The sequence below is a fragment of the Pipistrellus kuhlii genome, unplaced genomic scaffold, assembly GCF_014108245.1.
Source record: "Pipistrellus kuhlii isolate mPipKuh1 unplaced genomic scaffold, mPipKuh1.p scaffold_m20_p_13, whole genome shotgun sequence".
NCBI classification, from domain to species: Eukaryota; Metazoa; Chordata; class Mammalia; order Chiroptera; family Vespertilionidae; genus Pipistrellus; species Pipistrellus kuhlii.
In genome coordinates this window covers 38,614,424-38,735,926 of record NW_023425438.1, presented here as the reverse complement: position 1 = coordinate 38,735,926, position 121,503 = coordinate 38,614,424, and the positions used below count along the sequence as shown (strand labels likewise).

Sequence of the window (121,503 nt, the reverse complement as noted above, 5' to 3'; positions counted from 1 at the left end):
GTGCCCGCAACCAAGGTACATACCCTTGACCGGAATCGAACCTGGGACCTTTCAGTCCACAGGCTGATGCGCTATCCACTGAGCCAAACCGGTTTTGGCCCCTCTTAACTTCTTATGAGAATGATTTTGGGCCTTATGAGACTCAGGATTTGGGCTGCTTGGGTCATGACCTCTGTCCTATGTGTGAAGATCCCCACCCTTTGCATCCTGGGGGAGGTGGAGCCCGCCTCTCCGACAGGAGCTGAAAGACTTGCTTTCCTAGCTCTCTTAGAAGGAAGGCCAAGCAAGCAGATGATGCAGACTCAGCCAATCAGACAGATCTGCCCAGGACTTTGAACTGGGAGCAGGTGACGCCAGGAAGCAGGGGTGGTGGGGCATAGATTCTGGCTGTGACAGGTAACTGACACACCTGTGTGCTCCTGGGAGGACTGAGGCATTTCACATGCTGAAGTAAGGGCTGGTGAGCCAAACAGCAGAAAGGATAAGGGTACAGCTAAACGTGAGGCACACAGTGCCACCAGGCCTTTGCATCTGCTGTCTGCTTCTATGTATTATTATTTTTTAAATTCTCACCCAAGGATGTTTTAAATTGATTTTGAGAGAGAGAAGAAGAAGAGAGAGAGAGAAACAACGATCGGTTGCCTCCCACATGCTCCCTGACTGGGGAACCAACCCACAAGCTAGGTAAGTGCCCTGACTGGGAACTGAATCTGCAACCTTTTGGTGCATGGACGATGCTCCAGCCAACTGAGCCAGGGCAGATCAGCATTATTGTCTCTCACTCTGCATTGGTGCCCACCATATGGCAGTGGTTATATTACTATTATAGCCATATATATATACATATACATATATATATTTAAATTTTATTTTTCAATTATAGTTTACATTCAATATTATTTTGTATTAGTTCCAGGTGTACAGCATAGTGCTTAGACCATTCCTGATAGCACTTCTTATAGTTGGGATCCGGGAATCTGTGTTTTAACAACTCCACCAGGTGATTCTCATAATGAGAGAAGTTTGAAGACCCCTGGCTTAGACAATCATATGCTTTACGAAGTGTTCCCCTGATATTCCCAGCACCCACCTGGTACCGTACATTAATTTTTATATCTTAAATGTTGCCCAGCCAGCATGGCTCAGTGGTTGAACATCAACCTATGAACCAGGAGGTCATGGTCACACGCCCGGGTTGCAGGCTCAATCCCCAGTGTGGGGTGTGCAGGAGGCAGCTGATCAGTGATTCTCATCATTGATGTTTCTATCCCTTCCTTTCAATAAAAATATGTTTTTAAAAAGATATCCAGGTCGGGAGAAGGGCATACTCTCCTTCCAAGTTCAGTTCAAAGGTGCCAGGGAAGGCCTCTGATCTGCCCCTCCTGAATCAGGAGCCACCCTGGACCAATCAGCTGGAGTCCGAGAATCATGTCTGAAGGCTGGAGAGGAGGAGGGAGCAGTTGCCAGAAGAGCAGTTCCGCCAATCACAGAAGAGGCGGAACAGAGCAGCAGGTGTTCTCCGCTGGAGGAAAGGGTACTGTGGCCCCGCAAGCCTCCTCGGGTCTGGGGATGCAGAGAAAGTCGCCTCTCCTTGGCTTCACCCACCACCCGCTCGGCTTCACACACGCTCAGGCCCGGGGACGTGTGTCAGTTCTACCAGCTCTGCGTGTCTGCGTCCAAATCTGGCAACGAGAAGTTTCTAAAGTAGCCCTCCCACGTTGTTCTTCCCCCAAGTTAAAAGGAAAATTGGAAGAGGAATCACAGGGTGGTTTTTTTGTTTTGTTTGTTTGTTTGTTTTGTTTTTTGTTGATTAAAAAAAGACAAAATTGTTCATTATAGTAGCCAGAGGCATCTAAACATGGCATCTGACACAGCCAACTCCTAGCTTTTTGATTAAGTGCTCTGTGGAAACTGCTGAGTTATGAAAAATGATATGTTTTCTGAGCTAAGTGTCTTTAAAAACAGTGTCTTTAAAAACGGTTTTCCAGTGGAAAATTCAGGGCCCTGCCCTCGCCGGTTTGGCTCGGTAAGAGTGTCAGCCTGTGGGCTGAAGGATCCGGGTTTGAATGCAAGGGCGCCTGCCTCAGTTGTAGACTTGATACCTGGCCCTGATTAGGCATGTGCAGGAGGCAACCAATTGAGCTATCTCACATTGATGTTTCTCTCTCAGTCTCTCCTTCTCTTCCACTCTCTAAAACTCTATGGAAAATATCCTTGGGTGAGGATTAACAACAGCAACAACAAAAGAAAATGCAGAATCCTAAGGTAGGTGCTTGCTGATGAGGCAGGTCACTCTAAAGGGATCTGGCCACAGCCCTCCCCCAGGCCGGTTTGTTCCAGGGGTTCCTGAAGGCCCCTCTCACCCCTGACTAGACCACCCAGCTAGCCGTCATGGGGTCAGCTGGCCCGCACCCTGGGAGAGGACCTGGGGCCACACAGCCCCACCCAACACTCACCGTGGCAAGGAGACCATAGATCCAATTCCCTTTCTTGGGAACCACGCTGGAGAGGGTGACCCAGGGACGGCCAGGTCACTGACCTTCCAGGGGCTGGAGTAAAGCTTGGAGCAGACGCAGCTGGGCATTCACCTCAGGAGAATCAGTCAGGTCAGGAGCAAAGGGCCCGGGGACGTGTCAGGGATACTGGAAGGGTCCCGGGTGAAGAGAAGAGGGCGCTATTAGGTAGCGTGATTCTCAGTGGCTGTGAACGAGAACCCTCTGGGGCATTGACAATGCTCCCACCTGGGTCCCTCCCAGGCCTCAGAGGCTGGCCAGTGATGGTGGGAGAGTAGACACGCAGAGACCAGGTGGTCAAAGTTAGACTCGGAGCCGGAGGAGTCAGGCGCCCTCCCTCTGTCCCTCTACCCCTGGAAGGCCTGCCCAGCGCCCCCTCTTGTCCCTCCAGGGAGCTTCTGTGCACGCCTCAGTTTGCCTGCTTCCCTCCACCCATCACCCATCTCTGGGAGCTGCCCCACGCCCCGAATCCCCACAGGGCGAAAGGCGGCCCCGCGCCAGTGCCCGCGGAGCCCGCGCAGGGCCCTGACCTCACCTGGGCGGGACGCAGCTGCAGATCCGCGGGAAAGGACACCCACTGTGCTGTCTCCCCGGAGGGAGCACCGGGAGCAGAGCGGCCCAGTCCAGCCGCCCAGGCTTCCTCCCCGGGGCTTCCTGCAGAGGACTCTGTAAGACACGGGGGCACATACCTGAACCCCTGGCCTGCGTCCCAAAGAGCCCCAGAGCACATCTCCCAGCTCTTCCCCTGGGACCCGCTGGAGGGCGCCTCCGCTCCTTAGGCATGAACCCAACTTCTGACACCTTTTACGGCTGCATTTGCTCTAATAATGCGGGCAGGATTCAGTACGTTAGGCCCCTCATTTCAGGAGACTGGTCTCATAGGTTGTTGTAAGATACCTGCCACTGGGAATTTAAAAGTGCATTTGTTCACTTCCATGTATTTTGAGGAAAACATGTTTATTAGAGAGGCAGATAAAAGGGTAAACTAAAAGATGCCAGATATATTATTTTCTTTTAGAGTAAGAATAAAAAGAAACAATCATGATGGCCTTTACTCAAACACAATTTATTCAGAACCCAGGTGTCCTTAGTCCGTTCCTGGGTAGCATCCAGCAGGCACCTCTCCAGCAGTTACAAAAACGAAAGGTTTGGCTCAGTGGCTAGCAGGGGTCCTCAAACTTTTTAAAGTGGGGGCCAGATCACGGTCCCTCAGAGAGCTGGAGGGCCGGACTATATGAACTACTAATTCCTACTGTAACACCTCGGCTGCGCTCACTGCCCAAAAAACCTGGCGGGCCGGATCAGACTCCTCTGCGGGCCGCATGTGGCCCGCGGGCCGTAGTTTGAAGACGCCTGAGAGCGTCAGCCGGCTGAGCGAAGGGTCCCGGGTTCCACTCTGATCAAGGGCATGTACGTTGGCTGCAGACTCGATCCCCAGTAGGGGGCATGTAGGAGGCAGTTCATCCATGTTTCTATCTCTTTCTTCCTTTCTCTCAAATCAATGATATATACACTGAGTGGCCAGATTATGATCTCTGAAAGCATAATAATCTGGCCACTCAGTGTGTGTGTGTGTGTGTGTGTGTGTGTGTGTGTATAAAAAAAATACTAAAGGTCTTCAAGCAGAATAAGCAGCTAAGCAAATGGAAAAAAGAGTAAAAAGTTTAAACAACTGAAGTTCAAGTAATAACTTTAGTTTTTATTTTTAAACTATTTTTAGAACACTTTATATAACTTTCTGGAACACTTTCAATAAACAGAAAAATTGAGAAGATAGTACAGAGATCCTTTACACCCCACACCCAGTTTCCTCTCTTAAAGGCTTGCTTTTGTTACAGTTAATGAACTAGCATTTATTCAGGATTGCGAAGTAAAGCCCATAGTTTATTCAGATTTCCTTCGTTTTTCCCTAAGGTCTTTGCCAGCTCTGCCCTCCACCGCACCACATCCCATCAGTGATCATGGCTCCTTAGGCTCCTCTTGGCCATGACCATTTCTCAGAATGTTCTTGTTTTTTTGTTTGTTTTGTTTTTTGTTTTTTTTTAGAATGTTCTTGTTTTTGATGCCCTTTTAGTTCTTCTATGTATTTTATTTTAAAATATATTTTTATTGATTTCAGAGAGAAAGAGGGAAAGGGAGAGGGAAAGAGAGAGTTTAAACATCAGTGATGAGAGAGAATCCATGATTGGCTGCCTCCTGCAAACCCCCTACTGGGGATGGAGCCTGCAACCCAGGCATGTGCCCTTGACCAGAATCGAACCTGGGACCCTTCAGTCCACAGGCCGACATTCTATCCATTGAGCCAAACCGGATAGGGCAACCCTTTAGTTTTTAAATACCAGTACATACAATTATATTCTGTATGGAAGTATTTGACAAAAAGCAATTTTGAGAAAAAATCAAGAGCACAAAAGAAGTCATAATCCAGTTGGCTGATTGAAAATGTTTACACTCCTCTGAACATGTTGGCAAATGTGAAATAATCATGTGTTAGACACCACCCAAAGAAGTGCACTGGTGTTATTAAAAATCAAACAACTGCCTGACGTATGGACATCAGGAAACAGCAGCTTTGCCCAAGCAGGCTGAGTGCAAGGAGGGCATTGTCCAGTGAGGTTTGGTAGATTTATAAACAAAGTGAGGGAGGAAAGGCTTCTACACACACATTACTGGTCTGTAAGCATGTCACTATCAACCTTCGAAGCAAAGAAAGAAAACTTTATGCAGAGATTTTCCTTCTTTTATTTAACAGAGAACTGTTGGAAGAAAACAAAGACTGCTTTGGGTGGAAATGGAAATTCCTGATGCATTGGAAATTGTTTCAATCTTTTTTTATAATACTTCAGACATTGACTGGAGGAACTGAAATGATAAAATATCTTGAACTGGCCCTAGCTGGTTTGGCTTAGTGGGTAGAGTGTTGGCCTGTGGACTGAAAGGTCCAGGGTTCAATTCTGGTCAAGAGCACATGCCTGGGTTGCAAGCTCGATCCTCAGGAGGGGGCATTCAGGAGGCAGCCGATGAGTGATTTTCTCTTATCATTGATGTTTCTTTCTCTCCCTCTCCCTTCCTCTCTGAAATCAATAAAATGTTTATCCTACATAACAAAAGGCTAGTATGCAAATAGACCAAACAGCCGAACAACCAGAATAACCGACAACTGGTCACTATGATGTGTGCTGACCACCAGGGGGCTGTGTGGAACATGGTGGGCGTTGGTTGCGGCAGGATGGTGGAGCAGGTGAGCGAGGGCGCCAGACCAAGGTGGGGTGCTGGTCACTGTCACTGGGGTGAGCCTCTGGTGATTACTGAACATTCTTTGCTTCCATGCACTGCAGTCCTGCCCAGAGCTTGCACCTGCTGCCTGTGCTGGCCCTGCTCACATTGCTGCTGGTGCTGGAGTCTCTGCTCTCACCTGCTGCCAGTGCCTGGCACCAGTCACAATCACTCAGTGCCATCAGCAGGTGTGAGCAGCAGCAGTCAGCCATGATTGCCCCTGAGGGCTTCTCCACCTGCCCCTGCTTCTGAGGGGCAATCAGAGCAGCATCCACTGCTTACACCCACTGCTGGCACTGGCCCCAATCGCTCCACACTGTAAGAGGGTGTGAGAGGGGCTGGTGCTGTCAGTGCGTGGGAGTGGCAGTGGCAGGAGCAGGGCTGCTGGAAGACAGAGGACCGTAGCCACAGTGGGGCGGGAGGAGCCGGGCGGGAGCACAGAGGATGGGCCGAGACCTGCCCCTGTGCCTACTGCAGCCTTGCAGCCCACAGTTCCTTTCAAGGTGCATGAATTTATGCACTGGGTCCCTAGTGTGTGTGTGTGTGTGTGTGTGTGTGTGTGTGTGTGTGTGTGTGTATAGAGGCCCGGTACACGAATTTGTGCACAAGTGGGGGGGGGCTGATCCCTGCCAGGCATGTGGGAAGTAACCAATCAATGGGTCTCTTTCACATTGATGTTTCTCTCTCCCTCCCTCCCTTTTACTCTTTCTAAAAATGAATGGAACAACAAAAAATCAACAGGTTAATTGACCAAACTTTTCCAACTTTCAATTGGTTGTGTGAGATCAAATAGACATGATAGGATAACCATGATATAGTACCCAGGATCTTAACAACATTTAAAGAAAAAATGCAAATGTTTAGTATGCATATTTTCTTCTTTACTTCTTTACTCAAGAGGGGTGAGCCCTGGCTAATGTGGCTTAGTTGGTTGGGCAACAGGTGGGTGATTCCTGGATTGCAGGCTCTGGTTGTGGGATGTACAGGAGGCAGCTAATCACATGGATGTTTCTCTCTCTCTCTCTCCCTTCCTCTCTCTAAAAATCAGTAAAAATATTTTTTAAAAAAAGAGGGGTGAGATTTTATCTTCATAATTTCCTCTAAATAAATAATGATAAAATTTAATAAACTAGCATAGTTCAATTTATTTAAAAGTTATAGATGTAAAATCCTAATATTTCAATGTATGGCAGACACTATCTACACTAATAAAAGAGAAACACGCAAATTAACCATCACTCTGCTATGCTCACCAGCCAATCAGAGCAACTATGCAAATTAACCCAACAAACATAGTGGTTAATTTGCATATGCAGGCCAGAGCAAAGACTGAGGACAGTGTACAAGGAAGAGGGAGAGAAAGCAGAAAGTGGAAAGCAGGGCGGTGGTGGTGGCAGCAGGAGGGAAACCCGTCGTGGCGAGCTTCGCTCCCTTCTCTGCTTTGCTCAGGCCACAGGAAGCCCTATTCTTGTAGGAATTTTCCTGCAACAGGCTGAGTGTCATCCTCAGGTGTCTGCCAGGAGGCTTGGATTCTGACCCCAAAGGTTCCATTATCAGCTGCGACAGTTTTCTGATGATTGATTCAGCTGCTTTTACTGTTCCACACAAGCATTTCCCACTGATAAACCCCTGCAAATCTCTGCTGAATCTCCAGTTCTCACTCTCTCCACACCTTGCGTTTTCTTGAAAGATGTTGGAAATAGGAAGATGGTAACACTTATGCAGCTCATTGCCGAGTTTCTTGAAGAACTGAGGAGCAATCCACTTTGCTGTCCTCTGTCAATGGAGATGCTCTTGAGCTTGTTGGTGCACCTTCCCAACATCTACTCTCCCCCCACCCCCTTTACTGAATTTATTGGGTGACACTGGCTAACAAAAGCATACAGGTTTCAGGTGCACAATTCTACAACACATCCATCTGTACACTGTACTGTGTGTTCATCACCCTAAATCAAGTCTCTGTCCATCACCATCTACCCCCCCCCTTACCCTCCCCCTCCTCTTTTCACCTCTCCTCCCTCTGGCGATCATCACGCTGCTGTCCACGAGTTTTTTTCTTTGAGTTCTAAACACATTCATGTCAGCCCTAACTGGTCCGGCTCAGTGGATAGAGCATCAGCCTGCGGACTAAAAGGTCCCAGGCTGGATTCCAGTCAAGGGCATGTACCTTGCTTGCAGGCACATCCCTAGTAGGAGGTGTGTAAGAGGCAGCTGATTGATGTTTCTCTCCCATCATTGTTTCTAACTCTATCCCTCTCCCTTCCGCTCTGTAAAAAATCAATAAAATATATTTTAAAAAAATAAAATAAAAACTTTCATGTCAGCGTCGTCTTCTAAAAACACTGCTGTGCTTGGCGGTCTTTTTGCAATCCCTCTCGAGTCTCCTGTTCCTTGATTCAGGGCGCTTTCCGCAAGTGTCTGTGGGTGCGTGCCCCGTGGGAGGGTGATTTCCGCTCCTGCTCAGTCTGGGCCGCAGCCGCCAGCAGCACCGGGTCAGGCTCTGCAAGAAGAGCGCACGCCGCCCAGGGCAGATCACAGGATGCGCTCCGTGTGCTTCCCCGGTTCTTTTTAGGTTGGCATTTCTCCCAAGGACTCCCGAGTTGCTTTGCGGGGCAGAGTCGCATCTCGGTGCTTCCCAGGAATGACAAGGGTGATGCATTTCTCAGGAACACCAAATTTCTCACTGTGTGGGTTTTCCTAAGTAAACGGATCCCGGACCAAAGTGCCCCAGCCCCACTGCAGAGGCGGGAAGGGGCGCCCCCGCCCGGGCCACCCCTTCGCCACCTGCTCCGTCCCTCCTTTCCGTAGCTCCTCGGCCGAGCGACTGTGCTTTAGTTCATAAATGACCAGGACACGTGCTCGAGTCCAGGAGGGGACACTCATGCTCAGGCCCGGACCGGGGACAAGCGGAGAGGACGGGGAGCTGGCGCCCCAGCCCGGGGCCCGGCAGAGAGCTGCCCCCGGGAGGCCGCCCCTGCCGCTGCGGAGGCCGCTGCCCACCGAGGCTGCAACGCCCCAGGGCGGAGCCTGGATCCGGCCTCCGGGATGGAGAGACCTTGGGAGGCACCTGGATCCCGCCCCGGGGATGCAGCGCCCCGAGTTGCAGCCTCCAGGGGAGGAGCCTGAGGCCCTCCACATGAGAAGGAAGGCGGCCCTGGGCTGCTCCAGAGCCAGTGTGGTCACCGGACTCTTGGGCCCCTGGTGGCTCTTTTCCTGGCACCTCAGGCCTGACTTCCCCCGGCCTCCTCATCCCTTCCTCTCTTGGCCACCCCTAAACTGGCCTATACCCCGTCCCCCTGCCCCCAGCCTCCTTGCCCTCTTCCTGGTATATAGCAGTGGACCACAGGACAAAATAAATGTTAAGCCAAAGCTAAGCATGAAATGGGATGCCATCATCGGATATTTAACCCGAGTAATTTGAAATTTTATGTTTAAAACTTTAATCAACATTTTAGAGCGATAAAGTTTGGTATATAGACAATGTCTCAGAAGTGGCAGGCGCACTTGCTCCTGTGTGTGGGCAGGTTCAAGCCTCGGACTGATGAGAGGGCACAGCTCTCATGGCCACGTGCAAGTCCCCGCTATAGTTGTAAGCTCCAAACCATGGTCCCAACACGTGGCCCCACGTGCCTGAGTGATGTGGGCTTGATCGAGTTCAGGTGCGTGTAGTTGAGTAGGATCAAAACCCATGAGAATGCTGTAAACATCTTGACCATGCCCTTACGTTGCCTTGTGGAATCTGCTATAAAATAAAGGTTCAGCTTGTAGTCCGTGCTGTCTCTCCATCAGAGAAACAGCATCCCACCCAGACCCAGCTTTCATTCTCTTGTCTGTCTTTTCTCAATCCTTCACCACCCCCTCTCAGGGTCACCGAACCTGGCTGAGCTGGTGTGGCACATAAGGCGCCTGGGGCTGAGTATGCCATGGCCATGCCGGCTCGCCACACCTGTGGTCTACATTTGTCATATGAAACAGGGTCTCATGTTCACAGGTGTGTGTATGAATATCATCAACCTTAATTCAGGAGGGAGATTTTTCAGTAAAATTTTCTAGAAGGAACTATGTTTCTAGGATTCACTAGTTGAATAGAACTAAGAAACGAAACAAATAACAACAAAAAGCTTTGTTTTTACTCAGAAATAGTTGGCAAGCTATAACTACCTTTTGTTTAAATACTTACCTTACTCAGTAAAGCTAGAAAAAGAACAAAATTAACCAAAGACAAAGTACAAGGAAAGAAATAATAAACATAAAGGTATACATTAATGAGGTAAGAAACAAAAGTTAGTAGAAATAAATCAAAATCATGGTTCCTTGGAAAAAATTAACAAGATCAACAAACATACACACACAGAACTAGCATAGGGGAATAACCATTGGAACAAAAGAAATTAAAAATATATTATTTTATATCACTTCATGCAAATAAATTGCAAAACGCAGACTAAAATAATTTCAGAGAAAATTATAGTTTACCAAAATTTACCTCTGTAGAAATAGAAAGTATTAACAGACCAATCTCTATAAAACAATAAACTTGCTATATAAATACACCATATATAGGGTAATTTTATCAAACCTTTCATATCAGATAAACTTAATACTACATAAATTGTTCCAGAGACTAAAAAATGAGGGAAACTGCCAAATTTTACTTGCTTTACTTATAAAGCTGTAAAAAAACTAATATATAAATCTGATGTAGCTAGCACTAAAATGAAAACTATAAATCAATCTCATTTAAGAGTTAAATAAAATATTGCATTTGTGACCTAATGGCCCATTAAAGAAATAAATCTTCATGACCAAGTGGAATGTGGGGGGGAAAAAGCAGAAATAGTTTGTATTTAGAAATCCATTAGTATAATTTACTATATATTCTCCAGGTATGCTGAAAAAGCCTTTTGACAAAATTTAACATTTATTTTTGATAAAAACATTCAATAAAATAGTAAAGTAGTAATTGTGCATTTTAAAGCATGAATACACACACACACACACACACTAAGTGGCCAGATTATTATGCGTTCAGATATAATAATTTGGCCACTCAGTGTGTGTGTGTGTGTGTGTGTGAGTGTCTTCAGATATGTAAGTTCTAGATTCAGCTTCTAACTTAGTGGGGATCATGAACAGGACAAGGATATGCATAATCTCTGCAACTATTTTACTGTTGAGCATTGTGTTGGCATTATTAGCCAATGCAAACAGACAGAGAGACAATTAGAGTATTAGGAAAAGAAGAGGGAATTATCTCTACATACAGATGACATAGCATATCTGGAAATCCCAAAATAATTATTTTAAAGCTAACTCAAATAATAAAGAATTCAGTAAAGTAGCAATATACAAAGTTATCATGCAAAAATCAATAGCCTCCACATACAGAAACAATAACCAGTTTGAAGATAAAATGAAATTGAAAGTGCCCTTTACAGCATAACATAAAAAGATAATATACTTAGAAATCAACTTAACATGAAACCTACATGAGGAAAGCTTTAAAGCATCCTCAAAGATACAGAAGCAGACTTGGACAGATGGAAAAGATAATCTTATTTTTGTAAGGAGGAACTCACCAACATAAAAATTTCATGTAATGTAAGTCAAATAAAACTACATGTAATGTAAGTCAAATAAAACTATCACTGAGGCTGAAACCAGTTTGGCTCAGTGGATAGAGTGTCGGCCTGTGGGCTGTAAGGTACTGGGTTCGATTCCAGTCAAGGCACGTACCTTGGTTGCAGGCACATCCCCAGTGGTGGGTGTGCAGGAGGCAGCAGATCGATATTTCTCTCTCAACGATGTTTCTAACTCTCTATCCCTCTCCCTTCCTCTCTGTAAAAAATCAATAAAATATATTAAAAAAGCAAACTATCACTGAGTATTGTTTTTCTTTTTTCTTTTCTTTTTAAAAAATAGTTTATTGAGTTTTTATAGAGAGGAAGAGAGAGGGATAGAAAGCTAGAAACATCGATGAGAGAGAAACATCAACCAGCTGCCTTCTACGCCCCCCCCCCAATGGGGACGTGCCTGCAACCAAGGTACATGCCCTTGACCGGAATCGAACCTGGGACCTTTCAGTCCACAGGCCGATGCTCTATCCACTGAGCCAAACCGGTTTTGGCTGAGTATTGTTTTTCTAGCACTAGACAAATTCATTCTAAAGTTCATATAGAGAAGATGGGGGCATAGGTAAAAACGCCTGTACTCACCGCCTCCCGCAACTACATCAAAATCACAACTAAAACACAGAACACACATCATTCAGAACTGCCTGGAAGCTGGCTGAGTGGAAGTCCTACAACCAGAGAAATAAAGAAGAAAGCTCATTCAGACCGGTAGGAGGGATGGAGGCACAGAATGGGCTGCTTTTTACGCAGGAGGGAGATCTCTCTGTGGAGGTCCTCTGAGAGGAACAAGAGGGCCCAGCTCAGAAGGCCCCAGAGCCAGAGCACCCAGTGGCCAGCGTCGGATCACACCAGACCACACCAGCCCCCTAGCCCAGGGTTCCAGAGCAGGGAAGAGAAGTCTCTGTAACTATGGGCTGTAAAAACCAGTGGGGATTGTGGCTAAGAGATGCGGAGGCTCCTGGAGACCCAGCTACTCCTTTTAAAGGCCCCTCTCATGAACTTACACTCGATTCCTCTGAGCTCCAGCACCGAGCGGCTCACACGGGGAGGACCTGGATTCTCTGGCGTCAGGGCAGGAACTTGGGCCAGGCTTCTCCTAGACTGGGAGGTCACAGTTCCTGCACTGGGACCTCTCCTGTAGCAGGGCTGACTGGCAGCCATGTCTGTTTGCTCCATCCTGGTGATTCCCTGAGACCCCACCCCATCCAATTTGCAGCCTCACCAGAGCTGTTTCAGCAGCTTTTCCGAATGAGTGGCCTGCCCTGGTTTAGACTTTGCTAAAAAAAAAAAAAAAAAAAAAAAAAAAAAAAAAAAAAAAAAAAAAAATCACTCAAACAAGCTGCATCTGGTGTCAGCATGCCCCAAACATATCAATAAAAAGGCCCAAGCCCTAGCTCCGTGGTCGGCAAATTGCAACTCGTGAGCCACATGCAGCTCTTTGGCCCCTTGAGTGTGGCTCTTCCACAAAATACCACGGTCTGGGCGAGTCTATTTTGAAGAAGTGGCGTTAGAAGAAGTTTAAGTTTAAGAAATTTGGCTCTCCAAAGAAATTTAAATCGTTGTATGGTTGATATTTGGCTCTGTCGACTAATGAGTTTGCTGACTACTGCCCTAGCTGGTTTGGCTCAGTGGATGGAGCTTTGGCCTGCAGACGGAAGGGTCCTGGATTTGATTCTGGTCAAGGGCACATGCCCAGGTTGCAGGCTCAATCTCCAGCAAGGGGCATGTAGGAGGCAGCTGATCAATGATTCTTTCTCATCATTGATGTTTCTATTTTTCTCCTTCTACCTTCCCCTCTGAAATCAATAAAAATATATTATATACCATATTTTCCGGCATATAAGACGACCTTTGAAACGAAAAAAAGTCAACCGAAAATCAGGGGCAAAAAACCAAAATCGCACAAAAATTACCTGCAGATCTTGGCGGCAAAGTAAGTCTTTTCTGTGGCATCATAAGTCTGCTCTATAGACAAAGAAAACGGCATTGGGAATGAAATGCTCATCTCACATCACACTTGGGAAGTGAGGGAGCTATGTCCTTTCCACTGAGCCGCCCAGTGGCTTCAAAAATTAAACCTTGGCCTAGCCTAGTGGTCAGCAAACCGCAGCTCGAGAGCCACATGCGGCTCTTTGGCCCCTTGAGTGTGGCTCTTCCACAAAACACCACGTGTGGGCGAGCACGTACAGTGAGATTGAAACTTCGTGACCCATGCGCAGAAGTCGGTTTTCGGCCTGGGCGAGTCTGTTTTGAAGAAGTGGCGTTAGAACACTCAAGGGGCCAAAGAGCCGCATGTGGCTCGCGAGCTGCGGTTTGCCGACCACTGGCCTAGCCAGTTTGGCTCCGTGAATAGAGCGTCGGCCTGCAGATTGAAGGGTCTGGGTTCAATTCCGGTCAAGGGCACACACCTGGGTTGTGGGCTTGATCCCCAAAGGGGAGGAGGGGGGCGTGTGTGTGGGAGGCAGCCACTCAATGATTCTCTCTCATAATTTATGTTTCTAGCTCTTTCTCTCTCTCCCTTCCTCTCTGAAATCAATAAAAATATATATTTTTAAAAAAGTTAAACCTTGGTGTCTCTCTGCTTGGCTTCAGAGACAGTGCTCATTTGTAGAAATCCTGAGAGAAGAATGCTGTGTTCCGGATAGGGGGAGGCAGGAGGGGGAGGACAGGGTCTGGAGCTATGCCACACGCAGGCTCAGGGGATTAAGATGTGGTCGTGTGGCAGAGGGTACTGGCTTGCTTCCCGGAGAGGAAGCTCAGTGGGTGGGACTTAGATGGAGGTGGAGCTAGGCTGGTTCCACTTGTAATAGCAACAGGTTGGGATTCAGAGTCCAGTCAGACTGTGGATGACTTAACGCTCCCGTATCCATGCAGTGAAACCGTAGGCAACTCTGAAATGATGGAGGTCTTTATCACTGCTATTTAAAGATGTATCAAGTGAAAAAAGATGACAGCAAAGCATTAGTCCATTTTAAAGTGTATGTACACATATGGTTATATTTATATATTAAGACAATGTTTGCAACCAATATGTGGTTCTCTTGTGGTGGGATTTCAGGAAAAAATGTAAAACTTCTAATTTTTCCATGATCTCACATGGGATTTGTGTAAGGAGATGAAAGCGTATTTACACCGGAGCGAGGCAGCCCCTGCAGAAGCCGGATGTCCTGGTCCTCAGCACCTCAGGCCTGGGAATGGGGCCACCCCAAGGGGCTGGGGCAGAGGTCAGGGGGCAGGGGGCAGGGCTAGGGCTCTCTCAACGCAAATATGTCATGTGGAAGGTGTGATCCCACTTGCGTAAAACACGCAAACGTGTGTGAGGAGTCCAGCCAGCCAGGGTGCCCAGGCACATCCAGGGTCCCCTAGGAAGGGGAACAAAATGGGGCGACAGCCTCCCAGCCTGCCAGCTGGCGCCCCGCCCTGTTTTCACTCCGAGGCCCTCAGGGAGGCACCATCAGCTAAAGGATGCTGAGGTCTTTCTGGACGGCTGGGAGCTGGGCTGGGAGAGGACGAATCTGTCCCAAACAGATGTTTCCAGTGGGGGGGGGGGGGGCAGTGGACACAGCCTCCTCTCCCAAGTGTCCTTCTCTCTTTTGCTTTCCTTTTCAGGATCAGCCACCACAGCAGACCATCTGAATGAACAGAGGCAGTCCCAAGCACGAGGCCTTACGGGAAAGCTCCTTGCCCCAAGGACAGCAGAACCTGGGCCCCATCGCTGGCCCTCCCTACCAGGCATGGGGTCCAGGCCCTCAGACTGGAGCCAGAGCGGGGATCCTTTAGCCAACGTCCGTCACATCAGAAGTGAACAACTTGAGTGGGGGTGGGAGGGTTGCTCTCCAAATGGAATGATAAAAGGAACCAAGAAAAGGGAAAACAAAAGGAGAAACACAGGAGAGGGAGAAGGAGAGGGAGAGGGAGAGGGAGAGGGAGAGGGAGAGAGGGAGGGAGAGGGAGAGGGAGAGAGAGAGAGGAGGGAGAGAGGGAGAGAGGGAGGGAGAGGGAGAGGGAGAGAGGGAGAGAGAGGGAGAGAGGGAGAGGGAGGGAGAGCGGGAGAGCGGGAGAAGGAGGGAGAGAGGGAGAGAGGGAGGGAGGGAGGGAGAGAGGGAGAGAGGGAGGGAGGGAGGGAGAGAGGGAGAGAGGGAGGCGGGGGGAGAGGGGGGGGAGAGGGGGGGAAGAGGGAGAGAGAGAGAAGCACCCATTTCCCAGTTATGGCCGGCTTTACCAGTGGATAGCTCTTAGACATTCCGTTTTGACAAGGACAGGCTCCATCACGGTGCCAGTGAAGGCTTCATTTGTACATCCACCATCTGTGGGAGGCGGGGAGATGGGGCCAGAGCAAGGACGATGGGCCAGGTATAGAAAGTCACCAGGCGGAAAGCCCTGGGCGCCTAGCAACGGGGAAAACAAGAACCTTGCCCCCCAGTGACCCTTCCTCCCCGCTCCCCCCTCCCCCGCCCCTGGCACATCACCCGGCCACGCAGTATAGATCCAGGCCTGTCACCGGTGCAGATCCTCCTGACCTCTCCTCCCCTGGCATGTTCCCAGTCATGCAGGCTACACCCCCTTAGAGGGGAAACAGAAAAGGGGCCAGAGAACAGCGTTTACGCATTAAGCCCCCAGGACAATGAGGCTCTGACCTGCTTCAGACACATCAAGGCCTGGGCTGAGTGTCAGCTCCAGGCCCAGAAAAGCAGCCACACCAGACAAGCTCGGCCATGGCTGACGTCAGGACCCGCTGCAGGGACTCATGGCCCCCTGCCTGGTGCTGACCCATCAGTGGTGACCGTGCCCTGAAAGGACACCCTGGGAAGCTGGTGAGTTTTCTATTGAGATCTTTCCCCGGGGACCTCCCCCAAAGTCCCCTCCCTGGCAGGCTCCGTGCTCCGCCCACTGGAGCCTCCTCCCTCCCCCTTCTCTCCCCTAAGCTCCCAGGGGCCTTCGTTTGCCTCCTTCGGCTATTTCTTCTATTGCCCGCTTCTTCTAGTGCTGTGACTTTCTTTTTTTAAATAATTTTATGCTTCAGCAGTTTTTTTAAAAATATATATTTTATTGATTTTTTACAGAGAAGAAGAGAGAGGGATAGAGAGTTAGAAACATCGATGAGAGAGAATCATCAATCAGCTGCCTCCTGCACACCTCCTACCCACAACCAATGTACATATCCTTGACTGGAATTGAACCAGGGACCCTTCAGTCCGCAGGCCGACGCTCTATCCACTGAGCAAAACTGGTTTCGGCCGCTGTGATTTTCTAAATAAACTTTTTCTTATCATTTGAGTCTGGGTTCTGGATTCTTTCTTAGCCAGAACTCAGGTGTGGAAGTTGCTGAGCCAAGGTCCCATCCGACCCCCCTCCAGTCGAACACCCGGTCCTGTTCCCGCCCCCCAACAAATCCACAGCCTGAGGGTGAGCCTCAAAACACCCCGATCTGGGCCCGCTTCCAGGGGGAAATGAAGAACCCACACGGAATTTGAGTGCAAAAAATAAATATAAAATTTATTAAAACACCCACAATATTTTAAAGATACCAGGAGTAATACAGTTCACAAACCCAGACGTTTGTGTAAATTATAATAAAATACAAATCAAAAAAAGGATACATACTTGCAATTTCTAGGCACCCTAAATTAAATTTACTGAAACACTGGGGGAGAAGAGAGGGTAAGGAGGAGGGGGGTAGCTCAGGAGGCAAACCAATAAAGTGGGAGGAAAAAATATTAACAAAAAGGTAAAAATTATACAAAATAAAATTATCAGCATAAATTTACTGTACTAAGAATATCTACAGTTTAATAATACACATCCTATTGCCTTGAGACATTGCAAAAATCTACCATTCATCCATCAACCCCAGATAAAACTTCATTTCAAGTAGCCACAGTTACGAAGTCAAGACGGAATATTCAAGTATGGTTGTTAAGTTCACCTCCATTGGAAGCCAAGTAACCAAACAGGAATTCAAAGAGAGAAAAGAAATAAAAACACATCAAAAAAGCTAGAGGGGCTCTGGATGAAATAGAATGCATGTATATGCCCACGATATGACCTGACCTCGTTTCTCTTTTAAGTTGGAGTAGATGAGAAAGAAACAACGGCACTTCTGTTTTTCTCCTCCCCTTTCCCCTCGGAAAAAGAAAGCAAGCATTGGGACCAAGAAAATGTGGATGTTCCAATGAGCCAGAGGGTATTTTTTAATTCCCCATGTGAAGAGTGACGCGTTATCCCTGAATGATGGATAGTCAAGAGGAGGAGAGAGCCAGCAAGTCACACGGCTACACGAAGCATCCCTGATATCGGAAGAGAAGCAGACGGGGAAGGTGGTCAGATCGCTCACCGGTTCTCAGACTAAAGCGACGTCAGACTTTGCATTATGTCTGCGCTGCGGTCTCTACGCAGGGAGAAGCCCACGGCTCTGCTCCTGCCCGTAGCTGTGCGGAAGGGAAGGGCGGGGGGCGCCGAGACAGGGCCTCGCACGTAGGAAAGATCTTTTCGGGCGTGGGTGTGGGGCTGGATAACCTATGCTGGGGGCACGCACCTCAGAAAGTGTTCGTTTTGGTCCAGGGTTAGGTTGGAACTGGCTGCGTACTCCGGTAGAGACAGCCGGCTGATCGCACTAGGCCGTGAGGGAGTCACTGCAAGTGACAGCAACGATGACGGAAACAAGCTCAGTGAGATGGGCCTGGGGAATTCACATTGTACTGAGAAGCAGAACTGAAGGAGAAAAGGAAATGAAAGTCAACCATACGCCCCTTCCTCCAGGCGCTCTGCCATGGGAACGGCTGCAGAGTGACACACGCAAGGACCCCGACGGACGGACCCTCATGGAACCTACGTCCCCAGCGCTGTCACGGTGTCCTGTGTCTGAGGTATTTTAAAAGAACGTGCTGTGACAGTGGATGACACGAAAATGGAGCTTCCCGTTGAGTTCTTAAAACATCAACTTCTGTGGACCCAAGAGGAAATCTGGAATAGCACCAACTAAAAAGCAGCCTCGAGTGGCATCGAGGGAGCCAAGAACGCCCCTTCCTTTAGCTTGAACACGAGGGGTGAGAGGCAGAAGCAACACTGGGCGAAGGCGGGGAGGAGCCTCGGAAGGAGCCCTGCCCTGCAGCCCGGCAGGTGCCAGGGGAAGGACACCGGGTCCGCCGCGGCCTGCAGAGCACCAGGGCACGGGGCCCCCGGGAGACGCTCCTCGGCACCCGGGCTGCGGGGAACGCGCCTCCTTGGCTGTGAGAAGGCCTGCCATGCTAGAGGCGGCAGGTGTCCCCCTCCTGAAACAAAAGAAGAAAGAAGAGAAAAGAAACGAAGCCCTTCCTTTCTCCTGAGGCCTGAGAAGACAGGATTGGAACTGGAGCACCAGCCACGCCAGGCCGCCCCCCGCCCCCCACACCCGCCGTCAGGGGGCGGCCGCCCTTGGGACTTGCCTCTCGGCGTCCGGCCCCCGGGAAGGACGGCGGCACGGAACAGAGCGCGCTCGGAGCAGGCGGCAGCAGGTCCACGGGGGTCGAAGGAGACAGCACCGAACGGGGAGGGGAGGAGAAGCCACGGAGACGGGAGCCCACCTCGTTTTTGGTTGGTTGTGGTTTCGGAAGCTCGGTAGCACCTCAGCAGGCCGGGGCCGGGGACAGTCACATTGAAACACCATAGCACCAGTTTATTGAGACGATTTCAATTCATTAAAAAAGAGAACGCTCCCCAGTCCACGAGACACGACTTCAGCAACGAAAGGGAAGAGACTGGTGGAGGCACATCAGGGGTGTCGCTCTCACTCTCCCGCTGGCTTTGTCTGCCCGGGTCGGGGATCTGGCGGTGGGTCACCTGCCGCCACGAAATTGGGTTACCGACTACTCGTCATCAGCCGTCCTCACACACCTGCTGCTGCCAAGTCCAGCACCACGAAGCTCTGCGGCCTCTCCCCCTCCCCAGCACGTCAAGACCCCTCGCTCTGCACACGGCGGCAGCCCAAGGAGGCTGGTGGGAGGACCGAGGAGGGGCAGGGGTGACCTCTTTCCACGCACACCACTGTCCTCTCGGGGAGAGGGCAAAGCAGAAACCGAGGCCCTGCCCCTGCCCCCCCCCCCAAAAAAAAACAACCACACCCAACAACACACACAGAACACCTCAAAACCCATGCAACACCTCCCGTCAAGATTTCCAATGGCTGAAGAACGGTTCCTTGAGCTAGCACCAGTTGTTCTGAGAGAACCTGCCGCGAAGCAATTTTCATGTTAAAAATCTCTTAGCACAGAACTTTGCAAGCACGTCCCTTGCACACAAAAAGGAGGGGGGTGGACGACGACAAAACAAAACGAGAAGAACCAATGGTCAGCGCTGCATGCAGATGTCTGTGGAGGGCGCACGGGGGGGGGGGGGGGGGACGGGGGACTAGAAGGCTCCATCACTGCCTGTTGCTGTCATAGTTACTCTTAGAACTTGGGTCATGCTGTTAGGCTCTTTCGTTGCAATGGCTTTATTTATTGTTTTCTTTTCATGATACAAATGTCTGGTGATCACCTTTAGGACTTAAAAAAAGGGTAGGGCCCGTAAAAAATAAAAATCTGATTTTTTTTTTTTTCTCTTTCAGAAACCTTCAGCAGCAGGAGGGGGGAGGTCGGGAAGAGAGAGCTGTGCATAGTTCCTTTTCTAGCGTACGCCGAAAGCATGCTCGTTTTAGCGACGGAGACTTGAGGTAGGTCATACATGTAGTGTGCACACATCAGCACGGGCGTGAGCACGGCCACAGCACCACCGGGTTTCCCAAACGCCTTTCCCAGGGGCTGGGGGCGTCCCATGGGGGCTGCCTCCCGCCTCCCCCCGCGCAGCCTGTTTGCTCACCTGGAGATTTATGCACCAAAGGCTGTGGGAGCTGGGGGGGCGGGGGCGGGGTGTGGGGCGCAGACATCGCATGCTCTGAGCTTGTATTGGATTCTCTTCTCAGCGAATGGCTTTGCTACCGGAGGGCGGCGAGGGGGAGGGTCTAGGTCACACACACCAGCGGGAGTCATGCGTGCCAAGGATCAGAATCACCTGGGTTACACTCGGGGCCTTCCAAACCAACGGCCGCCCGGGGGCCTCCCCGGGCCACACCGACCGTCACACTCTCCGAACGTTTTGCAAAATATTGTTAATTTCTTGCTCAAGATTAAGTTAAAATGAAGTTTTCAAGGCACCCCCGTATCTACCTACGCATGGAATCAAGCGAGACCTGCATAAAAGTACGGATGCGATTACGCAAAATAGCGGTTAACGGGCCCCACGTGTCCTCAAGACTAGAAAATCAGCATGCGCGTTAAAGACTCTGCTGCCTTCAGCTTGTCCGGCTGAAGGTCAGAGTTTTGTGTGTTTTTTTTTTTAATGTTTTTTTTTTTCTTCCTATAAATCTGAGTTCTGAATAATTCTAAATCCTGATAAGCTCTTGGGTATTTATTTCAAAAGCAATAATATTTCATTTCTGTCCTGTAAAATAAACGCGACTTTACAGAATATGGTAAAAGCGAAGGATAGACAAAGCACGTTTAAATATGCAGCTACTATGTACAGTTTTCTCCCACAAGGACAGGTTAAAACATACTTCTCTTCAAGTTGCTGTTTTTTAAATCTAGGCAAAAAGTGCTTAAAAAAATCTCTATTTACAGTTAAAACCAGACCACGCCAATGCCCACCACGCATGACGGCAACCCTCCTCCCAGCCGGTGCCCACCCCGCCCGGCTGGCGGCTCTCAGCCCACCCAAGGCACCGGGAGCTCAGGAACCTGCCGCCAGCACCGTCCTCTGATTGTTCCCTCGTCGTAGGAAGACCCGCCTCGGTCTAAGACCGCTCAGCCAGCACCTGCCATCTCTCTCCGGGCTCGGCTGTCACTCACCGGGCAGCCACCTTCCCCCGTGTGTCCTCACCACATGGCCATACGGACAGACAGACGGACGGACACAGCCGCCACTCACAGCACCAGCAACGCCAACGCTCGAGGAGGGGACCTGCTGCCCACGGAGGCGGCGCCCACCGGCCGGGCCCCATGGCCCTCTCTCTCAGCCACGCCAGGGAAAGTAAGCACCACATGCACATGTTGAAGAACCGAACGAACGAATGCACCAGGATTTTTTTTCGAGCGTGTGTTTGAGAGGGTTGGAGAGGGGAGGAGGGAAAGGAGAAGACGACCGACGAGAGAAATGGCACCAATGAGGGAGGAAAAACCATAGCTACCGGTTGAAAACGTTTGACTCTGGCGTTTATAAACGGCCAAGTGTGGGCCCGCTCCCCGGGGGATAGCATGGGGGGAGGGGCTCGGGGGAGAGGCATGCACCATTGTCCGACGTGAAAATCCAGGAATGGGGAGAGATGCGGTAACTGTCCCCGCAGGCGGCCCCCTGCCCCCGGAGCCACGGGGGTTCCCGCACACTCACTACAGCACCAGGCTCAGCACAGCGCCCCACGCAGGGCAAGGCTGGCTTTTCACAGCTTGGGTTCAACTTCTTGCTTTTAAAGAGACAGTAGCCCTTTCCCCGGTGTCAGCATGGACTCTGGGGCATTTGTTTAGACACTGCTGATAGGACAAATCCCTTCGGGCCGGTGGTATTCACTGGCTTGTTGACTCGGTGGCAAAGGCTCCGAAGAGCCTCTCCCAAGAGCGCCATCGCGAGGTGCCGCCGGGGGAAGCAGGGCGTCCTGGGACCTGGCGCGTGACGGGCACAGAGGGTTCAGTGTGGCGACTAGCGAGCTTGAAGCTGTCTACTTCCAACCTGGCTTCTGGGGGCATCTCCGCCAGCCGCTCAGGGGCCCGGCCTGGGGTGCACCGTCCCGCTCCCCAGCTCCGAGCGGGTGCCTGGAAGAGGGAGCCCAGACGTTCTCCTACAGCTTCTCCCTGTGGGGAGGGCGTGTCTGTCCGGGGGCTCCCGGGGGCCAGGCTGGAGGGAGCACGGCTGGCTGATCCTGACCATCCTTTTACCATTACTCTTGTCGCTTTTTAAAAAAAAAAAAAAAATCCAATAAATACACATTTTTAAATGGAATTTAAAACTACTCCTTTGTGAAAGGACACTATAAACTTTCTTTCCATCATTATTGTGATATACAAGGATAGAGTTTTTAAAAACAAGAGAAAATAAAAAGCCCCCCCCCCCCAATAAGGCGGGGGGGGGAAGCCGATGTGGAGATATAAATATTAAGATCACGAAAAAAATCACCCGACAGCCATAGCTTCTTCTTCAAAGTGCTGGGGAGGTGGGGCGGGGGGCGGGGCAGGGGGAATAGAGGAGGGAGGGGCGGGCCAGTTCTGAGGTTTGGACCATAAATACATATATATGCCTATCTATATATATGTATATATAGATAAAAAAGACTTCTGCACCCCCAACCCGCGCCCCCCCCCCCCCCCAAGGTGTGAGGGCGAAAGCACCACAGAGGCAGCGCGGGCCGGGCCCGACGCTGAGGTACGCTGGCGCCCGGGCCCCTAGATCCAGCGGCTGTAGGGGCCCGTGACCTTGGTGTAGGCGTAGGAGGACACGGTGACCGCCGAGTCCGTGGGCACGGCCAGCGCCTGCCGGGTGGGCACCGCCCCCTTCTCCTTGGGCGGCGGCTCGGCCACCACCGCGCCCCCCCACTTGCGCTTCTTGCCGTAGAGCTTGGCCTCCTGCTGGCCCAGGCCCAGCCGCGCGGCCTCCTCCTGCCGCGCCCGCGCCCGCTCCGCCAGCTGCTTCATCTTGGCCTCCCAGAGCGCCAGGCCGTGGTTGGGCTGGTTGAGGTTCTTGTGCTGGTAGAACACCAGCGAGATGCGGGTGGGGTGGCAGCGGTTGGGCTTCTTGAGCGGCGTGGTGGCGTGCAGCTCCCGCCGGGCGCACTCGATGAGGATGGAGCCGTGGGCGGGCGCCACGGCCACGCCGCCGATGTTCTCGTCCAGGAAGTTGTGCTCGCTGTCGGACCACAGCTCCTCCTCGTCCTCCTCCGCGGGGGCCCGCTCCTCCTTGGCCGGCCCCTTGCCGCCGGGCGGCTCCTCGGCGGCCTCCTCCTCCAGGCCGAACGGGTCCCACAGCTTCTCCTCGGGCTTGAGGGCCCCGAACAGCTTCTCGCCGGGGGCGCCCAGGGGCACGCCGAAGGGCGGCCAGGCCTTGTCCGGCGGGCCGGCGGGCCCCGGCGTGGGCATCCGGCCCTCCTCCCCTTTCAGGGGGCTCCACAGCTTGTCCTGGAACCCGGGGCCGCCTCCGCCTCCGACGCCTTTCAGGGTGGGGTTGAAGTCCCCGGCCCCGATGCCCCAGGGCTTCTCCGTCAGGCTGGGCCCGGCCAGGGCCGAGGGGCTGTTCCCGAACTTGCAGGGGCTCCACGGTTTGCCTCGCAGCCCCCGTCCTCCGGGCTGGGGGGCCAGCGGCTGGCCCTCCCCGGGGAACAGCCCCCACTGGCCCTCCGGGAAGGGAGAGGGAGCCAGGCAGCCAGCCCCGAAGGAGCCCAGCTTCTCGGGGACCACGGCGGGGCTCTCCCCGGGAGCGAACACGCCCCAGCCGCCGCCCACGCCGTTGGTCTGCCTGGGGGACGTGCTGGGGCCTCCTGAGTACTGTTCCCACCGGTGCCCGGGCCCGCCGTTCTGAGCCGCCTCGGGCACCGGCGTCTTGCCCATCCTGCCGGGGTCCCTGGGCACGGGCTCGGCCGGGGCCAGCGGGTCGGCCGGCTCCTGCTTGATGGACCTGCCGCAGCAGGCGGCGCTCTGTGCAAAGGGGGAGGGGTCCCTGGACGCCGGGTGGAGCTGGGGGGCGGCCTTGGGCAGCAGGTACTCCTTGGGGCCCGGGTACGCAGGCTGCTGGTGGTGAGGCGCGGGGCGGTGGGCGTCCGCGGGCACAGCCTGGCCGGGCAGCTCGGCAAACTCAGCACCGCCGTAGGCCGGGCTCAGGCTGCTGTGCAGCGCGTGGAGGTCCGGCTTCTTCTCGAAGCTGCAGCTGCCGCCCCCGCCGCCCCCGCCACCGTGGCCCCAGGCGCCGGGGCCCAGGAACTGGGACGGGAAGACGGGGCCGCCGGACGGGAAGCCGTAGTAGCCGAAGGAGGGGAGCGCGTACTTGGAGTGGAAGCCGTTGACGGGGGCCAGGCCGGGCTGCGCGTAGTAGGAGTGGTAGGAGTACACGCTGCTCATGCTGTAGGGGTCGGACGGCCGGCAGTTGCCCAGCACCGAGTAGCTCTCCACCACCGTGTTGCCGCCGTACTTGAAGGAGCTGAAGTGGTTCTGCGGCTCCACCTTGAGTGAGGGCTTCAGGCTCTGCTGGGACAAGCCGCCCTTCAGAGACAGGCCTGGGGAGAACGGGAGGCAAGACGGAGAAGGAGCCGCTGGGGGCGCCGCTGCGGACCCTGGGCGGGCTGGGGCTGGGGACCGCCCTTTCCCCTTTCCCCTTCTCCCCCCGCCCCCCCCCCCCGCCCCCAGGGCTTCCTTCTTCGGATCAGGCGAGACTAAGGTGACTGCCGAAACCAGTTTGGCTCAATGGATAGAGTGTAGGCCTGCGGACTGTAAGGTCCCAGGTTCGATTCCGGTCAAGGGCATGTACCTTGGTTGAGGGCCCAACCCCAATAGGGGTGTGCAAGAGGCAGTTGATCGATGCTTTCTCTCTCATCGGTGTTTCTAACTCTCTATCCCTCTCTCTTCCTCTCAGTAAAAAAAAAAAAATCAATAAAAATATATTTTAAAAAAAAAGACTAAGGTGACTGGACAGTCCTGATTTTTAACTATTTTTGGAAAAAATCGGGACTGTTTTTAAAATGCCGCGGGACGCGGGGAAAACTGTTAAAAATCGGGACTGTCCTGCCGAAAGTCTGGTCACCTCAGGCGAGACGAGGGAGGCCGGCCTAGCTCTGGGCGCCGCTCGGCGTGGCCCCCGGGAGCCCTGGGGGAGGCGGCTCACGGAGCCCACAGCCCGGTCAGCGTCACTGCCCACTCCCCACCCGGCCAACCACCCCCGAGTCCTCCCCGAAGCACCTCCTCTCGTGCCGGCCACGGCAGGGACGTGGGCCAGGAGCAGGGACACGGGCTGCACTGCCCGTCGCCCCCACGCAGCCCACGTGCCCGAAGCCAGGCCCCCCCGCCAGACGCTCAGCGAGGGAGTGGGAGGGGATCTCAGCTCCTCTTGGAGGTAAGACGCCTCCTTGGGCTTGCTCCCTAGGTGTCTCCTACCAGGTACGGTGTCCTCCACCCTGACAAGATCAAGATAATGGGGTGGCCAAAACCGGTTTGGCTCAGTGGATAGAGTGTCGGCCTGCGGACTCAAAGGTCCCGGGTTCAATTCCGGTCAAGGGCATGTACCTTGGTTGCAGGCACATCCCCAGTGCGGAGTGTGCAGGAGGCAGCTGATCGATGATTCTCTCTCATCGATGTTTCTAATTCTCTCTCTCTGTAAAAAAATCAATAATAATAAAAAAAAGATAAGATAATGGGGTGGTCCAGGGGGCAGAGAGGGCCCCCAGGACTTTCCTCTCTGCCGTTCTATCTCGGGGCAGGAAGGGGGCCGCGAGGGAGCCGTCCGGGTCCAGCCCCCGACAGCGCCAACGCCGCCCGGTGGGTGCCCGCGCCCACACACCTGGGTCCGTGGAGATGCCGGCCAGCTCCAGGGCCTCCTGCTTGATCTTCTCCGGGGTGCTCAGCTTCTCCTTCTGGATCTTCTTCTTCTCGGCCGCGGCCTTGCGGGCCTCCAGCTGCCGCTGGCGGCAGGACTTGGCGGGCTCGGGCAGGCGGCGGACCTCGCGGGGGAAGGCGGTGAGCACCTGGATGGCCCCGCTGCCCACCTTGGCGCTCTGGTTCTCCTCGCTGCCGAACTCGTCCGTGGTGGCCATCTTGTACAGCGGCAGCACGTGCAGCTGCTCGTCCTCGGGGATCCTGCCCACACAGCGATTGTCTTCCTTGGTCAGGGTGCAGACCTGCCCGGGCAGAGGGGGGAGCGGCACGGGGTTGGAGGAGCCCGACACGGGGCCAAGGGGCCGAGCATGCCCCCCACCCCCCCGCCACACACACAGCCCCAGCGCCAGGCAGCCGCTCGGCCCTAACGCTCCCGATTCCCTTGAGGAGGACTGCCCACAGAGCACTTCTGTCTGGGCTCAGAGTAACGGGGTCACATCTGTCTGGGCTCAGAGTAACAGGGTCACATCTGTCTGGCTCACAGGGTGACGCCGTCACATCTGTCTGGCTCACAGGGTGATGCCTTCACATCTGTCTGGGCTCACAGACTGACGCCGTCACATCTGTCTGGGCTCACAGGGTGAGAGCATCACATATGTCTGGGCTCACAGACTGACGCCGTCACATCTGTCTGGGCTCACAGACTGACGCCGTCACATCTGTCTGGGCTCACAGACTGACGTCGTCACATCTGTCTGGGCTCACAGGGTGACGGCATGCTCTAGAGAAGTGGTCGCCAACCAGCGGTCCGTGGTCTGTGACATCTGAAAGGTTGGCGACCGCTGCTCTAGCAGTGTTTCCCAAAGTGTGGTACGCGTACCCCCAGGGGTACGGGAAGAGTTTGGTGGGGATATGCACTGCACCGTGCTTAGCTGCACCTAATTCTACGTTCTCATGAGTACGAGGAGTACTCAGCGTTACGAAAATTATAGAAGGGGTACACCTATGTCAAAAGTTTGGGAAACACTGCGTCTAGAGCTTTCGAAGCATGTCCACTCATACTCTCTCATGTGATCCTCTTAACGACGCCGAGAGGGGATGAAGTGATTGGCCTGGGGTCACAGGGCCGGCAGGGGGCCGGGTCAGGGCTGCAGGCGTCAGAGCTGGGACATTATTGCCATTGTGCTAGATCTTGTAGCCTCCTCCTCCTCCTCCTCCTCCTTTCTCTGAACACATGGCCTCCTTTTGCTCGTAAAACACTTCTCCTTTTTGTTAAAAACTACGTATGCTTGTGGTAGAAACTCATGCCAGCAAAAAGTAAATAAAAACTCTCTACAACCCCACTGCCACGCAGTGATCACTGTAAACTCCGGTCACACGTGCATGCGCACACTCACCTCTGGTAATAGGGTCATGTTTTGCCCACAGTGCTCTAGTGACGTCATTTAAAAAGAACGGGGCAGCCCAGCGGGGGTTCTCAGTGGCTGAGCATCGATCTCTGAGCCAGGAGGTCACCGTTCCTGGGCAGGGCACGTGCTCTGGTTTCGGGCTGCATCCCCAGCAGGGGGTGTGCAGGAGGCAGCTGATCAATTATTCTCTCTCATCATTCATGTTTTTCTCTCTTCTCCCTCTCCCTTCCTCTCTGAAATCAATAAAAATATATTTTAAAGAAGTATAGTATGAGTATTTTCTTATGCATGAAATATTCTCCAATATGATTTAGAAGCTGGTTCTAATGCATTAATACAGTATTGATACGAGGGTGGGGGGGAGAGCAGGGATCAAACCTAAAACTGAGCCACATGCCCTTGACTGGGACTTGAACCAGCAACCCTTCAGTCCATGGGCCAACACTCGAACTACTAAGCAAACCAGCCAGGGCCTTTCTTGTTATTTTTTATTTTTATTTTTTTGCAATGCATAATTGTTAATTAGTAGAATATTCTATTCACATTGGGAAAAGTTTACTTCTTTTCACTCCAAACTCTAGAAGCTCTGTCTCCTTGCCTGTCCTCTTCCCCACCCGCTCCTAACCCTGGAGGACCCTCCCTTTCTCTCTCTTCCAGCTAGAACCCCTCACCAGAGCGTCTAGACAGGAGCCTGCCCCACCTTGCTTCTCACAGTGGCCACGGAGAAGGAAGACCAGGTGGAGAAATGGCATCCTAGTGGGGGCCTCCATCTCCGTGGGGACACAGCCTCACCTGACGCTGGGAGGCCCCCTTTAGGTGAATGTGCTGGGGCCCTCGCCTCTCCTCAGCCCCGGAGCCCCGTCTGCCCAGATCCTAGTTAAGACGCAGAGGAGAGAGCTGGCCTGACACGTTCTGGGTTGGACCGACCTCCAGCCCTGCTCCCCACTCCAGCCCGAACGCCCTCTCTGCACTCACTCTCCTGCTGGCTGCCTCTGGCCTCGTGGCTCTAACCACGAACGGCATGCTGACCCGTCCCAAGTTCATTTCTCCCGTCTCCCCTGCCTATGCCACGTCTCCTCCCAGACATCCATCCAACAGGCATCTCAAAAGAGAATTCTTGATTTTTCACCCCAAAACTGGTCTTCCCCGTTATTCTGCATCTCAGTAAATAATACCAACACTCACCCAGCTGCTCAACTAAAAACCTTAGCGTGGGCTTCTAGTCTTCTCTGTTTCCCAAAGCAAGTCCTCCCAGCTGCATCTTCAAAACCATCCAAAATCTGTCCAGTTACTTCCCACTCCGACCCTCACGCCTGCCCAAGCCCTGTCACCTCCGGCCCAGATAACTGTCCCAGCCTCCCAAGGGCCTTCCTCTGGTTCTCTCCCTCCCCGCCCTCCCCCCACTCCACATACTTTATTCTCCATCTGCAGAAGCAAGAAGATGTGTCTGACTATGAATGAGATCTTACCACCCGCTGCTGAGGAGTCCTCCAGGGACTTCCCATCACACTGAGAGCACAACCCCGGCCCTGGTCCCTGCCAGCCCCCCACCCCCATTCCCCAAGCCTTTGCCTCGGTGGTCCTTCCGTCCAGGGCACGCCACCCCCAGACGTTCAGCTCCCGACCCTCGCTTCCTTCACGTCTCAGCTCGGGTGCCCCTCCTCAGGGAGGCCTCTCTGCCTCTAAAACATCACCTATCACGTCACCCCCCGGCTGCCTGCATCTTTCCTCAGCCTTCACTGCTCCGCACAACACGCCCCCTTCTTGGGAGGGACCGTGCATTTCATTCCTGGCTTCAGAGCCGTCCACAGAACAGTCAACATGTGCACACAGACTGAATCGAGAGGGTGCTTGGATTTCAGTCCAAGTGTTCACAGACACCTGGAACCACATGTTAGCGTGTGTGTGTGTGTGTGTGTGTGTGTGTGTGTGTCTGTGTGTCTGTGTGTGGTTAGTGTGGTTGGTGTGTGAGTGTGAGAGTGTGTGTGTGTGGTTGGAGTGGTTGGTGTGTGTGTGTGTCTGTGTGGTTGGTGTATGAGTGTGAGAGAGTGTGTGTCTGTGTGGTTGGTGTGTGAGTGTGTGTGTGTGGTTGGTGTATGAGTGTATGAGTGTGTGTGTGTGTGTATGTCTGTGTGGTTGGTGTGTGAGTGTGTGTGTGTGTGGTTGGTGTATGAGTGTATGAGTGTGTGTGTGTGTGTGTGTATGTCTGTGTGGTTGGTGTGTGAGTGTGTGTGTGTGGTTGGTGTATGAGTGTATGAGTGTGTGTGTGTGTGTGTGTATGTCTGTGTGGTTGGTGTGTGAGTGTGTGTGCACACTCCAGGTGCCCAAGGGGCTGCATTCCGTAGCAGCCACCCGATCACGGAAAACAAGGCAAGCCCTGTCCGTGAGGGTTTTCTGAGAGAGCTGGGTGGGAGCAGGCCGTCCGGCGGGCAGTCCCAGAGTCTGAGAATCTCTCGCTCCCTCCCTGCTTGAGCCCAGCTGTCTGCAGAGGCCAGCCGGCCGCCTCCCAGGATGGACCGGTGGGCGGGGCCTCCTTACCACTGTGCAGCCATTGTACAGGTTATGCTGGTCCTTGTGGGCGTGGGCACAGAAGTCCATGCAGGCCGTGACCCCCGAGAAGGGCCGCCCTTCCTTCAGCCCCAGGCGGCAGTCGATTGCTATCTCCTCGTTGGTCACCTGTGGGGACGACCAGGGAGAGCGGTCAGGTGACCGGGGAGGGGCCGCATCGTGCACCTGCGTCTGGTGGGCCAGGTGTGGGAGAGGGAGGGGGGCTCCCAGTCCACTCGCCTCTGGGCTGCAGGACGGTGGGTTTCCGGCTGAGGCCCCGGAAGGACTATTCTCCTGGGGTCCCTCACCTGGCCGGGGGCACTTCCCGGGCCCCTCAGAACCCACAGCTTTGGTCCCTGCTTGTGAGCGCTCCACGCCCCGAGTTAGAGGTGCGTGGGTATGGGTGAGAGAGACTTAAGCCTCCCCAGCAGACCCCAGGCCGGAGGCGGTGGAGGGGGACGGAGGCCAGGATGGAGGAGAGACGGTCTGGGATGCAGTCCGTGTGGTGTGAGGAGGGGTCTTAGCGAAGAACCGCATGCCCGCTCCCCCTCAGGCTGGGCCGTCCCTGTGAGGAGCTCGGAGGAGCTCACCCCAGCCCCCCACCCCCGGGCGCTGGGTGGAGGCGGGGTGACCTGTGTGGGGGAGGGCCCAGCACCGGTACCTGGTTCTGGTAGGCCTGGGGTGCCAGCCGCTTGTACAGGGGGGCGACTTCGGTGGCCAGGTCCTGGAAGCTCTTCCGCAGCACCTCCTCCTGCGGGAGAAGGCACCGCACGTGGGGCAGCCCGCCCGCGCCCCGCCCCGCCCTGCCCACGGGGAGGGCGGGAGCCAGGGACCGGCTTGCTGTCACCGGGCGGGAAGGAGGCCTCAGACCTAGAGGCCGTGCACCTGGGCGCCAGCCCGGTGCCCGAGGAGCGAGGAGGACACTGGACGCCGCACAGACACGCCCTCCAGCCGCGGGCGGGACGAGGGACGCCCCGGGAGGCCGGCCTAGGACCAGAGGCCTCTTCCTGCGGCACCTCCAGCCCCAGAGAGGGGTCTGGGGGAGAAGGAGGGGCAGTAATTACTCTCTAAAAGGGTCAAATGCTGGTGAGAAATTGGGATCTTTAAAGAGCCGGTTTTAAACCAACCGGAAGAGCCTGAAGCACTTGCAGTGAGAAGCCCAATTTCTCCCTCGCTGCCCCTCTCTGCGCATTCCCCAGTGACCTTATCTTCAGCACAACGAGGCTGGTGAGAAAGTAAAGCGTCTGAGTGGCGGCGTGTTAACCCTCCGGACAGCAGAAGACACCAGGGGGCGGGGCGGGGCGAGGGGGAGCCCTCACCTCTTTGGGGTTGTCCCCGGCGAGGCGGAACTTGCGAGGCGTCTTGCTCCGGGCGTATTTGCAGCCGTTGAAGTACATGCTCCAGGAGCAGCCGAAGGAGAAGGAGGCACCGCAGGTGTTGGGGTCTTTGCCTTGGCAAGCACAGGTCCGGCTGCAACACACACTGCGTGTCAGGCGGGACCCGACGGTTCCCTGCTGTTCTAGACTCTCCCTCCTCCCCGGGAGGCCCCGCTGAGCCTGGCACCCACGGCCTCCCACGCCTGGGCCCCCGGCCTCCACCCACCACTCCTTCCCCAGGTGTCCTGGGGGGAGAGCCGGCTCTGCCCCCTCCGGAGGGCCTGCTGGTGGGGGAAGCACCTGGGCGGGCGGGCGGAGGAGGGGGGAGGAGGCTAGTCAGACACCCAACAGGGTCACACTGTGTCGTAACTCCGGCGTCCTCACAGCTCTCACACACACCGCACCCACAGGGCCGTGGCGGGAACTGCGGGGTTTGAACCTCCCGCAGGCCCAGCTGCTGACAGGCCTTCCACACACACTGACATCACAACTCAACCCTTCATGAAACCCAGAAGCGCCCCGCGTGCTCCTCCGCTGGGGGAACGGACGCACACACGGGGGTGCGGCCGGGCGGGGAACACTGCAGTGGAAAGGAAGGAGCTCCGCCCCCGGGGATGTGTGGAAACACTGCGCGGAGGGAAGGAGGACGGACGCAGAAGGCTGCCCGCGGTGCAGACGCATTGATGTAACGCGCTTAAAACGTTACTGGTTTATACAGACGTAGGAGTACAGAGATAACACCGTAAGGCAAAATACGCGGAGTGGCCAGATGATGATGATCTCTGAACCTACAGGGACAGGAAACCAGACTGGTGGCCGCTGGGGTGGGGGAAGGGCCTGGGACAAAGGGGCCCGGGGAGGCTGTGTGGACGACGGAACTGTCTGTATCTTTATTTACGACGGTCGTGGCTGCATGACCGCAAACATTTGCCAAAGCTCTTCAAGCTGTGGACCTCACAGAATGAATTTTATTGTAAGTAAAAATACCTTAATATGAAAAAATGGGGGGGAGGACCTCTATGAGGATAGGCTCTGTGAATTCGATGGATGTATATTAGTGGGGCACTTATACACTAAGGTGACCAAACGTCCCGCTTTTGGCGGGACAGTCTCAATTTTTAACAATTTGTCCCGCATCCTGCGGTGTTTTAAAAAGTCCTGATTTTTGGAAATCTGGCCACCTTATTATACACTCTTCTTGTGACCCTCAGAGTTGATCTGGGCACGACAGCAAAGCTGAGCCACGCCTACAGGCCCTCCCCGGCCCTGACCGGAGCCCAGGCTGGGAACCCCCCTCCCCCCCCCAGCCCTAACCCTGCGGGACAGGCCCTCCCCGGCCCTGACCGGAGCCCAGGCTGGGACCCCCCCCCCCGCCCCCCAGGCCTAACCCGCGGGACAGACAGGCCCTCCCCGGCCCTGACCGGAGCCCAGGCTGGGACCCCCCACCCCCCAGGCCTAACCCGCGGGACAGACAGGCCCTCCCCGGCCCTGACCGGATCCCAGGCTGGGACCCCGCCCCGCCCCCAGGCCTAACCCGCGGGTCAGACAGGCCCTCCCCGGCCATGACCGGAGCCCAGGCCGGGACCCCCCCCACCTCCCAGGCCTAACCCTGCGGGCAGACAGGCCCTGCGGGCAGACAGGCCCTGCGCGGCAGAGGCTCCCCCACGTCCCGCCCGGCCGCCGGCCGCCACCTACTCGTCGTTGAGGCCGCATCTCCGGCTGGTGGGGTTCCCGTACTTCCGGAGGGTGTCGGTGAGCTCCTGGTACAGGGTGTCGCCCAGGCTGCGGGGGATGCCCTCCCAGGCCAGGATGAGGATGACGATCACGGCGTTCTGGCAGTGGTGGCCCGCCCGGTGCCGCACCAGGCACAGCAGCTTCTCCTCCAGCGTGTGCCTGCGGATCACCTGCGGGCGGGGCGGGCGTTACCCACGCGGGCCACGCCCCCTCCCTCTGCCGCAGACCGGGTGCCACCCCCCCAGAGGCTGAGGTCGTTATGGTAACAATGATTATTACAAAAGCTAAGTTATTCATTACTTATAGAGGCGCAGGAATACAGAGATAGCATCGTAAGGCAAAATACACCGAGTGGCCGGATTATTATGATCTCTGAACGCATGATGATCTGGCCACTCAGTGTATATCCAATATAATAAAAGGCTAATATGCAAGTTGTCCCCTCGACCAGGAGTTCCACCAGCAGGCAGGGCAGCCAACCACCCATGTCCCCTCTCCCTGGCCAGGCTGGCCAAACCCCGCCCATGCACGAATTCATGTACCGGGCCTCTAAAATACACACACACACGAGTGGTCAGGTTACTATGCATTCAGAGAGCATAATAATCTGGCCACTCGGTGTATATTGAGAATTTTGTCGTCCTAAAACACTTGCAGAGGAAATGCTGTGTGTCTGTATGTTTCTGGTTTAAAAAACAAGGACCGTGGTGCCGTGGAAAAGTTTTGGCAGTTCCTCAAAAAGCTAAACAGACAATTCCCACAGAACCAGTCAATCCCACCCCCAGGAAGACGCCCAGGAAGTGAGAGCAGGGCCGCGGGCAGGTACGTATAGCCTCGTGGTCCGAGCAGCTTCGCTTGGGACAGCCAAAGGCAGAAACACCCTCTGCCGTGCCCCCACCCCGGCCCCTGCCCCCGCCCCTGCCCCCGCCCCGCCCCCGCCCCTGCCCCTGCCCCCACCCCCGCCCCGCCCCCACCCCGGCCCCTGCCCCCGCCCCGCCCCTGCCCCCCGCCCCCGCCCCTGCCCCCGCCCCCGCCCCGCCCCGCCCCGCCCCCGCCTCGCCAGCCCACTCCAGGCATGGGACAGGACACCAGGAGCTCCGGGCACACAGCGGGGGCAGAGGAGTCAGAGTCGGCCACAGCGGGGCCGGACTTGGGGAAGACGCCATCTCGGCTCCCCCTCTCCTCTCTGCAGCCCGGAACAAGGGGGCGGGATGAGCCGTACAATGGCTAGAGCGGTTCGGAGGCCAGCCGGGTGCCAGGGCCGGCATGTGAACAAAGAGAGGACGGAGAGCGGAGGCGGGGAGACGGGACCCTCAGCGAGCGCCAGGCGCCAGCTCCGCGGTGCTGGCCCGCGGCCGGGGTGGCCTCTCCCACACCCTGGCCCGGAGAGCAGGCACGGCCGCGGCCACCACACTCACCCACTTGGCGATGGGGCAGCCGCGCGAGCTCTTGCCCTCCTTCCCGGTGTAGATGACCTTCTCGATCCGGATGGCTTTCCCCTTCTCTCCGTACCTGCAGGGGGCGGCAGACACCACAGCTCAGAGGCACCGGGGGAGAGCGACCCCAGCGAGGAGCGCCTCCGCGGGTGCCTGTTCCTGCAGGGACCACGGAGAAGGGAGAGCAAGTGTCAACGCCGACTCTGCTCAGAGCCTCTGGGGACAGAGTGGCCACCCCCAGGCTCCCAGGGCCGCTGGCCCGTCACGGCCCAGCTCTGTCTGGGCGAAGACCAGCAGGATGCCCCGACGATGGCCTCCGAGCCTCCAGGAATGGGGCCAAGCCCAAGGCCACGCGCAGGCCTCGGTGTCCAGCCCTGTGAGCCCAGCCACCCCAGGCGCTATTTATAAAGTCAACAAGCCAAAGAAAATAACCGGGAGACCCTTCCCATGCTCCTTCAAACCCCCACCCCCCGACAGTTCAACATGATGTGGACCACGGAGGCGGGAGAAGCAACAAGGACACCCTGGCTCCGAGACGCCTCCGGACAGTCCACACGCCTGGCCGCCCTGCACACGGGCACACACGCGTGAGTCCGGATACTGCCTACTTAACCAAAGCACCTTCAGAGGGGATGCAGACAGGCCCCGGAGCTGAGCTGACCTGCTCCAGGCCACACACCTCCCCGGGGGGAAATGCTGCTTACAGCGCATTTCTTGTAGGCCCGACAGACTGGGCCTGAGGGGCAGCCCAGCTACGTTCCTGCCAGAGGAGCCGTGGCCAAAGGACGGGACTTCTCTAAGCCTCGGCTTCCCCATCTGCAAAGGGGAGGCAAAGTGACTTCCTCCTGCTCGGCTCGGGACACGGTCACGGGAGGGAGGCACATGAGGTGCATTGCTGGACGTGCTGCCCAGTCCCCGGCACCAGGAGAGTCCAATACACACGGATTGTTCTTAACAGTGTGAGCAGCCATCTTCCCGGATGTCTGATTTTAAAAAATATATATTTTATTGATTTTTTTACAGAGAGGAAGAGAGAGGGATTGAGAGTTAGAATCACCTATCACCTGCCTCTTGCACAGCTCCTACTGAGGATGTGCCCGCAACCAGGGTACATGCCCTTGACCAGAATCGAGCCCAGGACCCTTCAGTCCACAGGCCGACGCTCTGTCCACTGAGCCAAACCGGTTTCAGCTAGAATCATCTGATTGTTAATAGCTTTTTCGTTTCAGGTACAGGGTCATATTGCCTGTAAGTAGTGGTCGCTTGCCACCTCCTGCTTTCCACTCTTTATGCCTCTATGTCAGTCTCCTGCCTCTGTACTGAGTGCCAGCAGGCATCTCTGCTTATTTCCCGACTTTACCGGAGACTAAACCATTCATCGCTGAGCACACAGCCCGCTGCCTCTGGGACAGACACAAAGACTCCCCTCCTTTGAAAGGGTCTTCTTTTCTAAGGATTCTAAATCAAGAATTGATTACCTAGCTGAAACTGGTTTGGCTCAGTGGATAGAGCGTCGGCCTGTGGACTGAAACGTCCTGAGTTCGATTCCAGACAGAGGCATGCACCTTGGTTGCAGGCGCATCCCCAGTAGGGGGTGTGCAAGAGGCAGCTGATCGATGATTCTCTGTCATCGATGTTTCTAACTCTGTATCCCTCTCTCTTCCTCTCTATAAAATATCAATAAAATATATTTTAAAAAAAAGAATTGATTACCTTTATGAACCCAGGTCACCCTCAATAAACGTAATCACATTTTTAAAAATGTTTCAAAAAAAAAAAAAAAAGAATTGATTACTTCATCAAATACGTTTCTAGCACCTGAGGGGGGAGATGACGGAATGGCTTTCCTCCTTTGGTCAATTAGCATGGGTGCTCTTTGAACAGACTTCCTAAATCAAACTATCAAACTGTCCTTGGATTGCTCTGGGGCAGAGGTCGGCAAACTCATCAGTCCGCAGAGCCAAATACCAACAGGACAACGACTGACATTTCTTCTGAGAGCCAAATTTTTTAAACTTAAACTTCTAATGCCACTTCTTCAAAACAGACTCGCCGAGCCGAAACCAGCTTGGCTCAGTGGATAGAGCGTCAGTCTGTGGACTGAAAGGTCTCAGGTTCAATTCCGGTCAAGGGCATGTACCTTGGTTGCGAGCACATCCCCAGTGGGGGTGTGCAAGAGGCAGCTGATCAATGATCTTTCATCGATGTTTCTAACTCTCTATCCCTCTCCCTTCCCCTCTTTAAAAAATCAATAAAAATATATTAAAAAAAAGAAAAGAAAAAAAAAAAAAAAAAAAAGAGACTCGCCCAGGCTGTGGTATTTTGTGGAAGAGCCACACTCAAGGGGCCAGAGAGCCGCATGTGGCTCTCGAGCCGCGGATTGCCCACCACGGCTCTAGTGAATGCAATTTGGTCACAGGGTATCGTTTTAATGTACTATTTCATCGAAGGGAATGTTATCATGGCTATGGCAGTTATACATACTGTTAGCATACAAATGCAGATACACATATGCTCTATCTTACTTACTCAGCACATCTAGATATCTCCACCTCAGAAATAAATGTGCAAATGCACCGAGATTGAGGCACGAGATATTCATTGCTGCATCAACAACGAACAATCAGAAACAGCTTAAGTGTCCAGTGTAGGCCTGGCTCAGCAAATACATTTCCACACAATGGGAAGCCGAGTAGCCATCTAAAAGGACTCAACGGAATTACATGGACAGCAAGGAAGAAACTAAGGGGGGGAGCAGTTGCAAACTGTGGGGATAGGGTGACTGACCTCATTGGGTTCAAAATTTCTTTATATCCATATGCATAGCTTTGTAAATGCTTAGGAAACATTGAAAGGTAAACATTTCTTTTCCATTTCTTCCGGGAAGGCAAATAGCTAGAGAGTGTTATTCACTCTAAACTTTATTTTTTATTATTTTTTAAAAATATATATATTTTATTAATTTTCCACAGAGAGGAAGGGAGAGGGATAGAGAGTTAGAAACATCAATGAGAGAGGAAGATCGACCAGCTGCACACTCCCCACTGGGGATGTGCCCGCAACCAATGTTCATGCCCTTGACCGGAATCGAACCTGGGACCTGTCAGTCCGCAGACCGACGCTCTATCCACTGAGCCAAACCGGTTTCGGCTATTTTTATTTATTTATTTTTAAATATATACTTTATTAATTTTCCACATAGAGGAAGGGAGAGGGATAGAGAGCTAGAAATATTGATGAGAAACATCGACCAGCTGCCTCCTGCACCCCCCCCACCCCCACAGGGGATGTGCCCGCAGCCAAGGTACATGCCCTTGACCAGAATCGAACCTGGGACCTTTCAGTCCGCAGGCCGACGCTCTATCCACTGAGCCAAACCGGTTTTGGCTAAACTTTTTTTTAAAAAGGCCTTTTATAGACATGTTTTATTTTTGTCATTGGAAAAGAGAATGAGCGGCTTTAAAACCTGATCTGAGGTTTCTCCGAGTTCTCTCTTTTGTGCAAAGTCTCCGGAAGCAGGGAGAAGTGTGTCTGACACCTACCACGTTAAAATGCAAAGGCTGTGTGAGCCCCGTGCTCGCTGACAGCACTCTGGGGCGCGCGCACAGTGTGGCCTGGCTCAGGAGGACAAGACCAGAGAGGGCTGCTTTTGTTTGGGTCCCGGAAAACTTTGAACCAAACAAGTTCACCAGGAAGCGGCTGGCGATGGCAGACACTAGGTGCCAGGGGCGTGTGCTGGGAGGGCAGGCGCTGGGCGCCCGGGGTGTGTGCTGGGAGGGCAGACACTAGGTGCCAGGGGCGTGTGCTGGGAGGGCAGGCGCTGGGCGCCCGGGGCGTGTGCTGGGAGGGCAGCGCTGGGCGCCCGGGGTGTGTGCTGGGAGGGCAGGCGCTGGGCGCTCGGGGCGTGTGCTGGGAGGGGAGGCGCTGGGCGCTCGGGGTGTGTGCTGGGAGCTGGGCGTGTGCTGGGAGGGCAGGCGCTGGGCGCCCGGGGTGTGTGCTGGGAGCTGGGCGTGTGCTGGGAGGGCAGGCGCTGGGCGCTCGGGGTGTGTGCTGGGGTCGCTGTGGGAAGAGCCGCCGCAGGCCACCACGCTGCTCTCACAGGACGGCCGACAGGAAGGAGACCCGGCTCCCCGCGGGAGGGTGAGCTGAGGACACTGGCGCGGCCTCCCCACCGTCCCACCCCTGCGAGGGCGCTTCCTGCCGGGCCCTGATCCCAGGGCCAACAGAAGGGCCAAGCACGGGATGAGGAGCTGGACATTTTCAGAAAAACCAGAACCATCTCAGCGTTTAAAGACAACCCACCAAGTCCAGATGCAATTTTCTTTTTTTTTTTTTTGAACGTCTGACTCTCTGGCCTATCATGAAGAGGCCCTTTTAGAAATACAGGTGAGCCCTAACTGGTTTGGTTCAGTGGGTAGAGCGTCAGCCTGCAGACTGAAGGGTCCCAGGTTCGATCAAGGGCATGTACCTTGGTTGCGGGCACATTCCCAGTAGGGGGTTTGCAGGAGGCAGCTGATCGATGTTTCTCTCTCATCGATGTTTCTAACTCTCATCTCTCTCACTTCCTCTCTGTAAAAAATAAATAAATAAATAAATAACATATATTTAAAAAAATAGAAATACAGACGAATTCCCAGGCCCTAAACTAAGTCTGCAGGAAGAGGCTGCACGGAAACCTTATTCCCGAGGGTAACCTGACCATCCTAGCCAGCGGCTCTTAAAGGCTGGTGCCAGGACCGGCACCACCTGGAACTCTGGGACAAATGCAGGTCCCACCCAGACCATGAAGTTCGAGACCCGGGGCCGAGGTCCCAAAATCTGTGCTTTCACAAGCCCGAAGGAGACGGACGCACACTCCAGGGTGAGAGCCACGGGTCTGAAGGGGTCCTTCTTCAGGGCTCCCCCTGTCACACGGGGGGAGACCTGCTCCCTCCCCAGCGCTGGGAGGGACAGGCCTGGCTCTTCACTCCTAGAACGGACGTTTAGTGCCCCTGGGCTGCGGAGGGTCCCCGTCCAGCCGCCGCCACGTGGCTGTGTGCAGCACGCCGCTCCAGATTCGGGTCTGAAGGACTGATTCCAGTCATCAGCGACCGTGAGGGGCTGAGGAGTCAGGAGGTATGGAATGCATAATAAACTGGGATAATATTTTAGGATTCCCTTTCGACTCCCCCTCTTTTCTCCAAATCTTTACCAGGTAAGCTAAAAGCAACCAGGTCTCTGATTCCAGTTTGCTGCCCGTCCTGCCTTTGGCTAACTCCTGGCAGGAGCGTGGCCCTGCAGGCAATGGCGTGGCCCTGCAGAGAGAGGGGGAGGGCTAGGGAGAGAGACAGCCTGAACCATTCACAAACTGGACCCCCAGCCTGGTTATTCTCATCAACTGCTCACTCCCCTTCTTGTCCCAAAAGGAACTTGAGAGAGATGTTTACACGAGGTGATGGAATCAGTAACGGTGGGACAGACAGACACGATGTTGGCACACAGGATGCAAACTGTGGGGTCTCGTGTGTATTTCTGAGATGAGCCTGGAACTTTTCATCCCACGAGAAACTCAGGAAGGGAAGCTAATGAGGTCTCCTTAGGGTGCCGTCAGAAGGACTCAGGAGCGAACCTGAACAGGCCCCCATGGGGGTGCACCAGGGCACACAAATTGGGCTCCAGCTTGCAAGCAGCCAACATAAAGAAGCGCATGCAATCTGTTGCATGATTTACAAGGTCCCCAAGATAAAAATAAACCAGTTACTGAGGAAAACCATAGGCATTCCTGGTCTTGAGAGGAATCCCTCCCTTCAATCAACTTCTGAAGAATCTATGTGTGGCTATTTTTAAAGTAGTGATAGGGTGGGGAGCGGGGAGGGAGAGGGAGAGGGAGAAAAGAGAAAAATCTCAACTTTATCACTATCTCTTAATCCTTGTTTCAAAAACACAGTCTTCTATAACTAAAAGTTATTCAGACAGCTATCTATAAATCTCACATATTTGCAACCAAGAAACACACATCCCAAAACTGCCCCAGATCAAACATGCATATTTTGTTGCTGTGTTAAAGATTTAAAAAAAACAATTCTGAGTGAGAGGAAGGGAGAGGGAGAAAGAGAGAGAGAGGAACATCAATGTGTGAGCGAAACATTGATCACTGCCTCCTGCATGGCACTCTACCAGAGGTGGAGCCTGCTCGTGGGCATGTGCTCTGACCAGGAATTGAACCAGTAACCTCTTGGTGTGTGGGACGATGCCCCACCAACTGAGCCACACAGCCAGAGCCAAACTTGTACATTGGACTCCCCGACAGCCCTCAACCTGCAAACGTTGGTGTGAGGATTACAAAAGTCAACGGCCAAGACGATGCCCCTCCCAACCTTCAAACTGCAACACACATGTGTGGACACATGCAGGCATGCGTGTACACCACACACCCTGTTTTAAATCTCATGGACCCAGAGGTGCCCTTTCTATTAGGCTTGAAGTTAGAGATTGGGTCTCTAGTCACCTGCTTTTCTGATGGGCTACTTTGTCTCTTTAAAAATACATATATATTTCTTTTATTGATTTCAAAGAGGAAGGGAGAGGGAGAGATAGAAACATCAATGATGAGAGAGAATCACTGATCAGCTACCTCCTGCATGCTCCCTACTGGGGAGTCAGCCTACAACCCGGGCATATGGCCTGACCGGAATCGAACCCGGGCCCCTTCAGACCACAGGCTGATGCTCTATCCACTGAACCAAACCAGCGTGGGCTCTGATGGGCTACTTAGAATTCTATGTTTCCAGACGGTAGAGGATAAGGAAGAGTGATGAGAAAAGATCACTGTCCTCCATCCATCTTACCTTTTCCTCCTTCAGGGATGCTCTGAGTTAGTTCAAAATCATGTTTCCTTCTATATTAAAGACAGGATTCATGTGGCTTCCCTGGTTAGACAAAATTTGGTCCCAAATTTGGGGAAATGAGCAAACCACTCAGCCTCCGCCCCTTGCCCTCCACATACCGTATTTTTCGGACTATAAGACGCTCCGGACCATAAGACACACCAGTTTTTAGAGAAGGGAAATGAAGAAAAAAAGATTCTGAAGCAAATAGTGTCCTAAAATATTTTATGTGCGTTAAAACCCAACATCACAGTCATAAACACATGTAATCAACCCTGTAAAGTAAACAGCAGCATTTAGAACCATTTTAGAGCCGGGCAAGCACACAGAGACCACATAGAGCCGGGCAAGTAAAAAAACTTTTTTTTTAAAGTATATGTGTAGGCTATATTTGGACCATAAGACGCAGGGACTTTTCCCCCCCACTTCTGGGGGGAAAAAAGTGCGTCTTATGGTCCAAAAAATACGGTATGTATGAATAAACATGTTTATATCTACATAATCTTTGCCTTTACTCTAGAAATACTAAAGCTTGTTATTAAAAGCTACAGTCAGTACGTGTGTAGGAGGGCGACACTCGATGCAGTGCTTGCTAATAAACATTAAGTGTTTTACCTGCAATCGATCCTGTTTACCCTCACAACACTCCATAGCGTGTGCACTCCTGTCAGCATCTCCTCCTTGCAGATAAGGAAAAAGGGCCAGAGAGAATCTAAGTGACTTGGCAGTAAGCAGCAGGGCCAGTCTAGCTCCCGTGTCCACTGCTGTCAATCCCTGAGCTATTTCACCTCTCCATATACTGGGACTTGGCGCGTTTAACACCTGCTGTGGACACCTACCCAGATTTTAAAGCCTCTATCCATACAAACTGCTTAAAAAAAAACAAAAAAACAGAAGACAGTTACTAAGTAAAAACCCTACAGGCTTGAGTTTGAATTGGAAGTGTCAATATACATTCATGATGCACTGAATCACTAAACGATGACAAAAGTGAAAAACCTACACACACACATCTTCGCTCTTTCTACTGAGAAGGTCCAGAAACAATGAGGACCCCAAGGGCAATGAAATGATCCTGCCCAGCACCCAGAGCCTGTTTTTTAAGTCCTCTTACCCCACAATAAGAGGAAGCAGGGTTTCTTAGATAAACACACAGTGTGAGCCCAAAACACACGTCATATGAGAAATCAAGAAAGCTATTCAAGACACCCAGGATCATATAGGAAGGACTCAGGAGGCAACCACTGGCCAAAGATGGGACAGTACACACCTCCTAGCTAAGCTACAAAATGCAATCTATAAAGTAGTTTTTTTTTTAAAGAAAGAAAATACAATCAGATTCTGACCAAGCCTTTAGCTCTAACTACCAATTTATAGCACGGAGGGCTGGAGACCATGCTAAATGATACCAGGGGAAGCTAGCAGCAAAATCCAGACCGTGGAAAACTCTACAGGACATAGAGCCGTTCCACCACATTTCCTCAATAAACTATATTTCAAGAAAGAGAGAAAGGAAAAGGGAGAGGAGGACTGATAAAGGGCAGACCTATAGATAGAAAGAAACCCAGAAGTAATAGAGGCGAGAGCCCTAGCTGGTGTGGCTCAGTGGATAGAGCGGCCGCCTGCAGACTGAAGGGGCTCGGGTTCGATTCCGGTCAAGGACACATGCCTGGTCTCGATCTCAGTAGAGGGATGTGCAGGAGGCAGCCAATCAATGACTCTCTATCATCACTGATGTTTCAATCTCTCTCTTCCTCTCCCTTCCTCTCTAAAATCAATAAAAGTGTATTTTAAGAAAGTAGGGGTAAGAAGCCCATATTCAACCTTCCACAGTCTGAATATCAGTATTCCTTGTTATCCAAGGCGTGGAAATGAGAGGTGCTTAAAAACCCACACTCTATTCACAACTTGCCCCCTTCTCCTCGGACACCTGTGCATCACTTACCGCTCCTCCATGAGCTCCCGGATGGAGGCCACCGTGGGGCCAGATCCCAGGTGAGTGTAATACGGACCTTCATCTTTCTCCACTATTTGTTCTGCAGAAACAGCAGAGGAAACGTTCATTGGAGACACCAATTCATCAACATTCACTTGTTAAGACAAACCACGAATGGGAAAATTAATGGGCACATTATAAAACAGGGCGTTAAAATGGCTTATAAACATGTGACAATGTGTTCAACCCCATGAGAAACCAGGAAATCCAAATTGAAATCACAACAACATACCATTACATACAGGTCAAATTGGCAAACATTTAAAAGTATAGAACCATGTTGGGATTTAGTTTATCATCCTACATATTCTAGACCAGGGGTCTGCCAACCATTCCAGTCTAGGTATCTACCCACAGGGACTTGCACCAAGGACCCAACAGTACCTGTATGCCCACATTCACAGCAGCATTATTCACAAGAGCCAGACGTGAAAATAACACAAGTGTACACCAACAGGTGAACAAATGTAGTCTAGCCATACAGTATTATCCTACGTACTAATAAAAGCGTTACATGCAAATCGACCTAAGGACCGAACAGCAGAACGACCATCCGGACTTCATCCGGGACCACACTTTGACTCCCACTGGGGCCAGGCCAGCCAAGGCAGGTGCGACAATATTGGACAGGGGCCCCATGACCGCCCCACAGAGGGAGGCCCGAGCCACAGACTGTGAGCTATGGCGGGTGAGTGAGGCCTCCCCCTGCGAGGGAAGCCGGTGCCAGCAGCCGGGCGAAGGAAGGCTACTCTTGCACGAAATTTTGTGCACTGGGCCTCTAGATCCCCCCAAAAAAGGAATAAAGTCTGGCGCTTGCTACAACATAGATGAACCTTGAAAACATTATGCCAAGTGAAACAAGCCAGAGACACAAGAGGGAAAATATTGCATGGTACACTTACTGGTATATGACATATCTAGAATAGGCAAATTCATTGAGATAAAAATTAAGAGATTACCCGGGGCTGAGAGGAGGGGGGAAAGAAGAGTTATAACTTAATGCAGTGGGGTTTCTGTTTAGGGTGATGAACAGGCGTTGGAGCCCTAACCAGTTTGGCTCAGTGGATACAGTGTCGGCCTGCAGACTGAGGAGTCCCGGGTTCGATTCTAGTCAAGGGCACATGCCCAGGTTGCAGGTTCGATACCAATAGGGAGCATACAGGAGGCAGCCAAAAACATTATGCTAGCCAGCGGCGAAAGATCACATATTTTTTCATTCCATTCATATGAACAGGTAAACCCACAGAAACAGGAAGCATTTTGATGGTTGCCAGAGGCTGGGAGGAGGAAGAAGTTGAAAGTTAAGTGCTTCATTTAATGGGTTTTTATTTTTTAATTTTAAAAATATATTTTATTGATCTTTTCCACAAAGAGAAAGGAAGAGGGACAGAGAACTAGCAACGTCAATCAGAGAGAAACATCGATCAGCTGCCTCCTGAACACTCCCTACAGGGGATGTGCCCACAACCAATGTACCTGCCCTTGACTGGAATCGAACCTGGGACCTTTCAGTCTGCAGGCCGATGCTCTATCCACTGAGCCAAACCAGCTTCGGCAATGGGTTTTTATCTTGAGGTGATGAAAATATTTTGGAACTAGACAGGTAGTGGATGTACAATATTGTGAATGCATGAAATACCACTGAATTGCTTACCTGAAAATGATTAATTTCATGTAAAGTTCACTAACATTTTTTAAAATGAAGAAACCATTGATTTGTACAACAACATGGATGAATTTTAAAATAAACTTATCTAAGTGAAAGAAACAAGACCCAAGAGATGATGTAACTCAGAAAAGTAGTATTTTGACTGGATATTTTAAGACTAAAAACAAAAAGAACTTCCTACAAATACTGTTCTACAGCTGGAAAGTTTGTTTCATGTCTAAGGAGACCTGCGACTAACGGCAATCTATCCTGCACTGGGGTCCTAGAACAGAAGAGACACATGAAGTGGAAAAACTGAGTTTTAAAAATATACCACAATTATGTTAGACATTTATATGAGGAGAAGCTGGATAAAGGAGATACAGGAACTCTCGGTACCAACCCTGTAACTCTTCTAGAAACATAAAATTGGCCCTAGTCAGTTTGACTCAGTGGATAGAGCATTGGCCTGCAGACTGAAGGGTCCAAGGTTAGATTCCGACCAAGTTCACATGCCCGGGTTACAGGCTCAATCCCCAGTTGGGGGGCATGCAGGAGGCAGCCGCTCAATGATTCTCTTTTATCATTGATGTTTCTATCTCTCCCTCTCCCTTCCTCTCTGAAATCAATAAGATATATATTTTAAAAAAAGTAAAATTATGTTAAAGTAAGAAGTTAAAAAAAAAAACAAAAAGACAACGCAGGGGGCCCTAACCTGTTGACCAGGTCCCAGGGGAGATCTTGGCCATGTGCACCCACACGTGTACGAGGGTTTCCACAGCGACATTCACTGCAGCAGTCACACCTGGACGTGGCCCCTAGCCCAGCAGCAGGGGGGCGGATAAGTGAAAAGCAGCAGAGCCATCGAGGGCCCGCCCCCAGCAATGGGAACCGACTCCCTGCAGCCCTGGACTGAACACTGCACCACAGCGAGTGGAAGCAGCACACACAGCAAGGGCAAACACAGGAAGATGACGCTGAATAACACGCAAAACCGGGCTCAACTGCGCTAGGCTGTTGAGAGACCCAGAGGTGGTCAAATTTCCAGGCTGACACACAAAATTGCAGATATTCAATGATTTTTTTTTTTACCTAAGGGGGGGGCAAAAAGGCACTTTCATGTAGTTGAACCTCAAGACAAAGAAAAACAAGGAAGTCGCTGTCCCAAGTCAACAGAGAGGTTCCCTCTGCGGGTGGGACAGGGATGTGACGGGAAGAGCCTCCAGGGGGCGCCTGGGAAGCTGGAAACGGCCCACTGCTTGGTCTAGGCTAGGTGGTGGTAACAGATGTTCATTTTATAAACGTTAATTACACCGTGCACCAATGTGTTGTGTTCTTTCCTATACGGACTATGGAATTCACAGTTTTTTAAAATGTAAAACAAATACTGTCACACCTATTCTATACAGAACATTACGGGGGAAACAAGACAGGATAAAAACCGAATGGGCCCTGAAAAAGTCTCTCCTCCAGCTGGGTAGATAAGACCCACACGTAAGAAGGTAACTTACAGCATTTCAGGTCAACAGAGTAAGAGTTTTTATTTGTTTTGAAAATATATATTTTATTGATTTTTTTTTTACAGAGAGGAAGAGAGAGGGATAGAGAGTTAGAAACATCGATGAGAGAGAAGCATCAATCAGCTGCTACCTGCACACCCCCTACTGGAGATATGCCCACAAACAAGGTACATGCCCTTGACTAAAATCGAACCTGGGACCCTTCAGTCCACAGGCCAACACTCTATCCACAGAGCCATACCGATTAGGGCGAGGGTAAGAATTTTTAAATGCATGGTGTTGGGACAATGGAGGAGGGGGGGAGGCGTTTGATACCTTATCCCAAAATACATTACAAATGGTGGAAAACTTTTAATTAAAAAAATTAAACTATACAAATTCTGGGGGAAAACAATGGAAGAGTTTTTAAAATAATCATGGAAGTGATAAGCTCGTCTCTACGTTTAACATGAAATTTAGAAGCTGTGTGCATGTACAAAAAACCCTGATAGATTTAACTAAAGGAAATTTTATAGTAATTACTACCAAAAGTCAAGCCAATAGACAAATATCATACTGGGAAGAAATATCTTAACCTTATACCACATAAAAGGCAAATTTCCTTAATAAATCAAGAGCTCCTAGAGTGAAATAAGGCCAATAACACAAATGGAAAATGAAAAAAAAAAGGATAAAAATTGTACTTGAAAGGGAAATGAAAGTGGTAACTCCATGTGTTGTTGAGGGTTTAGGAAAACGGGCAGGGTGGAAAGTAACTTAGCAATATACTAAAGTACAACTGCCCAATCCATTTAACTCGGCAATTTCAGAGAACGTCAGATTCTTCTAAGAATTCATTTCTAGGAACTTGGCTATATTTTCACACGTGCACAATATGCACATACAAGAATACTCACTGCATCATTTGTAATGGCACAATACCAGAAATCTAAATGTCCATCATAATTAAATTATGTGTTATAAATACATTATGGTGCATCCATAGAATAAAATACTGAGCAGCTATCAAAAGGGAATTGGGCAGTTCCAGATAAAAAAAAATGACCTCTATATAGTTTAAGTGGGAAAACAAGTTTCAGTATCTATCTATCTATCTATCTATCTATCTCTATATATATATATAAAAAGCCACCAAAAGAGCCGGTCACTATGACACCCACTGCAGCCAGGGAACTGGCCTGATCCGGGGTGGGGCCGGCACTAACCTCCAGAGGTGCCTCGCCCTGGCTGGCCCCTCCCCTGATTACCTCTCTACCCTGATCAAGGGTAGGGTTGCTAGCTAACCACTCATGGCCCCTCCCCCAGGCCAGTGGCCCCCATTGCCCCCCACCCCATTCTGGGCGGAGCCCACCGGCCCACTGCCCACAGCCCCTCCCCCCAACCAGCTCCACCCCCAATCATCCCCCCTCCACATCAATTGGGGGAGGGGCTGACCGGCCAACCTCCCACAGTCTCCTCCTGACAGGCCAGGCTGGCTGGACCCCACCTGTGCACAAATTTGTGCACTGGGCCTCTGGTAGTATGTATAATGGGCTAGTTAGAGTACCCGTACAATCACACATATATCAGTATATTATGTACACAAATGCAAGCATAAAGGTGTATATGCCATCACCCACACTAGCAACAAGTATAAGAGCAAGCTTGGCAATGGTATGTGCTACCCAGTGAATTGATGGGAGTAGCCTAATAGTTAGGGCTTCCGCTGACGGAGGCTCTCCGTCGCCCCCCTAATGTCCCAGGCCAGGCTCTTGCCTCAATTATTGTCAGGGGTCTCCTAACTGGTCTCACTCCTCCTGCCTCAACCTACCCAACACCACCCCTTACACTCGCCCAAACAGAGACCCGGTCATCTCACTTCCTACTGACGACTCCATGCTCAACAGAAGACAGAACCCACCTTCCAGACCACAGACCCAAGGGCCCTTGTGGAGCCATCGCTGTACACCTCCCCGCCAAGCTCCTTCCACACAGCCAGGCAACATGCCCATGTGTCATGGACCACAGTGCCGTCCTTCATTTCTCTCCTTGGAAAACTCACCCCTTAGGGCCTCGTATACATGCCTCCTTTTCTGTGACACCCTCGTGGGCCTCTCGGGCTTGTTTGCCCCGATTCCCAGAGCCTCGGCACAGAACAGAAACACCAAAGCAAGCATCACGGGGCACGTTCGCTGTTAACACGGAACCGTGGAACGAGCGTGGCTTTTGCAGACCGAGACCTGGGCAATAGTGCCCACTTCCCTCCGCGGCCTCTCGAATCCTCACGCCCCTCACAGGTCTACGGGCAGCATTTGGTGCCTTATATGAACTCAATAGGTAGCTGTTGTCCAGACTCTGCCAAGTGAAGTGTGTGACTGCAGTCAAGTGACTACAACCCCTATAAACCTCAAAGCAGCTAAATGACCTTTACGCTATGGAACTGTTGAGTATTAGATGCGACGTGAAGGAAGGTGCCTCGAACAGTTCAACATATCAGCGCTTAAGTATTTCACGAATGAATGAATGAATATGTTCAACTAAAGGATTAAAAATTACTTACTACAAATATTCACTATTTTGCACCACGAGACAGAGAGACTTATGGGGGATGCCTGAGGAGGGGGGGAAGGGTGAGAAGGAGACGGAGGAGAGATAGGGAAAGGGAGTGTAAGAATGTTAGTGTTGGAGAGCTCTGTCTAGGCACCAGGATGGGACATGGCAGGCAGAAAACAGAACACAAGAACAGCCAGAGCTGCTGGGCTCCATTCCAGGTTCCACTGTCTGGAGTAGGGGTGTCGAACTCAATCAGAGAAGGGGCCAAAATCTAAAATCCAACCTAAATCGTGGGCCGAATGGTTTACTGAACAGTCATAAACTGTCATTGTGATGGAAACGCAGCGGAGTGCAGTGATGACAGCGAGGTGCGGGCTACATTGCAAGGCCTGGCGGTACGGATTTGGCCCGCGGGCCTTGTGTTTGACACATGTGGTCTGGAGAAAAGCCGAAGTAACGGACTGAACCCAGGGCCTGACACTGGAACTAGAACACGGTCATGTAGCTTTTCTGGTGACTGAGACTACCTTGCGTCCCAAATCAGAAAAACTAGAAACTTACAGTTAAGGGCAGAGAAAGGATATTTTTAAGAAGGTGCAAACGAAATCTTGGCAACTCCATCCCGGTGGCTAGGAAAAAAAGGTGTGAAAATCCAAAACCAAGCCAACCTGGAAGCGGAGCGGTCAGGTTTCTCTGGGGAAGGCCGTGAAAACGCAACGGGCAGACAAAGCCCCCACCAGCAAACAAACCAGCCCCTCTCTTCCTCTGAGCGGCTCACAGGCAGCCGAGGGCTCCTGCAGAAGCAGTGTCTTCTCCTCATGTCAGTGCCAGAGAGAAGATGCTCTACGGGGGGGAAAACGGACTTATACCCAAGCAAGCCTAGTGATGGAACTAGTATACATTCACAAATTTATCCCAATTCGGATATATCCTCGTTTAAACTTAGACTTTACGTTTGAATACAGTTAGTCTGCCCTGCCAGCCCCTTCATACCACACCTACCCCAATCGGTTACTTTTCATCTCCAGAAAATTTGAGTTCCTGCATATTTGGAAATGTTGTTATGGGGGCTTTACATGTGCATACCGATTTTATTGGGTGTAGCTCTCTTAGGTCAAACTTTTTTTTTTTTTTAAATATATATATATTTTTTATTTTTCACAGAGAGGAAGAGAGAGGGGTAGAGAGTTAGAAACATCGATGAGAGAGAATCATTGATCAGCTGCCTCTTGCACACCCCCTACTGGGGATGTGCCTGCAACCACTGTACATGCCCTTAACCGGAATCGAACCTGGGACCTTTCAGTCCACAGGCCGAACTGGTCCTGGCTTAGGTCAAACTTTTAATCTCAGTGTTCTGATAAATGTAATTCACATATCCGACAAAGAACTCACATCTAGAAAAAATAAAGGAGACTTGCCACGCAATAAGAAAAAGCTAGAAACACAGAAGAGAGAGACGGCTGGAACAGAGACTCTACAAAAGAGGACAATGAAAAGCTGCTGGACTTCACCAATCCTCAGGGAAAGTAAAATAAAGCCACATGAGATGGGGTTGTGCTCCCCACCCCAACGGCAGAGAGACTGTTCCCAGCACCTGCTGATAAGTACAGGGAGCAAGGCTGGGAGGAGCTTCCACTGTTATAACCTCTTCGGAAAACGGGCAGTCCCTGCTAACGCTGAACAATGTCCATCATATATATATATATATCCTACAGAAAAATATACATACTAGAGGCCTGGTATACAAAATTCGTGCACTGTGGGGGCGGAGTCCCTCAACCCAGCCTGTGCCCTCTCACCGTCCGGGACCCTCGCTCCTTCCCGCCAGCCTGCTCACTGCCCCTCAGCACTGCTGTGCACGCGCTGCACTCGCCAGCCATGAGCCCAGCTTCTGGCTGAGCAGCATCCCCCCTGTGGGAGCACACAGACCAAAATTTTTTTAGAAAAGTTTTTGATTCTATCTTTCACTCTTGCCATTTTTCAGTTCGTTCCATGCTCTTGGCTGGGGAGCCGATGAGGGATCCCCACATCCCCACAGCCTGGGTCTGTCGTGGCCTCCCTCCTGCCTCCCTCCCCTACCTCCGCCCTAGAGACACCCGTTTCTGTCTTCTTTCCCCGGTTCGGAGTGGCCTTTCAAGCCTGTCTCTCCGCCTCGCCGCCGATTTGCTGTTTCTCTGACTGCTTTTCGCAGCCTCTAATCCAGCTGCGAGTGCGCTGTGCGGTGGCACGCTCCCCCTGGAATCCAATCAGCTCCTCTTGCGAGTCTCTGTAACGTTATTCTCACCCTTCATCTCTCACGCCTGGCTTCACTGTGAACGCGTCATTCCACTTCCTTGCAGGTAAAAATAAGTTGTTGAAACTCTTCTTGAATTTTCTAATTTTCTCACGAATGTAATATTAAATCCCTCTACTTCGCCCTCAGAATGTGACCGGGTTGCATGTTGGATCCTGTGTGTTTGCTTGTTACTTGGTCTTTCCGTGGAGGAAATTGGTCTCCAGGAATTCTCCTGATGGCACTAAGGACGTTTTGGACTGGATGATTCCTTACTGCAGGGGCTGTGCTGTGCGTCGCTGAAGGTTTAGCCACATCCCTGGCCTCTGCGCACTAGATGCCAGTGATACCACGGCGGCTGGGCCAACGGAAAATGTTCTCGGACGCTGTGTGTGTGTGTGGGGGGGGGATACGGGCGGGAGGGGGGTGAGTAAAACAGCCCCTCATTGAAAGCCACTGGTTTAGACTCATTTGCCAAAAAATAGAATGAATAGCATCCCCTTACTTCTCTCTACCTGGACACTGATCAAATTCTCCTCAGAAGTGAAGCCAGAGAACTGGAGGTTGTAGAGGTTTTCAACGATTAGTTCAGAAGTGCAGCAGCCCGCGTGGGGAGGGGAGATTGGACTGGCTGTGGGCGGTCGAAGCTGGGAGATTTCATCTCTACGTCTTGTGTGTTGGGGCCAACACCTCTAAACGTGTGAGTGGAGGGCTGGGTTGTACCCTGTCCTGAGGCGAGGATTGTGGTTTATTTCCTGGGAGGGAGCTGGTCCTTCTGATAAGACATCAAGTTACAACAAAGCCCCGGGGTCTGCAGTGCAGAAAGTGGGTGTCTCGGCGAGTACTTCTCTCTGCACAGTGGCGTCTGCTTGGAGAGCATATGCTGGCCCTTGGTCACAGAGCTAGCTCCTAGGGCACGGCTTCCCACCTCTCCAGCCAACCGTCCTCACCCACACCGTATCCCCCCAGAAGCTGACAAAGAGAAAAGGGGGGCTTTTCTGCAACTCCGACTTTCCGAAGAGCATGGAGTCTCGATGAGTGGTCTCCGGCCTGTCTCTCAGAGCTGGGGGCCCCTGGGAGCCTCCACTATTGTGCTTCTCAGTCCTGCGAGCTGCACAGCCCACATCATCCTTTGTTTTCATTCTGATGGACCCTATACCGGCAAACAGCCCTTGAAGTTCGTGTTTTACCATCGGGGCCATTTCTAAATGTCAGTTGATGAAATTTCTCCTCTACGCTTGTTTTGTTTTTTTGTTTTGTTTTCCCCCCAGCCAGTTTCAGGGCAGGGACATTCTGCTCGCTTGCTGTGAAGTCACCCTTTTCCCTTTTGGTCCCCGGTATGATAGTTCCTCCTTCTCCACTGAGGCAAAGTGACAGAGCAAGAGAACAGATCCACCCCCCTCCACAGAAAATCCGTCTCACGTCTCAGGCTGCGCAGCACGGGCAGGAGTGAAGCCTCTTCTACGATAAAACACAGAGCAGAAAGCTCTGGGGTGGAGCTCGGGAAAGAAAAATCCCGTCTTTGACCAACTGGCCACGTGCACTTTGCCGCGGGCACTTCCCTTTATACTCGTTAAAGCGGAAAGGACGCTCCGCGGTCTGTCCTTTTCTCTATCAGCAAGAGGTACGGAACGGGAGGAATCCTCCTCCTTCCTGCCCAACAGAAAGGGGGGCCCTTCCCATCTAAACAAACTCCCCGCCCTCCCCTCTCTCTGCGCAGAGACGTGGGCACCCACATGTTCCAGGGGGGCCCTCCTGCAGGCACAGACACTGACGGAGGCATTGCTTCTCTTTATGACACCGATCCAGAGAGGCAGCCGATAGCTGACGTACAGTACTCAGGTGTCAAGGTCACACAAAGGTTTTCTTTGTCCAAACCATCCTACAGAATGCCTCGGGTTCCTGATGGAATGTTAGTGGCCTTCAAGCCAAACAGAGTAAGCTTAGGTAACCACGAAGGTTCTTCTGCTTCCAGGGCAGTGGGTGACTGCCAGCCTGACACCTTCCGGCTGCCACACATCTACACGGAGGGAAGGCAGATGGCTGGGCCCTACCCTGGATCAGGGGCGCCCGCTGAACTTCCTTTTAAAATTCAGACCTCTAAAATCTCAGGTCAGCTGCCTGGGAGTTCCTGGGTAGCACACGAGGTCTGCAGGTAGTAGACGGAAATACCTCTGTAACAATGGGCACATGCTCTGATGGCAAGGATGAAAGGTAAGGGGGTCATGCCTAAACTGATCTGATGTCTCTGTAGTTTAAATAGGGAGGTAGAATAAGGCTGACCGGTGAACCAAAAAATAGTATGTGGAGAATGTATCCATATGCTCAGCACCAGTCTAGATGTTTTAGAAATACAATATTCAGTTCCTATTTTTTAAATTTTAATTCTCACTCATGGATGTTTTTACAGTTCTCTGAAAAAAGAGGAAGGGGGAGGGAGGGAGGAAAGGAGGGAGGGAGGAAAGGAGTGAGGAAAAGAGGAACATCAATGAGTTGCCTTCCCCTTCGCACCCCAACCTGGGACAAAATCCACAACCTAGGTATGTGCCCTGACCGGAAATCGAACCCACAACCTGTTGGTGTACGGCATGACGCTCTAACCAACTGAGCCATCGGGCCAGGGCACTCCCTATTTTTAAGGAACCTGGGAGTTAATTTCAAAGACTAGTGACCACATAATAAATAACATAAGACAAAGAAGAATCAAGCATTGGATCTTGACGCTTCTCCAATACTCTCTACCTCCCATGTATCTGCGGGTCCTTTAACCTCTCCTCTCTCACTTCCTTCCCACCTCTCTTCCACACCACCCCGCTTCCTTCTCTCCCCGAAATGTCAGCATCCTGCACTCCCAGGTCTCTTCCCCACCGACACGTTCATCCTGGGGAAACGTCCCTCATGGAAACTCCAACTACCGTCCGTGTGTTCAAGAGCCACCGACTCACAGACCCAACCAGGGACACGCCTCCAGGCATCTCACCGGCTGAGTGTCCGAACTGGCTCCCTTCCCCGCATTTCACGTCTCGGTGATGGGCACCACCATCCCACCAGCCAGCCCACCTAGAGCCTCCGAAGTCACCTGTGACTGCTTCCTCCTCCCTCCCAAACCCACTGGCCACCAAACCACTTCGTTCTTTCTCTTATTCCTTCTCTCACCACCCCCCGCCTCCCGCTCCTCCCCGATGCCCTTCTTAGTGCGGGCACATATTATTTCTTGCCTGAGCTTCGCCTGAGCTTGCAAACTGGTTTCTCTGCCTCTGGTGCCACCCCTGCTTCCCCTGCCACTCCCAGTCTTTCATCCAACACACCGGTCACACCAGAACGACCTGCATTTCCCCATGTTCTCTCTTCTCCACATCTTCACGTCCCTGTGCCTGGCACACGCTACCTTCTCCCTCTTCATCTTGTACATTTCTACTTTCCCTTTAAAACTCAGACATCACCTCCTCCAGCAAGTTCTTTCTGATTCCCTCCTACCCAGCCTCAGATTCCCCACCTTTATACTCGTGTCCAAATAGCCTATAGTCCTTAAGCATTTTTTTAAACGATGAAGTTCCTTTTTTTTTTTTTTTAATCTCAAACTGAGCGCAAGTGGGTAAGGTTACATTCTCACAAGAACTACAGGAAGTGGATTTTGCGTGGTTGTAAACAAACGAGTCTCTGTGTCCGCCATTCAGAACTGTGGTCCATACCCAAGTGACCCGGTGGCTTCTGCCGTCCGCCACCTCTGCAGGGCCAGATCCCTCCCTCGGCCAAACCTCCTCCACAGCCCAGGCAAACGAGGTGCTTTTCTTATATTGGTCTTTGGCCACTTTTTAGGGGGGCAGGATGACCAACCGGATAAAAATACAGCATTTCTAGGCGGGCAACCCCTCCTGTCTCTGTCTCCTCATCTGTTTACAGCTGCCTGTGGGCTGTGCCTCAGAGAGAGCAGGACACGACTTAGAAGTTTACACAGACCTGTTTCCTTATTTGTAAGATGATAAGCAGATGATCTCAAAGGATGCTGTTCCCACTACAATGTCCTCTGGACTCGTCCCGTCCTGAACTGGCACTCCTTGTGAATTCCCCCATTTCTGACAACAAACTACCAAGGGCCTCGCCAGCAGTCCCGTGCTGCGCGTGTGGGTACGCCCTCTGCGGCTCACTGTCCGGCTCTGACGGTGCCTGCGGGATGGGTAAGGGTGGTCGGCAGGGTCTCCATGTGCCCAGAGGCAGTAATTCACTGGAGGTCTTCCACACGGGCTGTTTCCCCAAACCTGAACGTATCACACCACCTTTTATTTTTATTTCTTTAAAGCTTCAAAGAGTGCCTTTAATTCTAGTATTGCCAGATTCAGAGAACAAGTCCATATGAATTCCATCCATCCATTCAAAACCCCTGGTCTCCATACCAGGCGAAAACTATGCTCTCAGTGTTTGGGTGTTTGGTTACCTTATTGGCCAAAACTGCTTATTTGGTAAAAATCACCATAAACCTTGAACACTACACTTCTTTTGCTATGCTATAAAACCTCTTTATGCTTTTATTATTTATGGGTTTTTTTTAAAGATATATTTTCATTGATTTCAGAGAGGAAGGGTGTGGGAAGGATAGAAACATCAATGATGAGAGAGAATCATTGACTGGCTGCCTCCTGACGGCCCCCTATTGGGGATCAAGCCCGCAACCCGGGCATGTGCCCTTGACCGGAATTGAACCCGGAACCCTTCAGTCCACAGGCGGATACTCTATCCACTGAGCCAAACCGGCTAGGGCTCTCTATGCTTTTATAAAGTTGTTTCTATAGTACTTATCGACCACTCATTGTGAGCACTTCATGGCGCCTCTACATTTCACTGCCACGTCGGTGGGACTTCTTCCTGATCTAATACACCGGAACTTATCCATATGCAGCCTGCACCCTCCTACCTGTCCCTGCTGAGGGGGAGCTTCTGAAACAGAAGATGGTTTCCACCTGACATGACTCCCCTCGTTCACAGACAGTTCTGCCAGAACCGGCTGACGGAAGGCCCTGTCCAGACGTTGCTGGAAAGCAGGGTGGCTTTCCCTGACACGAGCCTCAGCACCTCCCGAAACTGTCACCACGTGGTCCCTTCTCCTCCGGCCTCTTCCTTCCTCCTGCCACCGTGAGTGGGGACTCATGTCTCAGCTAAACCATCTCAGTCACGGTATGACTCGGGGTCAGAGGCCAGTTGCCTGGGTGCCAATCTCACTTCCGCCATTCGCTAGCTTCCCGGCCTGGGTAAATGACCCATCGCCATGGAGATGGGACTACAGTACGAACCGTCCCCACCGAATACACTAGTACGTGTTAGGAGCCGTGAGTGAGCTGGCGACTGTTAGGCACGTGGCACCGTTCCTAGTACACAGCAAGGTTTCATTATTATTGCTATTCTCTATTTTTTTTTTTTTTAACTTAGGTGAGGTGATCATGTACATACTATTTGTGCCTGCTGTGTTCACTGAACACTCTCCCATAGTTTAACATTTGACAGCACAGCTGGTCAAGTTGGTCCTAATTCTGTGCAGCATCAAGACACGCCTGCAGATGATGGGCGGTTCGAATCTCCGCCCCCTCTCTCTGCCCTGCGCCCCGTCCTCCTCGTCCTCCTCCTCTGCCAGGGCAGCAGCTGTCCGTGTGGCCAGCGCCGGATTCTCTGGTGCTGACAGCCTGCACTCTGCTCACTCGCTTCAAAGCTGCCGCGGGCTGGCGGTGGGGGTGGGGTGGGGGTGTCTGGTCCCAGGGGTGCAGGGGAACGCTGAGGGGTCAGGTCCGCCCTGGGGACCCTGCTCTCACATCCCATAGCTGGCCCCTTGCTGTCCTCAGACTGTGCTCCTGCATTCCTCAGCCTGGGGCCCCCTTCTTGCCTCTCCCCATCTGTGTTCACTGCATTTTGCAAGACCCAACGCTGAAGGAGACTTTGTTCAATAAAACATCACCCTCCATAACGATACCCCGCCCGGTGCTTCCAGACGCTCACGGTCCAGCTGCTGCCACAGGCCGGCCTGGCCCCTGCGGACACCTGCTGAGCAGGCGGCGGCACGTTTCCCGTCCCTTCAGACAAGCCACGGGCCCTTCGGCGGCGAGCTATTTCCCTGGGTTTGCATTCCTGTCAGTGGCTCGCACAGAGCTAGATCGTCAATGCGGACGGATGCATCGTGCATGATCCCTTTAGGCTACGTGTGCCTTTACTTCTCTCTCCTGCCTATCGCACTCGGCAGGCTCGACGGCCCCGAACGCTGTCAGAGCACATGCCCTGCGCCAGACTCGGTCCCAGCGCTTCACGTACTAATTTATTCCTCACAGCAGCCCTGGAAAGGGATTACTCTCATTTTAAAAAATATATATTTTATTGATTTTCCACAGAGAGGAAGGGAGAGAGATAGAGAGCTAGAAAAGTCGATGAGAGAGAAACATTGACCAGCTGCTTCCTGCACTCTCCCAACTGGGAATGTGTCCATAACCAAGGTACATGCCCTTGACCGGAATCGAACCTGGGACCTTTGGCTCAGTGGATAGAGTGTCAGACTGACACTCTATCCACTGAGCCAAACCGGTTTCGGCAAAAGGGGCTATTCTCGTCACTTTCATTTCATACATGAAGAAGGGACGACATTAGAATTTGTATTTTTTAAAAAGCTAGTCTGGTCAAACACAATGACCAAATAACTGAATCCAACGATGAAAATATCTATGAAGGACCAACAGTGTCTGCGTGCTGGGTGAGGATGGGGGGAACCCCTGGGCCCAGCGGCGGGGACAGGCCCCTCCGCACACGGCGAGGGCAGAGGGACCACGTCCTGTGGTCAGAACCAGCCGCTCCCAAACACCGGGGAACGAGGGGCCCCCAAGGTCACGTCCTCATCCGTCAGATCCAGGCTCAGCCCTCGGTGGGGACAATCTGGGGCCTGTCTGCGGGCGTCCGGCAGGGCCCTGCACATCTGTCTCCTCCCAGAGAAGCCCGGGGTCTGCTCTCTCTTTGCTCCCCAAGGGAGGCCTTGTCACTGATCTCTCTGCCCCGCACCCCAGCGCCTCCTCATGGACAAGAACCCAACACGCTCCTCACCAGCACCAACGTGATTTCTGGTCGTCATCTGAGACACACGCTATCGTCTAGGGGACACACCACAAACACCAGAGACCTGGAAGCTAACGTGGACCTGAGCCAGTGTGTCAGTGCCCCCAGCACCCCCCTCCCCGCCCACCCCCAACGGCCCTCACAGGCCGGGGACTGCTTTTAGGCTGGAAGGCAAGACACACACCAAGCCCTCAGGGCTCTCACACACACCACAGCTTCAGCCACCACCTGGACGCTCACCACACCCCAACCCCCAGCCCAGCTTCCCGCGCCTCAGCCCCTTCCAACTCAGCTCCCCCAAACAGAACCCATCGCCCCACCTCCAGCCTGTGTTCTCAGTGAGCACCACCCAGGCGGAGGCCTGGGGTTGCCCTCATCCCCACACTCCCTCCTCCTCAGAGGCCCTCCAACCCATTTACTCCTTCAGTCCAGACTCTATGATTTCTGGCCCGGCTCCAGACACCCTCCTGACAGGTCCCCGCACCAATCCTTCCTCTCAGGCCCAGGCCAGCATAGTCTTGCAGAAGCAGACGGTCATTACCTGCTTTAAAACCCTCAGAAGCTCACCAGGACCTCTGCAATCAAGTCCAACACCCAACCGTGGCTCACTGGGCCTGCAAGATCTGGCCCCTGCCTGCCTCTCCAGCTGCCTTTCGTTTGTCCCACACACACCCTTCCCTGTTTGCTCCTCCCAGAGTGAGAACCGTCCCCCACACACCCTTCCCTGTTTGCTCCTCCCAGAGTGAGAACCGCCCACATCAGCCCCAACACCCCCAGGCACCAAGCTCAGGCTCCGGAATAAGCACCACCTCCCGTGGTGCCTTGACCTCAGTCTGCGAGACAAACCATCTGTGCCTACCTCTACGGACACAAACATGCCCCGAACCACAAAGCATCAGCATTAGCCTCCTCCGACGTCTCTTCCCCTGGCCTGTGAGCTCACTTCCGTGTCCCCGGGCCCCAGCGGGGGTGGCTGGCCCACAGGAAGTGTTTGCCCGTGAAAGACAGAGCCCCCGGAGCCCACCACGCCCGCCCGGGCCACAGCCCCCTGCCCTCCCGACGCCCGGGAGCAATTACCGACACAGTCGCAGGTGGGGAACTCGGCCTGGGCTCTCTTGGCGGGCGTGTCCAGCAGACTTTTGGTCGGCGTGTCCAGGTACTTCAGCGGCGACTCCAGGAAGCCGCTGAGGGTGGGGGTGAGTGGGTCCTCGGCCTTGGTGGGCGTGGCCTCCTGGCCCCCCTCCTCCGAGTGGAAGCAGGTGGTGGACAGCACGGTCACCGCGCCCGAAGACTCGATCTTGATTTGCTTGGGGGAGCGGGTGGCCAAGGGGCTCTCGGGGGCCGGGAGGCAGGCGGGCTGGTTCTCGGGGTCCTGAATGGGCACGTTCGGGGGGCCGGGAAGCCCAAAGCTATCCCCAAATTCGGCTTCGAACTGCCGGATGAGCTCTTCCAGCTTGTCGTCGGCGGGGGGCAGGGGGCCGGCAGAGCCTGGCTGCAGGGTTGCCATGGGGCTGGGGGACCTCATTTCCTGAGAAGGGGGCAGCAGGCTGTCCCCGGAGGGACTAGGTGCAAATAGCGCAAGAGAAGGTTCTGGGGGCAGGGGCACAGCGGAGCCCTGGGGGGCGGGGGCGGGCGCCTGGGCATCCTCGGGGGCCGCGGGGGGCCGCAGCCCCTCCAGGACGATCTGCCGCAGGGGCGGGAAGAGCGGCTGTGCCTCCCGCGGCCGGGACCGCTTGATCTGAACGGGCTTCCGGGCGCCGGGCTTCCCCCCCGGGGCGGCCTTCTCGGTCCCCGGGGGGCCGCCCGCGGGCGCCGGCGGCTTCTTCTTCTTCTCCTTGGGCGGCCTGTCCGGAGGCCGGGGGGCCAGCGAGCCGGACGGCGCCCACCAGCTGGGGGCGGGGGGCTCCGGGGCGGCGGGGCAGGCGGCGCCCTGGGCCTGGTCCAGGAAGAGGCTGCGCTTGTGGTGCAGGTGCTGCTGCAGGGCGGCCTGGGCCTTCTGGTGGGCGCTGGGCTCCGGGGGCGGCGCGGGGGCCTCCCTGTGGAGGGCGGGGGCCGGGGCCGGCGAGGAGGAGGAGGAGGAGGAGGAGGAGGAGGAGGAGGAGGAGGAGGGAGCCTCCACCTTGACTTTGGGCTTGATGGGCAGGGCCTCGGGCCGCTTGAATACTGACTGGATGTAATCGCTGGCACTGCCCAGCAGCTGCTCCAGCTCGGCCATGGGGTCGGGGCTGGGGCGCGGCATGGGCCAGGGGCTCCGGGGGGTCGCTGGTGGGGTGTCGGTGCCCCAGGCTTCGGGGAACTCTGTCCTGGGAGCTGCGGGAGGGAAGGCGGGGCTCTCGGGAGCGAAGGGCGGGGGCTCCTCTGGGGGGACCGCGGGCCAGGAGGGGGCCCGGAGGTAGGCCGGGGGCGATCGGAAAGGGGCGGCGGCGGGAGGGGACAGGGCCTCCGGGAGCGGGCAGGGGGCCTGGGCAGCGGAGTGGGAAGGCTGGGGCAGGGCGGAGGAGAGCTGGGTGAGGGCCTCGATGGCGATGGCCGTCTGCAGGCTGATGTTCTTCTCCTTGGCGATGCTCAGGGCGTTCTGGGACAGAGGCAGGCCCTCGGGGGGAGGCATGTGGAGGACCTCAGCACCGAGGAGGGGCCGGGCGCCGGGGGCCGGGAGGCTGGCCTCGCCAGGGGGCAGCGTCCCCGGGAGCCGGGGCCGGTCCTCCCCGCCGCCCTCCACGACCACGGACTTGATCTTGCCCTCCAGCCACTCGAGGTAGTCGGGGCACTCTGGGCCGTCGCAGTTGCAGTTGGGCGGCTTCATGCCGTGCCGCGCGAGGGCCAGCGCCGTCTGCAGCGTGTCCAGGTCCTCGGGGCCGCTCTCGGGCCCGGCCCGGGGTCCCCGGCCGCCGTTCCCGGCCTCGCGGTTCATCTCACGGTTGAAGGTTTCGTAGAGCCGGGTGCTGAGGGCCCCGTAGGAGGACACGGCTTCGGCCACCGCCGAGAAGGCCACCAGGTCGTGCGCATCTTCCAGGCGCGCGGTGTGCGCGGGGCCCGGGGCGGCGCCCCAGGCGGGCTTCTGGTCTGCTCGCCAAGCACCCCCAGCCGCCAGCAGGCTGGGTTCTCTAGCACCATTGACCGGCGCCCCTGAGGCGCTTAGCTGCCCGGAGTCCCCATGGTACGCTGGCCCTGAGTCCATCGGACCTGGAGCAGGTCCATCAACGGGGCTGAGCTCGGAGCCTGTCTGGAGAGAGAGAGAGAGGGAGGGAGGGAGGGAGAAAAGGAAAAAGATGAGCCATCGGATCGGAACAGCTTACGCTGCTTCCCACCACTCAGATGCACACCTGAACCCTGCTTTTCTGGTAAACTCTCTGTCCCCGATACACCCCGAACCCCGGCTCCTCGCCCCGCGTCTCCTTCCCCAGCCAGCTGCACCCGCGGAAAGGGAAGGCGGAGCCTGGAGGGCTCCCGGCACGGAAGTCGGAATGCTGCTCAGGCGTTTTGGAGCCTCAGACCCATCACACTGACAAGGCTCTCCTGAAACGAAGCGTTTATTAAGGACACGCAGAACGGCCTGTATCTCCCAGTGCCCAACGGGACACCAGGACCATGTTGGTTTTATTATTATTACTTTTTTTTTTTTGTCAGAAGAGAAAGAAAGCTAAACGAGCACACCAGGTAACAATGTGCTGTGCGTGCAAAACATGCGTGACATATTTGACTAGATGAACACGCTAAGCCAGGACAGGGGGCCAGCCATAGCTTCTCAGGGGGGAAGGAACACACAGCTCTTTCCTTCAGCCATCACAGTGCTTCCTTAAGCCCAGGCCCAGGCCCAGGCCGGAGGGAAACACCGATGACCCGACCCGGCTTGTGTGTTGCCCCGTGCTGAGCCAGTCCTGTGGATGACGAGCCCATTACTGCCTGGAGGAAGACCCAGGCCCCACCCCAAGCCTAGGAAGCTGATGTCCCCCAAAGCACACAGCGGGGGGGAGGGGCAGGTCCAGGGGGCCCAGCCCAGCAAGGGAAAAGCTAATACACAGATGCAGAACTGAATTTGCAAGATGCATCCCTCCAGAGAAGAAAGCTCTTCTTTATAGTAGAATGCCAATTAAAAAATACACACACACACACACACACACACATATGTATACACATATATATACACACATATATATGTATGGAATGATGGATTTAGCAAGCCTCCAGTGGATGCTGCAACTAGCAGGTGAAAGCTTGATGAGGCACAGGATATATACATGGTCTCAAAACCCTGTCCTCCAAAGTTACTTCATTACAACAGTAACTTTAGGAAATGCTAAATTCCAGTTTCCTGGCCAGCGGAGCCCACAGAGCCACTCCTCACACTTGCTGGCGACCCGGGAGGAAACTGGCATCAGGGGAAGGTGCCAACCGGCGGGAAAAGGGCAAGTGTTCGATTTCAGCTTCCAGGCCAGGAGTGCGGACAGCCCCAGGTGAGAGTCCTGAGCAGGAAATCCGAGAGACGCCACCTCCGCCAAGTTATCATCACAAATTAGCGGCACGCAGCACGTGCCTTTTGATACGCTCTGCGGAGGACAGAACACCAGTCACGCAGAACTCCAGCCAAAGCCTATCGCCCAAATCACGAGGAAACATCAGATTAACTCCAACGGAGGGCTGGCCAGAGAGCACCTGGGCTGTTCTCTTCAGAAACTGCAAAGACAGACACCCCTCTCCCAGCTTCCGGGAGACTAAGGAGGCAGGGCAGCAATGCTCACGGGCGAGACCTCGGACGGGAGGAGGGGGGAAATAGCCACGAGGTACGTCATTGGGACGACTGCTGAAATCTGAATCTGGATACGAAGAACACATACTGTGTCCACCTCCGCCTTCTTGACTGGGACCATCACACCACGGTCTCTGTCCACAGGACACTCACACTGACGGATCTCCAGCTTAATCCCCAATGGTTCACGAAAGAACACAGTCACCTGCCATGTAATGACGGGGCTATGCTCTGAGAAATGTGTCAGTAGGTGATGCTGCCATTGTGCAAACGTTACAGCGTGCGCTTGCACAAACCTAGAGGGTGTACCCAGCGGTCGGCTAACTCATTAGTCAATAGAGCCAAATGTCAACAGTACAACGATCGACATTTCTTTTGAGAGCCAAATTTTTTACACCTAAACTTCTCCTAATGCCGTGGTATTTTGTGGAAGAGCCATACGCAAGGGGCCAAAGAGCTGCATGTGGCTCGAGAGCCTCAGTTTTGCCGACCACGGGTGTAGCCTACTACACAAGTAGGCTATATGGCGTGCCACATTCGCACATGGGGCCCATCGTTAACCGATACGCCACACCATGCATGACCGTATATCCACATGTAAAAATAAGACATGCACAGAGAAAACGACAGAGCCAGTGAGGCAAAATGTAAAAAAGGTGGGTCTGTGGGGGGTCCCCGGTACTCTTCCTTACCTTTTTTAAAGCTTTAAAGTTCTACCAAAACAAACAGTTGCGTGGTGACGGTGACTGTGGACAGGGGGGCGGGAGAGAGCTGGAGGAAGAGGGTGGGGCCGGTGTCGGCCCTTCCAGATTCCCAGCTCAGACCGGCCCACCCAGGGCGGGACCCCTCCACGGCTCCCGCCTCCACTGCCACGCCCCCTGGGCTCAGCAGCCACCGCTCCGGGGATGCGCCCGCCATCCGCCCTTTGTCTGACCCTCTCAGCTGACCTCCATGAACTCCAGCCCCTGGAACGGGAGGCAGCTCGTCCACAATGGAACTGAAAGCCCCCGCCCCGCCTCCCACAGCTCCCGCTCCGGCCCTCCTATTGCTGCCAGTGTCCCCGCACTCACCCAGGCCCCGGCCCGAGCATCATTCAGACTCTCCCAGCACACTGGGCACCAGACCCAAACAGCTCTGCACACGGCTGCCTCTACCCCTCCCCTCCCTCTCTGCTCCTGCTCTCCTAGTTTGGGCCTTGGTATGTATGCACATTTTAATTTTTTATTTTTTGTATGCACATTTTAAAATTTCCAACCAGACAGTGGCTTCTTTAAGCAGCTCTACATACCCTTCCCCCTTCCGCCACCACAAATAAGCGTGTGTCTACACACACACACACACACACACACACACACACACAGTCTTTTCTCCTGCAATCTATTGTTGGTCATATCTCGCCCTCCCTCCACACCCCCAGCCACCAATTTCACAACTCTTCCCTCCACAGCCCTCACACTTTAGAACTGCCGTTTGCACGCACCCGGTGCTTAGCGTGTGTGACCGGTCTTATTTTCCAAAGACGGCCACTGCAATCCCTCTGTCCCACAAGCATCTCTCCCTCCGAGGGCACCCAGGCGGGCTTGTGACAATGGCGGGAGTGGCACCACATGGCTTGTAACGCTGGACCACACAAGGCCAGGCAGCGGCAGCCTCGTCTCCTGGAGCTCTTACTCCCGGAGCCCAGCCCCCGGGGGGGCGAGGAAACCCAGGCCACAGGGAAAGGCCGGCTGGCGATCCCAGCCGGGGTCCCCGCCAGCAGCTGGCATCGCCTGTCCAACGCGCGAGCGAAGAAGCCCTTGGAGGACTCCCGTCCAGCCTGCGCGCTGCCACCAGCTCCGGCGCCTTCCCAGCTGACGCCTCAAACGTCGAGCAACACAGACCAGCTGCCCGCGCTGCCTCCTTTCTGATTCCGGATCGGCAGACCCTGAGAGCGCAGCGCAATGACTGCTGCTTTTTGCCACCAGAGAGTTTGGGGAGGCTTCTTACTGAACAACAGACGAGGCCGATTGTTTTAGGAACTTGAAGAAGTGCATAAGGTGAAAGGCAAAAAGCAGCCCTATCAACGAACACTCACCCCTAAAGCATATCAGTGCAGTGAAAACGGTCTCTACAAGGGTGATGGGGGGGGAGGGGCGGGGGGGGTTATTGGGGGGAGGAGTGTCAGGTGAGCGTGTGTGTCAGGAAAGAGTTCACCTCGAAGTAACCTTCACAACGAGGCTGAGAAGATGGGCAGGTGCTCTGGAGGGAGGGAGGGAGGAGGGATTCCAGGTGGGGGTCTGAGAGAGAGAGTTGCAAAGGCACAGAATCCTCAGGCCTGGCGGCCTGGGGAAGGGCAGGCTGCTGGGCATCTGGGGAGCACTCGTGTGGGGAGGGCAGGTGTGTGGCTCACAGCGTGAACACAATAGAGCGATTTACATTTCAGGAGGGGCACGCAAGTGTCCCCGCGGAGCAAGGACCGTGGAGTTGAAGGGTGGTGGCCTGAGGCCATTTGGGTGAGGAACACAGCTCTCCAGGCCAGTGATAACAGGGCCTGGATTACGGCCACAGCCGGGGTGAAGTGCAGTCTGCAGAGAGATGAGCAAATGTAGAGGGTGAGGCCAGGAACAGAATCACCGCCTGCTGACAAAGCCCCCTTGGACAGTGCTGCCCACCACGGGTCTGAGCCCGAGCCTGCATCCAGCTCCCTCACGTCGGGGATCCCTTCCTTGGAGCACGTGGCCAGCTACACCGGGAGCGCCTGAGGGACCAGGCTTCCCTCACACTCAGAAGCTCACGAGGGCTCCGTGTGTGCTTCTTCCTCCCGACCCTGGCTGGCCGGCCTCTGCACCGCGGCCCTGGAGAGGACGGCCACAGAGCTCTGGGCGGAGTTAGCGGCCCTCTGTCACTGTGCAGGCATCCAAGTCTGAAATGGCCAATGCATCCGGAATCTTTGCCACAAGGGACTCAGGAACCTGACAACTGACCTTGGAACAGCCCGCCCGCCACCCGCAGAGGCTGACCAAACCAGGGTGTCGGCCCTGCCCGCCCTGAGCCCTGCCCACGGGACCCCCGGAGGGCTCTGGCCTGGCCCAGGCTTGGTCTTGCCCCAGATGAGGCAAGAAACAGAATCAACCCCCTGCTGACAAAGCCCCCTTGACCAGTGTTGTCCACCACAGGGTCTGAGCCCGAGCCTGCAGCCAGCACCCCTCCTGTCAGGGATTCCTTCCTTAGAGTGCATGGCCAGCTGGAAACAGAAGGAGTCTGTAGCTGGAAGACGAGCAGAGTACATGCTCTCTTCAGACCCCGGAGCCCCGACCCTCAGCCTATTCGAGACGGGTGGACAGGTGCCCACAGCATCGCCAACCCCAGCCCCAGGTTTCCCGGGGGTCCAGGAACCTCTGTTGGAATCTGGCCCTGTACCCTGCCTGGTCAGGACTCTACAGCCAACTCCTTTCTTCCGCTCCTACATCCCCACGCTGGCCCCAGACGCCTGCAGGCACTCCCTGTGGCCTGCCCTCCCACCAGAGGGATGCCAAAGGCCCCCGGGGGCCCGTCGGGGCTGGAGAAGTGTGGAATGCCACTCCCTAGACACCTCTTTTGGGCCATAACGCGAGGAGAGAGGTACAGAAACACCCCCCGTTTTCCAATGCCGAGGGGCAGCGCATCAAAACCAGACCAGCACTCCTCTGTGAGAGAAAGGACGGCCACAGAGCTCTGGGCGGAGTTAGGCATATGTGAAGATAAAGACTACTATCTTGAGATCAAAGTCCACACCGTGCCTTCCTAGGGCCGCCAGGAAAGGGGAAGTGAGGGGGCAGAGTCCCCTAACTGGCCCCGGCACTTAGGCAGCGCTGTAGGGGGGACGACAGGTCCTAGAAGGTAAGCCCACCCAGGATGAACAAGTCTGCAGCCAACCTCCCAGCGGCCAGGAAGCAGCCGGTCTGGGCACATCCCTCCAGCAGAATCTCCCAGAGTGAATTCTCAGGGGACCAAGATGGGGGAGGGGAGGGTAGGCGCTGCTCCCCGCCCAGCTGCCCAATAACCCCCACCAGGGCTTTCCCAGCCGCCAGCACCACGGGCTCAGCTCTTCCACCCCGCCAGCCCCTGGCCAAGGAACTGGGCTCCCCCAGGCCTAGAGGGGAAGTGCCCACCTCCACACAAATCCCGTTCCTTCTTCCCGCCCCCAATGGACAGCCCCCTCTCTCACAGCACACGGCTTGTATTCACAGCACAGCCTGTCTAGATTGGATCCATGATGCGGTCCTCAGAGGGCCTGGGGTTTACTGATGAAAACACTGAGTGGGGAAAGAGACTTTTAGGGGAACCTCGGGGATGTGCATGCTGGCCTGTGTTGTGCAAGCGAGAGAGTGTGTGCGCGCGTGCGTATGCACACTGTCCAGCCGGTTCTGTGTCTGCACTCCCCACATCTAAGCCCTCTCTGCAGCCAGCCAACCGCGGGGGGTCGTGTCTAACTTCTCGAGACTGTCATGTGCGGGCAGAGTATTCTTCTGTGAGGGGAGGGGAGGGACTGGTTCCTGTGGTTACTATGTACATGTCCGTAAGACATTTTCCTACTACAAAATGGACAAACAGAGCAGAGCACACCCAACAGCGGGGGTGACGCTCAGGAAAAAGCTGGACCGAGGCCAGATTCCCCGAGGTTGTCATAGCAGGCAGAAGCTCAGGACTGTGACTGTTCATGCCCTCTGACCCCATAGTAATTAATATGGTTTCAGGGAAGACAGGAAAAGGGGGGGAGGTGGGGCTAGGAAAAGTCTCCACTGAATATCATGCTAATCACTGCACACTCACTTGTCTCCTCCACTCATCACAAACTCCGACAACAGACTTATCTCTACTGATGAGGACACAACACAGAGAGGTTCAGTAACTTTCCCAAGATCACACAGCAATCCAGAAGAGCACAGACAGCCATTTCTAACTAAGTGCTACTCTTTGCCTCACTTCAGGAAATGTAAACAAAAATTATGTAAGAAACAGGAGAAATAAAAAAGTCACATGCGTCCAAGATTTTCCCGGAAGCATTCATAGTAAAGAATTACAGGTAACCTAAGAACCCTACCATAGGGGAATCGTTTTTAAATATTTCATTATAGTTCATGAAAAGAGAATGGGAAATAAGTATCTGAAAAGAATACTCACCTCCTTAGTCACCAGAGAAATACAAAATAAAGCCACCGTGAGGTGCTATTTTCATTCCAGCGGATGGAACTTAAAAGAGTCAGAATGTTTAGTTCACATCTTGCCCCCCCGTGCTTACTAGCTCTGTGACTTTGGGCAAGTGGCTTACCCTCTCTGTGCCTGCCTCATTGCTTCATCCGTAAATTTGGGGTTAACAGTTAACCATCCTGCGCTTTATTTCCTCATCTGTAAACTGGGGATTAATAATAGGACCTAACCTCCCAGGTACTATCTCACACACACACACACACACACACACACACACACAGCTCAAACAAACTTGAAGATTAAACAGATCCCCAGGTGAAGAACACTAACAACACTTGCCAGCCACCCAGCGAGCACCATGAAAGGGCATTTCAGTTTAGCACCCAGTGCCGGTGGTGTTTTAGCAGAAACGTGTTCTAACACCACCGGCCAGGGGCACAGCAGAGCCACCCTGCTGGAAAGGCCTGTGCTGTTACCTTCTCCTGTGGAACACTCATGTGCCCCGCGGCCCCACAACTCCACTCCTGAGGAGACGGCACGGGCACCGGGAGACGTGTGCACACGCTCACGGCAGCAGGACCGACGACAACCGAACTGCGGAAATACTCAAGGGTCCACCAACCGCAGAAAGGACAGTGACGTATTTCACAGCAGTGCGAATGAATAAGACACAGGAATATGAAGGAACCTCAGAAATTACACTCAAGTTGCAAAAAAAACCCCACAAGCTTTGCCCAGGCCAGTGTGGCTAAGAGGTTGAGTGCCAACCTATGAATAAGGAGATCGTGGTTCGATTCCCAGTCAGGGCGATTGGCAGGGTATCAGGCTCAATTCCCAATTGGGGGCAGGTGCAGGAGGCAACCAATCGATGATTCTCTCTCATCACTGATGTTTTCTCTCTCTCTCTCACTCCCTCTATGAAATCAATAAAAAATATATTTTTTTAAAAAGCAAGTTCCAAAAGATTATAATCTGCCCATTCTAAAAAGCTCGAGCAAACAAAAATTAAATGTATCCTATCAATATAAAGCATGAAATTAAAACTTCTCAAACCTGCTTGAGATTTCCCTCATTTCTTAAAAGTAAGGGAATGATAAACACAAAAGTCAAGGTGGTGGCTGTCTCTGGAGGTGAGAAGGGGGAAATACCCTGTTTCAGTTAGGCTGGCAACATTCTAGCTCTTAACTTGGGTAGGGAACTCACATGGGTTTATTATTACTTTTCATCTGTTTGAGATGCAGGCGTACCTCAGGGATACTGCAGGTTTGGTTCCAAACCACCCCAATAAAGTGTGTCATAATCTTTTTGGTGGAGGATCTTATCTTCAATTTGTAAAAAAAAAAAAAAAAAAAAGGGGGGGGGGGGCCGGGAGAGGGGTTGGCCAGTGTGTTCAATGGTTAGAGTGCAGGCCTGTGCACTGGAGGGTGGGGGGGTTCTATTCCTTGCCTCGGGCATGTACCTGGGTTGCAGGTTCCATCCAGGGCCCTGGTCAAGGAGCATGCGGAAAGGAACCCAACTGATGTATCTTTCTCACACAGATGTTTCTCCCTCCCTCCTTCCCTCCCTTCCACTCTTTCTAAAAACCATTGGGGATAATATCCCCGGGTGAGGGTTCACAAAAAAAAAAACCACAAAATAAAAAGCAACATCTGTGAAGCTCAGGAAAGCAGAGCACCATAAAATGAGGCATGCCGGGTATATGTTTCAAATTACACATCAGAAAAATTACAATGTATGCCATTTCATCAGCAAATGCAGAACTGCTTGCGATGATATAGAATGAGGACGTTATTAAAAACAGGGAAATGTCTTCAATAAGAAAAGGAAACTCGAGACTATCCCTGCACTGAGGCTGAGGTGTTTTTTTTGTTTTGTTTTTAATAACAGGGGAAGTGTTTACACCATTTGAAGTGGAAAAAAAGAAACAGGATTCAAAATGCCCATCGAGGACTTCCACGCCATGAACCAGCTCACACACAGCGCAGCGGTCCGCAGTCCACAGCCCACAGAAGGGGCGGCGGCATTTCACTGTTCCCACCCCGCCCCAAACTCTGCCCGACCCGCCTGCCTCCCACAGGCCCTGGAGGGGGCTTCGGGGAGAGCAATGCCTGGGGGATCTTTCCTGCTTCTTTCCTGCTTGCTGTCTCTGCTGCTAGAGAGCTGTGTGTGTGACAACACACACACACACACACACACACACACACACACACACACACACACACCACACAGCACACAGCACACATGTGCGGAAAGAAGAAATACTCTGCAAGATGAGCGTGGGGGGGGGGGGGTCTGAGTCGGGGAACAGCCCCACCCCCATGAAAAGTGCTCTGGAACTTGCTGAGCTCCGAAGCCCTCCCACTGGGACCAGCGAACCCCGCCCCCAGCAGCCCGGCCTCCCCTCCCCAGGGCAGGAAGGGTGGGGGCGGGGGAGCCCGATGCGGCTGGAGGGAGGAGGGAGGAGGGAGGAGGGAGGAGGGAGGAGGGAGGAGGGAGGGGGGAGGGTGGAGGAGGGAGGAGGGAGGAGGGAGGAGGGAGGAGGGAGGAGGGAGGAGGGAGCCCGGTCTCAAGCAGCCCGGGCGCGGCGGGAGGAAATCGCACGGACCACATCTGAGGCCGGGACGCAAGGAGCGCAGCTGCCTGCACAGCCCCAGCGCTCTGAGGCAGGTCAGGACGGGAGGAGGCTCCTCGGCTGCAGAGCCCCCGCTCCCCACCCCCAGCCCCAGCCCCCCCCCCCCCCGTGCGCGCGCACCCATACACATGCACGCACGCACACACACATGCACGCCCATGCACGCACGCACACATATGCACGCTCATGCACGCACGCACACACGTGCACTCACACACGTGCGCACCGCTCCCCGCCCCCCTCCCGCGGAGCCGGGGCCATGGCCCAGGCCCCGCCGTGCACGTCCCGCGGCCAGAGGAGCCCCCGGGCTCCCTCCCGGCGAGGGCGGGGCTCCCGCCGCCCCTCCCCGCCGGCTCCGGGCCAGCTCTCCCCGCTCACCTCCTGCCCACAGCCCCGAGCCGCTGAGGACACGGAGAGGAAACGCTGCCAACACCCAGCCCGCTGACCTTGACGGGACGGGCCCGCGCCCCGGCCCCCGAGGTGCCCCGGGCCCCGCGCAACCCGTGGGCCGGCCAGGGGTGTCCGGGTGGGGGGGTGAGGGCGAGCCAGCCGCTCGGTGTGAGCGCTGGGCGGTGAACTCCGCATTCAGTAATAAGCATCTTTACTCTTAAATGTGACCTTTGGAGGCTTCCAGCACACATCCGTTATGGGGTGAACAAATGAGACAGAGATGAACTAACATAACACACTCCCAGGGCCATGGGCAAGCGGCCAAAGCTGAATCCAACCTGGGGGACGGGTGGGGGCCACGGCCTCCGAGCTGCCAGGGTGACCCTCCTCACCTTTTGGAGGATACGCTCCCTTACGCACAGGAGACTCGGTAACTACGGACTTCAGCCTGTCACCTGGACCCCTGCCCAGGGAGTTTGAAGACTGAAATGTCTCTCTTTCAAAGAAATGAGTCTTGAAGCCACCACCCAGAAATCTGGAGGGAAAAAATCAGTTTTTGGCAGAGCGGCCTTCACCCCTCCGCCATACACCCCATTTCACTCCTGGGCTGGGGATAGGAAAAGGGGGCAGGCCATTCAGAGAAGCCCGGTGCTGTCCACAAGGCAGGGCATCAGGGAGTGTGGGTACACTCTATTTATCCTAAAAAAATATCCTGGAAAAACCACACAATGCACCTCAGCGTAAAGCCTCATCATGATATCCACAGCCTCTGCCGCTCTGTGAGCCCAGAAAACGGAGAGATGCTGGTCATGTGGGTTCTCGTACATGTTCGCCTCAAAGGTTTGTCTGCGGTGCTGGGGCACAAAGGGACGGACACCCGGGCCCTCCTCATCCATTCTCTTCTCCCCGAGGGTCAGGGGGGATGAGCAAGGCCCTGGGAGCCACCTCCCTCCCCCCTCCTGCCTCCCTCACCTCCCTTCACAGGACCCTGGGCCTCCCACACGTGCCCTCAGCGGAGCTCTCCCCCTCCCCCCTCGCCCTCAAAGCTCTCCTGGAAACCCCACTTCCACCGGGCCCCACCGCTCAGCCTGCACCAATAGCCCCGAAGCTTTCTTGCCCCTGGACCGCTTGCTTACTCCAGCTCTCCAGCTACCAGACACTTTTCCAACTGTGTGCCACCAAGCCCAACACACTGAAAGCCTAACTTAGCATCTGACCCTTTCCCAGCAACACTCCTCTGTACATCCCTTCTTTAAAAGTCCTGCGAAGAGTCCTTCTCCCGGGCGTGCATCCTGAGCATGCCCTTCCACCACCTCTGACAGCTTCATCGTTACGTTTCCACATGCCGGCAGGACCTAGCTCTGCCAGCTGCTCCCCTTGGGCGCAGTTCAGACCTGCCTTCTCTCCATGTTCTCCTCACTGATTTCTCCCGGGGACCATCGCAGGAGGAGGCGTGTGGACTGGCCACCCCCTCTCTGCTTCTACCCCAGCACAGCACCGCCGGACACATATTCAATCCACTGAGCCTCGAACTCCCAGGCCCTGGTGCCTGCAAATTCACCACTTCAATCTTCCCTTTGGGTTCAAGCAGTAAAAATAAACAAAAAAATAGGCAAGCAAATACACAGGTAGATAATGCATCAAGGACATCTTAGTGAAGGCTGGAAACTCAGAATGAGGGCCACAGTCTCATAAATGACACAACTCAGTAGAACATTAAACAGTCATTAAAACACATAAATTATAGACACAAAGGGAAAGTGTTGGATAAAATGGGAAGTAAAAATAGCAGACCACCACAATACACAGGTTTTCCATATGACCACTATGAAAAACCATGCATGCAAACGACAAAAGAGGGAAAGTACTTAAAAAAAAAAAAAAAAGTAGGAATAGCTGTGGAAGCCCCACAGAATTACAGAATTCCACCTACTGATGCTCTCTGCACATTACAGCAAGCACACCTTCCCTATGTGCTACCTATCGTTATGATCGGGTTCATTTATTCCTCCGGCATTAGGGACTGAGCACTTACTGCCGAGTGTCACTCCCAGGACAGGGGGCACCAAGGGGCGAGCAGTCCCTGCCTCATGGACAGAGACGGTTCGGAGGTTGAGATCTGCCTTGGGGCCCATTCCACCTCGGGCTCCTTTAAGGTAGACACCGCCCCTAACTGCGCGCGGGAGCCTACGCTGATGTTCTGTCCTCTGTGGCTTTGCGTGGGTGGTGATCTCTGAGCGAATATGGGAAACCCATTACAGCCAGGGAAAACCCTGCTGGGTGGCCCCCGATGATAAAGGTCATAAGAACAGAATGATAAGGTTAAAAAAAAAAATAGTTTCAATAGAATACGCTGGGAGAGTTGGGAGAACAGGAAGCAAAGCAGAAGATGGAGTGAAAAACAAGCAACTCTGACTTCCCCGAGGTGACCACAGTTTACCTCTGGTGCCCTCTCTTCGCTGTGCAACACGGACTTAATTTACAAAACCGGGGTCCCCGCGTAACTCAGGGATCGGGTTTGGTATAATTTATTTTACTTATTACGGAAATTAGATCTCACCAAGTTGTCTTACTCAGGGTTTTGTTTTGTTTTAAATATATTTAATCGATTTTTTTTTGCAGAGAGGAAGGGAGAGGGATAGAGAGCTAGAAACATCGATGGGAGAGAAACACTGACCAGCTGCCTCTTGCACAACCCCCACTGGAGATGTGCCCACAACCAAGGTACATGCCCTTGACCGGAATCAAACCTGGGACCCTTCAGTCCGCAGACTGACGCTCTATCCACTGAGCCAAATCGGTTTCGGCACTCAGGGTTTTTTAATGCTGATTTTTTCCTTTTCTGTATCATAACTATTTTTTAACATAGTTTCAACTATGTCTAATAGTCTAAATGCTTTTCCTCATATGTACACAGCACACATCAAGCCCCGGAGGCGGAGTGTGATTCCTGAGGACCGGGACAGAAAACCTGGCAAAGAGTCAGGGTTCCGGCTGGCTACACGGATAGACCGGCCCCAAAGGCTGTAGGGAACCACCTTGATAACAACAGGTAGGACTTGACTCACATTAGCCCCTGGGTTTCGTTTCATCTGGGAGACAACTTAGAAGTCTCCAGTCTGCCTCTGGAGAGGAGTATGGCGCAGCCACAAAAGGAGGAAGTACTGATACAGGCTACAGTATGGGTGAACTCTGAACGCATTATGGTAAGTGAAAGACACAAAAGGCTACAGATTGCAATGATTCCATTGATATGAAATGGCCAGGTAAGGCAAATCTCTAGAGACGGAGAGATGGGGGGCTGCCTAAGGCTGAGGGGGCTGGGGGACGAGGGGTGAGTGCTAGTGGGAGGAGGTTCTTTCTGGAGCGATGGGCATGTTCTGAAATAGAAGAGGTGATGGCTGCACAACCCTGTGAATAAACCAAAAGCCACTGAACTGCGCATGTTAAATGGGCAAACTGGGTGTTACGTGAATGACACCTCAATAAAAAATAAAAAAAAATCTACAGGAAACCCTTCGTCTCTATCTCCATCTTGGTGAGAAGCTTTAAGACAAAAGCAGAAACTGAACACTTGCTCGAGGAGGGGCGGGCCGAGCTGGCAAGCTCACCCAGAGGTGGGGGAGGACAGGAGTGACAGGAACAGGGTCCACCACCAGTGCTTCTCACTCCCCACGGGGTGACCAGGGAAAGCCAGAGAGTCCTCGCCCAGGGAGGGTGATGGCCACGGTGGGTGACACCTCCCCCTCCACGGCTGAGCTCTGAAGGACAGCGGGCGGGCGCGGTAGCTCCCGAGAGGAGAACCGGGGTGTGTGTGTGTGTGTGTGTGTGTGTGTGTGTGGCCATCAGCTCTGGGTGAGGAAGAAGGATGAGCTCTGAAAATGCAGGGGGGGTGGGCATGCTAAATCCAAGAATCAGTGACATAAAACCCACTGGTCAGCTGAATAGAGTCGTAGACAGTCAGACAGGAAGTACAGGTTAGTTTCAAGAGTCCTTATTAGTATTTAAAAAAAAAAAAAAAAAAAAGTTGGGGAGGCGAGTTCATAAGAGAGTCCGTAAATTAAAAACAACAAAGAAAATGTATTAAGCAATTAAAGCAATGAGCGTACCCTTAAAAAGATAGATGCAAACCATTTTGCTGAAACAAAGAAATCATGCTTTTAATGCCCCCAATACAAGAAGGTGCTGCCTCTGCAAGACCCCCTTACCGTCACTGATCTCCTCAGTGACCCCCTTATCATGCGAACGACCTCTGACCTCTCCAGACGCTGCCCGGGAGCCCTGGGGCAGGGGCGCAGGGGCCCTGCCTGCTCTGGCCCGGCCTAAGGACATGTCACAGGCTCCCACACCTGGCTGGAGATGAACCAGTCCCACCACGAACCCCAAAACTGCCTGGGGGGGGGGGTGTGCCACTCCCCAGAAAGCCGCAGTGTGCCCCACCCATGGCAGCGATCCTTGTTCCTCAGGCCGGTTCTCAAGGGAGAGGCAGCAGCTAGACCAGTTTTAAAGGCTCCCTCTCTCCCTGGCCATGGCCTTGATCCCCAGCCAACACCTACCCAGCAAGGGAAGGGGCGGAGGGGGGTGCTGGGCCTGGCACTGCAGACGGAGGGGCAGAAGGGGAGGGCGGGAAAGGGCAGTTCCTGGGGAACTGGGCTGGCCCCACCTCTCAGCCCGAGGATAAAGCCCTGGGAACTAAGTGTTCACCTGGGCGCTGGGGGGCGGGGGGGGGGGGGGGGGGGGGGGGGGGTAGTGGTGGTGGAGGGGCGGGGAGGGAGGCAGGGAAGGGGTGTAACTAGCAGAGCCAGCACTCCAGCAGAGGCCAGGTTCCCAGCCCCAGCTCTTCCAAGATGCCTCACTGTAAAGCCCTGGACAAATCATTTTACCCACCTGGGCCTCCAACGCCTCACCTGCTTATTAAAAATGTTAAAACTCTCAGGAGAAACGGAAGCTCTGCTCCAGAGAAAAGGAGACAAAGAGGCTGACCGCTGAGTGTGTGTGATCCTTGGGTTTTCCCCTGTGAAGGAGGCTGTGGACAGGGGGCAAAGTCCGAGCGAGGTCTGTCAGCAGCGCCATCGTGTTCGGCCTGCAGACCAGGGGCCAGCCTCCTGCCGCAGGCCCAGGCGCTGCGGTTATCTGTGCGGTTTTACAAAGTCCACCCTCAAGTGTTCGCAAGTAAAGGGCATCACCGTCCGCTACATACTTTCAAACAGCTCAAGTAAAAATTATGGAGAGACAGAAAAGAATATAGTAAATGTAGTGAATGCAGTAAAATGTTACTTTGGGGGAATCTGAGTGAAGAGACTTCTTTGTACTTTCCTTGCAACTTTTCTGAAACTCTGAAACTCTGGCCCCACCCCCATTTTTTTTTTTTTTTTTTTAAGTTACTGGGCCCCGGCTAGTGTGGCTCAGCTGCTTGGAGCCTCGCCCTGTGAGCCCAAAGGCTGCACACCATCCCCGTCAGCACACGCTGGAAGGAAGCCGGCAGGGTTCTCTCGCACGTGGATGTCCTCAGGTGAGGGTTCTTAAAAGTCAGGTTGCCGGTGATCTCTAAGGCCAGCCCAGTTTCTGTGAAACGGGGACCTTATCTGCCCCTCACAGAGGAGGAACAGGAAGCAGAGGAGGACGGCTCCTGCTGCCCGGGAGGGCTCTGCAGTGCAGGGTCTCACTCACGTCCCCTCTCCCCCAGGCCCCAGCCCTTTCAGCCAGCGCGGGGCAGCGCGTCCCAGACCCCACACCAGGCTCTGCACCAACAGAAGAGCAACAGGCAAGGAAGAGAGGGGCCATCTGGCCAGCGTCCAGGCTGGCTGTCCTCAGGAGGCGCTTAAGAGCCTCGAACAGGGACCAACACCCCCTACCACCCCCCCTTCTCCCAACACCCCTCCCTCCACCGGGCACAGGCAGCTCTGCCTGTGCAGCCCATGGCTAGCCGAGGCTCCAGCCGCACACACACAAGCAAACCCACACAGAGCACAGCCTGGAATGACCTGGACAGCCCTCCAACCAAGAGAAGCGCAACATCTGGAAATCCCAAACAAGCCTCCTAAAGTCACTCCAGGGTCAAAGAGGGGGGAGGGGGGGAGTCAAAATCACAATTGCATTTATTTCCAATCTGATTATGCTAGTTGTTCTTGTTATGGTAAGCACATACTTTAAATATCATTGATATGTAAGCTGATAGGAGTATAAAAATAGAGCTGTTTCCGGGGGCTGGAGGTGGGGTGGGATGGGGGGGGGCACACAGATCTGGAGATTAATATCAATGAAAACAATAACTATTAGCAGGGGAAAAAAACCATGCTTCTCAAAAACGTTTGTTAAATAATAAGAAAAAAATATGGAAGGTTTCAACCCAAGAAGCTAGGAAATAAAAACTAAGAAAGGAAAAAGGAGTCAGTAGAGATAAAGAGAGAAATGCGTGATTAGAAAATAAAACGTAGTTGTGTTTGTAAATGGACCTAAGAGGTGGCTCTCTAAAGGACAAATAAACTTCTGGCAAGGACGGTCATCTCAAAAAGAAAAACACTAACACGCAGCATCAGAAATGCAAACGGAGATGACCATGGCCTGTCTATGAGACCTGAAGTTCACCACTAAAAACTTTAAAAATTTGATGAAAGGACAATTTTCTAGAATAAATTATTCAATAAGTAGAAATATTGAAAATATCAATCGCCAAAGAAACAGACATCTGCAGAGAACGACCCCCTAAGCAGGGCACCAGCCTCAGTGCCTGGAATTACATAATTTTCACAACAACGTGGGTCTGTTTTATCCTTTCATTTAATTCTCCCAGGCCCCTCTGAGGTAAGCACAGTCTCCCCGGTTTATAGACCAGGAACCGGGGGTCCCGAAGGGCCACGGCTCTGTCTCTGAGTCACCCAGCCAGACGTGGCCAGACAGCGCCTGGGCATGACCCCGAAAAGTCTGTTCCTGAGGCCCCTCGGTTCCTCTCTGACCATCCGTGGTGGAGACTTCTGGCCCTTCCCTGCTTCAAGGGTGGTCCCCTGGCCAGCAGCATCAGCACCACCGGAGAGCCTGTTAGGAATGCAGGCGCTCAGACCCACCCAGACCAGCCAGCGGGAAGCTGTATTATAGAGATTCCTGGGTGATCTGGGTGAATGTTAAAGCATGAGACGCACTGGTCTAGTCTGTGACTGTCCCCGGACGTTTACAAAAGCAGAGCTTGTTTTCTACAAAACAAAAAAATCAACTTGCTCAAGGATTAGAACTCGATTTGATTATATGAACATGTGAAAAAAAAAAATCTGGCAACATAAAACCAAATGTTAAAAAAGTGAAGGACATCGGTAGTATCTGTCAAGGTCTGGTAAACAGTCAATATGACCAATATATGAAGCTCTCATGAATTCATATTAAAAAAAATCTCACAGGAAAAAAGCTGGCAAAGCAAATCAAAATATATTCACAAAGAAATGAAGATCGCAAATAAACAGAATCGTAAAGGATTTACCAATCAAAACACTTCATGCCAGTTTTATACCAATTAAAAGGTTTTAATATAAGTGTGCTCTTTTGATAACCAGGAGAGAAAAATCAATAGACGTTTAAATGTAAAAAAATATATAATTATTCTAGAATGACCAAAATATCAACAGGAATTCTCTGTGATAAGAATACAGACGTCTTATGTTCTCTAATTGCTCATGTGAACGTCCTGATTTTTCCATAGTGAATTTGCATTCTTTTTTTTTTTTAATATATTTTATTGATTTTTTACAGAGAGGAAGGGAGAGGTATAGAGAGTTAGAAACATCATTGAGAGGGAAAGATCGATCAGCTGCCTCCTGCACACTCCCTATTTGGGCCCACAACCAAGGTACCGGTACATGCCTTTGACCAGACCCTTTCAGTCCACAGGCCGATGCTCTATCCACTGAGCCAAACCAGTTAGGGCTAAATTTGCATTCTTCGTAATACACAACAACGAAATTTAACTATTTCCTAGAGTTTGATCTTATCTGAAATTTAGCAGCCTTTATATTTAGTCCGTCTTGGCTTCTCACAGGTGTCTACACCACGCCTGGCCTTTTCACAACCACGGCAGCACTGGGAGCCTCTGTTATATTATCACTCTACAGACCACCAGCTCTCACGCGCCAGTGGACAGAGGAACCACCTGCAGGCTGCTGGCTACAGATGCAGACACTCAGGTCCCACCCCCCCAAGACCAACCCTGTGCCTGTGCGGGGACTGCCCTCGGAGAGCCCCCCAATGACCCTGTGAGCCTGCTGGCTCACCAACTGGGTGAACGGAGGTCTTCCGAGCTGGCAGGGGACAGCAGTCCGCCCACCTTCACACCCCCCGCTGTGTGCACTCACAGGCTGACCTGGGCTTTGGAAGAGGGTGGCAGGTGGAGGGACGGGGCGGCCGGGGTGGGACAGGCTTTCTGCACCAGGTGAGCTGGCACCCGCCCCGAGCAGCCAGCACCGCGGCGCCACGGCCACTCGGAACCTCTCCACGGGGTCACAGAGGCCCATCTGTCCGTGTCTGCTGGGCGCCCTGAGGAGGCGGCTCCTCCGGAGCTGGCCCGGGCTGCCAGGAGGGGCCCGGGGGCTTGGCACTCCGTAGGCGGGGCCCGCAGGGACGCTCCCCCAGGCTCCGTGGGCACCAGGAAAGGGAGTGAGACACGGATGGGGTGGGGGCCCGACCCCTTGGGTGTATATATATCCTTGGCTCCGCTATCTCCCTGGTGGGTGTGAGTGAACCAGCAGAGGAGCCAAGTGTTTCCACTCCTCTGCAGCCCTGAGCACCGAAGGAGGCGGGGCACAGACCGTGGGCTCAATGGCTCTGTTCATGGCCCCAAGCACAGCCCAGGGACACTCTGAACCAGACGCCCGAGGACCGAGGACGGCTACAGAGTGTCTGGGAAGCGCCCCAGCCCACCTGTGGCTGGCATTTCCCTTAACGCGCACAAGCCAAGTGCACCTCCTCTCCCCACCTTCTTTCCAGGCAGGACTCCTGGCCTCCGCGTAGGAGCAGCAGGGCCCCTCACACCTGCAGGCCTGGAGCCCCCATGCCCCAGAGATGAGGGGGCTCCCTGTGCGGGGGCCCCGGTGGACCTAGCCTTCCCGGGCAGGGAGAGATCGCCATCTCCCGCCCAGCTCTGTGGCAGCAGAGACTGGGACCGGCAGGAGGGCAGGAGGGGAGCTCCTTCGAGAAACAGGGTCTTTCATTCCCCAGTTACAGGCACCAGCACAAAACGCAAACAGGACGAGGAGGATTAGCACACGGAGAGGATCAAAGGCCACCAGACAGTCCCCGGGGGTGGGGAGGCCGCGGACTCTGGAGAAGAGAGGGGAGAAGGAGGAAGCCGCCCCCCTGGAGGAGGGAGACAACCAGCCCACAGACCTGGAGCCCACGCCGGCAGCCGGGGGTCTTCCGAGCTCCGCTCAGACCTGGCGACGCCTCGTCCCCACAGCGCAGCCGCAGGTCTGGGAACCGGGAGGGCAGCTCTTGTACTAGTTAGCACTAATGAGGGTTAATGACCAGTGGGCCGCCAGTCCCAGGGTAATTAGAGGTATCGGATCAGAGGGCTCCTCCCTGGTGTCTGCTGCGGGCAATGCCAGGGCCTCCTTTTTACTGTGGGAGCAGGCAGGTGCCCCACCTCTGCGCCCGGCCCGGCTCACAGCCCCAGGGCTGCTGGAGATTCTGCTCCTTGCTTGGGCCTAGGGCCGTGGTCGGCAAACTCACGAGCCACATGCAGCTCTTTGGCCCCTTGAGTGTGGCTGTTCCACAAAATACCACAGCCTGAGCGAGTCTATTTTGAAGAAGTGGCGTTAGAAGAAGTTCAAGTTTAAAAAATTTGGCTCTCCAAAGAAATTTCAATCGTTGTACTGTTGATGTTTGGCTCTGTTGACTAATGAGTTTGCCGACCACTGGCCTAGGATGTCACATTGTGGAGGTGAATACCAACCACCCCCCCCCCCCCCTCATCAATCTGATGCCACAGCATTTATTAAAAGGGTTTACTGCATCCTAGGCTTTGTGCCAGACACCGGGGAATGAACGTGAGTAAGATGAGCACCTCACCAACTAGGAATGCACACTGGCTCCTCAAGTGTTGCTACGGAGGTACCGACAGGACACATGTGGACTGAGGGAGAAGGGTCTGCCTGAGCCCAGAGCTGGCGTCACCGGTCTCAGAAAAACCAGAGGATTTCTACTGCACTGCAGCCCGGGTTAGAAAATGCCACAGAAAAGACACCAGTGACTGCAGCAACAACAAAACCTGCAACTGTCCCAGCAAGGAGTGTAAGGAGAAATGTGTGAAAAGAACTTTGACGGACACACACAAAGACTAGAATGAACAGAAAGATATACTTCCCATTTCCCAGATGGGAAAACTCATTACAGAGCTGCCCATTCTGCCCAAATAATCTATAAATTCCATGTGATTCCACTTAAAAAATCCAAACATTTTTCATAGAACTTGACAAGCTGTTTAAAAGCTTATTTGGAAAAGGAAGTGAAAAAGAAAAGAAGAAAAAAAAATGCTATGGAAATGAGTTTTTTAGGGTTTTAAAAAAATCAAACTATTATATAAAAGCTGTAGTAATTAAAACAATGAAATACTGATATAGAATCAGACAAATAATTCAACAGAAAAGAGGAAAGGCCCTAAAAAAAAAGCATGATATATGAGTAATTATAAATTGCTTAACATAGAATTATAAACCTTTTGGGAAACGATTAATAGTCTGGACATAATAGGCCTTGTATTTGGGGAAAATTTAATCCCTCTCTTGTACTATATACAAAATAACTCCCAGCTTGGAGTTCTACATATCTAAAATAAAACTACAAAGTGGAAAACTTGGGTGCCAAAATACTGATGAATTCCAATTGCATAAAAATCAAATTTCAACATGTCAGACACAAGAAAAGAAAAATGAGAGGCCACAATTTTTCCAACATAGAAGAGGAGTTAATACTGATAATATATGAGAACTTTATGAACCATTAAAATTAAGTCTAATTAAAAGTGGGTAATATATGTAATATGTGATACACAGAATAAATGCAAAAGTGGTTAACAGTTAAAACATTCTCAAATTCACTAATAAAATAAGTTAAAATAATAGGAGCTAACCTTTTCACTACCAAATTGGCAAAAATTAAAAATTGATAATACCTCATTGAGGATAGGTGGGACAGTAAAATTTAATTGATATTATCAGATTACCTTTTGGGGGGTAATTTGATAATGTCAATTGAAACTTCATTTGTATGATTTTGTCCCACACAAATATTTAAACAAATAACCAAAAAATTTTATAAACTACCACACATCATTTATAATTGCAAAATACAGAAACTGTAAATGTCCATCAACAGGAAACAAATTACAATAAACTTATAAAACGAAAGACTCCATAGCCATTTAAAAGGCCAAGACAGATGCACTGACATGGAAAGATGTCCTCCACATAGTAATGAGCAGGAAAAAGGATACCAAATCTGAAAAGTATGGTACAAACACATTTGTGTGGGAAAGATAGAAAGTTCACGTACTCACTTTAAAGTCTGTAACGATACGTACAAGTTGTTCACAGAGATTACACTGAGATGGAGAAGAAAGGGGGAGGGGGGTTTCAGTTTCCAATTTATAAACTTTTATATTGTTTGATTTCTTTAAATGGGCAAGTATTTTATTTAAAGTCCAAAATTTTCTTTTCCATTTTGGAAGATAAGGAAGGACGAATATTGCGATTGGTTTCTAAGTTGAACTCAAAATCCACCCCTTCTCTTTCCCCCTGCCCCATACCCTCCCCTTGGCCTTTGATGCTCTTCATGGAGTCAAGATAAAGGGTAGAAGATAAAGGGTAAAAATATCTACCCCCCACTCCGCCCCCTGGGGTGCTGCATATTCTCCCTTGTGTGTGACCCCGAGTCAAGTCATTTCTCTGCCGGCTCACACAGACTCAGGATGGGGTGCAAAGGGTGCCCCGCACGCTCACCAGGCCCTGCTGGACCAGAGAGGGGAGGCCGTGCCTTCCTAATTGGGTTTGTTGTTGCCCTACACCAGTGGTCGGCAAACTGTGGCTTTTGAGCCACATGTAGCTCTTTGGCCCCTTGAGTGTGGCTCTTCCACAAAATACCACGGCCTGGGCGAGTCTATTTTGAAGAAGTGGCATTAGAAGTTTAAGTTTTAAAAATTAGGCTCTCAAAAGAAATTTCAATTGTTGTCCTGTTGATATTTGGCTCTGTTGACTAATGAGTTTGCTGACCACTGCCCTACACCTGAGTGTGGGTGTGGGGAGGTACAGAAATGGATTTTCAGTGGAGAGCTGGAGGGTGTGCCCAAGAGATGCTCCCATTTTTCCTGGCACTATGGTTCCTCTCTCCTCTCCATCCCAGGGTCAGGGCCAGCCAATGGGCCATACCGTCTAGAGATGCATGAAAGCAGCAGCAAGGAGGAACTGAGCCTGCAGCCTAGGCCAGCTTGGCCAGGCCAGGAGCGCTGCGTCACATGCCTCTTGCCTGCTTCTCTCTCTCCCTGTCCTGGGCTTCTAGATTCCTTTCCGCTGGCGCTACAGTGTGAGGCTTTTCTAAACGCTGGAAGAACTTCCCTTTGGGCTTGGGAGGTCCTCTGGTCCCAGGTAATACATCCAAACCGATTTTGCTCAGGTTAAAGGAAAGTTTCCCCAGGTCCTGGTCGCTAAGCTGGTGAGCTATGACGAGGTCCCTTACTAGGGGTTTGGCCACAAAGCCCCCAAGAGGAACCAAGCGCCACACTCTGGCCTTGCCTTGTCCCTGGGGCTCTCGAAGGGGGGGGGGGGGGTGTCAGGCTGACTCAGGGCTTGCCATTCACGGGGTAGGGATGTGACCAGCACCTCCCAAGCACTCTAGTGCACATCACATGTCAAATCCAGGGCACTGAGGCCACAGGAGAACATAGACAAAAAAATCGGTATTTTTCAATGTGTTTGTGATCAAAGAAGAAAAATTTAGGGAAAACAGTGTTCTAAGGATCCACCTGAGAACCTAGAAAAAACACCCCCCAAAGTGAACCCAAGGAAAATACAATAAACACAAAGCAGAAAGTAACGCTTTGGAAAACAGAAGGCACAACTGACACACCTGGGCACTTTTAAATTACATGAAACTCAGGCGAAGCTAATGAAAGAAAGAGGGGGGAAATTAATACATAACATTAGAAAGTGGGAAAGTGAAAAAAATTAGATACCAAGAGAATTGAAAAGGAATAACTATAGACATATGAGTCTAATAAGTTTGAAAACAGCTTGTTTTCAAAGGAAACACAAAGGAAATATTTTATACCAGCAGCCATAGGACAAACAGCTCAGAAAGCTCAATGACCCACCCCTCAGAAAAGAACCAGGCTCAGACAGGTTCACCAGCAGACTTTTTTTTCAATCCCAATGGAATAAAATTATTACTTAAACGGTATTATTTAAATTGCCCCAAAGTAATACAAAGAACCAAAGCTTCACCATCCGTTATATGAAGTTACTATTACTCTAATACCAACATCTGACAATGAAAACACAGAAGGGAAATTATAGGCCAATCTCATGAACAAATATAGATGCAAAACTCCCACATTAATAGTTCACATTAAACGGCATGTTAAAAAAAAAGTTCCCCATTCCTAGTTGGTTTGGCTCAGTGGCTAGCATGTAGGCATGCAGACTAAAGGGTCCTGGGTTCCATTCTGGTTGAGGGCATATGCCCAGGTGGCAGCTGGATCCCCAGGAGGGGGCATGCAGGAGACAGCCAATCAATGATTTTTCTCTCATCAATGATATTTCTATCTCTCCCTCTCCCTTCATCTCTGAAATAAATTTTTTTTAAAAAAATAGCCGAAACTGGTTTGGCTTAGTGGATAGAGCGTCGGCCTGCGGAGTGGAAGGTTCTGGGTTCGATTCCGGTCAAGGGCATGTACTTTGGTTGCGGGCACATCCCCGGTGGGGGGTGTGCAGGAGGCTGTTGGTCAATGATTCTCTCTCATCGACGTTTCTAACTCTCTATTCCTCTCCCTTCCTCTCTGTAAAAAAATCAATAAAATATATTTTTAAAAATACCCCATTATCAATGATGGTATATTCAAAGAATGCAAAGATAGTTCAATATTAAGAAGTGCGTTAGCGCAACTCAGGTTAATAAGAGGCAAAGAAAAATATTATTTCATCTTCAAACCATGCCGTCATGAGGACTAAGGAAGCGAACAATGGCAACACTGCCCCCCTGCACCCCACACACAGTGAGCGCCCCCCAGAGAGCATCACAGCTGGCCACTGTGTGGGGAGAGCAGGCCCCCACGCAGCACGACACCATTTAAAATATATTTTATTGATTTTTTTACAGAGAGGAAGAGAGAGAGAGAGTTAGAAACATCAATGAGAGGGAATCATCGATCAGCTGCCTCCTGCACATCCCCCACTGGAGATGTGCCCGCAACCAACGTACATGTCCTTGATGGGAACTGAACCTGGGACCTTTCAGTCCCCAGACCGACGCTCTATCCACTGAGCCAAACCGGTTTTGGCAGCATGACGCCATTTTTATACCCAGCACAGGACAAGTGCACGCATGCAGAGAACCACGTCCTGAGAGATGCTCTGGGAACTAGCAGTTAACTGGGTTGTGAAACTCCAGGCAAACTCCTCCCCCTCTGCCCATTTCTGTTTCCACAGAACGTGTCCTATCTGTAGACTCAAAAGAGAGAATAAAAAGCCAAAAAGAAAAAACACACACAAAAAACAGATGTCTGCAAGAGGGTTGGCAGGCCTAAAGGCCAAGAGGGAAGAGGATCTAACGGTGACGGGGAAGAGGGGACACCAGGCAGGGCTGGCAGGATTCCCGTCCCGCACCGGACACGTCGGCGACAGCGACTCAGCTGTGAGACGCCCGCACGTGTGTGGGAGGATGCTCCTGGCGGGAGCCACGCTGAAGGCCCGGGGCCCCGGACCAGCACACACGGCTGTGCGGGGCATGGCCAGACCGGACTTAGCCCGAAGCCCGTGGGAAGGCCGGACTCCGGGCCCGGCATGAGGGCCCTCGTTTCTTCACCCAGGTGCTGGCGGCACAGGCGTGCTGTGGTCGCCCGAGCTGTACACAGGGGGTGCCCCGTTTCCTCACAATTAAAAACCGAGAGGAGAACACGGGGTTTCTGTCATCTGCGACAGACCTGCCCTCACATTCTGGTCTGAATAAATCTGAACTCGCGGGTCAGTCCCGTGGAACAGAACGTTCAACCCAGCACTGTGCCTGACACACCTCACTGTCCCCATGTTTCCAGACTCGGGATGGATGGTCACTAAGATGATCAATGGATGAGGAAAGAGCAAACCCAGGCGCGAGGGCAGCGACTTCTCACCCCGAAGGCCATTCCCGTCCCCGGGGAGCTCCGGAGAAGGCCGCGGCCCACGCTCCGCCCGGACCAATTACCCCCCCTCTCTGGGGTGTGGGCCCAGGCACGAGTGCGCTCTTTTTTTAAAAACTCCCGGGTGATTTTCAGATGCAGCGGGACCGAGAACCACTCAACCAGTGGAACCGGAGGGCCTGGCCACCGGGAACGCTCCAGGGAAGCTGGCGGGATCCCTGCCGGCTGGTGGAGGCGGTGGGGCGGGAGCTTGTGTTCAGGGCTGAAGCGCCCTGGCAACCACCCGGTCCTCCTCCCCATCTCTCTTCCCGGACAGAGACCCTGTGGGGACACGCCCTCGGCAGAGAAAGCCGCCTCTGAGAGCGAGGGGGCGGGCTCCGGCTCCCGGTGGGGTGTCGGGGCTGCTCTGGACCACTTGCCAGGACAACCCCAAGACAGACACCGCTCCAACCACACAACCCCAGAGCTAAGCCCTAACTACTACCCAGGGCCCAAATGACACCACTGGGAACCCACAGCCAGAAAACAGGAAACCGAGGAGGAGTAATAGTGGGAAGACAGCCCACGCGGCAGAGGTCGGCAGAGCTCCATGGTCAGGTAGGACCTGGCCCGGGGACCAGGCCAGGGCCCGGCAGGAGGTGGGTGCCCCACGGCCCACCTGCCCGCAGCTCCCAACACGAACCCCTGGTCTCCCCGCCGCCCTCACCCTGCACCCCTCTGCCCGGCTGTGTGACGGGAGCCCGGGCCTGGCGCCACGGCGGCTCTCCCGGCCCCATGGCCCCGCGGCCCCACGGCCTGTGCACACACTTCCGGACGATTCTGACCCGAGGAGCCCTTGGCCCACATCCCACAAAGCAGGCCCTCAGAGGACGTCCCTGCTCAGCCCAGAACGTAGCCAAGCTCAAAGCAAGAGGGGAGAGAGGGGGGATGGGCTGAGGCCGTGGCGTGTCCCAGGACAGAGAGCCCAGAGAGAGGAGAGAGAGGGGTCATAGTGCTGGGATCCCACACTCCCCTGGAAATCCATTCCCGTGTCCCCCCCAGAGCGGTGTGTAGGGCCACAATGAACCCAGCTGGGAAGGCACAGTCTTCCCTCTCTGGGTCCAACTCTCTGCACACCACCCCAAATTTATTCGAGCCAGCAGAGATGTGACTTGGCCCAGGGGTCCCCCCAAAGGAGAGGGTGTCATAGAGAAGGTCTGTCTGGGACCCAGCCTGGCCCTCAGCCGGAATCCACCTGGGCGTCTGCCTCTCTCTAGTTCTTCCTCCTCTGCAGGAACCAGAGAGGGCCTTCCTAAGGCACAGGCAGGTGGACTGGCAGGAACTGGCTCCTTTTATAAACACTGTAGGCTTAGCAGGGCGGGGACCGAGGCGCAGCCTGAGAGGAGGGGGGTGTTGGGGGGTATCGGTGCTTCAGAGAAAGCAAAGCGGGGAAAACACAGTCAACAGGACGGGGAGTCTAGGAGCTCGCTGTCAGGGACAAGTCGCAAACCCTTTCAATGTCTTTGTTTCCCTCCGCAAAGCCCATGGGGTTAGGATTACACCGAAGAAATGCCGGGAGGCGGGGCTGAGAAATCCAATTACTTAAGCACCAAGGGCACACGAGTTCCAGGCCACGGAGGGAGCCAGGCCTGACTCGGACCCTCTCTTACGTGGGACGTCTGCCTCTTCAGGACTCCTTCTGCGGCAAGTCTGCTGCCTGCCCTTGCCCACCCGCCCCCAGCTCTCCTGTAAGGTGAGGTAGCCGGGTGGAAGGAAATTAAGGTTGTTGTTTTTTTGTCTAATCGTTAGCATCTTAAATAAGATCCGCCAGCGGAAGGATCTTATTACGTTACCTCCCCCCAAGGATCCTTGGAAGAAGAAGACGCACAAACTCACACCATCAAAAGCGCCGCGATGCCCGTCCTGACAGATACCGGACCATTTGTGATCCACCTCTGCCGCTCGGTCACCGGGAGCCACTAAGGGGAGCCTCGGCATCTAGCAGGCCCACGGCACGCCAGCACCTACCTGAGAACTGGCCTCCCCTAACTGTCCCCTTCCTCTACATCATGCAGTTCACACACCACACACACACACACACACACACACACGCCTCCCCCTAACTGTCCCCTTCCTCTACGTCATGCAGTTCACACACCACACACACACACACACACACACACAGGCCTCTCCCTAACTGTCCCCTTCCTCTACGTCATGCAGTTCACACACCACACACACACACACACACACACACACACACACAGAGGCCTCTCCCTAACTGTCCCCTTCCTCTACGTCATGCAGTTCACACACCACACACACACACACACACACACAGGCCTCTCCCTAACTGTCCCCTTCCTCTATGTCATGCAGTTCACACACCACACACACACACACACACACACACACAGGCCTCCCCTAACCGTCCCCTTCCTCTACGTCATGCAGTTCACACACCACACACACACACACACACACACACACAGGCCTCCCCTAACTGTCCCCTTCCTCTACGTCATGCAGTTCACACACCACACACACACACACACACACACACAGGCCTCCCCTAACTGTCCCCTTCCTCTACGTCATGCAGTTCACACACACACACACACACACACACACACACACACGCCTCCCCCTAACTGTCCCCTTCCTCTACGTCATGCAGTTCACACACCACACACACACACACACACACACACACAGAGGCCTCCCCTAACTGTCCCCTTCCTCTACGTCATGCAGTTCACACACCACACACACACACACACACACACACAGAGGCCTCCCCTAACTGTCCCCTTCCTCTACATCATGCAGTTCACACACCACACACACACACACACACACACACACACACAGGCCTCCCCTAACTGTCCCCTTCCTCTACGTCATGCAGTTCACACACCACACACACACACACACACACACAGGCCTCTCCCTAACTGTCCCCTTCCTCTACATCATGCAGTTCATACACCACACACACACACACACACACACAGAGGCCTCCCCTAACTGTCCCCTTCCTCTACGTCATGCAGTTCACACACCACACACACACACACACACACACACAGGCCTCCCCCTAACTGTCCCCTTCCTCTACGTCATGCAGTTCATACACCACACACACACACACACACACACACACACAGGCCTCCCCTAACTGTCCCCTTCCTCTACGTCATGCAGTTCATACACCACACACACACACACACACACACACAGGCCTCTCCCTAACTGTCCACTTCCTCTACGTCATGCAGTTCACACACCACACACACACACACACACACACACACAGAGGCCTCTCCCTAACTGTCCACTTCCTCTATGTCATGCAGTTCACACACCACACACACACACACACACACACACAGAGGCCTCTCCCTAACTGTCCACTTCCTCTATGTCATGCAGTTCACACACCACACACACACACACACACACACACACACACACAGGCCTCCCCTAACTGTCCCCTTCCTCTACGTCATGCAGTTCACACACCACACACACACACACACACACAGAGAGGCCTCCCCTAACTGTCCCCTTCCTCTACGTCATGCAGTTCACACCACACACACACACACACACGCCTCCCCCTAACTGTCCCCTTCCTCTACGTCATGCAGTTCACACACCACACACACACACACACACAAACACACACACAGGCCTCCCCTAACTGTCCCCTTCCTCTACGTCATGCAGTTCACACACCACACACACACACACACACACACACACAGGCCTCCCCCTAACTGTCCTCTTCCTCTACGTCATGCAGTTCACACACCACACACACACACACACACACACACACACCTCTCCCTAACTGTCCCCTTCCTCTACGTCATGCAGTTCACACACCACACACACACACACACACACACACACACACACACACCTCTCCCTAACTGTCCCCTTCCTCTACGTCATGCAGTTCACACACCACACACACACACACACACACACGCCTCCCCCTAACTGTCCTCTTCCTCTATGTCATGCAGTTCACACACACACACACACACACACACACACACACACACAGTCCTGCCCCTCAGGGGGCTGCGCGGGTCCTGACGCTTCTCCATCACGACGGGAGACATGCAGAGGTCTAAGGGCCGATGGGGCCTTCTTCCCTAAGAAGCTGAGTCGCAAGAAACTCCTCTGAGGACCCGGGACAGAGCCGTGGGGACGGCAAGACCTCTGCTCTTCCCAGCGCTGCTCTGTCCCCAGCATGGACAGGACCGAAGGGAGGGAAAGCCGTGTCCGGGAAGGGGTGGAGCGGTCAGACCGGAGCCCCTCTAAGGCAATGCTGTGCGGGTGTGGCCGTAAGATGTGCGTCCCCATCCCCCGCAACACAGACGCGGGAACGGCCCCTTGAGCTGCCTCGCGCCCTCAGAGCGCACCGCCCGGCGCCTCTCCCCGCTCCCAGGCCGGATGGGCGGTGCTGAGCGCTCCGGCTGCCCGCGGTGCGAGCCGTGAACTCCGTGTACAAGGCGGGGCCGTGTGTCACCCTGCAACGTTCTGGAAATTAAGAAACACAACACCACCACCACCACCTGCCACGTGTAGTCTGAGAAGAACTAACTCTGGAAGGCAACCCCTTCCTTCTACAGAGGAAACGGAAGACCAGGGACAGTAAGGGGCTCCCTCCCAGCCAAGAACAGATCCGAGTCGCAGGTTTGGGAACAGAGAGGAAAAGAGACAGGACGGCTGCCCTTTCTCGCCCTCCTCACCGCCGCCGAGTTCCCGCCCCCACATGCCCCGGCTGCGGGGCCCAGAGCCACCACCGCGCAGAGGCCGCTGTGGGTTCCAGGGGACGTGCCCACCGTGTTCCTCTCCAGCCTTATCTCGGCCTCGAACCCAACACTTTCCTTTCAAAACTACGCTCCCTTCCCAGCTACCCTGATTCTTACCCCAGGAGTCTCATCTGTAACTGCCAGATCCCAGAGATGCCAGTTTATTGAAAACGTGGCTGGCATGTGGACTCTTCTCTCAAAGCCCCTTGGGGTCCACTGAGCCAGGGATAATAAGCAAAGGCACAGCACCAGGCACAGCACCAGGCACGACTGGGGGCGAGGGGGCGGGCTGCCGGGGGCAGGTTCGCAGCCCCAAACGCCGATCCCATAGCCTTCCCTGGATGACACACAGACACTGCCCATGCTGGTGAGCCCACACGGACTGACGACCTTAGGGGATTTAGCCAGCGTCTCTTGCTTCTAGGGATACTGTGAAGACCCGATAACAATGATTTCTCTTCTTTTCCAGGACCCAGCACTGTCCCTGGGACCGAGGACATGCCCAGTAAGCGTGGGAAGACAAAGGCAGAGAGAAAGGGAGAGAAAGTGAATGGGGCCACAGTCCTGGACAGCAGGACGACTTCTAGATGCTAGCTGTCTGAGCCACCCCTGCTCCCCAGCTCCCCAGAGGCTGCCTACACGAACCCGCGAGGAAGCCACCGCCTCCTCCGACGCCGCAGACGTGCTGGGAACAAAGGGGGAGTCCTCGGCTGCCTGCCAGATGCTCAAGTGCGAGAGGAAGCAAGGCCCACGAGGTCAGGGTGGGAGAGGACCGGAGAGGGCTGGGAGAGCCAAAGCTGAGCCAGACCCAAGCCCCTCCCACACTCCCTGCCCCTACCCCGGCCAGCGGAACCACGTGCGGGGAGGGGGCAGGGACGGGAGGGGACCTGGCAAGACCACAAAGACCATTTCCAGCAGAAATGTCCCTCTGCAGCTGGACGGAGCCCGGGCCAGGCCCCTCCTCGGCGAGCCTGCAGGAGCCCCGTGGACACACTACCTGGGGCCCACCCCCGTCCATCCTGTCCAGTCCTCTCCCCGCCAGGACATTCAGGAGTTACCAGTTCAGTCACCAGGGAGGAGGAGCTGCGCCCTGGGACTCCAACTCCAGTTCTTGTTATCATTAGGAAGCCCTCCCTCTCCCTCTCTGTCCTCAAACTCGAAAATCCTCTTGGTTGGCTGGTTTCCCCGCTCCAGCCTGACATGCTCACCTGCCACCATGGTATCTCCCCAAGTTCACCTCCGAGATCAAGGGAGGAGCAGGCCAAGCGGGCCAGAGACTAAGGAGGAGTCACGTACAGTGTGTGTAAAAGTTGAGGATGGCGGCTCCTCAACAAAGGGGCATTTCTGCAGCGGTCAGAGGCAGGGACCCAAGGCAGAGATCCCGGGCACCGTCCCAAAATAGTTTCCAGACGTCTCCGGCCAACTGAGGATTCCCAGGGGGCAGCGTGTGGGAGCAGCGTGGGAGCCCGGGAGCCGGGCGGCACGGTGCTCTCGGCGCTGGGCACTCGCTCCCGCCCGCCCGGGCTGCCAAGGAGGCGGCAGCAGCCGCAGCGTGTGCTCTGGCGTGTTCCTTCCCGTATCATGGGTAGACACGTCACACCCCCGACAGCCCAGTCAGTGACAACTTGCGTTGATCAAGCTCAACTCTGCACACCCTACAACATGGATCTTCTTGAAACCCTGGCAGGACACCGCACACAGCAGGTGAGCATATTCCCACTGGCTCCCGAATGCCCGTCACCCCTGGGACTCCCCCGGCCTGCACCCATCCCGCGGGGACAGGCTGGGGCACAGGACAAGGGGGGGCGGGCGGCGTCTCACGGAGTCTTGGTCTGACCTCAGCGTGAGCTCACACAGCAGATGGACGAGGAGGATGTGGCCACACTGCCTCCTCCTCCAGGGCACCAAACCGGTCACCCAAGGAAAGTCAGGGAAGGGGGCTCAGATCCCCGTGCTCGCCGGCAGTGCCCAAGGCGGGCGGAGAGAGAAAACCAGCGATTCTCCAATGACACAGGACTCCACAGACACAAGCACAGACCCCACGTCGGAGCTTTGAAAACACAGTCAGCGCGGGCTCCACCCTGGGAAGGGGGAAAGACAGATGCATGCGCAGGGCTTTCTCTGGTTTTCCAAGCAGCCCTGCTCCATGCCCACAACATTAAGACATTAAGGCCGCCGTGCCAGGCCCGCAGAATGCAGCAGGGAGAAATGGAGAGCACACTGGGAAAGAGAAGCCACTGGGAGGCCAGGCGGGAGGGAGGGAGGGAGGGAGGGAGGAGGGAGGGGGCCCCTCCAGGAGTGAACAAACCTGCCAGCAGACCTTCCTCCCAGCAGAGAGGGAAGCTCCGGCTGAGAGGGCTGAGTGCCACCGAGAGGGAGGGAGTGGCCGCCTCGCTGAGCCCATCTGTCCTCACCCCCTGGTCCTGCTCTCCCCAGGGCGGGGGCCGAACAGGTGCACACCATGCCACAGACCTCAAAGCACCGTCCCCATCCGCAGCGCCCGGCCAGGGGAGGAAGTGGAGGTGGGACCTGGGGATGAGCTCACGCTTTCTCCTCCCCACCCACGGCATCATCACCGCCAGAATCAGCCACCCTCCGCTCGCCTCAGGGGCCTCCCACGGTCTGGTCCCAGGATCACCCACGCCTCCCAGCCTGCCCGAGGCAGGCCCAGCTCCCCAGCAGAGCCAGTGCCACCTGGCCCGTCTCTGTCCCCCAGAAGCTGCTCCAGAAACAAAAACTCTTGCGCGCCCCCCCCCCCCCCGCCCCCGACTTCCTTGCCTCAAGTTCCTTGGGAAGAAACCAAGGAACACGCCGGCTTCTGATCCACCCGCCGCCTCGCCCAGGAGCCCCCACCCCACGCGGGAGGCAGGGCCCCTCCCTGCGCGTGTCCCCACCCAGGCAGGGAGGCGGCACCTCCACACAGCTCCCCACAGTTTTCCCAGGAAGCGGGAGGCGCGCCTCCAGGGCGGAGCACCTGGGGACAAAGTAGATCATCCACCTGCTGCCCAAGCAACCAGATCCCGCCCGCCCCCCAGCTCCCCACAGGCTCCGGGGCCCTTGGGGAAGGCGGGGTGGAGACCGCCTAGCGTGGGCGCCCTCCCTCCTTAGGAAAGTCCCATCTGGTCCTGCCCCCGCCCACCTGTCCCCCAGCCTCTCGGCTCCGAACTTGAGAGACAGCCCCACAGAGTTGCCACCCGCTTTGTTTCCTCCGCCGTGGGCCACCAGAGGACATGCTGAGTAATCCCAAACTCACCGCGGGTCCCTAGCCCCGACAGCGGGGAGGACGCCGGAGGAAATGGACGGATCCTGGACCCTGTCAACCGGGGAGGAATGCCTGTGTCTCCCAGTCACAGACCCTGCCCTGTCCCAAATACCTCAGCCCTGACCTTCAGACAGACAGCCGCAGGCAGCAGCTCGGCGCCCCTTCCCTGCTTCCGACTCACCTGGTAACATTCCCGTCTCGGCTCCCCAGACACAGACACCGAGCCACGGGGAACGGCAGCCTCCCGCCGGCTTCCCAGGCATGAGGTTGCATCAGCCCCCACCCTACCCAAAATATCCTCACCCCACCACCTCCTCTCCTCTCCAGCCATCTCCATGGTGACAGCAGCATGACTAATGACACCCTATCAGCTTCAGGCTCAGGAGCACCATTTACCCTCCCTCTTACCCCGCGCCACCCCGCCCAGGGACTTCTGCAGATTGGATGCAAACCAACAGTGTGCCAGGGACAGGCTCCCAGAGACACCGCCAGGGGTTGCATGTCTTTAAAAACACACACACACACACACACACACACACACACACACAAAAAAAAAAAACCACAACAAAACACAACACAGCTCCACAAGCCCAGTCCCAACTGCACCCAAACCATCCAGCTGAGAAAGCAGAAAGAATCCAAACAAAACCCACACACAGGCCTGAGAATTCATTGGCCGCCCACACCCCCCGCCACCCCTCCCCCTCGGCGGCTGCTGCACACACAGTGGGAGATTAAGGGATCACCCGAGGAGACCCTTTATTTTTATCCTGCCTCTCCTCCCTCTCCCTCTCCCCCCACCCCTTCTCTCTCTCTCTCTCTCTCTCTCTCTCTCTCTCTCTCTCTCTCTCTCTCTCTCACACGCACGCACGCACGCACACACACACACGCACGCACACACAAGCACACGCACAAGCACACGCACACAAAGTACCTTGACAGCGGCCCCTTGTCCCCAGGGCCCGGCTCCTTCACCAGCCTTTATCTCCACCTGCAAGAGAAGCCAGAGAGACAGGCGGGTGAGCCGGGCTGACAGCGGGAGCGGCTCCGGGTCCTCGGGCTGCACCCTCCGCGCCGCTGCAGGGGCGGCGGAGGGCGGGGGGCGGGGGCGGCCGCTCGGGGAGAAGAAAGGACCGCGGGGACCATCTTCCTGCTCCAGCTGCCGCCCAGGCGCGCGGTGGAGGGGCGCGAGCGAGGGCCTTCCCGGGTGTTTTTGTTTTCCCGGCTCCCTCTCCCACCTCCCCCCCCCCCTCCCAGGCCCTGGAGGCCCCTGGCCCTCCTATGCCTCCCGGCCCGGCCTGCGCTACCTCGGCCGGCCTTCCCCGGTGCGCGGGCCGGCGGGCCTCCCATTATCCGCCGGAGGGAGAGGGAGCCGGGCGGGCGCGCGGAGGGAGGCTCTGCAGAGGCGGCGGCCAGCTGCCGCCCGCTCCGCTCCCCTCCCCTCCCCTCCCCTCCCCGCGGGGCTGGGGTGCAGGGCGGCGCGCGCGCCAGCCAATCCCCGCGGCCGGCCGCGCGGGGGCGGGACCTGCCCAGCCGGGGGCGGGGGCGCCGCGGAGGGAGCCGCGTCCATCCGCCCAGCAGCGGCCCAGGCCCCGCCGCCTCTCCCGGGCAGGCCGGGATCCCCGGGCACCTCGCCTCCTCCTGGCAGGGGACCCCGATGGTAATACCAGCGGCATCCTCGGCCTCTCCAGGGTCCAAGGACAGGCCACGCCTTGGGGGTCCAGCCGCAGCTGGTGTGCAGGGGCTTCCTCTCCCACCTCTGGGGTCCACAACCCCCCCCCCCCCCCCCGCAACGCCAGCCTCCCCCAGGGCCGATGCAGTAAGAGCTGGAGGAGCAAGAGCCCCTCCGGTCTGCAAAGAGAAAAGGAAGCCTGACCGTGCGAACCTTCACCCCCACTCTGCCTGCAGATAAGAAAACAAGGCAAGCCCAGGGACGGAACTTACCAAGGGCGACGCAGCGAGAAAGCAGCAGCGGAGCTGGGACCCCGGGCCGGCCGGCCTGGCTTTAAATACCAGGCTCTTAGCCATAGGCAGCCCTGCTCCTCCTCCGGCGCCCACCTCCGAACACAGACTTCGGGAAGCCCACACTGGCTGTGGCCCAAAGCCTCCCTCCCCGTGCCAGCCTGGCCCTCCCCCATGCAAACACCCACACCCTCACCCTAGGATGGCTCATCCCTCTGCCTGATTATATACCCCCCCCATCCAGATGGCCTCCCCATCACCACCACCACTGGGGATACTGTCTCCTCTCCTAGAAGCACCCCCCCTTTCTTCTCTGCCCCGCCCATCAGGGCTTCCCATCCCTGGGAAAGGCCGAGGACCCTGAAGCAATGGCCTCCAGTTCCCAGCTCTGAGCCTCTGAAAGCTGCAATGCCCAGGACGCGAAGGGCGGGAGAACAGAGCGGGGAGAGGACAGCCCCCCATTCCACTCCTGGATTTAGTTCCTGACAACCCTGGGCACGTCCTGCTCTACCCCCTCCCCCCTCCCTGTGGCTGAACACCCAGCGCCCCCACCTCCCAGGAGGGGCCGTCACAGACTCCGGTCCCGCGTACCCGGAGGATCCTGAGCGGAAACGCAGCGCGCCCCGGGCGCACGCTGTGGGCTGCGGGCGCTGCTCGCTACTCTCGCTAGTTTCTGGGAGAACGCGTCCTGCGCTGCCTCTGTCTCACAGAGGAAGCAGCGGAGGTCCCGGAAAAGCGGCTCAGGCTCCTTAGGGTGTGTGAACGCTGTTTTACGGGATGTGCTCCTCTACCAGGTCTCCCACAGGTAGACCCGGTGCTGCCCCGACCTGGTGCCCCACGGCCACAGGGGTCCTCGGCTGGGACAAGCTGCCTCAGGAGGGACAGCAAAGCTCCCATCTATCTGGTGAGGAGGATCCGGGAGGCCCGGGACAGAGGGCAGCTCCGCCCGGCTTCTCTCCAGGCCAAGCGACAAGGCAGGGCAAGGACCAGTGTCCCGAGTCACGGCTCCCGATGGGAACACGGACGTCTGCACCCCGCAGTTCTTCCCCTGCCCAGGCCAAGAGAAGCCCGGCCTGCATCCCGGCCCCCAACCCCTGGCCCACCTTCCCACCCCGCACACAGCCTGCGTGCCGCTCGGAGAGTAACAATTAACGCCGCGGCCGCCAGTTTATCAGGCCCCTGCTAGGTCCCAGGCTCCGTGCCAACCGTGCCAGTGGGAGCATCTCATTCGAATTACTCCACACACAACCTGGTCTCTTCCGGGGAACGGACTCAGACACAGACGTTGTCGATGGGCCCACAGAGCACGCGGCGGGTGAGCGGGAGGTCAGCATCCCAATGCAGGCCTTTCTCCTCCCAGTCCTCCAACCCCTTCCCTCTCTCTCTCTGCCAACCCCAGGAAAACGCAAAGAGGGATGGGGTCGCTTGAATTCAGCCCCCTCCCTGTAAGCTCTGGTCCGAGAACAGAATCGGAGACTTCGAGATGCTGCTGCGTGCCTGGTTCCCCACCCCCCTTCCCCCACGTGGAGCGAAAGTCCCGTCCCTCCGTCCCTCCGCCACGTTCCCAGCTCCTCCAGCCTCTGTGAGCATCGCCCCTTCTCCCGGGGCCTCTCCCCGCGCACCAATCACAGCCAAGTTCAGTTATTTATTTACACGGCCGTCTCCCCCACGTGGGCGGGGGCCCGTCTTCCCCACTTCACTAGGCTCTGCACGGAGCTGGAATGTGCTGAGTGGAGCTTCTAGCAAGGGGGGAGGGAAGGCAGGCAGGGGGCTGGGCGACACGGAGGCCTCTCTCCTGGTTGGCTTTCTCTCTGCGATCCCCAAGTACCAGAGGGGCACCTCCTCTCCCGGGAGGGCAGGACCTGCCACCACTAAATGAGAGCCGAGTCTCAGCCTGCTCAGCCCAGCCCATGTCTTCCTCACCAGCCTGCAGGAGCCAGCCGCCCACCCCTCATTGCTAACTCCGTCCCACCTCCTGCCGACACCCCAAGAGGAGCCCATGCCCCCCGAGGAGGCCACCTGCTCCCATCTCTGCCCCAGCCTGGCCTCTGGCCTTTTCCGAGGCATCTGGAATGCCAGGACTCCAGCAGAGCCAGTGCCCACGGCCAACCTGTCCCATCTCCCTCCGCCCCACTCCTTCCTCTGCAGCTTCACCGGGACTGGCCCAGAGGCGCCTGGGACCCTTCTGTATGGTGTCCCCATACACCTTCCATCACGGCCTCTAGTCCCCACTGCACTCCCAGCGGGAGGAATGGGGCCACAGACCTCCCTGGGGAGAGGTGAATAAATTCGCTTGCTCAGAACACACAAAATCCCCCCACAGTGAGGACCCCAGGAACACGGATCGCCACGGGTCACAGCCACACAGACACAGAGAGACCGGTGGATGGGAACACATTCAGACACAGACCAAGCACCGAACCCACCAAACCCGCGCCAGGCCCCACACTCGGAGCAAACAGAACCATCTCTCATGTAACCCTCAAAACCACCCAATGAGACAGGCATTACTCATGCCCATTCTAAAGATGGGGAAATCGAGAATCAGAGAGGCTAAGTACCTTGCCCCCATTCTCACAGCTAGAAGACGACTAAGCAGGGCTCTGGATTCGTAGCTGCACCGTCCGTGCTGCTCTCTGTAGCCCTAGGGTTTCCCTATCAACCTACCTCTTCCAGGGGCAGTGGGTAGGCATCCTTCTCCTCCCAGGCCATGGCTGTGTCCTGAAGGAGGTCACGCCCCACAAAGCTTCATTTCAACGCTCCGCACAAGCCCACTTCCTCCAGGAAGCCCTCTCGGATTACTAGGGGGCTCTGCCAGCCAACAGCACTTCCAGCGTTTCTCGTCTGACACTCGGCGCGGCTGCCTGTCTCTCCGCGAGTCCCGCCTCTCCAACCAGAAGGGCTGGAGCCGCGCCTCTGCAGAGCCGCCAGGGGTTTTATCCCACGTTCCGCACACCGGGGCGCGTGGAAGACTGTGGGGGAAGTCCGTGACCTCCCTCCCTCCCTTCTTCCTCACACCTCCGCCTTCGGAGCCTATGTTTAAGTCCCCGGTGTCCACGCATCCCCTTCCACCCCGGCAACTGCAGCCGTCACACGCATCATCCCCTATATTTGAAACTCTTCGTGGTTGTCATGGGAACTGCCTTCACCTTCATTCACTGATCAGGCCTCACAATTAGCTTTGGCAGCGGAAGTCTGTGTCAACGGCAATCTCAGAAAGGAGGAGGAGGAGGAAAAGAAGAAGGAGGAGGAAGAGGAGGAAGAAAAGAAGGAGGAGGAGGAAGAGGAGGAGGAGTAGGAGGGGGAGGAAGAGGAGGAGGAGGAGGAGGAGAAGGGAGGAAGAGAAGAAGGGAGGAGGCGGCGAAGGGAGGAGGAGGAGGAAGAAGAGGAAGAGGAGGAGGAGAGCAGCAGCGATAGAAAAGGTGCTGCTCCTCGGAAATACAGCAGAACCAGACTGAATCCAGCAACATCCACGGGAAAAGAGTCAGAGCCAGACGGCAACTCCGCCTGCACGTGTCGCTACCAACAAAGCACGCACCAGGCTGCCGGGCTCCGTCCGCACCCGGACTCCGCATGCCCCCAGATGCCTGTGGGGAGGACTGTGCTCCGGGCGCCTCGTCAGGGTCTCCCCACCCCACAGTCAGCAGCCTGGGACCGACCGTCCCAGAGCCCAGGTCAGCAGCCCCGGAGGTGAAGAGGTGGGCTGGGAACGCGGAGCGGCTCAGGGACCTGGGAGCGGGCTGGGGAAAACCTCCCAGGAGAGCGGTGTCCTCCCGCACCCCTGCCGCCAGGGACGAGACTTCAAGCATTCGGGCAGCATCTCCACACCCTGGGCTCACGGGGGAGTCCTCCCTCCTCCTGGGCGTCTCACCACCCCAATCCTTCACGTACCTCGCTCCTGAAACCCTCAGAACAGGTCCCTTCCTTCTCCCCCTGGGCTCTCTGGGCCCAGAGATGACTCAAGTCTGGGCTCTGCCCTCGGGGCACCCCTGCCTGCCGCCCTCCCTACCCAACTGCACGGTAATTATTTGCTTCCCCTCCTCTCCCTCCACAGACTGAGCTCATTAGGGACAGAGTGCACGCTGCTGCCTCCCCCTGCCCCGTAGCTCCGGCTCAGCCGCGGCCTCGCACACAGCCAGTCCCGGGCGACGGAGACCGGGAAAGCAGCTCGCAGGTCTGCACGTGAAAGCGGATGATGCCCTGCCTGCCTCGGGAAACTGAAACGACGCCAGAGAGAGGAGCTGCACCCCCCCGCCCCCCTCCCCTCCACCCGATGGCTGCCTGTCCTGCAGCGAGAACACAGCTCAGACAGGACCCGGCCCTCCTCCCGAGAGTGTGCCATCCCCCTCTCTCCTCGGGCTCCAGGGCCATCCCCGGCGCTGAAGAGGGGACCGGGACACTCAGAGCTCACCCTCAAAGGGCAGAGCAACCAAAATAAAAAGTGAGGCAGAGAGAAGACGTGAGACAAGAGAGCGTCTCCCACATCCTTCTCACAAGCAGCGGCTCAGACGCGGGGCAGACTCTAGTCCAGCACCTTCCGTCTTGTTTCCCTCCCGGCATCTCCCCAGCTTCCTGCCAAGACCGGGAGGGAGGGGTGGGATGCCGTGGGGCACGTGCAGTCTGGCGGACGCCCCCGATGACTCTGCCCCGTGTGACCGCCCTCCCACGTGGAGGACCTGAACTGCTGCTCGGCCCGTGGCGGGAGGGGCACGGGCCTGTCCACGCACTATACGCCCGGGTGCGGGCGAGGGGCCTGACGGGGCAGGAACAGAGCTCGGGCGGCCCCGAGGGAGGGAGCAACCCCAGGACCTGCGGCTGAAGGCCGGCCAGGCACCCACGCTGGGCTGCGACTTTCTTTTTTCCTCTCCCTTAGTGACCGGAACTTAGGCGATCAGATGTCTTATGCAAATGACGGGAGACAAGGCCACGCACAGAGAGGTGTGTGTCCACTCCAGGGGACCGCGGCCTCCTGCACCGACACTCAGCGGCCACAGCCACCCTGGAGGCTCGCCCTAGACAGCCAGCAGGGCTCCGGGGAGAAGAGGGCCCTTCCTGGGCGTCCTGCTCTCAATCCACCGGACTGGAAAGAAGTGATGGGGAGGGGGGTCGCGGCGGCCCCGTCAGGGGGCTCAGTTGGTGTTGTCCTGTCCTATACCCTGGAAGGACTGTAGATTTAATGCCCAGTTGGGCCACATATGAGAAGCAACCAATCGATGTTTCTCTCACATTGATGTCTGTCTGTCTCTGTCTCTCTTTCTCTCTCTCTCTCTCTCTTTCTCAAAATTAATGGAAACATACCCTCGGGTGCGGATTTCTATTTTTAAAAAATATTTTTTATTGATTTCAGAGAGGAAGGGAGAAGGAGACAGAAACATCCACGATGAGAGAGAATCGTTGATTGGTTGCCCCCCTGCACACCCCCTACTGGAGATCGAGCCCGCAACCCAGGCATGTGCCCCTGACCAGAATCGAACCTGGGACCTTCCGTCCACGGGCAGACGTTCTATGCATTGAGCCAAACCAGCTAGGGCAGGGATGTTTTTAAAATCATTTTTAAAAATCGATGGGAAGGCAAGTGGGGAGTTAGTGACAACTCCTGAGACCCCCGATGGGGTCCTCCTAGTCACCCAGTCACCTCACCGCCTTCTAGAACAGTGGTTCTCGACCTTTCTAATGCCATGACCCTTTAATACAGTTCCTCATGTTGTGGTGACCCCCCAGCCATAAAATTACTTTCGTTGCTACTTCATAACTGTCATTTTGCTACTGTTACGAATCGTAATGTAAATATCTGTGTTTTCCGATGGTCTTAGGCGACCCTGCTAGCGGTTCTCAACCTGTGGGTCGAGACTTTCCACTAGGGAGCCGTGGAGAGCCACTCCTCCTGCTCTCTCTCTCCACAGCAGGTCATTCAAGCCCGCCATGCCCACACGGAGAAGCAATGAGCTTTACGGTGGCCATCACCCCTCCCCATTGACCTTGGGGTGCAGACAGGGATCCTAACCCAAAATACCCTTCTTAGAGCAGCCAACCAGGAAGGCGATTTCCCCAACCCAGAAAGAGGTCTGGGTGAGGGGTCAGAGGTCACACAGGGCCATCCCCCTCTCTTCTCGGGCTCCAGGGCCATCCCCAGCATTGAAGAGGGAATCTGGACACTCAGAGCTCACCCTCAAAGGGCAGAGCAACCAATACAAAGTAAGGCAGAGAGAAAGAATAAGACAAGAGTGAGTCTCCCATATCCTTGTCCCACAGAATTCCCCACAACACTGGAATGCTATCTGCATGGTCAACGTATAAGCCGCCAACCAGGAGAGCAAGCCGAGATAGAGCACTTGAGAAGCAGCTAATGCTGAACTTAATTTTAATTAATTTGAATTTAAATAGCCACCATGTGGCTAACGGCTACCATAACTAGACAGCTCAGGTCGAGCATGCTTGTTAAATGTGGGGAGGTCACGAATACTCTTAAGAATCTACTGAAGCCCTAACCGGTTTGGCTCAGTGGATAGAGCATCGGCCTGTGGACTCAAGTCCCAGGTTCAATTCCAGTCAAGAGTATGTACCTTGCTTGCAGGCACACCCCCAGTAGAGAGTGTGCAGGAAGCAACTGATCGATGTTTCTCTCTCATTCATGTTTCTAACTCTCTATCCCTCTCCCTTCCTCTCTGTAAAAAAACAATAATATATATATATATATATATATAATTTTAAAAAAGAATCTACTGAAAACCGTGGGCCCACTCCCCTGAGAAAAGAAGCCCCTGCACATTCACAACATTTGGCTGAAGTTTTCAGAAAGTTCCCAGATTCTACTCCGACGGAGGCCCGAGATAGGCCTGCGTCTAAGATTGTCCAGAACTTGACAAAATCCTCAGAAGCTAAAGGAGATGCTTCCTCTGCAATGTGGTTATCGGAGGAGCACGGAGAGAGACTGGACATTGTCCTTTACTGAGTCTTGGCAGAGACCTCACGTGCGGAGGCCCGCCCTCGAGCTGTCCTTGGAACATCCCCCCGCGCAGCGCCGGCCTCTGCCCAGCAGGATGCGCACCGCCGCGGAGGGCTTGCTCCTCAACCTTGGATCAGCTACAACCATGAGACACTTCTCCTTTCTAACGCGGGTTCAGTGCACCTGCTGGTAGCTCCCACCCACTAAGACATGTTCTGCACACCCCTCTCCTCCACAGGACTCACTCCCTCTTCCACACGAGGGGGGACTGGGTCTGTACTTCTCTACCCATTCCCAAGGCGAGCAGGCCCCTTTCCTTCCATTGTCTCTCATGGGACCACGCTGACAGATCCCCTCCATACAGGCCACAATGTCCCTTTTACAGTTTCACCCCTTCCTACCTGGTAGGAAGGCAGGGTTCCTGACCTGTGCACGTATTTCTTCTCTTTTTAAAAACAGGTACAGGACTTCGGATTCACCCCCGTGACATCCCGTGAAGTTTCTTTGGGTCCAGCGTTCCAGACTGCCCATTCTCCTCAAGCCTCTGATCTACTGTTCGGCTGGATGCCCGCACCCCACCCCCACCTACCCACAGATCCAACACACTTACTCCAATCCACATCTTACGAAGAGGGCACAGGGGAGCTGCGGACACCTCCAGCCCCTTCCACGTGTCCCAGGATTCTGTGAGCCCCGCCTTTCTCTTCACGTCACCTTCAGCCACAACTTGCTCGTGGGCTCCAGCATCGAGCCAGACTGCTGAGCAGCAAACATCGGAGAGCCCTTTCCTGACGCCTCTCAGGACACACACAGATTCCCAACGGGTTTTCATAACTCACTAGGTCAGTGGTCGGCAAACTCATTAGTCCACAGAGCCAAATATCAACAGTACGACAATTGAAATTTCTTTGGAGAGCCAAATTTTTTAAACTTGAACTACTTCTAACGCCACTTCTTCAAAATAGACTCGCCCAGGCCGTGGTATTTTGTGGAAGAGCCACACTCAAGGGGCCAAAGAGCTGAATGTGGCTCACGAGCCGCAGTTTGCCGACCACTGCACTAGGTTAGCAGGACTGGGCTCCAGAAGAACAAGAATAAACTTGGAAGAAATCTCAAGGGGTTCTGGTCTCCTTGGCCTACAGGTTACAGGAATAAGTGAGGCCATCCTCTTTAACCTTGATGGCAACTGGAGTTTATCAAGACTTATTTCTACCATCCCTGCCCCCCTCCCTTCTCCCAGCCACCAGCTCCTCAACCTCTCAGGGACATCAAGTGCCCTGGACACCTCGTTCCAGTGGAGATCCTGACTCACCAGGTCTAAGGTAGGGCCGGAGAGTCTGCATTCTAACAAGCTCCCGGGTGATGCCGATGCTGCTGGCCCCCCGATTAGCAAAGTGGGAATGCATGCGTGTGAAGCATTCAGGTGCCCAAGACTCAGGGGAGCCAGTTACAGAAGAGCCCAGTTAGGTGCCCATCACCTCAGCTCTCACCTGCACCCCAGGACTTGCACCCTGACTACACGTTAGATACGCCTGGGGGCCCCAGATCACCTGGGTTCACCTCAGACCAATTCAAACCAATCGCTGGGGGTGGGGCCCAGGTGACCCCCATGTGGGAACCCCCGACCCACACGGCTGATAGAAAGATCGAACCCGGGCAGCTTTCCCGCGCCAGCTCTTCGGGATGACCTTAGAGAGACAGCCGGCCCTCTGATCTGCTGAGAGGCTAGCAGGACACACCGGCATTTATGTGCAGAAATCCAGGTATGTGTTAGTTCGACTGGGCAGCTTTGTCAAGAACCACAGGAGCCCTCAAAGCTCACCACCTGCCTTTCTAACGCCTCGCCCACCGCCGCCGTAACAACCTGCTCCTGACCTGTCAGAAACGGACGCCAGACGACATTTTTCCAAAATCTCTTCGCACATGTGGACTTCTCACCTGTCCCTGGTCCTTTGGCTCCCTTCCCACCATCGTAACTCAGAGAGACGTCCTTCCACAGGCGTCGCTGAGGCGTTCAGCCGGAACCAGGGAGCCAGTGACTCAGACGCGGGCAGGGCGGGCTGGCTCTGCCTTCCTAACCACAGCACGGCGGTCCTCCCGTGCACTCCTCGCCTCCTGAGCCGGGCCCCCACGGCTGCGCGCTCTCTCTGTCTCTCTGGTTGTGCTCCCTGCCTTCTCCTTCTTGCTGGGAATACACAAAAGGCTTTTTATTGTCTTGAGTATTTTCCACCGGCCTCAGCACATTCTGGCCCCTGGAGTTCCTGCCCCTCCTCCTGAGGGGTCGGGCCACTGGGATCTGCCTTCGGTGTCACGCACAGGAGCGGCGAGGGGGTCTGCTGCCCCCCGCACTCACCAGGCAGCAGCCGGTGGCACCCAGCTGCTTCAGTTCTTCCCCTCTCCCACCATCTTCCTCTCCTCAGGGCACCATGCAGGACTGTTCCGTCAGCATTTCCTTCTTAAAAAAGCCATCCTACCCCTCCAGCTAACTTCCCTTTTAGAGTCTGTGGCCAGGGGGTTCAAAACTTGTTGAAAAAAAACAATTGTCTCAAGTCCATGGCAAGCACGTCTCCTTGTCCAGCCTTCTCTCCCCCCGCCTCCCCACGCCACCTCACACGCCCCCTTCCCCCCCCCCCCGCCCCCTGCCGCACAGCTGCTAAGAGGGGGTCCCTTCCTCTAATGTCTCAACACTTCTTCTTCACCCATCAGCTCTCCCTTTGCTGGGGGACTGGATCCCGCCTCACAGCCTCTATCTTCAGGAAGACAGACCTACCAACTGATGAGGCAAGCATCCATCAGGTGGTCCAATATTGCTGGGAGATCCCTAATTCCAAAGGATCTTGTCTCAAAATTGTGCTGAGAGCAGTTTCTAATAATACATGGCTGAGGGTGAAGACAGTGTCTCTCACACCATATATATATATATATATATCCCCTTTCCATTTTCACTAAAATTCTCAGTCATGCTTCCACCCTTATGCATACGTTTTTTAATACAAGTTGTTTGTTTGTTTTTCCCCAAAGCGTTCACTTCCCTCCTCCATGAGCAACTTTTCAGCCAGGACCAGAGTGGCTCCTTGCTCCTGCTGTCCAGCCTCCGCCCCAGCAGAGGCCGGCAAACTGCTCCTTCCCTCTGCCCCCCGCGATTCTTCCATGAGCATGTGCGGGAACGTCTGGAGATAAACATTCCATGTGAATCGCATCTTTACAATTACAAAACAGAGGCTCACCAATGCATAGTTGTTGATGCACAAAGATTAATTCTTTTCTAGATGTCCTAGGACTGTTCTGTCGCCATCCACTGATGACCTACTATGTGCCGGGCTTTATGCATACTTTACCTCAATTCTCACAACAAACCCTGCAAAGAAGGGTCACCCCGCCTGACAAAATGAGAAAGCCGGTGCTCGGGAGAGGGCTTCGGCTTCTGAGGTCCCTGTGTCTCCACACCCACCAAATTTGACTTTCCTAACCCACTGTCTCAGGAGCCCGGGATCTAAATCCTTCCGGAAACTAGAAAGGAAGACGGCGAAACGGGAAGGAACCCCTTCAGGTGTGTTACCGCCTGCCTCGGTGGGAGGGCCCACTCTGGGGGCTGCTTCACGTGCTGAGCTTCTCTTCTGACAGGCCTCCCCAGCACTGCCACCCACCCTCCCACTGGAAAAAGAGGAGCAGGGAAGGAAGCCGGGAAACCAAGATAACGGTTACCCACTTACAGGATGATCCAAAGCAGCTGTCGACAGACAGCGCAAAGGAAGCCGGGGGAGGTGGAGACAGGACGGCAGGAGGAAAGGGTGCCCAGAAGAGGAAATACCAGGCAGCTGGGGGTGTTCGGAGATGGTCTGGTTCCTGAGACTCCTGGGATGCTGTGTCCTGCTCCACCTGAAGAGGGTGGGTCCAGTGCTCACGTTATATTCCTGAGCCCAAACCAAGGAAAACTCCGAGGCCAGGATCGTGTCCTCTCCTTTCCCACGCCCCCAGGCCTGGGACCTGTTCCTCTGCTACCCGGCTGCTCAGATGGAAGGGTTAGGGCGCTGGGGGCCTGGGAAGTGCTGGGCTGCTCCCATCAGGCGGAGCCTCTGGGCAGATCAGCTCTGCTGGAGGTGCTTCCACTAAATGGACGCAGCCTGGCAGTGGCTCTCACGACTTTGGCCTTCACAGACCAATAAATATTATACAGCCACAAGGAGACAGGCCCTGACCAAGGAGCTCAGCTGGTTAGGGCGTCGTCCAAGGTTGTTTATTTGGTCCCTGGTCCAGGCACATACAAGAATCAACCAGTCAATGCATAAATATGTAGAACAACAAATCGATGTTCCTCTCTCTCTCTCTCTCTCTCAAACAAACAAAAACATATTCTAAGTTGAGGATTAAAAAATGAAATTTTTTAAAAAATCATGGAGACAGGTTAATAGTTGTCATTTTGTACTTTGCTTAGTAAAGACTTCTTTTTTAAAAACAATCAACTTTCTATCAATACCTTCATTTCATAAAAATAAATAAATTATATATATATTTTTTTATTTTTTTTTAAAGCACATTTGAAACATTAAGGAGTGGAAGGACCTATTATTAAGACAAAGTACTCCTCTTTAGGCCAAAAGAAAATTAGCTTTAGAAAAAGCTCCCTCCATTGTCTCCTTTCCATTGTTGCTCCAGAAACTGGGAGACGCTGTCCGGCGGGCGGCATGCGGACCTTCTGCCCCGGAGGGGACTCCGCAGGCCAGCAGCACACTTTCCCTGACCCGGCGGCTGTGGCCAGGTCCGCAGGGATGCAGACGTCTCTCACAGGGCTGTCCTGAGCCTCAGCCAACCCAAGTCCCGGTATCGGTACCGTAACTCCGACCACCCGGCAGCTCACACCGGGAAGATGGGACTCTGGCCTCCCTCCAACCCCCTCCCTCAGGCATGCCTCATCGTTGCCAGAAGAAGAAAAAAAAAGAGCTTAAACTTGGTTCACGAGGACCACTGGTTCCAGAAACATCCAGCCTAGAAATAAAGCTCAGGCCCCCACCTCTCAGGTCTGACTACAGGAGGAATGGAGTGAGACTACAAGCATCGGAGGAGGTGAGCACTGGAAGGGAGGGAGGGAGGGAGGGAGGATACCCACCCAGCTTTACAGAGTAGACTGGGCAGGTTCTCCTCTCCCCCAAACACCAGATCTCCTGCCCAGGAGTAAAGCTCAGCCCCGATCCCACCCCCTCTCAGAGATGGCCCCGGTCCAGCAGATGCCGACTCTCCCAACACCAGTCACAGAAAGGGGCTGGACGCTTCTCCCAAGTTGGGCTGGGAGCGGCAGATGTGATCCAGATGTCTGCGTTCACCAGGGCACGGCGTCTGTGAGGCCCAGACCGGGATGTGCTGCTTCCACTGGGAGTGGACAAGGCGAGGTGAGAGGGAGCAGAGCGTCCCAGCAACACGCACGTCCCTGCCCCCAACACGTGGACTTATCCTCCACCACAGGTCCACACCCCCCAAGCCCAGGGCACCGCTCTGCACCAGGCGGTGAGGAAAACCCCAGCGCCGGCCGCCGGTCCATGGAAGCCACAGGTGCCCTCGCCCTCACGTGCACGCCCGCAAACGCACGCACGGCGGCTCACAGCTGGAAAGGGCTTCCCAGGCCATCAAGCACAGCCCCTCCATTTCCCCGAGGAGAAGGCAGGCCCAGGCGGAGGGCTCCGTGGCAGAGCCGGGAGCGCACGGGCAGCGCAGGCCTCCGCCTCTGTCCAGCGCCAGTCCCGCTGCCTGAAGCGACCTCAGCCGCCGCACCGCGCCTCCCGCGCTGCTCCTGCCAACTCTCCGCTGGGGCGGCCGCCACTAACCTTGTGGCAGGAAAAGATGGCCAGGGCAGGGTCACTGCCCCTCTATGTCCCTCCTTTGATCTCATCCCAGCTCCTCCTTCCCTCCCGCAACCAGACTGCCGCTACTCCAAATAAAGGAGTGCTCCTTCCTGCGGGTGACAATGTGTCAAAAAACGTGTCATTCATTCAATTAGTAACTGAGTGCTTCGGATACACCAAGGCACGGAGCCAGGTCCTGAGACAGGGAGATAACAGCCGTTGACTTTTAAGATATACTTTGTAAGGGAACCCAAATCCTGGTTTTCCCATAAAATTCCCTGCCGTCTTTCTGAGGAAGAAAAAAAAAAAAAAAAAAGGTACTCCCTCCCCAAAAAAAGGTTTATGGAAAGAAATATCCTACTGCATCAGGGCACCATAAAATCATAAAACCACTCCAAATTCTTCTTTCCAAACCCACCCGCTTCCATCCCTTACCAGACACCACCACCACCCTGCACATCCCCCAGGCATTGGTGTGACCTTGAAATGCATCCGAGGCTCCCAGCAGGACGAGAAACCCCTAGAGATTAAGCTGGCTATCACTGTCCAGGGACAAACGCAGACATCAGAGATGAGCGTGCTCACTCTGGAGTCCTCTGCGACCCAGTTACTCTCTCTTATAAATGATCAGCCCGGCCAAGGAGCCCACGCCGGCTTCCAATGACACGCGCACGCCACGCGGGACCACGAGGCTCCAAACGCGCGGAAGGACCGAGCTCTCTCGAGCCAGACCCTCGGGAACCATTCAGCCGCCCCGAGGAAGGGACAGGGTAGCCAGACGCGTGCAGGCCCGCTTACCTCCTTGAGAAGCGCCACTTTCTTCTTGAGCACCTCACACTTGCGCAGCTTGCAGATCTGGTGCGTGCGGCGGTTGGTACAACTGGTGCACGCCCCGCAGTTGGCGGGCCGCCGGCAGGGCTCACACGTGCCGCACCGTTTCCGCTTCTTTCGCCCATCCCCGCCCCCTCCTCGCAGCGGAGGTTCGCTCCCAGCCATGGGAAGCCCAGGCCCCTGGAAGCCCCCCACCATGACCTGGCCCTGAGGAAAGTCATAAAGGCCCGGCAGCTCCGGCTGCACGGCCAGGGGCACCTGAAACTGGCTCATGCCGCTGCCAGACGCCGGGGCATAGGTGCCTGGGCAGAGCCACTGTCCAGCTTCCAGCCTGCCCGCCTGCCTGCGAAGGCCACCCACACGTCCTTCCTCCCTAGCACAGTCACGGTCCTACAAGGCGGAGGCTTGCAGCTCCAGTCTCTGGGTGAGTGCCTCTTCTCCACCGTCTTCACCTCCTCCGCAGCAGTCCGGCGGGGTTCGGCTGGGGGCCGCTCGCCCACGCGCTGGGGCCCAGGGTCTGGAGCAGGACGGCAGCAGCAGCAGCGCCCAGAGAAGGGATCATCTTGGCCGGGAGGGCTCCTCACCCTCACCCGCCCCGGAGGCAGGCATGAGGCGGACAGGTGTGTGGCGGGGGCAGAGCAGGGCGAGTTTCTCCTGATGTCAGGATGGTGGAGGCAAGGCTGCCTGGAAAAGACAGAAAGGGGAAGAAAGTAGCATCACCTGGGGCTCAGACAACTTTCACGTGTTGCCTTTTCCTGCAGCTGGGAAGAGAGAACATGGGGGAAGAGATGAAGGGCTGGCTCCATGAAGTTCTGCCCAGAGCCCCCTGGCAGGGAGCACGGGCACCCACGCCTTATCTGAGGGTGGAGGAAGCGAGGGTTGGATGGGGTGTTGTTCAGGAAACCTGGGCGACGCATGGGAGGTGGTGATCAAGGTGGTTTATAAGAAAGTTGTTTTCTGCCCCACCCCCACGGGCCGGAGAGTTTCCCCCCAATTCCCACACACACACACACACACACACACACACCCCTCGCTGGAGGTCGCTGGGGCCTCCCCAACGGGAGAGCTTGCAGAATAAAGTTTGCAGAGAGCCGCGCTCGGCGGGGCCGCCCGGGCGCCCCCTGCACGGAAGCGGCCTAGGAGGGGGTCGCGTGCAGGCTCTCCCGCGCCGGCCGCCCCTCCCGCCGCCGCCCGGTCCGGGGATGGGGGCGGCCCGTCCCGCCTGAGGGGGGTGCGGGAGGGGGGCGCGCTCCGGCTCGGCCCGGGCTGCGCGCGCCGCCGCCCGGGCTCCTTTGTTCTGGGGCCTCCGCCGCCCGGCGGCTCCGCGGCCCCCGCCCCGCCCCGCCGTCCCCGCCCGGCCCAGCTACACGGTGACCCCGCAGCGCCCCCCGCAACAAAGTAGCGGCCCCTCCGGCCAGCCCCGAGCCATCCCCTGCCCCGTGGCCGCCCCCCCCCCGCCGCCCCTCCCCCACCCCGGAGCCGGAAAGGCACCGACTGCACCGACCTGCCCGCCGCCTCCGGGGCGGAGCGCACAAAGGGGCAAAGTTTCCCGGCCCGCGCACCGCCGCCACCTCCGCCGCCGCCGCCGCCGCTGCCGCCCGGGGCGCCTGGCCCAGCCGAGCTCGGAGCGCGGAGCCCCCGCCCGGGCCGAGAAGGGGACGGCGCGAGAGGAAGGAAGAGGCAGCGGCGGCCGCGGCGGCAGCAGCGGCGGCAATGAAGGCGGCCGCGGGACTCCCCGCCCCCCGCGCGCCGCGGCACGTGCTCGCCGGGGACTCCCCCGCCCGGGAGGGCGCGCACGTGCGGCCCGGCCGAGCCTCGCCGCGGCCCCCCCTGCCGGGCCCGGGGCTGCACGAAAACGGGGAGTTCCCGGGAGGGGGAGGGGGCCGAGCGGGCGACCCGCGAGCGGGTGGGGGCAGGGTCTGGCCCGGGCGCCGAGCCTTTGCACCTGCAGGACCTCACCCCCCCCCCCCCCCCGCGGTCCGCCCTCCCTGGCCCGGCCGCCACCCTGGGGACTGCCACTCCCGCCCTCCCCTCCGGCGCCTCTGCAGCCCCGGGCCGCACGGGGTGGGGCGCGCGGACCTCCCCGCCTAGGCCCTCTCCGAGCCCGGCCCGAGGGCCCCACTTCCTGCCACTCCCTGCGGGCCCAGCGCCCCGGGGAGCCCTGCGCTCCCGACCCCACTGACCTCCCCCCGCCCGGCGGCCGCTCGCTCCTGTCGAGGCCGGACAATGGGGGACATGGCGCGTTTGCGTACCGAGGCCGCCTGCCGCAGAGAGGGCACTCGGGGACAGAGGCCGCGCGGGCCGGCTGGGGGCGGGGGGGCGCGCCTTCGCGGGGTCCCGGCCGAGTGCCCTGCCCGGGCGGATCCCGGGACCCTGCCCTGGCGAGCCTCCCCCTGGCGGCGCTCGGCTCTTTTCGCGTCGAAAACAAAGACTAATCCGATCCCCCCGCCCTGCCTCTCCGAGGAGGGGGGCCGGGCGCGCCGCGGAGGGTAACCAAGGAGGGCAGCGCTCGGGAGGGGCTCGGGCAGCCTCGGAGGGGGCACCACGCAGCCGGAACCTACAACCCAATCGGGCGCACTTTGAAAAGTCACCCTGGGGTATTTTTCAGGCGGGGGTGGGGGGTGGCGGGCAAGGGGCAAGGCAGGAGAACATTTCCAAGTTGCCAAACTGCCCCTTCTCTCTGTTGCTTTTTCCCCCTCACCTGTTGTTCAGGTTGAAATTCCAGGTTAGATTCATTCAACTCCACCCATCTGGCCTGACTGCCAGGCTGGTGCCTGCTGCTGCCTCCCACCTACCTGGGTTGCTGGGGAGAAGGGTGGGTCTCTAACACACACACACACACACACACACACACACACGCACGCACACACACACACTACCACCATCCCACATACACACGATACACACAGGGACGCGCGCGCTCCAGGGCAAGTCCTGGCAGAAAGAACCTGGGGCGGGCGGACTGGCCAGACCAGTTTGGGCGGTGCTCACGGAGCCAGGTACCTGGCAGGCGTCCCTGCCAGGCTGTAGCTAACAAGTCAGCCAGAACTGGAAAAAGAGCACTGGGCAGGCTATTTAGAAAGAAAGAAAGAAAGAAAGAAAAAAGTAACTGATCCCCAGAAGCGCTGTCCCGAGGGTGGTGGAGAAGCCCGGGTTCTGTCTGGAACTTACTTGCTCACAGGCTTGATGTTGACAGCCCGCTGCTCCAGGGAACGGCTGTCTGCTGAGGGGTGGCTGGTGGACGCGGCTGCAGGACTTCCCACCCAGGCCTTCGAGAATTCAGGGAAGTGAGTCCAGCACCAAGAAGAGAAACCGGTAGAGTGTAATTTTCAGACATGAAAACAGGCTATGAACTTGTAATTGTTTAAAACGTTAAACGTTGATGTTTTCAGCCATTTTCTTTTTAATAAGATTATCTTGGAGAAGATACAGAGAATAAGAAGACAAACATTGTTCCAATACAACGTGGAGCCGTTTGCTGCTTTCCCTCTAGCCTTGACTATGTGTAGATTAGTTTCCTTTTTTAATAAAATGGTGTGCCCACGCTGATTGTGCAATTTGCTGTCCTCTCTCACTTAACGTTATACCACAAGCATTTCCCTGTTTATTACACGATATCCAGAGAAACAGTGTGATGAGGAGGCCGAGAAGGTGGCTTGGGAGCCGGAGACCTCTGGGCTCCAGACCCGGCCCTGCCGCTTCCTGGCAGAGTGACCTTGGAGCAGGTACTCACAACCTCCCCAAGGCTCAGGCAATGACCGCAAGGACGGTTTAATCTATAGGACAACTCTGTAAAGTACAGACTATCACGAAATCCGTTTTGTAGGTAAGGGAAACAGATGGAGTAACTTGCCCAAGGTCACTCAGCCTGTACATTGTAGACTCAGAATTTGAGCCCGGAGTCTTCCCTTCTGTATCCTTTCTTGATGAGTGGTCCCAGCAATTTACTGTTGTCAGCTGACTCTTCACCAGCTGTCTGTGAGAGGGTCATTTCCCTAAATCCTCGGGCTTAGGTGACTAGGGGGTTACAGGAGGACAGATGCCTGGGGACATCCGTGTGGAGTTGAGGGTGCACAGACTGGTCTGGACACACACCTGGTCTCCCCTCCTCCCCCATCAGTGAGGAGATGGGAAGGGAGGCCTGGGGGGTGGAGGAGCTCATAAGGCGCGGACACGGAGAAAGAGAGGAAAGGGCAGCCAGGACAGAGCCCTGGGAGCAGCAGCATCTGATAAGGGGCCGGCAAAAGAGACAGAAGGAGAGAAAAACAGAAAGAAAAGCAGAAATCAACCAAATAAAACCAGGCCAAGGTCTGAGACCTGCCTGTCAAGTCTTCTCAACTGCTCCCCCACCCCCACCTTGCACATTGGCAGTCTCCTTGCATGTTCCCTGTCTGGGAAACCTCTCGCACGTCACCCCTTCCCAGCTACCCCTTCTACCTGCCGCCTTCCCGCCCATCCTCCAGGTCTCCGAGCACATGCCCATTCTTCCAGGCAGCTTTCTCCGGCTCCTCCGGTTCCCGGTTCCGGAGCCCCAGGCGCCCCGCCCCCCCCCCCCCCCCCCCCCCCACACACACACAGAACAGCCCTCCCTCCCTGGGGACAGTTGTCTCAGAGGCATTGTCAGAAGCGTTCCCCTCCCAGTCCCTGTGAGCCCCTGGAGGGCTGGGACTCTGTCTGTTCACCTTTGTCACCACAGGAGGTCAATGAGATATCCCAGCCTCGCGGAGGATCCGCAGGTTCCCAAGGGTGTTGTTTGTCCTCCTAACTTCCTGTCCGCACACACCCTTCAGGAGCCCCCAAATAAACCCCAGGTCCTCGCCCCGAGGCCTCCTGTGCGCGGCCTTATCCCCTACTCGCTCAGCGCTGGGGGCAGAGAGCAGTGGGCTACCCGGGGGGCGAGCGGCGTTCAGCTGCAGGCTGCGCGGTCCGCTCGGTTCTCCGTGCAGCTCCAGGACCACAGCATCACCGGCACCTGGGACCTTAACCAGCATCACCAGCACCTGGGAACGTAACTTAACCAGCATCACCAGCACCTGGGAACGTAACTTAACCAGCATCACCAGCACCTGGGGACTTAACCTCCGCATCACCAGCACCTGGGGACTTAGTCTCAGCATCACCAGCACCTGGGAACTTAACCTCAGCATCACCAGCACCTGGGGACTTAACCTCCACATCACCAGCACCTGGGGACTTAGTCTCAGCATCACCAGCACCTGGGAACTTAACCTCAGCATCACCAGCACCTGGGGACTTAACCTCCGCATCACCAGCACCTGGGGACTTAGTCACAGCATCACCAGCACCTGGGACCTTAACCAACATCACCAGCACCTGGGAACTTGTTAGCACGAACGGCCAGCCCGCTCCCGGCCCCACCCTACACCTACTCCAGCAGAAACTCGGGGTGCGGGCCCGGCGATGTGTCCTAACAGCCCCTCGGGTGATGTGATGCTCGCTCCCAGTTTGAGAAACGCCGGCCCAGAGCGAGTTCAGCACCCAGACGGCGGCGGCCAGGATCAGGCCCCGGGCTCTTAGGGGAGGCAGTCGGGGAAGGCTCCTTTGATCCAGGCTTGGCGGCCCCACCCCCAGCGGCCAGGGCTGGGCCTTTTGGGGCCCTGCTTCAGGGAGGTCAGGAGCTGGCGGCGCGGGTGCCCCAAGGGCTAGAAAGGGAAATCCCGCCGCCAGGGAAAGCCCAGGAGGCAGGCACCACGTGCGGACAGAGAGCGTGTCCCTGGGGGGAGGGGGAGGCGGAGGGGGAGGTGGAGGTGGAGCGGGGAAGAAGGAGGCTCCCGCCCGGCGGATGAGCTGCAGTGGAGTCAGCGCTGGGCCAAGGGCATCATCCACTGAACGTGCGCCTGCGGCTCTGGGGGAAGTCACCGCGTGGAACCGCCGCGGCTGGGTGTTTGCCGAACCTGCAAACGATTGGCTGCGACTAACCACCCACCTTGGAGACGCCGGGCCCCCCTCCTTCTCTTTAGCTAATGAGCAATTTGTCCTGTTTGAAGAATGAGCTTTGGACTCTGGGACCTTTTTGCAGAAACGTGCTCAGACACCCGTGTGCACACCTGGGCTAGACGGGAAGCTCAGTGTTTGATTTGGGTTGTGTTTCTTCCTTAGGCACGCAGCGGTTAAAAATATTATCAGCTGCTGTCTGCGTACAGCTTTCTCTGCTCCAAGCACTTCCACACACATTATCATTCTGTCTATACAGAGAGGCTAATACACCAAATGTTACATTTCTTTGTACGATACAGTTTTTATTGTTATTATCATCATCACCATTTTACCGATAAGGGAACGGACTCAGAAAGGTAATTTGACCAAGGTCATTCACAGAACCTCTGCAATTAGCCTGCCCACGCCAGAGCTGGTACCGGACAGAAGCTGGTGTTTTAGCTCTCGCGGAAAGGGAGGCTTAATAGTTGGTTGCTTTTGGACGTGCTCTGCTAGTTTAACTTGTGTAGGGCACTAGACTGTGCTTGTGAATAGCCCAGCAAATGCTTTCATGTTTTACAACTATTTCTGTGACTTCATTTTTGAATCTGGTTTGAATCAAATAGACTCTATAACTTCTAAGGAGAATGCCAGATTCAGGTTGCTGAAACTTCAACAGGGAGAAAGACCTTGGTGCCCCCAAACCTTGATTTGACTGGATGTATCAGTCAGGATCAGTTAGCTTGTGCTATAGTAACAACCATTCCCAGATCTCAGTGCTTTGACATAACAACAGTGTATTTCTCAATCATGAAATATGTCCATGGTTGGTCAATCTGTGGGAGCTCTGTTTCCCACAGCCACTCGGGGACTAAGGCTGCCACAGCAGACATGGTGCCTACTTGACTCTGAAGGCGGGAAGCAAGGATGAGGCAAATGGAGCACTGACTCCGGGAAGGTTTTGCTTGGAAGTAACACACATCACTTCTGCTCCAAAGCAAGTTGGGGGGCTTAAGGATGGGGGCAGGGAAACATAATAGATGCTATGCTCTCATGTGCCTGATAGGAGAAGCAAAAACATTTGGCTAACAGCACTGCCAACTAACATACAGGGAATGTCTGTATGGGAGATGGGTGTGTACGTATGCAATTGAAGAGTGTGTACAATCAGTTCTGCCCATTTCCAGGGTGCTTCTCCCTCCTGGGAATGGGTACTTGAAATCCCCACACTAATGAGTTGTCATTCCTCACCCTAGAGCAGGCTCAGAAAAAATCTGAGTTGATGGAAGCATGGTGGAAGGGGTAAGTGGCAGTAGGGCAGACTCTGTAGAAATTAATTTGTAACTAGAGAAAGACTCTAGCAAAGGAAAGGACTCAGGGTACATGTGTTACCAGGGCCCTGCCTGCAAAAGGAAACTTCTAAAGCACCAACCTGTTGGTAGAAGCATTTCCTGTCTTATTGCCATTCACTCCCACTCATCCTTCCTGGCTAAACTCAGGTGACACTCCAGGAAGCCTTTGATGGCTGGGCCTGCCAGTCACATGGGGAGAGAGCCTCGGTCTGTCCCACCCACTGTCTGCAGACAGGGACCACATCTTGCTCCACGCTGGCTGTGGTTCGGAGACGTCTGAGAATAGGGTCTGAGCACGAAGGCAGAGAGACCAGCCGGAAGGCTGTGATAGGAACGCAGGTGAGAAAAAAGGTCCTGTCTCCACTCGGGTAGTGGAAGTGATGGAGAGGGACATGAGAGAGAAGTTTAGGGAGTCAAATCAACAGGATGGGGGTTGACTGAGGGAGGGGGGAGGGAGGAGGTTTCTGGAAGAGCAACAGGATGGGTAGTAGCACCAAGAGGCCCAGAAGAGGGGCAGACTGCTGCTAAATGAGGTCAGCAGGCACATGTCCCTTCGAGGCACCTGTGGGACATGACCACAGAGAGGCCCAGGAAGCCGCGCATAGAGGGGCCTGAGATTCAAGTAGGAAAACTGCCTGGGCCCAGACCCTTGGTTAAACTTCAGCATCAAATCCTCTAACAAGGCCAGCATTTTTTTTTTTTTTTTAAGGATCTTGTGGAAGAAGAAGAAGAAGAAGAAGAAGAAGAAGAAGAAGAAGAAGAGGAGGAGGAGGAAGTTGAAGAAGAAGAGGAGGAAGAGGAAGAAGAAGAGGGGGAGGAGGAGGAGAAGGAGGTGGAGGAGGAGAAAGAGGAGGAGAAGGAGGAGGAGGAGGAGAAGGAGAAGGAGGAGGAGAAGGAGGAGGAGGAGGAGAAGGAGGAGGAGGAGGAGGAGGAGGAGGAGGAGGAGGAGGAGGAGAAGGAGGAGGAGGAGGAGAAGGAGGAGGAGGAGGAGAAGGAGGAGGAGGAGGAGAAGGAGGAGGAGGAGGAGAAGGAGGAGGAGGAGGAGGAGGAGGAGGAGGAGGAGGAGGAGAAGGAGGAGGAGGAGGAGAAGGAGGAGAAGGAGGAGGAGGAGGAGAAGGAGGAGGAGGAGGAGAAGGAGGAGAAGGAGGAGGAGGAGGAGGAGAAGGAGGAGGAGGAGGAGGAGGAGGAGGAGGAGGAGGAGGAGGAGAAGGAGGAGGAGGAGGAGGAGGAGAAGGAGGAGGAGGAGGAGGAGGAGGAGGAGGAGGAGAAGGAGGAGAAGGAGGAGGAGGTGGAGGAGGAGGAGAAGGAGGAGGAGGAGGAGAAGGTGGAGGAGGAGAAAGAGGAGGAGGAGGAGGAGGAGGAGGAGGAGGAGAAGGAGGAGGAGGAGGAGGAGGAGGAGGAGGAGGGGAAAAGAAAGGAAAGGTGGGGAGTGGGGAGAGGAAGCAGAGAAAAGACGTACACTATAACGGTGGTGAAATTCCTGAGAAGCCATCCAGAGCACAGCAAAGGCTCACAGAAGGAGCGGAGCATCCCTGAAAGGCTGCTCCAGCTTCAGCTGGCTTGTCCCATCATCTTGTTTCCGTGTGTCACTCCCGTCCCATCTCCTGCTTGTCCCATCTGAGACCTGAACTTGGTATTAACCCCTTTCATCCTGGAGGCTCCCCCTTCCTTGCATCCCTCCATGCGTGGGGGGTCAAGCCCCATTTGCAGGAACTGTGCCGGGCAGGGGACCTGTCCTCATCGGCCTTCCCAGGACCTCATTCCTCTTACTCAGCCACGGGGCCCTCCTCGATGCCCCCTCCCACACCCTGAGAGACTCCCTCCAGGTCCCCTGACTTCACCTCCAGCTCCTCATGCACTGGTTTGTGACTTCGCGGGAGATCATTCCCTCTCCTGGCCTCCTTCCCGGCTGTAAAAAGGGGACTCATGATGCCTCCTTTGCAGAGGATCACATGACGCACAGCATAGCAAAGTCCTATCGCAGACCCTGGTATACAGCAGGCACTCAAACTATCCCGTTCTTCCATCCCCAACCCCGATTCCTCTTCCTTCTGCACAGAGAAAGGGTATACATATATTATTTATTTTTACTTTTTAATCCTCATTCAAGAATATATATATATATATTTTAAATATATTTTTATTTTTATTGATTTCAGAGAGGAAGAGAGAGGGAGAGAGAGGTAGAAACATCAGTGATGAGCGAGAATCATTGATCAGCTGCCTCCTGTATGGCCCCCACTGGGGATCAAGCCTGCAACAGGACATGTGCCCTGACGGGGAATCGAACCATGATCTCCTGGTTCACAGGTTGATGCTTAACCACTGAGCCACACTAGCCAGGCTGGAGGATATATTTGTATTGGTTTTAGAGAGAGAGGAACAGAGGGAGAGAGGGGAAGAGAGAGCGAGAGTGAGAAACATTGTTGTGAGGAAGAAACATCAAGCAGTTGCCTCCTGTATGCACTCTAACCAGGGATCAAACCTCAATCTGAGTATGTGCCCTGAGCAGGAATCAAACCAGTGACCTTTTTGTGCACAGGATAACGCTCAAGCAACTGAGCTACCCAGGCCAGGGTAGGTCTACAGTATTTTAATCATATGTATCCATGACAACCAGTTAAAATGTATACAGGTCCTCAGTGGGGACATTGTGCCACCCAAAGTAATGGAAAGAATGATGCCCAGGTGCCCAGGAGGACGCTTGGCGCTGAGAAGGAGCCCCTGCTGAGCCTCCCTCGTGGGAGACACAGCCAGCCAGCCCAGGTGCTGTCAGCTCTGCTCTACAGGACTTACACCTGTCCCCTCCTCAGGCTTTCTGTCCCACCCTGCTCTCTGCATTCCAGCCAACCTCCCCTGCCCTCACTCTGCGCCCTCCTTTCTCACCGGATGTGGATCAGGTTGCCTTTGATTCAAGCCTCCTGGGTTCGCCTGGGCCGTTCTGAGCCAATCAGGAAAAGAAGTTTCAGCCTCTTGCTGCTCTCAGTGTGGTCACTAGACTTGCAGCGGAGTTAGGTACCATAGAGAGTTGGTAGAAGTTGGTAGAAGCAGGCCCCAGAGCGCCTGAATCTGCGTTTAACGAGATGTCCAGGTGACTGAGAGGCCTTCAGTGGCTAGGAATAAGTAGGCTGGAGGTAAAAAAACACAGCTCCCCGCACACACACTGAGCTGGGAGAGACATTCCTGCAAACACCTGAGCTAATGGACCGAGTCATTCAAGGTCCGTCTAGCCTTGTTCCTGGGCAGACGTACTGGACTCCCAACACTGTCCCTCCTCAGCCAGGGAGGGAGTGACCGCGGTGTCTCTGTCTTCTTGACATCCTTTAGGACTGACGAGGCCATGACCCACAGGCACGTGACATTCACCATCTCAAACCTCAGGAAGCCTTGAACTTGACCACCCAGCCTTGGGAAAGCAATATCACTATTTATAGTCGATCAAAACACTGTAAGACAGAAAGCAGGGTGTTAAAGGCAGAGAGAGGCTGCAGAGCACAAACAGGCTGGTCACTCAGATAGGAATGTGCCATGGCTACGGGGCCTGAGGGGGGCAGGGGCCTGTGGGCCGGGCCGCCACAAGAGCCTCACAGCTGCTTAAAAAAAAAGGAAGAAGAAGAACAGGGAAGTGCGGGAGGCCTGGAAGCACCCAGGGGGCCTGGCAAAGAGTCAGGTTTATAAGCATGTGCTGATCTGTGTAGAGAAATCAATAGAGTGGGAGGAAGCTGCTCCTTGGCCTTGGGAGCCCCAGTGTGTGCTATGCCAGAGGTGCCCATCAATCTATCGTCCCCTGCGTGCACCACGGGACATAAGCCCCCACGTGGACACCGAGCAGAAACCCCAGGT

General features: G+C 54.7%; 1 protein-coding gene across 5 annotated transcripts; it reads right to left on the bottom strand.

The window, feature by feature from the left end:
• Positions 1-20,874: 20,874 nt before the first annotated feature.
• TET3 (tet methylcytosine dioxygenase 3) lies at positions 20,875-111,998 on the bottom strand. 5 transcript variants are annotated; one of them, XM_045580924.1, is made up of 13 exons: positions 111,876-111,998; positions 110,339-111,055; positions 95,730-95,786; positions 60,533-61,646; positions 59,501-60,496; positions 43,315-43,405; positions 34,486-34,579; positions 33,029-33,237; positions 31,277-31,427; positions 30,619-30,708; positions 29,949-30,086; positions 25,967-26,303; positions 20,875-24,689 (listed from the first exon to the last, which is right to left on the bottom strand). In XM_045580924.1, exons 2-13 carry the CDS (start codon positions 110,642-110,644, stop codon positions 22,870-22,872), a joined length of 5,403 nt encoding a protein of 1,800 aa, XP_045436880.1. In that variant the 5' UTR covers positions 110,645-111,055; positions 111,876-111,998; the 3' UTR covers positions 20,875-22,869. The 5 variants fall into 5 exon arrangements, with proteins under 5 accessions (XP_045436880.1, XP_045436879.1, XP_045436881.1 ...); XM_045580923.1 differs by having other exon boundaries at positions 59,501-61,646; XM_045580925.1 differs by lacking the exon at positions 95,730-95,786 and having other exon boundaries at positions 59,501-61,646.
• Between the last annotated feature and the right edge of the window lie 9,505 nt (positions 111,999-121,503).

What these genes read in the sequence shown, in the direction of transcription:
- TET3 (XM_045580923.1), bottom strand. Translation starts at nt 110,644, where the DNA reads ATGAGCCAGTTTCAGGTGCCCCTGGCCGTGCAGCCGGAGCTGCCGGGC. An exon ending in GACAAGGGGCCGCTGTCAAG is followed by an intron (nt 61,647 to 95,729) that starts GTACTTTGTGTG and finishes CTCTCTCTCCAG; the next exon opens with ACAGGCTCCGAGCTCAGCCC. An exon ending in CGGGAGCTCATGGAGGAGCG is followed by an intron (nt 34,580 to 43,314) that starts GTAAGTGATGCA and finishes CGCCCCCTGCAG; the next exon opens with GTACGGAGAGAAGGGGAAAG.